The following is a 107,257-nucleotide window of genomic DNA, read 5'->3' as shown; positions in this document are numbered from 1 at the left end:
TTACTTTTAAATATGTGTGAAGTAATATTTACTGCCAGGTAAACATAGGAAAAGATTTAATTTTAATAATCACAACAATGTGTGAAAATTATTTCATGAACAAACAAAATGTATAAGAATTAAATGTCAAAGCAATGAAACAGACAATCGTCATATTCGTCAAAATCCTAAAAACGGCAATTAAACATCATAATCAGCACAATTTATTCAGAATCATGCCGCCCCTAAGCATCGCGCTAAAAAATAACGTGTTTCGATATTTTTCCTATTTAAAACTTGACTTTTCTGTAGTTACATCATGTACTAAGAACGACGGAAAATTGCACGAAAATAGTCCTCTGCTATTAAAAGTTACCAAAGGGACTATTTCCAGGCGCTGCGTAATATCACTACGCCTGCTGCAGCCATGTTACGACAGCAAAGTCCTTTATTTTTAGGCCAGAATGAGAGTATAGTTCCCTACCATATCTGCCTAGAAAATAACAACTTTTAATTTTCTGTCGGTCTTAGTACACGATGTAACTACTAGAGTCAAGTTTTAAATAGCAAAAATATAGAAATTCTTTGGTTATTTTTGAGCATGATGCTACATGGTCTAATCAGATTCAAAGGATTATGCTAAGCTATGCTAAAAGTGCTAGCGCCAGACCTGGAGATTGGCTGAATGGATTCCAAAACGATTAAAATCAAATCAAAAAAGTGGAGTGTCCCTTTAAATACAGCTTTGGTTCCTCCTCCATAATCTGAGTTTTTAGGCCAAAATACAAAAAATATAAATAAATGACTGGTTAGGCATTTTTCATAATCATATGCAATCAAAGTGATGTCAAATTGCTTAAATTAAACGAAACATTTGTAGTGAAAACCCAGCTAAAGTAATTTTTGTTTTTATTATTATTTTGTAGGGCTGGGAAAATATTAATCGCGAATAATTGCATACAAAATAAAAGTGATTTTTGGCATAATATGTGTGTGTGCTGTGTGTAATTATTATGTACATATAAATACACACACATTCATGTATGTATTTAAGAAACATTTACATGTGTGTATATATATACATATATATACATATATATATATATATATATATATATATATATATATATATATATATATATATATATATATATATATATATATATATATTTATATATATTCTATATTATATATAAATTAAAAAAATTGATATATAAATAAAATCTGACACGAATATATGTGTGTGTGGTTAAATATACACAATAATTACACACAGTAAAAAACTTTTATTTTGTATGCGATTAATCTTCTCCCAGCCCTATTAATGTGTTTTACATTAACTCATCCTACATAAAAAAACATTGTGTGAAAAATCACATTGACTTTAATATTGACTAGTAACATCATGTCGATGATCGAAATCAAACTTTGATGCTCCAAATCTCATACGATTAGATAATGAGACTTAAACCTGGATTTCACAGGGTCACATTTACTCCTTTAATACAAGGCATTTCTACTTTAAATTGTTTTCCACATTAAGATATGTTTAAGCTGATCTTAGACCAGAAGGGAATTACAGTGAGATGCCACAAAAATGATCGAACGCATGATGATGAAATATTAAAACAGTCTCGCTTTCAGCCTGGCTCTGAAAAACATTTGAATGTGCGTTTGTGGAGCTCAAGAGCCTATTGTCTATGCTTGGCCACTATTATTGGGGCTTTTGACCAGATCCTCAGATCAGGTTACTGCAAGCAGACATCTATAAAGGGTTAAACTGATAGAGAAGGAAATTTCAATAGGGGGAATATACTTTTAATTTCATTTTAGTGTGTGCATGTTCAGACCTTTTAAGTTTTTCATTGTGTAAGGTTATTATTGTTAATCAAAACTTAAACGGATAGTTGCTAACAAAGTAGCATCAGAAGTATTAAAAACAATAAAACTATTAATTTTGTATTTTCAATAATTGCTATTAAATCATCTATACTTTTGACTTTCATAACAAAACAATAATAACTGATTGGGGGTCGCCGTTTAATTCGGGTTGTATTCGGCCACGTCTCCTATTAGGAATTCTTCCCCTTTGCACCGGCCTCCTGTTTCTCTTCATGAATAAAACACAGGCGAGTTCGGTTTCTGGGCTCGGCTTACATGCACGGACCGGCCACCTTTATAAGGGGGTCCCTGCTTGCAATACCATCGAGTCAACGCTTGGAGTGTTTCCAGACTCCTGTACACACGGACAAACACTTTCCATTACAGACATCGCCTCGGTGAAACTCTCTCCTGACGTTTAACGAGGTATCAGATAAGTTTGTTACATAGTGGTTAGCAATTAAACTAAACTGGCCATTTAGTTGAGGAACTTATAATTAGAGTACAAATACAATAATGCGTAATCTACAAAAATGATGGATTTAAAGGCGGGGTGCATGATTTTTTGAAAAAACTTTGGAAAAGGGAATAAGGCCGAGTACCAAAACACACTTTTAGCCAATCAGCAGTAAGGGGCGTGTCTCCTAACCGACATCGTCGCCTGGGTTGTGTATGCGTGGGGCGGGTCTATCAAAAGAAGGTCCAGATATTATTGGGGTGGGGCGTGTTGTTTAGGTGATTTCAAATACCAACATTGGCTTTCAGAGATCATGCACCCCGCCTTTAAGTTTATACTAGATGTATATATTTATATAACAGATAAATCTCAATAATTCAAGAGAATTGATCCAGCTAAAATTACTTCTGAACTTGTGAGGTTATTTATTATTTTATTATCACCGTTTCCCAGAGTTTGTTTTTGCAGTACCACTAACAGCCTGCTGGTGGCAGCAAATAGAGATTTTCCAGCAAAAAAGCAGCACAGTGATCACGATTTCAATTGACATCTAAGATGACATGACAGTTTATTTTACAGCTTTCAAAATTACACACACGTTTCCTTTTTACGAGGAGAACACAAAAAAGAATCAGACAAAAAAAGTCTTTAAACTCCTCTTGATTTCGTCCAAAAAACGCGACGAACAACAAAACAAACTATGCGAGATGTGCGAGACCCTTCCTCCCTTTGTGGTCCCCCAAAGTCAATTTCTTTAGTATCTCTGAAAAAACAAACCGTGAATGCTGAGCACCGTTTCTTGGCAAAAAAATATTAAGTGCCCTTATATATGTAAAACAGTCTGCGTGTTTTACTGGATGGTGGGAAAGTTTGTGTCCTAGGCGTCCTGGAGGTGCTTGGATGAGTTTGATCGTATTGACCCGTCTGGGTTTATTGAGTGGGCAATGGGATGCCACGAGGGTCTGTGACTTGCCCCTCCTGTAGGTTTTTGACGAGCTGGGCGAGCCAGCGTTTGGTGGTGGAGTCGTCTTTTAGCACTTGTGCGAAAGTGGTGTCCTTTAGCTGGTCGGGCAGGCACTGACGGAGAGCTTCTCTAGCCCTGAAAGAGAGAAACACTTTTAACTGTTTTAATGGTTAACAGCGCCTCCAACAGGCTGGTATCAATAAAAAAAATCCATATAATTCACTCACCACCATGTCATCCAAATTGATGTCCTTCTTTGTTCAGTTGAGAAGAATTATGTTTTTTGGGGAAGACTTTTCAGGATTTTTCTCATTTTGGTGGACTTTGATGGACCCCAACGCTTAGCGGTTTTAATGCAGTTCAAAGTTGCAGTTTCAAAGGACTCTAAACGATCCCAAACGAGGCACAAGGGTCCCATCCAGCAAAACGGTCGTCACCTTCGGCAAGAAAAACAAAAAATATGCACTTCCGAACCACAACTTCTCGTCTTTCTCCGTTCGTGTGACGCTTCAGTGCGACCTCACGTAATTGCGTAATGACATAGAAAGGTCACGTGTTACATATATGAAACGCGCATTTGCAGACCATTTTAAACAATAAACTGACACAAAGACATTAATTAGTATCATTCCACATACAACAACGTCGGAACGGTCCTCTTTCTCCACACTTGTAAACACGTAGAGGCGTAGTTGCACATACGTCATCCGTGACCTCTTGACGTGATGACGTATTACGTGAGGTCGCGCTGGGGCGTCACAAGACCGGAGGAAGACGAGAAGTTGTGGTTCAAAAGTGCATATTTTTTATTTTTCTTGCCAAAAATGACAATCGTTTCGCTAGATAAGACCCTTATGCCTCGTTTGAGGTCGTTTAGAGTCATTTGAAACTGCAATTTTAAACTGCATTAAAACTGTTAAGTGTTGGGGTCCATTAAAGTCCATTAAAATAAGAAAAATCCTTGAATGTTTTCCTCAAAAAACATAATTTCTTCTTGACTGAACAAAGAAAGACATCATCATTTTGGATAACATGGTGGTGAGTAAATTATTTTTTTTAAGAAAATTGACTAATCCTTTAACTGATCCCCAAACTAATAATAGCAATAAATTTGTACTGTGAAGACAAAAAGTAGATAATACGTCGCACTGATGTCCCATAAATACCTTGAGTTGTCAGACAGTCGTAAATAACAGCGTACAACATGCTTTAGCAAGCGAGCAGAAGGCTCCTTCGACAACTGGAGGACCATCTTACCCTGTGGTAGCCAAAAAAAATGCATTGTTAATCTTAAAAATCCAGTTATCCAAAAAGGTATTCATACATTCACCCTATTAAAAAGTAAGCTAGATGTCAACTACACCTCCTGTACTAAAAAAAGACAACCAATAAGACAAAAACGTTTATGGCCTTTCAACTTTTCGGTTTAAAGCATAATATACATTTATTCACCAGTATCATGGCGACGTGTGAAAAGCGTTCGTATGTCTGGCAGATATAAGCCAAGCCTGTGTCGTCCAAGAGGATCTTCTGCAGTATAAATGTGGCCACCTGAAAGAGGAAGCAGGAATACGTTGAGATGAAATTATATTCAAGCTATAGTATAAGCTTCTTGGGATTCGAATCCAAAAGCCGTACCGTCTTTGATAGCTCACTGCCCGACTCCATGATACGCAAGCAGAGCGGTATAATTTCTGTGGTCAACAGAAAGTTGATTACTTCCTGTTCGTCGGTTTTCACCAGCGCTCCTACAAAACCAAAGACTTTTAGTTCGATCTCTCTTACAAAACCAGATGTGTCATTTTTCTGCACTGATTGGTTTACTTACCGATCACGCCGAGACTCGTGAGGCGGAGGTATTCGAAGGGTCGGGTTTTACTGACCGTGTGCAGGAAAGGATATAGAAACAAAGGTATGTGAGCTGCCAGGAAAGCAGAGCTGAGGATGAAAAAGACAAAGGAAGTTATGAAGGAAAATCGGCAATCGACAAAGACGTTTTGTCTGGGTGTGGAGGAAGTGAGTTACCGTGTCTCTACATGGGATGCCACGCACTGCAGCAGCGCTAAAGCATTGCACACTCGATTAGACTGGTGAGCTGTCAGTGTTGGGGGGTTTATAGATGGGTAGATGTTCACAATCTCCTGTACAACAAAGACAAAAATAAATATATATATATATTAAAAACCTTTCACAGGCTGTCATATATTTGCTAAAATCCAAAAGGTACCAGATGACCATTACATCGCAGCAAATTCTTAATTCATCAGTAGTTTCTTTTGAATTATCACCGACACGCACCTGCAGGAGAGCCGCTATAGTACCACATGAGTGCCAGAGCATCGGCGCCAAATCGGCCACAGACTCTCTTTTCTTGCTGAGCTCCAGCAGGGCGTTTTCTCGAGTTTCGGGACTGGAGAGCTCATTGATCCACTGATAGATCTTCTCACGGTCCACCTGTGGCAGCCCCGCTGTGGGTACAGTCTAAAGAAAAAGAGATTATTCAAAACAATATCAATGACATTCTGTGCATTTTAATGCCACGTTTTCGCGTCAATCGTGATCCCCAATTCACGTAGTATGCATCGCCCATGCGAGTTTGCGTCTATGCAAAGACTTTGTATGTAATCTATTCACGCAAATTGTTGAATTTGCGTTTGATGTGTACGCCTTATAAGAGGTGGGACATTTTGCTATTATGTGCTATTGTATAACAGAATGAAAAATTGTACAGCAATATTTAATAATAAAAGCAACAAAAAAGACTATAATATAAATATTTTTAAATATAAAATAAGTAATGCTGCGTTCAGACTAGCCGCGGTAGAGGCGTCAAGCGCGAGTGATTTCAATGCTAGGTCAATGTAAAGACGCTTTGACGCGTGTCTGGAGGTCTCGCGGCGCAAATGAGGCGTTTTGCGCGGTAGACACGTTTATGCCTCGTTCGACCGAATAGCGCGAATTGAGCTTGCCGGGGGAAACGTGCAAGTTGAAAATTTTTAACTTTGGCGGAAAAACACGCCACGTTAACCAATCAGAAGCTTGCTCTAGTAGTGACGTGATTACAGGAAGCGGGCGGAGTCGCAGAAGCCCCTCCCATGACGCAAATTTCCGCGTGAATGTCTCGATGACTTTCATGTGCGGCTTTCACGCGTAAATGAAACGAGTAAACTGAAAATGTTCAACAGGGAAACTAGAGGCGGTAGATGCAAATTTGACGCCTCAAACGCGGCTAGTGTGAACCCACCGTAAATCTACAAGTATTTTATATAAATAAATACATACATAAATACTATTATTATTAATAAAAGCATCAAGAAAATTAATAATTTTTTTATATTATAAATAAATATACAAGTATTTTTATACAAATAAACACATACTATTATTAACAATAAAAGTATAAAGAAAAACAATAATAAATAGGTTTAAATATATGATAAATAAATAGTTAAGTATTTTTATACAAATACATAATTTTATTAGGAATGCACAAGATACTACTTTTTTTATCCGATACCGATTGTGCCGATTATTTGCCGATTCCAATAGATGTAATTTGCTCATTCATTTGACCTTTTGTCATAGAAAAAGCTGACTGTTTTACCATGTTTTAAGTTAGGAAAGTTCAAAAACACATGTTGCATCATCGTTTCCATTTAACATGGATTTGATCCATTTAACATTCAACTAATTTTGTACAACGAATTCAAAATAATATTTTGTACATTTTCATTTTATTTTGCCACGTACATACTTAATAATTTACTCAGATAAAAACCTTGGAGCGTGCAACAAACATTATACAATAAAGTAATATAGCCGATATATCGTTTTGTTTTATGGGCCTCTTTTTTACACATTTAAATTGAATGGCGGCCAATACATTGATGCTACGTGTTTATATTAACATATAAAGGACTTTAATGTACAGTTATGAATGACAAGAGATTTATTTTAAGTATTATTTCCTGCCATTAATATAAGAACGATAAAGGAAAATAATATTATATGTATGCATTGCATATCTCTGCAGAAATCCTTAACGGCTAATTTGATTCATAGCTAACTTTATACGGGACTACTTAACACAAAATCTCAGACTTCTGGTCATAATTAACATGCAATGTATGTAACTGTTCACATTTACTTAAAACCTTGCTATGTTTACAAACTGTACACGTGTGAAAGTCTCAACAAGCACAATAAGACATTTCATTTAAAACACAAAATGCACTAAGAACTATTTTGCACACACACTAAAAAACTGATTATATTTATAACACAAAAAACAAAGCCGTTCATAATTTTTAATACATCACCATAGTAACACTCTCCCTACATTAGCTTTAGCCGTTAGCACTAGCAGGCCTCGGTAAGCGTTACATTGAACAAAGGCTCACTCAAACTCACCGCTCCTGTAGCCAGCATCCTCCCTATCACTTTATTATGGTATCCAGAGTAAACGTGATCAGCAGTTATAAAATAAAAAATAAAAACTCCTGTTTACATGAGAGATAAACAAAAAAAGACCGCCTTACGGTCCTGTCTCGTCTACTACGAGTCGCTTCCGGAAATTTCGTTATTTCCGGTTTGAAACTCAGGCGAATAGTGACGCTCAATACCGCACCCTGTGGTTTGGATACTAGAAATTCATTTTGAGAAGAAACTGTAAAGTTATGAAAATTACCCCCAATTTTTCTCACTTTCAAGAAGATGTGAAGTTTTATATTAGATTAGATCCTTATCTGCACCTTGTAACAAAAAGGCTACTAAAACTTTAAATGTATGCTAATTTTTTGGAGTTTTTGTATAATTTATTTATTTTACTCCCTTTATTATGATTTATTATTATTATCATTTTATGTTTTTGTGGGGAGGTTTTATTTATATGGGGAGGTCTTTGAATTCCTTTGTGATTTAATATGTATCAGTCCCTGAACCTTGGCTTTTTTGTATGGCCTATGCCCTATGGCTTTTCTTCTATGTATATTTAACAAAAAAATATTAGGTTGTAAAGTAAAATAAAACTAAAAAAAACTCCTCTCTGCTTGGAGGGACTTTTAGCAAGACATGCACAAAAGTCAACCCTATTAATAAAAACAATACTAATGCTAATGGGTTTCATTATAAAACCATAATGAATCATCAGCTGTTACCATTAAAACCATTATAAAATGTCTTTATGTAGTGTGTTTTGGGTCTTATTCCAGTAGGATTTAATGGTGTTCTGTTTGTTCCCATTTGACAGAAATCTCACCAAAAATCCCAATACCAGTAGAGACCCATATATATAGTGTCCATTAAAACCAATCCAATTCCCATTATAACCATTAATCCCTTCAAATTGCTGTGCTGGATTTTATTGTTTATATATTTAATTGCATTCAATCATTTAATTAATAAAAATTCTGTTCATTTCTGACTAAAAAGGAACATTTAAATATACTTACTTGCTTTTACTGAACAGCCACATTATTCTGCTCTGGGATCAGTCTCTAGGCCACAAGAAAACCACTTTGTTTTCTGTAATAGTTAAAGTGTTGCATAATGCCAGAGTTACATTGACAAAAGCTTATTTGTTTCTAATTCTGGAGATGAGGAGGGGGTAAAGTTAGCCCCAATTTTCCAGCTCTTTGGCCCCTGTTTGGATCATTTATTAACCAGATTTATCTTCGCATTCTCCTTTTGAGCGTAATGCAATTGTTTGGGATGTTTTCAGGAGTTGTTTATTAAACCATCAGTCTTATCGAGTGTCATTTGCGTTGATGTTGTTACATGACTTATCGTAAGACTAAACACTTTTATCTTTTTAACCGTGATAATGGGTCATACACGGATTTATGATCTATAACGCTTGTAGGCTTTGGCAAAACGCTTTACTAAAACATGCCAATATGAGTATGAGTGACACTTTTTGGTAGGTTTCCCAAAAATCTCCTAAAAATGGGTGTCTAGGTTATCTATGACAGTAAGAGAATGATTACCAGCTGACCCAGATTCAGTCCACAGGGGCGGGTTAATTATTCCAGAGCAATGCTCACCAATGGGACATTTAAAAGGTTGCAGTTTGGAGAAACAGGGGAGACTGGACGAGTTTGTGTGAGGAAAGTTTATTACCATGGCTAAGCTAGTGGAATGTGTCCCCAATTTCTCAGAGGGGCGTAACAAAGAGGTAAGAAAAAATAAAGGGACTTTAAGAATGCTTGAAAGGAAAAAAAATTCAAGACAAAAATTTTATGATATGTTGAATGTCACTTTATTTTTATATGCATGTCAACATTTCTTGTACTTGTTTACATACCGAATAAAGTTGTATTGTAATATTTTTTCCCATTGCTTTTAATACACGATAACATTTTAATTGATATCAAATTTCCAGGTAATTGACGCCATAGCTGATGCCATCTCTGGCACGGAGGGGTGCAGTCTGTTGGATGTAGATCCAGGTTCTTCCACTAACAGGACGGTCTACACGTTTGTGGGCTCACCCGAGGCCGTAATCGAGGGTGCACTGAACGCTGCTCGGGTTGCGTTTAAACTCATAGACATGAGCAAACACTCAGGTATAATTTTGGCATGTTAGTACAGAGATTTTGTGTACCTAGAAGTTACTTAACTATGATTATGTTTCAGGTGAGCACCCTCGGACTGGTGCCATGGACGTCTGTCCCTTCATACCGGTGCAAAATGTCACCATGGAGGAGTGCGTACAGTGTGCAAATGCGTTTGGACAGAGGTTGTCTGATATGTTGCATGTGCCAGGTGAGATTTGCTGGTGGTTTAATCAATGTGTATTTCTGTAGCTTAATTGGTAGAGCATTAAGTTGTGCAGTTCAAAGGTTGCAGGTTAGATTCCAAGGGAACACGGATACTGATTAAAAAAATTAAAAAATGCACTGTTAGTCGCTTTGGATAAGAGCGCCTGCCAAAAGCATACATGTAAATGTTATTGACTTTTTCTCTCTTATAGTATATCTCTATGGAGAAGCGGCTAGAAAAGAAAGCAGGAGGTCTCTACCTTCGGTCCGTGCAGGCGAATATGAAGCATTACCAGATAAGGTAAGACCTGACCTTTGACATTTTGAATATAAATTGTGCCTATTTATTTAATTTTACATTAAAAGTAGGTTCAACATAAAAAAGTAAGTTACCTGGTTGCCTTAAAATTTTTGTTAATTTAACCCAAACAATTTTTACACTTTTTGGAGCCAACTAATATTTTTAAGTTGAATGAACTCAAGACAACCAAGTAACTTACTTTTTAAGTTGAACCAACAAATCTTTTTTTACAGTGAATACAGGGATGCTTTAGACCAGAGGTGCCCAAACTAGGGCCAAAGTTGGCCCGCAATGACCTTTAATATGGCCCATCATGCCACGTGAGATAAGAAGAAAGGATAAACATCTTTGAAGCAGATGTTCATATTTCTAATTAAAGATTTTCTAAAATGTAACATTTTTTAAATTTGTACATTACAAAAATGTAAATTGAAATTAAATGCAAGGAATTAAAATTAATAAATATTTTTTAATGTACATGCTTACTTGAAGGTGTATAGCATGCATCACAAAAACTCAACGAACTTGGGTACTATAGGCTAATAATGGAGAGGTCGAGGCAGTGGCACACAGACAAAAGGTCATTTAAAAATGGGCAAAATTATTTTTTTTTACAACAGTTACTATTGAAAATAAAACTGATTTAATAATCAGTAATGTATTTATTAGTTATTTATTTTTTAAATATTATTAAATTATAAATGAGGAGAATCAGGGCAACTTTAATTTTGATATAACACAGGTTTGATTTTTGTACCTTATTAGGAAAATTTGGGCACCCCTGATTTAGACCTTCAGTATTAGCGATTGAAGAAACATTTTAGATATCAAATTTACCTTCTAAATATATATTATGAAATAGGAATGCATAACGATTAATCGCGATTCATCTAAAGCAGAACAAAAGCTTTTGTTAACATCATATATGTGTGTGTTAACTGTGTATATAATTATGTATATATAAATATGCACACATGCATGTATAATTTTAAGAAAAATATACATTTATATATTAAGTATTTAAATATAATATAAATTATACATAAATATATAAATGTAAACATTTCTTAAATATATACATGCATGTGGGTGCATTTATCTATACAAAGTTATTATACACAGTTCACACACATATATGATGTAAACAAAAACTTTTATTCTGCTATAGATTAATCGCGATTAATCATTATGCATCCCGACTCTGAAATGTATAAAACTACATTTTTTGCATTAAAAAGCAACCTCTTCTATTTGTTGTTTTATCTTATGTTCACCAGCTGAAAAAGAGCGAATGGGCCCCTGAATATGGACCTGCCACTTTCGTCCCCTCTTGGGGAGCCACCGTTACCGGCGCTCGAAAGTTTCTCGTTGCCTACAATGTAAACCTGTTGAGTACAAAGGAACAAGCACACAGAATCGCCCTGGATATAAGAGAACAGGGTCGTGGTAAAGATCAAGTATGTTACACAATTTGAACCTCATGTGAACTCGGTTGCTAAATACCCATTATGTACAACGTTTGATGTTAGCATCAAGGACTTTGTTTGTACTACAATGTCAATGCTTTGATAACCTGACAATCTTGCTCTTAAATACACACAGCATTGAAATCATTACAAACATCTTGTTGCTTGTGTGAATGTTTATTTTATAGCCTGGGCTCCTGAAAAAGGTTCAGGGTATGGGATGGTATCTGGAGGAATCTAACCTGGCTCAGGTGTCCACCAACATCCTCGACTTTGAGCTGACGCCCGTACACACCGTGTATGAAGAAATTTGTAGAGATGCCAAAGTGAGCTCAACATGCTTTTATACGCAACTGATCCTTACATTCGCTTTAATTAAATTCGGTCATTTGACCATTTGCATTTATGCATTTAAATGGACACTCCATTTCGGAATCCATTCAGCTGATCTCTGGGTCTGGCGCTAGCACTTTTAGCATAGCTTAGCATAATCCATTAAATCTGATTAGACCATTAGCATTGCGCTCAAAGAGTTTCAATATTTGTATTATTTAAAACGTGACTTTCCTATAATTACATCAGGTACTAAGACCAACGGAAAATTAAAAGTTGCAGTGCCCGAAAATAGTCCCCTGCTACTGAAAGTAACCAAGGGGACTGTTTTCGGCTGCTGCATAATATCATTGCGCCTCCTGCAGCCATGTTATGGCAGCAAAGTCTTGATTGTTACGCCGGAATGAGAGTATAGTTCCTAACCATATTGGCCTTGAAAATTGCAAGTTTTAATTTTCTGTCGGTCTTAGTACATGATATAACTACAGAAGAGTCAAGTTTTAAATACAGAAAAATATCGAAAACTCTTTGGTTATTTTTTAGCGCGATGCTAATGGTCTAATCAGATTCAATGGATTATGCTAAGCTATGCTAAAAGTGGTACTGCCAGACCCGGAGATCAGCTGAATGATTCCCAAAACTGTAAAAATCAAATGTTTAACTCTAGGGGAGCTAAAAAATTAGCATATTTAAAAAAATATTGTCCCTTTAAGAAATGGTTTTATCCATTAAAAGATATAAATTTTATCAGTATGTGTGTTCCCTGGGAATTAAACCCATGATTTGTGTGTAAAATTTACAATTCTTGCTCAACTCCAAATCAGTTGCAAATACAGATCGGAGATTAACCCTAAACTTAACTTTCGCAATCTAGGATCTGAACCTGCCAGTAGTTGGCTCCCAGATTGTGGGTCTTATCCCATTGAAAGCAATGTTGGACTGCGCTGACTTCTATATACGACGAGAAAATCTCTTCGTTGTGGAGGACGAGCATAAAATCCGACTGGTGGGTTTTGTTCGACACGATCAAAACGATAAAAAATCTAATGTTCTCACGATTCGGTGCTATCTTTCTTCCAGGTTATCAGCAAACTAGGACTTGACTCCTTGGGGCCGTTCATTCCAAAAGAGAGAATCATAGAGTGAGTTATATAATTCAAAACCTTTTCTGATTGGCTGCTGAGTGACAGCAGATTCGCTGTTATCTGATTGGATGATGCTGGGTTTAGGTATATGGTGCGGGACAGTCAGGACGGCGGGCAGCTGGCATCTTTGTCTTTGCAGAAGTTTGTCCGCAGTGTCGGGGCCAGAACAGCGGCACCTGGCGGAGGCTCTGTCTCTGCAGCGATCGCCGCCATGGTAATGAAGTCTAACCTCTCATCAAAATTTCAATGATGTGCCCATCTTTAAAGTTGCATTGTGTACATTTTACAAGGATCTCTTTACAGAAATGCAATATAATGTATAAAATGGTGTACAAAGTTCTTACATAATGAACCATTTTATATTTTTATTACCTATATTTTTAAGTCCCTTACATGCCAGTTGCCATTTTGCGGTGACATGTTTCTACAGTAGCCCTAAACAGACAAACTTCTCTACAGAGCGTGTTTCGTCACTATGTTGTCTTGGGCCCTGTCCCAAATGGCACACTCCAGACTTGTGGACTTCCTCAGAGTCCACGCTTTGATGACATCATGTAGTGCAGACTTTAGGGACCCTTGACGCGAGTCCACGAGGGTGCACCGGAGTCATATTTTGGGACAGATTTGAGTGTCATGACGGAAATAGGAAGAGAAGTTGCCCATCATTGTGAACTCCTCCCATCTTTTGTCTGATTGGTCTTGCTCTTTTGCAAGGACTTCTGGGTTGGTAAAGTGCGCAAAGCCTGCTACAGTGCGGGCTTCGCCGGAGACTGCATCAAGGGGGCGCTGATGAGCACACTTTAAAGCGTAAAAATGACAGATGAGACACCCTACGGACTCGTAGACTAGAAAGAGACCGAAAGTCCACATGAAGTGCACCATTTAGGCCCTGTCCCAAATGGCACACTCCGGACTTGTGGTCCTCCTCAGAGTCCACACTTTGATGACATCAAAGAGTGCAGACTTTAGGGATCCTTGATGCAAGTCCACGAGGGTGCACCGGAGTCGTATTTTGGGACAGATTTGAGTGTCATGACGGAAATAGGAAGAGAAGTTGCCCATCATTGTGAACTCCTCCCATCTTTTGTCTGATTGGTCCGATTGCTCTTTCGCAAAGACTTCTGGGTTGGTAAAGTGCATGAAGCCTGCAGCAGTGCGGGGTTCGCCGAAGACCACATCAAGGGTGCAAAGGGGGTGCTGATGAGCACACTTAAAAGCATAAAAATGACAGATGAGATACCCTACGGACTCGTAGACTAGAAAGAGACCAAAAGTCCACATGAAGTGCACCATTTAGGCCCTGTCCCAAATGGCACACTCCGGACTTGTGGTCCTCCTCAGAGTCCACACTTTGATGACATCATAGAGTGCAGACTTTAGGGACCCTTGACGCGAGTCCACGAGGGTGCACCGGAGTCATATTTTGGGACAGATTTGAGTGTCATGACGGAAATAGGAAGAGAAGTTGCCCATCATTGTGAACTCCTCCCATCTTTTGTCTGATTGGTCTGATTGCTCTTTCGCAAGGACTTCTGGGTTGGTAAAGTGCATGAATCCTGCAGCAGTGCGGGGTTCGCCGAAGACCACATCAAGGGTGCAAAGGGGGTGCTGATGAGCACACTTAAAAGCATAAAAATGACAGATGAGATACCCTACGGACTCGTAGACTAGAAAGAGACCAAAAGTCCACATGAAGTGCACCATTTAGGCCCTGTCCCAAATGGCACACTCCGGACTTGTGGTCCTCCTCAGAGTCCACACTTTGATGACATCATAGAGTGCAGACTTTAGGGACCCTTGATGCGAGTCCACGAGGGTGCACCGGAGTCATATTTTGGGACAGATTTGAGTGTCATGACGGAAATAGGAAGAGAAGTTGCCCATCATTGTGAACTCCTCCCATCTTTTGTCTGATTGGTCTTGCTCTTTTGCAAGGACTTCTGGGTTGGTAAAGTACGCAAAGCCTGCTACAGTGCGGGCTTCGCCGGAGACTGCATCAAGGGGGCGCTGATGAGCACACTTTAAAGCGTAAAAATGACAGATGAGACACCCTACGGACTCGTAGACTAGAAAGAGACCGAAAGTCCACATGAAGTGCACCATTTAGGCCCTGTCCCAAATGGCACACTCCGGACTTGTGGTCCTCCTCAGAGTCCACACTTTGATGACATCAAAGAGTGCAGACTTTAGGGATCCTTGATGCAAGTCCACGAGGGTGCACCGGAGTCGTATTTTGGGACAGATTTGAGTGTAATGACGGAAATAGGAAGAGAAGTTGCCCATCATTGTGAACTCCTCCCATCTTTTGTCTGATTGGTCCGATTGCTCTTTCGCAAATACTTCTGGGTTGGTAAAGTGCATGAAGCCTGCAGCAGTGCGGGGTTCGCCGAAGACCACATCAAGGGTGCAAAGGGGGTGCTGATGAGCACACTTAAAAGCATAAAAATGACAGATGAGATACCCTACGGACTCGTAGACTAGAAAGAGACCAAAAGTCCACATGAAGTGCACCATTTAGGCCCTGTCCCAAATGGCACACTCCGGACTTGTGGTCCTCCTCAGAGTCTACACTTTGATGACATCATAGAGTGCAGACTTTAGGGACCCTTGACGCGAGTCCACGAGGGTGCACCGGAGTCATATTTTGGGACAGATTTGAGTGTCATGACGGAAATAGGAAGAGAAGTTGCCCATCATTGTGAACTCCTCCCATCTTTTGTCTGATTGGTCTGATTGCTCTTTCGCAAGGACTTCTGGGTTGGTAAAGTGCATGAATCCTGCAGCAGTGCGGGGTTCGCCGAAGACCACATCAAGGGTGCAAAGGGGGCGTTGATGAGCACACTTCGTAGCATAAAAATGACAGATGGGACACCCTACGGACTCGTAGACTAGAAAGAGACCGAAAGTCCACATGAAGTGCACCATTTAGGCCCTGTCCCAAATGGCACACTCCGGACTTGTGGTCCTCCTCAGAGTCCACACTTTGATGACATCATAAAGTACAGACTTTAGGGATCCTTGATGCAAGTCCACGTGGGTGCACCAGAGTCGTGTTTTGGGACAGACTGGGGCGTCACGCCAGAAATAGGAAGGGAAGTTGCACGTCAGTGTGAACTCCTCCCTTCCGTCATCAGATTAGTCTGATTGCTCTTTCGCAAGGACTTCTGGGTTGGTAAAGTGCCCGAAGCCTGCTGCAGTGCGGGCTTCGCCAGAGACCGCATCAAGGGGGCAAAGGGGGCGCTGATGAGCACACTTTAAAGCGTAAAAATGACAGATGGGACACCCTACGGACTCGTAGACTAAGTGAGCACATGCAATTTAAGTCCACAAGACCGAAAGTCCACATGAAGTGCACTATTTGGGACAGGGCCTTAGACGACGGCATGTTTGTCCTGTGGCGGCTACCGTAGCTTCTCTATGCATTTCGAAAGGGAGGGGTTGGTTGCAATACACAACATCACCACTAGATGTCGCTAAAATCTACACACTGCACCTTTAGCACAACACTTTAGTGAATTCGTTCCTATTTTGTGGTTGTCAGGGTGCAGCGCTGGGCTGCATGGTCGGACAGATGACTTATGGAAAGAGGCAGTTTGATTCCCTGGATGCGGAAATGAGAAGATTAATACCTCCTTTCCACGAAGCCATGAATGATTTGCTGCTCAAAGTGGATGCTGATTCAACCGCCTTCAATAGCTACATGGTATACAACCTATCCATAAATAGTACATTTACCCAGTGTAATTAAACACAGTGCATGTCTTTTTTTTACCTGGGGTTACTGGGTTGTTTCTATCTAACTGTTCAAAGGCTTTATATGACTCATTTTTCTGTGAAAGACAAAACAAGATGAGAAATGTCAGAGAAACGTCAGTTGGCACCAGTGTTGGCACCAAGGTCTCAAATAATGTGTATGCGATACCTGTTATCTAGAAGAAGTATGTAATAAATCCATCTTTTCTTTTACAGACTGCACTGAAACTGCCTAAAGGCACTGCAGATGAGATCAAAAGGTACAGCTTGCTAGCTCTGTAATGTTTGCGCAAACATAATGGACCGAGTTTGTGTTGCCATGCTACTGTATCAATCCATCAAACAGCAGACAACACACATCTCAAAAGACAGGAAAGAAATCATGCTAAACCTGTTGTACAGATGAAAACATAGTTTGCCTTACAAAGACAAACAATAAGATCTTGGTAAATATTTACTGAGAGGCATGTGGCTGACATGTGTTTTATTTAATCATTCAACTTAAAAATGTAGTTGTGTCATCAATGCAAACTTCTTCCACCGCGAAATGTAGTTATACAACGCAGCTATTAGTGGTATTTGCAAAAACATGCACGTAATTGTACATTTGTCTCTCATCCGTTTGGAACGATTTTGGGAATGTGTGCAGACGTGTTTTGGGGATTGTGTGACTTTTGATATTATTGTACAGACGAGAGGAGGCGATGCAGGAGGGTCTAAAGCAGGCGGTGGGTGTGCCACTCTCCCTGGCCGAAAAAATCGACACGCTGTGGGCGCCGCTCAAAGAAATGGTGAAGTATGGAAATGTGGCCTGCATATCAGATGTTCAGGTGAGATTGAGAATTCCCAATTGGGACCCACTGTAAAAAAAATCATAAATTTGTATCAACTTTATTTATTAATTTCAACTTTCTTGGTCAGTGAGGAGTTGCTATAAATTATTAAAAAAATAGTGATGGGCAAAGATTAATCGCAATTAATCGCATACAAAATAAAAGTACATTTTTGTGTAATATATGAGTGTGTGCAATTATTGTGTATATATAAACACACACACACACATTCATGTATGTATTTAAGAAACATTTACGTGTATTTATTTATTTATTTATATTTTCATATATTATATACAACTATTGCGTGCGCACGTGAAAGCGAAAGTTTCATGTGCTCACGCAAAAGTTTCACGTGCGCACACAAAACTAAACTTTTTTTAAAAATTCTACACATTTAAGGTTTCACGTGAGCACGCGAAAGTTTCACGTGAGCACGCGAAAGTTTCACGTGAGCATGCGAAACTAAACTTTTGATTTTTTTTACTCCAATGTCACCTTAGGGGCTCGGTACATATATTATGCAAAATGCACTTTTATTTTGTATGCGATTAATCGCGATTAATCTTTCCCCAGCACTAAAAATAAGTTGAATTATCTTAAGTTATTTCAAATTTATTTTTGTAATTTATAGCAACATAGCTTATATTTAACTTTACATAATGATTTATTACCATGCACAATCTCTCTGATGTAAAGGTTGCTGCGAAAGCTTTGGAAACGGCAGTATTTGGAGCATACTACAACGTCATCATCAATCTAAAAGACATAACAGATACTTCGTTCAAAGCCGCTGTGAGTGATCACAAAAACATAAACATAATCAAAGTTCCTGAAAGATTTCCCTGGTAAACGTAAAAAAGTGATGCGAAACTTGTTTGAGGAGCTTAGAAATGTCAAAACCTAAGCAATCTGGACTGTTTCATGTGATCGTGGTGTTTATGTGCAGTTTGTGTGGTTTGTTGGTTTACAGACTGAAGCGAGAATATCCGAGCTGTTGAAGAAAGCCCGAGAAAGTGCCAACATAGCGCTGGAAAACGCAGACCACAGAAAATGACGTGGGCATTGCCAAAAATCTGTATTTTCTTACAAAACATAATTTTTTCCTGAAACATACAGGAATATATGGGTTTTTATATAATTGCAAATATATTTGGTGTCCAATGTATTTTTTCTGCATTTTTTAAAGGGCTATATAAAATAATATTTTCTGTACAGAGCAATATATATATATATATACCTTGGTAACAAAGTTTAACGGTAACAGAATTGGCATTGAATAATTCGGAAACAGGAAATATACATTTTCAGCTAGACACATTTTAAAGAACATATTGTATTGTTATGGCCTATGACAAGTACCAAATTATTAAAGGGCACCTATTATGGCATTTGTACAAGATGTAATATAAGTCTCAGGTGTGCCCAGAATGTGTCTGTGAAGTTTCAGCTCAAAATACCCCAAAGATCATATAGCATGTCCAAAATGCTCCTATTTGGGTGGGGGCATAAACATGTTGTTTTTATGTCTGTACCTTTAAATGCAAATGAGCTACAGCTCCTCTCTTCCGTACAAACAGACAGTGAGCACTTTCAGTTCAAATAGATCTGATAAATACAGTCTAAGACAATAGTATCTAGTGGACAAAGTACTCGTTGAGGGTAATGCAGGACTGTAAGTGGGCGGGGCTTTATAAATGTGACATCACGGTGCTTTGGTTTAAATGGGGATTAAAAAACAAGGAGCGGGTGGATTTTTTTCATTGTAGGGTGGTTGTGTTCACACATTGCCAACACACATTATGTCCAAAAACCTTGTAAAAGTGAATTTTGCATAATAGGTGCCCTTTAAAATAATCTAATATGTAACCATGTAAATAAAGCAGAAAAAAATCTGACTTTTGGACACCAAATGCACCTACAGTTATATAATCAAAAATATCCATAATGTTTCCTGAATTAAACAAAAATGTCTGAATAATTGTGAATGTTTTGTTCTGATTTAGTTTTTTTAGTCTTCGTAAAATTTGTTTGTAATTAACTAAAATTGTGTGAATTGATTCATGTGTCAATCTAAGTTTTATTAAACATTTGAACAAAACTGCTATTTTACAGGTTTATCAATGTTTGTAATGTGCAATGAAGTATTTTGAAGTAACATATCATAAATTAAAGCAAAATGAAAAAAATTCAGCAAGAAGTTAAAACAACTTGGTTTTTTACAAGTTTTTACAAGTTTTGATTTGCAAAAAAGTTGACATAACTTACAAAAACAAGTTGAAATTGTTTCACTTAATTTAAGTTAAAGTAACAAAAATATGCTGATTTGATATCATAGAAATTGAAATGTGCCCTCAAAACTCTACAAAACCTTTTTTTATTAGACAAATGCAATGGATATGTTGCCAAACTACATGAAACCCCAAATAAAATATTGTCCAAAATTGGGTTGAGCTAGTTGTGACGATCAACATACAAAGCAAAGTTTTAAAAGCATCCCAGTGTTCACACTTTTCAAAAAAAAAAAAAAGAATGACTCAGAATTAAAGGGGACATGTTTAAGTGCTATAATTTCTTCCCTAGTGCTTCTATCAACCTAGAAAATATCAACCCAGTAACTTAGTTTTGGTAAACCATTCTCTGCAAACGTGAAAAATAGGTCATTAAAATGTGTCTCCCCTTGTGATAATACCGCCCCTTAATCTGCACTATCCAACCACGGCACTGCCATTTAGTGCAGAGATCATCTCATTTGCATTTAAAAGGACATCCAAAACGGCACATTTTTTAACGTGCTATAATAAATTATCTATATGGTATTTTGAGCTACAACTTCACATATGTACTCTGGGGGCACCAAACATTTATTTAACATCTTCAAAAAGTCTTCTGAAATGTCCCCTTTTAAGGATTACAATATTAAGTTTGTGCTTAAACAGTCCACCATCAGGAGGCGCTGCGACCGGCCGGCCCACCCATTTCCCACCCGTACTATCTCTGTCCTTACCCAGGTCATCTGTTGTTATTTATGCATCTATAAAAGCTACACTGCTGAGAAAGAGAGATAGAGAAACCAGAAGACATCTGTCTTTGCCGAACAGCTGTACCAATAATGTCCAAAGCACGTACAAGGACATCATATCAGAGTTGGAAAAATGTTAGATGTTTACATAAATCTCTAATCCTACATTTTACAAATAACAGTCTTTATATATAAGTATTATTATCCTGTTTTCTGCTAATAGACCAAGGGGCTAGCAATGCCAGGGTCATAGGTTTAAATACCAAAAAACACAACTTTAATCCACAGTAAGTCTATCTCGGAAATTATTGACTCATTTTCATATGCATATGGCATTCATATCAATTCACTGGTATATCCAACACAACCGACTAACCCTAAAAACCGTTACAGGCTTTCAAACACAACAAAGCTCCAAAAATCTCATCATATTTGGACTTATACAGCCGACCAATCATACGATATCTAACAGCGGGGAATCTGAAGTATAAAACGGCCTGGGACTCTGAACATCTGTCCAGTGCTGTTTGGTTGCTGAATGCGTAAAAGTGCCATCCGTTCCCAAATGCCCCAACGTCTCCAAAGACACAAAACCATGTTGTTTATTCTTTATCTGTGCATGTGGAGTGTGCCGGGGTCACACGGTCAGAGTCTGACCACCACCACGACATCTCAAACCTTTGTGACATCTGGAGAAGACAACGGGCAGTGCACGACCTGTCAGTTCAGACAGCAGAGTAAACTCATGCGTTTGCACTCCATAAAGTCGCAGATTTTAAGCATCCTGCGTCTGGAACAAGCTCCCAACATCAGCAGGGATACCGTCAAGCTTCTTCTGCCCAAAGCACCTCCGCTTCAGGAGCTCCTGGACCAGTATGTGCAAAATGGTGGAGTAAGTGAAGATGAAGAACAGGACAGCAGCGAGACCATCATTACCATGGCCACAGAACGTAAGTTGCATGCTTTACAGCAAATTACTGTAGTTGTGTGCATTTTTTAAAAAGATATTTCCAAGAATTGACTTTATTTCAAAGTCATTGTTTGTTTGGCGTATTTAGACAAAATCTTGTGGTCAGCAAATATACCGTAAAACCGCAAGTTGGATACCGGCCACATAAAAGCGGTATCATATCGCATTTCTTATTTTGTCCTTCAATAACGTGCAGCGCTAGTATTGCGATCTTTTCGGTATTGTATAGTTTAGTTACTGTTGCAAATGTTTGTAAAGTTGACTTGGGTGGCCCTAGCCTCAATAACCTTTATCCTTTCAGCTCAAGCTATTACCCAAGGGGAGGGGATGCCGAAATGTTGCATGTTCTCTCTGAGCCCCAAGATTTTACCCGACAGCATTCTGAAGGCCCAGCTTTGGATCTATCTGAGACAAGCTGAGGAACCAACGACAGTCTTTATCCAGATATCTCGCCTAAAGGTACCTTCGGAGGGGAACAGTCGCTCGAGAATACCTTCCCAAAAAATTGACGTAAACGCTCAGACGAACTCCTGGCAACATATTGACATGAAGCAGCTGTTACAGTCGTGGCTGAAACAACCCGAAATGAACTTTGGGATAGAAATCAAGGCCTTCGACGCGAACGGAAATGACCTGGCTGTAACTTCTGTGGAATCGGGCGAAGAAGGACTGGTGAGTATTTATCAATATTCAAATAATAATAATAATAATAAGAGTTGCACCGATTTTCAAATGTTCAACCGATACCGATTATTCAGCATGATATCTGCCAATACCGATAGTTTGATGGTTATATTAACTTGCATTAACTAAATTCTGAGATAAATTTGATTAATACATTTTCTATACATCAGCCAAGACTATTGCCTGTTTTTTTATCGGCCAATACCGATTTTTGGACGAAACATCTGCCAATATATCGGTGCATCTCTAATAATAATATAACTAATAAATAAATAAAAGATGATCTGGAATCTTGTAGCCTACTAGTTAAAATAATAATAGACACAAAATAGTAATAATTCAACCGATACCGATTATTCAGTGTGATATCTGCCAATACGGATAGTTTGATGGTTATATTAACTTGCATTAACTAAATTCTGAGATAAATTTGATTAATACATTTTCTATACATCAGCCATGACTATTGGGTGTTTTTTTATCGCCCAATACCGATTTTTGGACGAAACATCTGCCAATATATCGGTGCATCTCTAATAATAATATAAACTAATAAATAAATAAAAGATGTCTGGAATCTTGTAGCCTACTAGTTAAAATAATAATAGACACAAAATAGTAATAATTCAACCGATACCGATTATTCAGCGTGATATCTGCCAATACCGATAGTTTGATGGTTATATTAACTTGCACTAACTAAATTCTGAGATAAATTTGATTAATACATTTTCTATACATCAGCCATGACTATTGCCTGTTTTTTTTAATCGCCAAATACCGATTTTTGGACGAAGCATCTGCCAATATATCGGTGCATCTCTAATAATAATATAAACTAATAAATAAATAAAAGATGATGTGGAATCTTGAAGCCTACTAGTTAAAAAATAATAATAGACACAAAATAGTAATAATTCAACCGATACCGATTATTGAGCATAATATCTGCCAATACCGATAGTTTGATGGTTATATTAACTTGTATTAACTAAATTCTGAGATAAATTTGATTAATACATTTTCTATACATCAGCAATGACTATTGCCTGTTTTTTTGGACGAAACATCTGCCAATATATCGGTGCATCTCTAATAATAATATAAACTAATAAATAAATAAAAGATGATCTGGAATCTTGTAGCCTACTAGTTAAAATAATAATAGACACAAAATAGTAATAATTTACTCCCAATCCTTGCGTCTTTTCACACCTGTATGTTTTTCTTAATTCTCTGGAACACAAAAGAAGACAATAAAGAGTTTTTTGCACACCATAAAATCGAAGTGATTTCGAATTTGTAAAATTTGGCATGAGGAAAACTTAATAAACGATATTAACGCTACAGACCCATTATGGCTGACCATGACTTCTCGTTCACAGCAACCCTTCCTGGAGGTCAAAATATCGGACACCGCCAAGCGCTCCAGACGCGACACTGGCCTCGACTGTGACGAGCATTCCACCGAATCCCGCTGCTGCCGGTATCCGCTTACCGTCGACTTCGAGGATTTCGGGTGGGATTGGATAATTGCACCCAAGCGCTACAAAGCCAATTACTGCTCTGGCGAATGCGTGCAGAAGTATCCCCACAGTCACATCGTAAACAAAGCCAACCCTCGGGGCAGCGTTGGACCGTGCTGCACGCCCACCAAGATGTCCCCAATAAACATGCTGTATTTCAACGACCGCGAACAAATCATCTACGGAAAAATCCCCTCGATGGTCGTGGACCTTTGCGGTTGCTCTTGAACCCTGAACGAGGGGTTCCGGAGTCGCTATAGCTAACAACAGGCCCTAATGTCTCTGGAACAGAAGGAAGTGAAAATAACCTTTGCATAAAAATCCTTTACTTACATAGTTCCTGCTAAACCAATCTGACCACACCAAGGTCCCAACAAACCAACTTAGCCAGTGTTTTTAGTTCGTTCTCATCAACTGTTGCACACAAAGACAACGTTTGGTTTATGAAGGTTGAAATGCTTCCTCTGTCAATGTGTTTGAGCAGAGAGATGACCCGATGGGCTTTACCAGGGTGATACCATGATATAACAATGTACAAATTACTTGAAATGGGACTGTGCAGTTGATTATTTATATAAAGTTGCTTATCCCCCAGTGACCGAAAACAAGAACGCTGACCCAGAAATGGACTCAACATGATGTCTAAACAACACTGTCCCAGATGAATCGAAAAAATCTGCAGTTTCATCTTATCGGCATATGGATGGGAGACAAAAAACTTTTTAACTATTACCCATTTAATCAATTTAGGTTGAAATTGATATCTTTTGGAGTTTTTGGAACCACAAACGAAACTTTAGTTTCATGTTTAAATATTTTTAGACAATGCTGGGACAACTACATCAACTACCCAAGTGCGCGCATTTTATTTCGTAAAACACACTGTTTGTATTGCTATTGCTTATCGTAGATATCAAATGTTATGTACTAGTAATGGACGTAGTGATTTCTGAACGAATTAGTAGATGATTTTAATTTTAGTCTATAGTTTATAAACATATTATTTGAATGTAGTTTTGATTTTCCATGTTGTCGTACCAAGTAAAACAACTGTTACTGATGTTTCCGAGTTGTTTGTGATTGTCCTTAAAGGACCTCTTCAAAGTTGTCCCCTGTGACCCCTAACAGAATGACACCATTGGCATCGTTTCAAGCATGTGGCCCACATTACGGCGCGCAAAAGCAACAAGCCCATGTTGTAGGGAAGTTAAACTTCCTTCGCCTGTGTTATTTTGTTCTCTGAGGCCCACCCAGTGGGTTAGGGGCCCCTTGAGGCAAAAACAGTAGAAGTCCATTCCCAGCTTGAGGACAATGAGTACGCACAGAATTGTACTGATTTTGGCTTTATTAAAAATGTATCGCTTGCATACTTTATGGATTGATTCAACAGTTGCATAACATGATTCATAACATGTGTTCCCAAAAGTAAAGTCAAGTTCTGAGTCAAGATTGTGTAACCGCAGCACATTGGTATAGATAGGGCATCATAGGTCATAACGTCATAAAGGGTACTGAATGCTATTTTTATGTGGTCAATACTTTTAAACATGAATTCAAAGGGGACATTTCACAAGACTTTTTTAAGATGTCAAATAAATCTTTGGTGTCCCCAGAGTATGTATGCAAGGTTCTAGTTAAAAATACCATATAGATAATTATAACATATTAAAAATGCCAATTTGTAGGTGTGAGCAAAAATGTGCCGTTTTTGGGTGTGTCATTTAATATGGAAATGAGCTGATCTCTGCACTAAATGGAGGTGCTGTGGTTGGATAGTGCAGATTAAGGGGCGTTTCTTCCCCCTTCTGACATCACAAGGGGAGTCAAATTTCAATGACCTATTTTTCACATGCTGGGGGACCCAATTATAGCACTTAAATGTTTGAAAAACACTTTGGACGGGAGTCGTGCTGAGTACCAAAACACACTTATAGCCAATCAGCAGAAAGAGGTGTGTCTACTAACCAGCGTTGTTTTTGGCAGCCCTTTTAGTTTTAGTCTTAGTCTTTTGTACGAAAATGCTTTTTAGTTTTAGTCACATTTTAGTCACTTATAAGCTTGATAGTTTTAGTCAAGTTTTAGTCGATGAAAACGCAAAAAGGTTTTAGTCAAGTTTAAGTCAATTTTAGTAAAAAAAGTCTTTAACATATTAATTAGGTTAAAAAGTATTGGAAATGGGCTTAGGTTTGACAAGTAGATACATGTTAAACATTAAGCTTGCCATGAAATGTGTCACAAGCTGATTGTTGAGTAAAATTGAATGTATATGATATGTTAACAGCGTGACTTGTTTACCTTTAAAAAAATATTAGCGTGGTGAGGCTTCAGGTGCCGCTTGAGGTTGCTGGTATTCTTCCCAACTATACTAGTCAACGTTTGAAGTGGATCAAAAAAGTTAATCAAAGTTGTCCTAAAACAAGAATGTGTATTGGGGATTGGTTTTATGACAGTTTTTATAAAAGGTTTTGATCCACTTCAAATGTTGACCAGTGTAGTTTGTGGCCACATTTACCGTCGTCTCCCAATATGCATTCCGTTTTTCTTTCTGATGGATTATACTGAAAGTATGTCCATAAATCATCTCGTCGTTTCCGTTTATTGGCGTCACCACCACGGTCCTTCGAACTTGCCACAGCCTCAGGTGTGTTGCTGTTGTGTAAAATCTGGTGCATGTGCGCAGCATGGCGGCAGCCGGGTGGTGGGCGTTCCCAAAACAAGGATAGGAAGCGACAGCTAAAAACAGACAGATTTCACACAAAATAGGCAGAAATGACATGCATTGTGAACGTCAGACTGATAATCATTTTCGTTTCGGCTTTTCAACGAAAACTCAAAAGCTACTCGTCATGTTTTCATCACCTTAGAGCCATTCTTAGCTTGTCATCGTCGCGTTATCATCATAAAAAAAGGTGCGTCAACAAAATCATTTCGTTATCGTCATCGTTGACGAAAACAACACTGCTACTAACCGACATCGTTGCGCATTAAAACGTTATACCGGTATGGCGGTATACCTTGATATTAACTTTTACGATTATCATACCGTAAACATTTGCCTATACACGGTTTTGAGAAAAAAATAAAGCAGATCTCACCTGTGCTACTACCAACATGCAACTTTATTCGGCGTGACTGCTAGACTCCACTCGTTTATGTACAGCAGAGAAAATGTCAGAGACTACAAATTCTATCCTCTATCCCCCACCAGAAAAAAAGTTAAAATCTACAGTATGGGAATACTTTGGGTATATGAAAAAAGAACGCGGGGTTGTCCTTGAAGATGAATATCCAGTTTGCAAGAAATGTGGATGAAGAGTGGCTGCAAAAAGAGGCACTAAAGCCCATTTAAGTGATTTATATTACAGATCAATTTAAGTTGATTATACTTAGGCCATATAATAAAAACTATACATTTCACTCACTATATGACGATGTGAACAAAGGAATATATCCAGAGCAGCTCTGAGAGAATTTAATGAGTATTTTATCATTTTATTAAAAATAATAAAATTAAAAGAATCAAAAAGATTAAGAATCAAAGTTTAAATTTTTCGAAAGTGTATTTCCCCCAAAAAAGTTTAATATGGGTGATTCTCACGAAAACTTGGTTTTAAAAATGTCAAGCATGAAAATGTAAAAATTGCTTAAATTTACTTTTTTTCCCACCAGACACTGAAAAACAAAGTCTGGAGTAAATGGGAACATTCATTTAAAAACATTTACTTATCATTTAACACTTTTTGTAACATAATTTTAAAAAATTAGTTCTAAAAAATCTCATTACCGCAACAGTCAGAAAACATCAACACTGACATATTTTCAAAATGACATGACAAACCTGAAAGAACATAATTTGGAGATTCTGCACATGCATTTAAAATCAAAGTATTATGCTTCTATTAATTAAATTAACATTTAATAAGCATCTGTTGCGGTAATGATAATCAAAATGTCGTGTAAGCATTCTGACAAGACAATATTTCAAATTAACTGTAAAAAAATTATCTTACCTGGTAGCCATCTAAAATTCTGTATGTGTGCTTAAACTGTTCTCAAAAAGTGTTGCGGAGGATGAGAACATCAGGCATGGACACATCATTTTCCTAATTTTTCTTCATTATTATTATACATGAATATTCAGTAAATATTTTTTCTGTCCTCTAAAGTAGTCTAGCAAAACATCCATTTATTTTTTTTCTTAATATTTTTGTGTTAATTTGATTAAATTACAACATAACGCATGTTCAAACACAGCCGGACACATTGCGGTAATGAGAATTTCTGCAGAAAATGAGATAAAATTTACAATTATAAATTCTTATGTTGAAATCACACATTGTGCAAGGTAGAACACAGTATTGTGTTAATTCTGATGTGTGTTTAATACCGGCAAACCGTGATAGTTTCTGAGACGATTATCATACCGTGGAAAATCATACCGTTACAACCCTAGGTGGGTCTATCAAAAGAAGGTCCAGTTTCTATAGGGCTTGGGCGCCGCGTTGCATTCTGGGACGTGGCGGCCATGTTGGTGGCCTCGCGAATGTAATCATACAGCAAGTTGAACGAGGAGAAGCGGCAGAGTTGGGAGAATTAAAAGAAAGAAAAAAGATGTTAAAATCCGGAAAAGTATGTGTAATTTACTGGGATACGTTAAACAGGGAAGCAGGGACCGGTATGTGGACAAAGTCGGAACTATTAACGGTTGGGATCCATATGAAAAAAAAGAGTCATTTAAGATAACAGCGTGGTTGTTGTAAGAGCACGATTTCACGCCAATCTGTAAGCAAAGTCACGTATGACCTAGCTTCACAACTAGCTTAGTTAATGCAGCAGTTTTTGCTGTCAGCAGAGGGATAGCAACAGAAAGATGAATGTTGAAATGTTCCCGTATTTTGGGCGAGTAAACCGGGACATTTCCCTTATGTTCAATGTTGACTTAAGCTATATAAATTAATATTCAGATGTTATACTTCACTGTCGTATATATAAATGTCATTTATATGTCATGTATACACATTACTGAGGGGTTGAGGTTAATGTTTGGTTTCCGATATTGAATAAAACATAATGAAGTTTTGTTCTTATCTGTCATTTTTAATGTAAATTACTTTTAATGTGTTACTTTATTATTAATACAGCAACGGTTTACCATGGTTGAAAAAGATAACGACAAATTAATCAAATTAAGACACACGATTGAGAGAAAGTATGTCTATAAACAGAGCGCAGCATGGAGCGCAGCAGTAAAGGAGGCAACCAACATGGCCGCCACGACAAGTAATGACGTCACGACGCCCAAGCCCTATTGGGGTAGGGGTGTGTTTGTTTAGGTGATTTCAAATGTCAGCATTGGCTTTCAGAGATCATGCAGCCCACCTTTAAACATGGAAAAGTTTGATTTTAATGACATGTCCCCTTTAAATAGCAATTGTGACAACTTGCCCAGTCTCATTTAACCTAAAGATGCAATCTGACATTTAATGCAGACAAACCCTTATTTATATAATACAGCGTAAACAATACACCGAAAACCCTGCTACTACACTTTTACTACAGTAAAACCATGGTTAATTTTTCGCAAGGGTATAACTTGAAGACGCCAGCTGCAATGTAATGCAGACCACATCAACGACGTGTACTCGTCACTTGTGCAATTAATTCCCTCTTTGACATTTACGTTGCTTGTGTACAACACATTAAGATTCAGTACTTTTCTCAAAAACTCGTTTTACCCGAGTGATGATGAAATTCGCTTCCCGTGCAGGTTTCAGTTTCCTATAAATCACGTGGCTTTAAGACTCGATCTGTTGTCCAAAATTCCAACCACGTCACGGGAGATGTCAGGTCGCGCTGATTGGCTAGCGGTTCTGGGTGGTCGAAATTCCGCCTGCCGATTGGCTCGTTTTCCTGTCACTCAAACGCAGTCTCCTCAGACAGGAGCGCGTTCCAGTAAGAGCCCGACATACTGTAAAAAGACAACTGGAAAACTGTAAACGACTTTAAACAGGGAACTGACCTGTTTGTCCTCTTCTGTTGGCAGAGGAGACGTAACGTATATCAGCGGACTCTTGATTTTTAACATTGCATTTGGTGGTGAGTAATAAAATATAATAATATTTCCGCATTCAGCATATTTTTTTTCTAACGTTACTTGTAAACTTTCAGGAAGTCTGCTTTATTGCTCGATATTATAATGATGTACGAATAAACGATTTATATACATCGATGTCGTCAATAATCTCTCATGTACAGCGATGTTTATCGTGTAAATGTGAAATGCTGGCAAAACAAAACACGAGGCTGCGTAACTTACATGGCAGCTAGGTTCAGCCCCATAAACAAAACAACATGCGTCATGTAACTTATCAGTCTTACAGTAGTCTTAAAATAAAAATATTTGATCTGTCTGTAATCCAAAAGGACATTTAGACTAAACGATCATATTTATAACTTGTTAATAACTTCAATAGAAATAATAGATTTACACCAAGCACATGCTCCCACACGTACACACCCACTCCCTTCAAAATGGGGACGTGCCATAGGCAATTATTATTTTCATAGAAAGCTGAAGGATTTATAAATCTAACTCTGGCATATTTAGGAAAAATACTTATTTAATCATTTGTAATAACCTAATAATAATATTTAATAATGAATAAATATACTTTTATAAATAAAAGTAACATTATTTAATCATAATTTTATTTAATAAAACTTACGTTTTATATTAAATTAAATATTAATTATTCATACATATGTCAATAATATTTTAATTAATGGAAAAATACTTATTTAATAATTTGTAATAACCTAAGAATTTTTTTTAATAATTAATAAATATACTTTTATAAATAAAAGTAACATTATTTAATCATAATTTTATTTAATAAAACTTACGTTTTATATTAAATTAAATATTAATTATTCTTACATATTTCAATAATATATTAATTAATATTAATATATACTTTTTTAATCGATGATGTATTCAGATGTTCACAAAGGGTGTTTTCGTCATTTATTTAACTAACTTACTGGATAAAATTTTGTCGTTTGCAGTGTGCGTCTTTGTTGAATGTTGGTTCATCATTGTATCTAGCACAAGCATTGTGTACTAACCTTCCTTCCTCCGCATCCGTCAACAACAACAAATCCATCTATTTAGTTACCTTTCTATTTACTTATTTCCTCCACAGCCCACAGAGTCGCCAACATGAGTCAGTGGTTGGAGCTGCAGCAACTGGATTCGAAGTTTTTGGAGCAAGTGGATCAGCTGTACGATGACAACTTCCCAATGGCCATCCGCCAGTATCTTAGCAGCTGGATAGAGAGCCATGACTGGTCGGAATTATTTTATAAATATATCTATAAATAGAATTAACATATTAAATAATACAATGTGAGGTCACATTGATAAAGCCCGGCCCACTTACAGTTCTGCATTACCATAGTTTCCACCCTCAGCGAGTTGTACTCTGTCCACTAGATACTTTTATTTGAACTTACCATTTGACATTGACTAGCTGAGCTTTTATCCAAAGTTTAACATTTTTCAACTCTCGGCGCTCAGCTTGGACAAAACCCACCAGCTGCTGGTGTTTTTGAGGGGTGTCGCGCTTCCGTTGGAAACGGTTGAGGACGTCCGCCGGCGTGGACGCTTTGGTGTGCATGCTACCTGCGTATTCACGGCAACGTATCGATATCTAAATAAGCTCAAAACATTAAGGTAGCATGCACACCAAAGCGTTTACGCCGGCTGCTGTTTTTAATTGTTTTCGATGGAAGCGCGACACTTTTTAAAAACTCCAGCGGCTGGTGTGTTTTGTCCGAGCTGAGCGCCGGGAGTTGATAAATTTTGAACTTTGGCTGAAACGCTTAACTCGTCAATGTCACTTCCCATTTGGCTGTCCAATCACAGTGGAGGAGGGGTGGGACAAATATCATAACAACCAACGACTGATAAACAAAGCAGAAGTATGCAACCAAAGCGCTCAGCTGAAAAAAGCTAGCAAGCGCCTATGTCGGCGTCCGCTTGGCTTTTTTAGCTGCGTTTAAACACTTTGGTGTGCACGTCCCCTAATAGTTTAACAATTTATTCTTGTGACCTGTAGGGACCACGTTGCCAACGTAGAGAACGAGTCCTTAGCCACCGTGAGGTTTCATGACCTTTTAACACAGCTGGATCATCAACACAGCCGGTTTGCAATGGAGAAAGACTTCCTGAACCAGCACAACATCCGCAAGATCAAGAGGAACTTGCAGGTATCTTTTAACAATTGAACATTTCCTTTAACAGTCATGCTACAAAACAAATGCAATAATGATTTTACAGACACAGGTTTGAATTTATTTTAATGCAAAATAATGCATGCGGAGATTAGGAGAGTGAGGTTCAAATTGATGCATTTCCTGATTAGTCAACTCCGACCTTTTCCTAGAGTCTCTTCCAAGACAATCCTGTTTCCATGGCAATGATCATCAGTCGGAACCTGAACGAGGAGAGAAAGATTTTAGTATCTGCCCAAATGTCCGAGGTCAGTGGTTTATAAACATCAACAATTACCGCAACTGTAAAATTTACTGTAAATACATTGGTATTCCCAGTTTTTTTTATTATGGTATAAATTTGCGCAGTGTCCGCTTGTTGTATTAAAGTAGTTTTCTGTAGCAGAATCGTGTAGAGAGCTCCCAAAACGACATGATCGTGGAGAAACATCGAGAAATGGATGCGAAAGTAAAAGACATCAAGATGAAAGTGCAGGTGTATACACAGTCAAGTTTACATTTATTATTTAGCAATTAAGCGACTTGGGAAAGCATTCCTTTTCTTTTTCCGGTTGTGTGTAACTTTCTGTGTTAACTTTCAAGGGAACTGAACAAATCATTAAAAATCTTGAAGATCTGCAAGATGAATACGACTTCAAGGACAAAACTCACCGAAGCAGAGGTGACACAGCTAATCTATCTGTTTTCTCTATAGAGGGTTTTAGCAGCAACATAAACAATCGGCATTTGTGGTACAAACTAAAGGGACACTCCACTTTTTTTGAAAATATGCTCAGTTTCCAGCTTCCCGAGAGTTAAACATTTGATTCTTACCGTTTTGTAATCTATTCAGCCGATCTCCGGGTCTGGCGCTAGCACTTTTAGCATAGCTTAGCACAATTTATTGAATCTGATTAGACCATTAGCATCGCACTAAAAATAATAGGCATATTTTCAAAAAAAGAGTTTCTTTAACTTCCGGTAGACTTCAATAAAATCCTTTTACAGTAATTTATTTCTAATAACAAGTAAGTAAATTACCTTCGTTCAGATATCATATCTAACGTGTATCAACTACTACACTGATCTAATGTTACCCAAAAGCAGTGTAAGCTAACTATGGTCGTTGTTATCATTGAACTTTATTGGTAATAACGGAACTACAGTTGTTTTAAGAAAACGCACACCAGACCGAAAAACACATATAGACTAGAAGTTAACTTAAAGCTCACGTAACACACGCTGTTTCTGCATTTCTGATGTTAATCTGGAGTACCTATAGAGTAGTATGACATCCTTTATAACTCTAAAGAGTCTTTAGTTTAATCAGATTTATAAAAGAAAGATTAGCTTTACCGAATCTTTCCGATAACGTACGAAAAAATGAAGAAGGAGGAGTTACTACCGCAGGAGGAGCGAGTACGAGTCATGCAACACTATACAACACTGTTTTAACGTATGATTCACTACATGTTCGTGTCATTTATATAATATGCACGCAACTATTTCCAACATAAGACAGAAGTCTTACTTACCGCGTGTAACTCGTCATGACCCGGTTCTGAAAATCCACAGCATCAAACACACACGCAAAACTCCGCTGCTAATCCGGATAATAAACTATATCCATTGTTTCCATAAGGCTGGATGTCTTCTCCTTACATCCAAAAACACACTTCTTGTTGTGCCATTGTTGACTTTTGAAATTAAAAAAAGCTGAGTGGCGTGATAAGCTGTTAGCAAGCTCTAGCGTCTCCCGCTGACTGACGGCTGGGCGGGGTTTTCCGGGGGAAGTTTTCCGGCGGAAGCCCATATAAAGAAGTGATACGTATCGAAAACCCCTGAAACGTCAGTTAGAACTGTAATCGAAAAAAACTAGCCGAAACTTGTACAAACCCTGGCGAAGTGCATTCGGCACAGAAATACTCTGAAACACGCCCAACTGCATTTTTGACACTTTGCCTACGTTTAGCATGAGGAAACAACTCTATAACTGTGTTAATAAGTCAGAATGCTTGAAATACCATTAAACCCCCCCTTTAACTACGGCAATGCGTGCATGTCCAATAAACTGTCTATAGTAGGTTTGTAAATTGATAAAAAAAATATTTTCTGCAAGCATCAAACAAACATTGTTTGTCGATATATTGTTAAATTACAACGAATATTTATTATATATGATAAAAATGTAAGATTAACATAAAACGATCCGCGATTAATCGCATACAAAGTAAACGTTTGTTTTTGTATAATATATGTGTGCACTGTGTGTAACTATTTTATAAAAACACACACACACATGCATGTTTACATGTATGATAGAAATTCAGTATTGCCTCAATATATTGTTTATTTATTAACATATCATTTATTTAAATATATATTAAAGATCAATGGTAAACTACTTTTTGTCGAAGTTCTGTCAATATATATATTTTTAAGCATCAAACACATTACGAAAAATTGATTCAGAAGTCAATATATTGTTTATTTTATTTATTAATTTATCATTTGTATTGCATTTTATTGAAATAGCTTTTTTATTTTTATTTTTATGTTTTTTTGTTTGACAGAGGACCTGAACGGGACGATTTCGAAAGAAGACCTGAATCGGGAGAGGCTGGCCATTCACTCCATGTTAGTGAAACTCAACGACATGAGAAAGGTAGGAATTTTTCAGATGGGTTGTCGTTCCTCCCGTACTGCCGATTGGTTATTGAGGACCACTGTGCAGTTGGGTTTAACCTGGTTTGGGTTTCTGTGCAGAACGTGATCAGTCAGATATCAGAGGTCTTGAACCTCATGGATCAGGTGGTGTTCGAGCTCATCTCAACAGAACTTGCCGAATGGAAACGGCGTCAGCAGATGTCCTGCGTCGGGGGTATGACCAACGTCTGCTTGGACCAGCTGCAGAACTGGTGAGGTTTCACTTTAGGCGGAGCTACCCATTTTGCACATTGTAAGATTGTGTCGAGTTTTAAAAGGGACGTATCATGAAAATTTGGCTTTTTCCATATTTAAGTGCTTCTATCAAATGTGATAAAAAGATGAACCCAGTAACTTAGTTTTGGTAAACCATTCTCTGCAAGCATGTGAAAAAATAGGTAATTGAAATTTGGCTCCACTTGTGATGTCAGAAGGGGATAATACATGTTATAATAAATTATCTATATGGTATTTTGAGCTGAAACTTCACATATGTACTCTGGGGACACCAAATCTATTTTACATCTTAAAAATGTCTTGCGAAGTGTCCCCTTTAAGATTTTTGTTATTTCCTGTAGGTTTACTTCAGTTGGCGAATCTCTGCTTCAGCTTAGACAGCAACTAAAGAAACTTCTTGAACTGGAGCAGAAGTTCACATATGAAAACGACCCTATTACCAATAGCAAAAGCACTCTGGAGGAAAGGATTACGTTAAACCTCAAAACTCTTATTACAAAGTAAGAGTCCTTAAGAAGTACAACTATGTTGCATTTTGCAGATTCCGTTTAATACTTAGCTAACCTTTTTTGCATGTGTGTTCAGCTCCTTGGTTGTTGAGAGACAACCGTGCATGCCGACCCAACTTCAAAGACCATTGGTGCTCAAGACAGGAGTTCTGTTTACCCTTAAAATTCGGTAAGGGTAAATAAATTCATACTTTGAAACGAGAGGTCAGATGTTATCGTTCGGTTTTGATGAGTCACATTTTTTTTATTGCAGAATGCTTATAAAACTTCAGGAATTTAATCACACTGTTCGCGTGAAGGTGCATTTTGATAAGTAAGTATAATGCAAAACAAACCAAAGTCAGACACTAAACCAAGTCAAATAATGACAGAAATATAATTTTGGCGTCAATTGATACTTTTTTTAAAGCATCAAACGGACATTACGAAAAAAATTTTTAGAAGTCAATATATTATTTTATTTATTCATTTTTAATTCGTATAATGTATTGTATTTTGTCGAAATGGCTTTTTAGTTCAGTTTCATCAATTCTAATTTTTAGTGCTGGGCAAAGATTAATCGCGATTAATTGCATACAAAATAAAAGTGATTTTTTTGCATAATATATGTGTGTGTTGTGTGTAATTATTATGTATATATAACCACACACATACATATATTAATTTCAGAAATGTTTAATTTATATATATATATATATATATATATATATATATATATATATATATATATATATATATATATATATATATATATATATATATATATATGTGTATATATATATATATATATGTGTATATATATATATATATATATATATATATATATATATATATATATATATAACATCTATATACAATATACTTTATTTTTAATTTATTTTTAATTCATATATATATATATATATATATATATATATATATATATATATATATATATATATATATATATATATATATATATATATATATATATGAATTAAAAATAAATTAAAAATAAAAACATTTATATACACAATATATACACAAATATAAATATACACAAATATATATACATAATAATTACACACAGCACACACTCTATATATATGCCAAAATCACTTTTATTTTGTATGCAATTAATCGCGATTAATCTTTGCCCACCACTACAAATTTTTTATCATAAATAATAAATAAATATAAATTAAACTATATTTAGTCCATACAGAATTTTAATTAAATATAATAAAATAAACTATAAATAATGTTTTATTTCTCTTTTTGCCCTCAAGGGATGTTGTTGAAAAACGAAAAGGGTGTGTATGTCATTTTTTAATTGGAAATATTTCTTCATTTTTTCACAACATTTTCATTTTTAGTATAATAGCTAATAGCTTTAAGATTTTATTGAATTTCATTTGCCTGGTAGATAAGCATCACTTCCTGTTTCAGGTATCGTATGTTTAACATCTTGGGAACATCCATGAAGGTGATGAACATGGAGGAATCCAACGGAATGGCGGCAGAATTCCGACATCTGGTAAAGCGGATAAAGACCATATATATAAAAGGCCATAATTCAGTCAAATATGCTTGTGTTTTTTTTTAAATAAAATCTTTTCTTACGTCACAGCAACTCAAAGAGAGGAAAGTTACTGGGAACAGAACCAGTGAGGTGAGGATTTGTTCGGTACTTCGAAATATGAGACAACTAATATGTTTGTATGTAATTCATTCAGTGAGGCTTTCGTTTAAAAGTTTGTTGCCTCAAACTTGTGGCAGGGCCCGCTGATCGTCTCAGAAGAACTTCACTCCATCACTTTTGAGGCGGAGCTTTGCTGGTCTGGAATGGTCATGAATTTTGAGGTAGATACAACAAGTTATGTTGTATGTTTAACTATTAAAGAAGCAAAACTCTTATCCGAGTTATTTTGGCTACCATAACGAGCGTTCCTGTTTTTCAGACTACCTCCTTGCCCATAGTCGTGATCTCCAACGTCAGTCAGCTGCCCAGTGGATGGGCGTCCATAATGTGGTACAACATGCTGACCTCTGAGCCCAAGGTAAAGCGCTGTCTCTGCTGGCTTTGTATATAGATGTCTAGTTACTAATGTATTTGTGGACTCTGGATTTTACTGACTGTGCGCAAAGTAACACTTCCTGTCTTGATCGTATCCTGTTGGGTAATGATGCAAGTTTTACTCGCATTCAAATGTCTATCAGGGTCTGGCACCATTTAAAGCTGAAAAGCACCTTTTAAAAGTTTTATTCAATTCTTGACTTTGAAACACAGGATGCAGAATGAAAATTCACATTTGATTTAAAGGATAATGATTCTTTGCTGAGTACTAGAAATAGAGACAATTTTTTGTGATATTAAGGCTAAAGTAGCAAAAAAGATATTTTAAATGCTATTGGTCATTTACACATTTTAAAATGGAAAGATTTCAGTGTTTCGTGAAAGTAAATTGAATTTGTACTTGCATAAGTAAATATAGCTGCCTGTGGATGTTTGTCAAGTAACTTTCCTCAAACCTCAGTTTATTTCTGTCTCTTTTTTGTTTTCCCAGAATCTGTCATTTTTTGTAAGTCCTCCTTCTTGTACATGGGGACATCTATCGGAGGTGCTGAGCTGGCAGTTTTCCGCCATTACCAAAAGGGGTCTCAATCAAGAACAACTAAGCATGCTGGGAACTAAACTTTTGGGTAAGTGTGAAAAGTACCAGTCAGTCATTATCACAATATAAATAAGACAGGACCTGTATCATTAGTGACTAGGTTTATTTATCAGTAATGACTGGCTGTTTTTATTTATCAAATTTATACATATACTGCAAAAATAATATTTTTACTCAGCTTTTTCAACACAATTATCTAAATATCCTTAAAACAAAATATATGTACAGGATATATGTATAGACATTAATTAATAGAACAAAAATAAAGAACATACTTTATGTTAATCTTACATTTTAATCATATATAATAAATATTAATTGTAATTTCACAATATATTGACTTCTAAAGCTTTTAATGTTTTTTGATTTGCTCTAGAATAATGAAAAAAAATTATTTTGTCCCAGTTAAAAGAACTAGATTTGGATAGAAAATTCTAAAATATTTAATGCACAAAAACTCGCCGTTGCCATTTTATTGACAAGTATGCTATTTGGCGCTACTAATGAAATGTAAAGGGGGAGTAAAATAGTGTATTGGTGCCCTTTTTTGCATTTAAATTTACATTTTCAATAATGGTCAATAATCGCACTGTATTGCAATTTAATACCTTTAGCCCAGTTATCTCGAAAATATCTTATAGCCGATATATTGCACATCCCTATTTAATAGAGATCTACCAGAATTTATTTTAAGTCTGTAGCCCGCCGGAGTATAGTCCGTTTTTTACCTGTACGCGCACGGTCGAATGTACAGCCTTAGTTTGACTCGTACGTGTACACAGACGTCCGACAAGTGTGTTGCGACAAAATGCATTGCATCTCCTGTGCTACGTACTTTTTTCTCCTGTAGGCGCATGCGAGACCAACGCATACAATGTTTGTGGTTTAAAAATCCAGCGGTGCACGTACAGTACTCGTGCACTTTTCTGACGACGAAAATTGCATCACGCACAGTCGCACACTGTACACAGACTTAAAACATAGACTTAAAAATGGACTATACTTCGGCCTTAAGCCTAACGCATTAAAACAGATGTTGACAAATGGTGTAAGACAAATTAAAATTGTTATATAAAATCCTTTATATTGTATATATAATATTTTAAATATATTTAGATTTTTAAATTTTATTTTATATTTTATATTTTTTAAGTTTTACTTTTGAATCGGATTTTTGAACAATTTTTTTTTACGTTTTCTCTGAAAGCAAGACATATAAATAATCTCACTTTATGCATATATTTCATGTTTTAAAGATGTTTAGAGTTAAAAAAAAAAACAAGACATTATTGTATAAAACAGAATTTATTGTGAAAAGTTATTACATTCAGTGATATTCAGTGTAGGCGCATGCACGACCAACGCATACAATGTTCGCGGGTTTAAAAACCAGTACTCGCGCACTTTTATGATGACAAAAATTGCATCACGCGCACTGTACACGGACCCTCGCATAGACGTAAAAATGGACCGTACTTCGGCCTTAAGCCTAACGCGTTAAAACAGATGTTGGCAAATGGTGTAAGACAAATAAAAATTGTTATATAAAATCTTTTATATTGTATATATATATATATATATATATATATATATATATATATATATATATATATATATATATATATATATATATATATATATATATATATATATATATAAGTTTAAATATATTTTGTTTTTTATTTATTTATTTTTTAATTTGAACATTTTACCTTAAAATATCAAATTTAACTTCAATATTTTAATAAAGTATTTTAAATAAAATTTTTACTTTTGAATTGGATTTTTAACAAAATTTTATTACGTTTTCTCTGAAAGCAAGAAATATAAAAATTATCACTTCTTGCACATATATTTCATGTTTAGAGTAAAAAAGAAGAAGACATTATTGTATAAAACAGAATTTAATGCGAGAAATGATTACATTCAGTGATTTGCAGCTTCATACATTTATAATACATTATACTCATACATCATTAAAAGTACTACATTTAATGAACTTTGACACCCAGGTCCCAAAGCAGTGACAGATCCTGAAGCTCAGATCCCATGGAATAGATTTTGTAAGGTTGGTTACCACATCACACTTTTTCTGTCAATTGAGCAGTTTAGCCATAAGGTTGAACATCATTTTGCCGAGTTGAATGGCAAAATATTACACATTTCAGTTCTGTTAATCGTAGTTGTGGATGGTGTCTGTATAAAGAAGATTTGATAGGTTGTTTGTCTTGCATGTGGGGTAGTCTGGTGGTGAGAAGAACGCTACATTTTGGCTTTGGATTGAAGGAATTTTGGACCTTATAAAGAGACACTTGTTGAGCCTCTGGGATGATGGGTAAGATTTCATGGCCCATACTTATTACCACTGGTAATAATAATAACAACAACATCTAAACTTCCTTAAAACAAGGTGAATTAACATTAAAAGCAAAATTAGCATTTCAGAAAATACGTTTAGGTTTCTTGTGTAGGCACAAATCTCAATAATCAGTTAATCTTGGCTACATGTGTAACTATAACTTTAAAAAAAAATGTTTAGATATTTAATTGGAAAAGCAGCAGCTTTCTTTTAACACCGTTTGTCTCTCAGGTGTATCGTTGGGTTTGTGACCAAGGACCGCACTAAAACTTTGCTACACGACAAAGCTCCCGGGACGTTTCTGTTGCGCTTTAGTGAAAGCAACCGCGATGGAGCCATCACATTCAGCTGGGTGGAACATGACGCGAACGGTAAGATGTTTCTTTAATCTCATACAATGTATGAAACCCGGGTGCACAGCGAATCAAACACCAAACCAAAGAAAAAATGCAATAGATGAATCTCTCTGCCAAACATAAGGCCCACCCTAAACTCATGATATTGGTTAGCCAAACCACTGAGCTCAGTGTTTTGTATGAGTTTGATTGAGTGTTTTGTAAGCTTTTTGGGTGTGTGCCTCCACTTGTGTATGATGCATCCCTTCATGCCCCCCCCAAAGAAAATGTATGAAATAAAACATATTACAATATACAATGTAGTGCTGTTGGTTAGTAGCCTTATTTATTACACAGGTTTTATTCATACTCAGAATTTATCATAAATGAATGTATTTTATAAAATGGGGTGCCAGTTTTTGAGAACCACTGGTTTAGACTAGACTTGAAAATATAAAAGTTCAGCATATAAAAACTTCTTCCTTTATCTTCTTCTTTCATCACCAAGATTTTTTTATGCTTGTTTGTTTAGAAGAGCCACAGATTCGCTCTGTGGAGCCCTACACGAAAAAGGAGCTCTCGGCTGTTTCACTTCCCGACATCATTCGAAACTATCGCGTGATGGCGGCCGAAAACGTCCCGGAAAACCCTTTGCGCTTCCTCTACCCTAACGTACCTAAAGACGAAGCCTTCAGGAAATACTACTCTAAACCCACAGACAGTAAGTGATCTACATATTAAACATCTAAAAAGTTTGAATTTTAATAAAGTTTAATTCTTTTTCGTTTACATCTGATATCATATCGTCTTTGGTTAATCTGAATTGGTTGGCTACACTTTAAAGAACTCCTTGTTGCACTTAAAATTTTAAGATTAATCAACTTGAATTTACAATTCAGTTAAAGGGGAGGTTTATTAGCCTCTTTCACACAGTAATTCTGGTAAATTACCATGAATTTACCAGAATGAATTTACCAGTAAAAACAAAAATGTGCTGTTCACACATGCAGTGACGTTCCGTCTTTTTACCAGTAAGACATCATTCACACATCAGTATCAAAATACCGGTAAACTCGGAGAGAAAGCGGAAGTTACCTGTGGCGAGCTCCGTCCGTGTCGTATTTGTAAACGGCGGGTTATGACTTAATATCCACGGTCCGTATTTTGTTGTTTTCACATCTGTGGCAAACGGTCGCGAAGTTGCTTGTGACCAAACAACATTGCGTTAGGCGGCGTCAAACGGAACTTCAGGTGTGCTCGACTTTTAAGCAACATGTATGTGGAAACGTCTGTAAACAGTGTGGGGGAAACCGCGTCACCTGTATAAAAAACTTTCTGATTGGCCCGCCCGATCTGTCAGCGTGGTCTGACGTCATCAAAATGCCGGTAATGCTATATTTTTCGTTCACACACAGCGCTTACCGGCAAATTACCGTTAATCTTACAACCTGTCTTACTGGTAAATTGGGAGCACTGATTTACCGGAAAGGTTCTGTTCACACATGACATGTTAACTGCAATTTATCAGTAAATTACCAGTAAAGACTGTATGTGTGAAAGGGACTATTGAGATTTCATGCATTCTGACTTATTAACACACTTTAAGAGTTGTAGTCCTCATGCTAAACATAAGCATAAGTGTCAAAAAAGCAGTTGAGCTTGTAACAGAGTATATCTAAGCCAAACTCGCAGCTTCTTTTTGTACAAGTTTCGTAATTTTTTTTTTAAACGGGGGTATCCGTTACGACTGATTGACCCCATATTCCTTTTATGGGCCTTTACCCTCAGAAAAGCATGCCTGCCCTGCACGTCAAGTGAGAGCGAGAGCGTGCATTAGCATTGCTCCGTCGAGTAGAAGTCACCGGTATCATTGCACAGCACGCGACAATTTTGTTTTAGCAAGATAGTTCGACAAAAGAAGTGTGTTTTTGGATGTAAGGAGAAGAAAACCTTATTAAGCTTTCCCTGTCGTAAGACAACAGTGGATGCAGTTCGTTTTTCCTGGACAGCAACGTTATTGCAAATGGGTTTGTTTGTTCCCTGGCTGTATTTCGGAGAGGATTGCTTTACAAACAAGGTTCAGTTTGACGCCGGATTTTCCACTTTTTTACAACTATTGGAACGGTCAAAACTTTAAAAGACCCCATTTAGGAGTTCCAACCATAGGCGTAAGTAAATCAAAATCTCACGTGTTTTGTTTGCAATCGCGCATACGTGCATGTAATGTAAACAACACCAACAACAACACTTTCTACTGCATTTACAACATTTACACCTTTTAAAACGGGCAAATGCAGTTAAAAACTGGATTATGTTGCTTTTTTATTAAAATAGCGGATAAACAAGCAAGGATTAATTACCTGATAGAGACGTCCTGCTGTATGTAATCGTTGCTGCTATTGTTCCTGTTCGTCCATTACTGACTAAGTATCCGATTCTGGATCATATGTATAATATAAGGCTGGTTATTTAAAAAAAAGTTTTTTTTAAAGTTTGATTTCCATCTATGTCGGCTGTAAATCCAAAACTAGTATCCGAAGCTGCGCGTACTCGTAACTCTTCAGCTCCGCCTACCGCACGCCTTCAAGTGTTCGACCTTTTACGCCAAAAATCGGAAAGGCTGTTTTTTATTTTATAAATCTGATTTAAAAAAAGACTCTTTAGACATATGAATGATGAAATACTACTCTATATATAAGCAAGATTAACATTAGATTGGCAAAAACGTCTTGTGTTATGTCAGCTTTAATCTGCTGCAAGCACTTATTTTGACAACACATGTAATGCACACAAGATCACTCGAGGTGCCGCAGACATATTTTGAAATGACGAACCACACACACGATGGGCTACATACATGTTGTGACGAACTTTGCATTGAGCGCCCTCGAAAAAAGAAGTCTCCACTGCTATAAAATTAAGTTGAATTAGCTTAAGGTATTTCAACTTCATTTATAGCAAAAAAGTTTAAATTAATTGTAATTTCAAGTTGATTAAACTTAAAGGGACCTATTTTAACCATCTAAGCGCATTGTCTAAAGCGCACTGTGTAAACGGCCGTGTCCGATTCCAGTTTTGCTAATTTAACGACGCGACAAATGGTCAGCGCAACCGGCACACAGTCTAAAAGGGTTTTTCCTATTCTCGTAATGAGTAATGGGTGTGTTTTGGGCGTAATGTGCAATTAACCAATGAGAGTCTCAGGCGAATTCCCTATTTACATGGCAGGGTTTACAGGTGGAAAATCTGAACGCTTTTTTTAGCAAGGAAACTGATCGTGCGCAAGGTTAAAGCGTGTTTGCAAACCATCTACGGGACAAGCCGAATTCCACCTAAGCTCCCTGAGGTAAAGAATGCGCGGGAGGAGATAGCGGTTATTGTGTCCTCGTCTTCTGGCATCACAAGAACGGCTGTACAATGCCGAAAAAGGAACAATGATGTCAGGGGACGGGGAAAACAAAAGCTCACTGCTAATAAAAAGCAGCAAGTGGCCACAGGTGGAGGGCCACTCCGGACCTAACGGAGCAGAGGACATCGCTGCCTCTACCCAGGGACGGATTGGCAATCTGTGCGTTCTGGAAAAGTCCAGAACGGCCGTTCAACGGAGGGCCGTCACTCGGCCGTCGGCAAAAAAAGTCTAATAAAGCAATATGTACAGCCAACAGCAGGGGCACTAATACGATTACTAATATGCTGCTACGTGTAAAAAAAAAAACGAGGATTAAGAGTCGGCCTACTAGCCGTGATTGGTCCACGGATTCCCGGAATTTGCGAGCCTGAGCATCCACAGCCTGGTTATGATGAGGGACAGACAGCAAGTTAACTTCACATCAGCAAGAGGTCCTGTAAGTGCCAGTAGTAGCAGGGCACATGACATTATAATATATACACAATATAAAAACAAATAAACTAAAATTAACGTAATACGCAACTACTGTTAGAGAGAGAGAGACGTGATGTGTGTGCGTGCGTGTGTCTGTGTGAGAGACAGAGAGAGAGGCGCGGGCGAAAACAATACATAGCCTACTCCGTCATTTTGTTCATATGGGACATCATTCAAACTGCAAAGTGTTTGCTTATCTGTGTGCAGTCGCAATAAAACAAAACATTGTGCTTTTGTCAAACTGTAAACTCTTGTCAAACTGTAACCTAACTGTCATTTAACCAAAATCACACACACACACAAAAGCAAAAAAAATTTAACCAACCCCATTTAAAATCAGTCTGTACTCTGTGGGTGGTCATTCATCGTATTGCATTGATTTTCATTTCTTTTATTGACTTTGTTGTATATGAGAGGTTGTAGTGAGCTCACATTTTCTGCTACAATGAAGACTAACCCTACAGTCACATTAGCTACAAAAGTGAACGACACCGAGCGACACGCACTCGCTTGATGGGCGTTCCTTGGCTAGTTTCTAAAAGCGGAATCAAAAGTCACTTTAGAGGTATTCTTAAGTTACAAGAACGGTGATTTTGGATTTAAAAGTATTTATTTCTCGATAAAAGTAACAAAATATATGAGATAAAATGCCAACCTTATCAGATATATACATAAATACGCATTTTCCGCCATCTTGAATTATTTTCTCAGACTCGACCACAGACCTACGTCACGCTGCTCCTTCACTCCGATTGGCAGTCGCTTTGTCGCATCGCTCAGCGTTTGCATAAAATAGCCTGCTTGTCTATTTTGGCCCCGCCTTGCTCACACACCGGCGAGCTTGTCGCTTGTCACTTGCAAACGGCCACTTCCCTTGAAAATGAATGGTAGCCTGTCGCTCTGTCTCTGTCGCTTGTAGATAATGTGACTGGGGGGTAAGGTATTGAATTAAACTGGAAAATATCAGGCATGCATTGCGACCACTCTAAACATGCTAATATACAAGAAAGGGGGCTAAATAATTGACAAAATATTAGTTTTACCAAAAAAATCCTAGCTTGCACTTTCTGTCTGTTTTCCATCAGAGTCCAGTTTTTCCTTGTCTTTCATATTTGTGTTTAGGATTGTGGAATTGGCAAAGACCTGGTGGTTGTTTGTGAAAGCTTTACAGACAAAAAATAGGGCATTGCCATTTTCATTATTTCACAGCCTTAATATACATCAAAGTGTAATATGACATATTAAATAACCTTGTCTGATAGTCTGACAGTATTGTGGCATAGTATCAGGACATCATAGTGTCTGTTGCGCACGACTAGGAGCGAATGGCCGGATGATGGGCCTATTTGGGAGAAAGTCCAGGGCTGTTTTTTTAGCCCCAGTCCGTCCCTGCCTCTACCCTTAGTGCTGAAAGCATTGAGGGATTTGGGGACTTAAAGGTGGGCTCGTCCAAGGTAATGCAATGATCAATCAATGTGTACAAAACATTGGGTCTCCTTATGAAAATATTTTATTAAACAAGCAACAGTCATAAAATAAATTGTCATAAAAATGTCATGACGAATCAGTATAATTGCACACTGCAATTATAATATTGAAATTCAGTATTAATTAAAAACACAAACATACTGTATCCAAAATTTAAATAATTAATTTGCGAAATCCAAGTCTATTCTGATTCAGGAGAGGTGAGGCGACCCGGATCACGACGCGGGAACATCCACCAGGAGGACCACCCATTCCAGGCCGGCTTTAACATGCTGGAGAGGGAATTGAAGAGACACGATCAAAGTGTGCGGCGCTTGAACACCCGCTTGAGCCGTTTGGAGAGGTTGCTGCTGCCCCTCGGATGCATCGCAGACAATGTAAGAAGGCTCGCAGAAGCAGCTGAGCGCATGACATCTGCAACACCTCCTCCCTCCACCGGATCTTCTCCGTCCACCCGATCGATGGCCACACTGCGCTCTGCTGCTCCTGGACCCTCCCGTCGCCCATCCCACCGTGAAATGCGAACCCGAGGAGGGAGAAGACCACCAGTTTAATGTTGTTGTTGTTTTAAAAAAAAATTGTGTGAAGTTTATTAAAATGCATATGTTTTTGTAATTAAACTGTGGTTCTCTTTCAAAGGCGTTTTTTTTCAGTCATTGAGTAAATAATAACATCAGCAGAGGTAAATCTGTAATGTTTCATATTTAAAAATGTTAAGTGCACGCCCTGTGTGTGTAAGCAAAGTGCCTGCACGTTGTCATCCCGTTTATAGGCGCATATTACTAACGCGCTTTTTGGCCATTTTTGCCTTTATTTTAAACAGTGATAGAGGAGATGACAGGAAAGTACAGGGAGGAGAGAGGGTATGGGACCACAAGTCGGAAATCGAACTCGGGTCGCCAAAAGTGCGAAAGCACCACATATCGGAGGGCTTCCCACTACACCATCGGCTCCCACACTAAGGCGCTCTGTAAATAACAAAAACAATATTGCGGCATTGACTTTAGACTTTAGAGCAGGTTTTTGTTGGTCAATGGCGTAGTCTATTTTAGTTGCCTCAAAATAGCAACACGCCAACAATGCGCCTGAACACACCTCGATTTTAGACCAGAACGCCCATGGGCGCACAAATTGGCGCGTTTGCTATTTAAACAACGTGGTGCTAAATGTGAAAATGACAATTGCGGCGGGTTGAAACTAGCAACTTGCGTCACGCATTGCGCCGGGTGTACGATAGGGCCCAAAAATTTAAGTGCAACAAGGATTTTTTACAGTGTAAAGGTTTTTGTTGTATACGTATCTGATTAATGTGAGTAATCTGAGTATTTTTTTAAGCAGTATGCTTTCGACACCCTTCAAATGTATTGTAAATTATTCAATCTTAAACCACTTTGAAATTCCATTCACACCTGAATTTGGATATTTGGGATCGAATCACACGGATAATGATACATGCTGATTTATCTTTTGTTTATCCAGAACAAGAGCCAATGGATGTTGATAGGAAGTCAGATGAAGGCTATATCAGTACCACCCTCATCTCTATCTCTGAAATGTAAGTCAATGTTGCAAAAAAAGCAAAGCAAACTTCACAATTCCACAGTAAAGCTAATATTTAAAGGGAAAGTTCTGCCAAAAATGATATAAACCCATGATTTACTCACCCCCAATCTGTCTGAGTTGCATATGTCCATCGTTTTTCAGACAAACACATTTTCGGATATTTTAGAAAATGTTTTAGATCTTTCAGTTGATTAAATGGGAAGTTAAAGGGTCCACGACCTTCAAGTCCAAAAAAAGTGCGTCCATCCTTCACAAAACAAATCCAAACGGCTCCAGGACGACAAACAAAGGTCCCCCGAGGGCAATCCGCGCGGCGTTGCCGTAGAAATATCCACATTCAAAACTCCATCAACGTAAACAACTACCTTCCGGTAGCGCCGCCAATCTTATACTCCTCCGCATTCAGGAGAGAGTATTAGCGTAGTGTACGCACTTTTCTTAGTGACGTATGACAAATTCGGAGGGCGGGGGCATAGATATATACACTAGATGTCGCCTTGGGGCTCTGAGCATGCGTCAAAACCGCCGCCATCTTAGAACAGGGGTCTTGTCATAGGAAGTATCTAGGTTAAGCTGCCATCTCTGCCTGTACTTCGAATTCATGGACGATGCCGGACTTTTGTGCTGCGTATGAATGTGAGGGCAACTAGCACTATGCATTACAGTTAGAAAAAGTAAATTTTCATAAAATCAAAACTTTTATTTTTTCCTGGACTAAATGCTAAATACATGTCTGACTGTTGAAACGGACCAAAAGAAAACCAAGAAAATCGATTTATGGTAATTTTATTTCTGTTACACCATTGCCTACAATGACGCTGATGCGGGGTTCCCCTGTTTCAAGATGGCGGCTCTGTTTGACGCATTCGGTCCAATGAACTGCCGTCGCCAATGCGACATCTAGTGTACATATCTATGAGGGCGGGGGCACAGAGCAGCAGCAGAGTAGCCTCCGTAGGCTGCGTAACGGCGCATTCACACGGGGCGTCAGCGTTAACGCTTCCCATTCACTTTTAATGGGTGACGTCATGCGTTGCCGAACTGAATTGTGGATCCGTCGGCGCCGCGTCAGTGCCGTTGCTCGCGGTAGAAGTTGAACATTTCTCAACTTTTCAAGCGGCAACGCGTGCGTCAGCCAATCAGATCGCCTTATGCAAATTACCTAGGCAGAGCCAGCCAATTACGTTTATGGAAGAACGGAGCATATGTAGCGGTCACTGTGATTGGCTGTTGGCCACGCTTCCTAAATGCGGACACGACTAAGATGGCGGTGCTACCGGAAGGTAGTTATTTACGTTAATAAAGTTTTAAATGTGGATATCTCTACAACAACACCACGCGGATTACCCTCAGAAGACCTTTGTTTATCATCCTGAAGCCGTTTGGATTTATTTTGTGAAGGATGGACGCACTTTTTTTGGACTTGAAGGTCGTGGACCCCGTAACTTCACATTTAATCAACTGAAAGATCTAAAACATTTTCATTTTTTTGTTTTTCTGAAAAACGATGGACATATGCATCTCGGACAGCTTGAGGGTGAGTAAATCATGGGTTTAATATAATTTTTGGCCGAACTATCCCTTTAAGTTAGTACTTTTTGATATTATCAAAGTACTAACTTAAATCTAGGGCTGTCCAAAGAATAACTGCGATTAATCAAATAAAAAAGTTATATTTTTTTAATATAACATACTAAACTATTTAATATCTTTGAACAATATATTCACAATCCTATAACTATCCAATCAAGAATATCAACATAAGCACAACATCTTGTGTTGACAAATGTGTTTTGTGTGATTTTAGGAAACCACAGGATTATGATCGTAACCTCATGCCTATGTCACCTGAGGTCTTTGTCGAGCTAGAGCGGATGGTATGTATACATTATATATATAAATATATGAAGAGTTTGGTTCGAAAACTGAATAAATCCATTTTGACTAATTTCGGTAAAAACGTGTTTTCTATACCAAGAAAGTGACAAGATGAAGTTTTTTTTTTCAAAATGCTATAAATCTATTGAATGAATATATAAATGTGCATTCATCTTTACCATGTTATATTTATTTAGTTGACTAGTGGTATACACTGATTAAAAAAATTAATCAAAACACTTACTTTGTCGTATTAGGAACACTGTCATTGCTGCGGTTATACTTGACGTCGTCGCTTAGCATTTTTCACAGCGATCAGCTGTAAAATGTTTTGGTCCTGCTCGATTTTCGTTGACTTTGGTAAAATAATGGACAGTTTTTCGTAAGATCCCCTGGGGTCAATGTGTTAGCATGACAGAAGCTTGATGCTGCCGTGTGAAAACAAGCAATAGCCGGCATTGTTCCGTCTCCCGAGTGCCTCTCATGTGAATTATTAGATTTTGATGGCTTACGTTTCTTCCCCGCCACAGAAAACCACCACAGGTTTATCAATGCCATCAAAAGTATTATTTTGTTTTTGTTTGTTTGTTAATCACGAAGTACAAAGTAGATGAGGAAAACTAGTATTTCGTGTGTATTCAACACACCGCCATTATTGTTTACAATGCGTGGAATGGTGCGCTGTGATTGGTTAAGCGGATTTATTGCATTCTGCAGAAAAGGAGGACTGGCGTTTATCGCGTTTTGGGAAAAAGGAATGAAAAGATGACAAAATAACACGGCGGATATTGGATTTCGCGTAAAATTAAGAATTTACTTTTTAAAACTGACCAGATACATACTGATTTTGTCGGTAATTTATTTCTTTATTGGCGTTGATTCCGTTTTGGAACCAAACTCTTCATATACTCTCTCTTCCGCTACCATTTATTATATTATTTATATATTACCATATATATATATATATTATATTGCATACAGTTATTATTTTGTTTTGTCTGTAGAATCCATTCATACCAGATATGGAATCAACAATTTTGGGGGTAGGGTACAATTTTTGTGTATTTCAAAATATACGCATTTGTTGCTTACTTAAGGGGTGGTCACACACTACACTTTTGTTCCATTTACTTCCATTCATACAAATGCGAATGCTTTAGACTGGAAAGATATTTCACATTTCGCTGCATACCAAAGTTCAAGTCTGGTAAACTTTGACCTGTAAATTCGTGTCCAGTAGATCACGGCATGACCTTTCTCGAATGAAAAGCAAAGATGGATAATAAAAAATTCGTCTGAAAAATATTCAGCGCATGTTGTGTAGTGTGACCGCCCCATTAGTGAATATTTTCTAGTATAATGGAATTATTTCTATGATCAATTACAGTTTACATTTCTCAACAATATTCATTTACAGCCAGGCACTGATACACATTTTTACTTTGCAGATGCCACAAAACTTCTCTTAAGGACTGGGTTCATGGATTTTTGCTTAAAAAAACCTAAAAAGGATTGTTCACACACGACGTGTCTTTAACTATCATGCACTTACGTTACAAATGCAAGGTTTCGATAGACGTACTTATTGCAATACGGAAAGGTTCGCGTTATTGGCAAGTCACATAGTGATGTAAGACACCATGAAGTGTGAGGCGAGGTCAGATCCTTTTTGTTTTGTTGTAGCGAACGGATTTCTTTAAAAAAAAAAAAAATACTGTATATATGCTGCCATCTATAAAAAACTAAAGAGAAAACTAATTTTACATTCATGCTATAGTATACTTAGCACTTAATATGGCAAATTTAAGCAACCTTATAAGGACATAGACGTTATAGTTTGTAAATAGCACTATATTTTATACATTTTATTATTGCTGATATGCCAAGTGATGAGATAAAGAGGCAGAAAGTAAGAAATAATTAATAAAAAGTTAAAATAATGTGGCAAGGGGATACAATCCTAATGGTTCTGAGAAGGCTTCATTTTTAACTATAAATTAAAATGTGACCCTAGAGTATTTTAGATTACCCAGAATGATTTTAAAAAGCAAGGATTCAGGTCAGATTGACACATTTAAGCTGTTGGGTGTTTAGTTTTCTTAAACACATGTGAAAAAAATCCTGAATGCTTTCTGAAATGTCTGGTGCTTCATTTTTTTATTTGTTTGCACATGTTTGTACCTTTATGTATTTTCTTTTCCACACTGGATTGTGCTGCTGTTTTCAATTACAATTATTTGTCTACTTAGTCTGTCGTGGGCATTATAAAAAAATATTTTCGATAACTACCGTTTGCTTTAAACATATACCTAAAAGCTTTTGGTGTAGACTAACAAATGCTGTATATATTTCTTAAAAATCTCACAAAGTGCAAAGCAATATATCGTAATTATTGTATAGTTGTCTTAAAGGGATAGTTCACTCAAATGAAGATATTTTAACTAATGTTTGTAACCAAGCAGATCTGGGGCACCATTGACTTCTATAGGTGGTTTCATCGTAACCACGCATGTTTTCGCGATGAAGCGCCTGGAACCAAAAGGGTGATTCTCACGAAATCCAGACTTAAAAGGTGTCCAGCATCAGATTTTTTTTAAAAGCCATTGAAACCAATTTTTTTTTGCACATATAAGATTAAGGTCTGAACTTACTATAACCATTTTTTTAGAGGATTTAAAAAATATTTACTATAAAATTTTTTAGATTATCATTATCAAAAATTATCATTACCACAACATTAAATATGCATTTACAAACTCATGTTTCGGTAATGAGAACTAAAAAGTTGTCTAGGTACTATGACAAACTAAATTTAAACTTTTATCTGGATAGAAAAATAAGAACTGCTTACCTGGTAGCCATCTTGAGTGTCACAGTCAATTATGTCCCTTCCAACAATTTTTTTGGGGGGAAAATGTTAGTTCATTGAGGGCTTAAACAATGATTGAAAATTGTTGCGGAGGATGAGAATTTTTTTATATTCATTATTATTTTCAATTATTATTATTACAAATACCACATGTTTCTTTTCTGTAAATGTCTTTTTTTTTTAGATTTTTTAATTATAAATATTTTCATGTCAAAGAACCCAAATTCAGTCATGGACACGTTGCGGTAATGAAAATGTTCCTCTTAAATGTGGAAAAAACAACAAAATTGGTTTGTATGATGTCATTTGAAATCATGTGCAAAATAGTACATGAAGAGATGTTTGTAACTGTATGCTTCTTATTTTGATACTCTTACTTTGCATTTACTTTTTTAATCAAAATGTTTCATGACACCTCATAAGTCTAATTTTGCGAGAATCACCCAAAAATAAAATGAATAATTAATAAAATATAATAAAAATTTGGATTATTTTATACAGTAACGTTAGTATGTGTTAGATATGATATATGAATGCAGATTATGTACTTGTCATTCATTTAGCGTGTTGTTATCAGAAATAAAATGCTCTATTCTATGTGAAAGTACCTGAAGTTGCGTTTTTTATTTCACAAAAGCCGTTTGCTTATATTATTGCTGCTGAAACCATATATAGTACAAAAAAATAATACTATGGAGGTGAATGGTGCCCCAGATCTGTTTTCCAAAATATCTCAATTTGTGTTCAGCAGGACAAAGAAATTAATATAGGTTTGCGACTTAAGTCCCACACTGAATAAATGCCTTGGAAAAGTATGGTAAATGTGCTTTTAAGAAATAAAACATTTATAGAAAACAAACTATTTATAATTTACGGTTTAAACCTTTATTGTTTTTATCTAGTAATTCATGCGTGTAATTATTAAATAAAAATCTAAGAAATCACAACACGATGCAGTAGATAGCGCAATAATTTTAACAACCTTTACGAATATCTATTATAATAGTGGTGTAACCAAAACATAATTAAAATAAGTCAGAAAAACAATACAACTGATAGCTTGTATGTTTGCATTGTGACGTTTAGCATTTAATAAATAACACACATTTACAAAACACACTTACAATAGCCTACTTTAATAACGGCAACAATAGTGTCCCACTAGAAAATACTCTCAAAGTTGAGATCAACTCGGCTTTGGAGGTTTGTTCAAGTATTCACACGTCCTTAAAACAATCACTGTGCATGTGTGAATATAACGTGTGCTTACAGACATAAAAACCATCATATAGTGCTGTCAACACAATCCACGGGACATTTAGACCTATTTGCTGTCATTGTTAATACAAGTGCATGTATCTTATTTTGGGGGATTTTTATCCTGTAATAAAACAGATTTATAAAAATTGCTGTGTAGTTCTTCTGCGTACAGAATATGACTATCAATCAATATCACATAACTATAGGTTGGTTATATAGAGTTTTGTAACATGTTTACCAGCATAAGTCAATTCCAGAGTAATCGAATGTTTTCACCCCTACAATTTTTTTATTAAATACAGTAAGATTAACAGATAAGCAAGTTTGTGAAAATCTGGCAACAAACTACGAAAATGGGAATTCGAACAATGTTTAGAAGTAAATTCATAACAAACGACATCCAAATAAATAAATATAGTGCAAATAGTCATTTACAATCGAAAAACAAAGTAATTTGAAACAAATTTACAAGATGATACACAATCAATAAGAAGCATAAAGTAGTAGTACTAGTAGTAATAAAGTCGAGAATATTTGTGACCCTGGACCACGAAACCAGTCATAAATCTCAATTTACTCGATTCAGTAAATAAGCTTTCCATTGATGTATGGTTTGTTAGGATAGGACAATAAGTGCGTTTACATGCAAATCAATAAACCGGCTATGCAGAAAACTGCGTTTTCATGGGATTTGGAGATTTGTCAGATTTCTAGCAGGCAGTGACGTCACCGCCTAGTGCAATCTGTCTTAAGCTATAGACGGTTTCAGCAGTAACAACATAAACAAGCGGCTGTCGTGGTCCGCACGCAGAGGTGTAAAGTACTCGAGTAAATGTACTTCGTTACTGTACTTAAGTATTTTTTGGGCTACTTTGTACTTGTACTGAGTATCAAAAATATAGGCAACTTTTACTCTCTACTCAATTACATTTTTGATTGGGTATTTGTACTCTTTACTCCACTACATTTAAAATGACACTTAACGTTACTCGCTACATTGTTTATTCGTCAAATAAAAACGAGACGAAAGTGTCACAGAGTGATGATGGATAGACTCTGTGGTCGCGAGGTACTATGCACACACACAACTGAGGGACTTCATTTGGCGCTGCGCAGAGCAAACGTATGAAATCAAAGTACTGCGAGAGCGAATCAAATGCATATGGAGAAGTCTGGTCTCGCGGTACTTTGATGTCAAACGCTGAATGGCTTGCGTTGAGCCACAGTAGCGGGACATCTGCGTGCTGCGTATGTCATAAACTGTAGAGAAAATTTCGCGTCTGGTCTGAGAGAAGAGATAAAGAGCAAACATATGGATGCATATCACATTTGCTTCTGTCAAGGGACCCTTTGTTAAACATGTGAAGCTACAATCAAAACAAAAGTGATGCGCGATTGCAGGAGGGTCATCCCGCAACTCAAAGGCAAGCACAAATGTTTATATACTCTAGACGCTACTGTATCAGCTAACCTGAGCTGGTTACATAACTTGATATAACTTACTATATAAGCCAAAATAAACCAGCGAGGTCCTGTACTGATTGCCCGAGTAACTTAAGTACATTATAAGATTGATAATAAGTGTACAATTTCACTGTCCTCACATTTAATCAAGTATGCTGTAATGTATTTACTGTAAAGAAGGATGCATGACGGAAGAAATGTAGTGCACTTAATGTGAGATAGTGGTGTTACGTACTACATGTGTTTACAATTAATCTTTCAAATGAACAACTTCACGTTTTTAATATGCATTATCATATTTCTGTTAGTGTAATTTTATTTTACAGGAATTTTTTAAATATTAAAATTATATCTTTTTTAGGATAGGCCTATATAAGAATATTTGGTAATGTTAACAAGATTTTAATAAAGTATTAGTAATTGTTGAAATTAACATTAACAAAGATGAATAAATGCTGTATAAGTGCAGTTCATTATTAATTCATGTTGAGTAATGTAGCTAACTAATGTTAACTAATGAACCTTATTGTAAAGTGTTACCATATATTTATATCACAAAGTTAGGCTATATATTTTTCAGCATGGCACATTCAAGTACACAATGACACTAGACTAAAATTAAATGGGTTTAAATTAAATTGAATGTAGATTTCTAGACTAAAATCTCATGGCATTTACCGGTAGTTGAATAAAATTAGACTAAAACTAAATCAATTCAGATGACAAAAATATGACTAAAACTTAATTTAATTTTTGTCAAAAGACTATGACTATGTTTAATCTGTGTTTGTTCTGCCAGGTCAAAATTTTGAGGAGTTTGATTTCTTTTCTATATTAGGAAATAAAACCTCATAAATAAACTTTCTTAGTTTTCACTGCCCAGATCTACAATGTCTCTTTGTGTTGAGGACTAGTGCATCTTTGAGCCAACATTCAGTACGAGTAAAAATACTTGAGTACTTTTAAATTGGGTTACTTTAATACTTTTACTCAAGTCGTATTTAAATTGGCAACTTGTAACTTGTAGTGGAGTAATTTTTACAGTAAGGAATTTGTACTTTTACTCAAGTATGGCTTTCAGCTACTCTTTACACCTCTGTCCGCACGTAACTTCCGGTAAACTCGTAACTGTGGGTTTACACCAGACGCGAGTTCAACGATCTGCGCGAGTAGATTACATACAAATTCAATGCAAAGACGTGATCAGATGCGGCCTCGAGTGGGGCAATGCGAATGACGTGATATGAGCGGCGCGTTTGCTGCGAAAACACGCACTATTCGCCTCAAACGCGTCTTCCCCAAGTTGAAAAATTCAACAACAAAGTTCTTTAAACGTTTACAAAATATCTTTACGAAACTTTACTTAATATCCTAAGGATTTTTGGCATCAAATAAAAAACGATAATTTTGACCCATACAATGTATTGTTGGCTATTGCTGCAAATACATGTGCGACTCAAGACTGGTTTTGTGGTCAACATTTAGAGTAAAATAATAAATAAAAAAGTAAATAGATTTGTTACATATCTCACCTAATGCTGGTCAGTGCTCTAAAGCTGCTATTCTTAGATATCTTTGATTAACTATCTATTTGACATCTTTATGTTTGTACGAAACAAAAACCTTCTTAAACCGTACTATATATATAAGTCTTACTGTGCATTCACACCAGACGCAGTAGAGGCGGCAAAAATATATGGACGCTTGAACGTTTTGAGTTTACTCGCTTTATTTACGAATGCAAGCCGCACATGAAATTTTTACTGTGGGTTAACCCCAGACACGAGTTTAACGATTTGCGCAAAGACGCATCCTCGCGTGAGGCGATGCGAATGACGCGATATGGGTGGCGCGTTTGCAGCGAAAACATGCGCTTTCTGCTCAAACGCGTCTTTGTCCAAGTTCAAAATATTCAACTTGAGCGAAAAATTAGCATAACACGAAGTTAAATCCCGCGAGTAATCTAGAGAAAGTAACGCTGTGCCCCGCGTTTGGTGTTTACGTGGCATAAGTCATTCGAGACATTCAGGCGGAAATTCGCGTCATGGGTGGGGCGTCGGCGACTCCACTCGCTTCCTGTAATCACGTCACTACTAGAGCAAGCTCATGATTGGTTAACGTGGCGCGAATATCCGGCAAAGTTCCAATTTTTTTAATTTCCTGTGGCAACGCTCAATTCGTGCGAAACGCGCCATCGGCGGCGCACCATTCGCGCTTATCACTATTTGCAAATGCGTCTTTGCATTGATTTAACATGTAAATCACTTGCGCTTGCCGCCTCTTCCGCGTCTGGTGTGAACGCACAGTTACATCTTACATATTAAAGTGTATATTTGAGTATATTCGATTTGTATTGCCCGTTCAGGTGGAGTTACGGCTAAATAAGACTTTTATGAGACTCTACATACATTCCTCCGAGTACAGTCAAACAAAACTACAGCGGTTACACACACACACCACAAACACCACAAAACCGGATTAAAAGGGTCCAAACACTGTTTTTTTGTTTTGTTTGTTTGTTCTGTAACTGTTTGCTCCACTTTAAACATCTCTACAACATCCCATCCAGATTCTTTTCAGCCGTCTCTTTTTCTCCATCGGCTGTGATGTCCTTGGGGCTGTAGGTGGTGTGATAGTCCTGAAGGATGGTTACCACATCATGATGGCCGAAATGAACGGCCTCATCCATTGGCGTGTTACCCCACCTGTGTAGAAACAAAACTCAGATATTAGTTAATTCAAAATGCACATTTCGTTGCTTCAACCTCGATTTTCTCACACGATTTCAAGCACAGTACATGCGCTAATGGCTGCAGACATCAGACCTCCATAATGGGACGTGAAGTTCAATCCAAAGGGGATTGGTTAGGTCTGGGCAGGGGGTTTAAGGCCAAAGTATGGTCCATTTTGTACGTGTACGCGAGGGTCCGCGTACCGTGTGCATGACACAATTTTCGTCATCAGAAGAGTGTGCGCGTTTTTAAAACCCAGCGTACATTGTATGCGTAGGTCGTGCATTCACATACAGGAGAATGTAGTACTATGTAACCCAGGAGATGCGTTTTTTTTTTTGTAGCAATTCGCATTCATTGAACGTCTGTGTACACCTATGAGTCAAATAAACTATACTGTACGTTCGCGTACATGTAAAAAAAGACTATAATCTGGGATTTAGCCGTGTCATGTCTCTCTGCCAATGGGTGAAAGCCACACCTCCTTTTGCAGCTTCCCACCAACAGCAAGGCCAAACTTCAACCATTACTGTGGGTTCACACTAGATGCGAGTTCAACGATTTGCGCGAGTAGATTACATACAAAGTCAATGCAAAGACGCGATCAGACGTGATCAGACGCATCCTCGCGTGGGGAAATGCGAATGACGCTATATGGGCGGTGCGTATTCAACTCGAACGAAAAATTTGCATGACACGAAGTTAAATCCCGCGAGTAATCTAGAGCGAGTAACTCAATGCTCCGCGTTTGCTGTGTACGTAGCATTAGTAATTTAACCAAACTGTATCACACAACATTCAAATCAAAACTATGCAACTATAAAAATGTAGTTTTATGATTATGCGGTAGTGCTGGGCGATAATTTAATGACAGTAATTTTACCAATATAAATTTTGCCGATAAACAATAACGACCGATAATGTTTACGCACTGTGCGTAACTGTGGGTTTACACCAGACGCGAGTTCAACGATCTGCGCAAGTAGATCTGCTCGAGATACAAAGTCAACGCAAAGACGCAATCAGACGCGTCCTCGCATGGCGAAATGCGGATGACGCTATATGGGCGGTGCGTTTGCAGCAAAAACACACGCTATTCGCCTCAAATGTGTCTTCGCCCAAGCTGAAAATATTTAACTCGAGCGAAAAATTTGCATGACACGAAGTTAAATCCCGCTAGTAATTTAGAGCGAGTAACTCAATGCTCCGCGTTTGCTGTGTACGTAGCATTAGTAATTTAACCAAACTGTATCACACAACATTCAAATCAAAACTATGCAACTATAAAAATTTAGTTTTATGATTATGCGGTAGTGCTGGGCGATAATTTAATGACGGTAATATTACCGATAAACGATAACGACCGATAATGTTTACGCACTGTGCATAACTGTGGGTTTACACCAGACGCGAGTTCAACAATCTGTGCGAGTAGATCTGCTTGAGATACAAAGTCAACGCAAAGACGCAATCAGACGCGTCCTCGCGTGGGGAAATGCGAATGTCGCTATATGGGCGGCGCGTTTGCCGCGAAAACCCGCACGATTCGCCTTAAACGTGTCTTCGCCCAAGCTGAAAATATTCAACTCGAGCAAAAAATTCGCATGACACGAAGTTAAATCCCGTGAGTAATCTAGAGCGAGTAATGCAATGCTCCGCGTTTGCTGTGTACGTAGCATTAGTAATTTAACCAAACTGTATCACACAACATTCAAATCAAAACTATGCAACTATAAAAATTTAGTTTTATGATTATGCGGTAGTGCTGGGCGCTAATTAAATGAGGGTAATTTTACCGATATAAATTTTCCAGATAAACGATAACGGAAAATGTTTACGCACTGTGCGTAACTGTGGGTTTACACCAGACGCGAGTTCAACGATCTGCGGGAGTAGATTACATACAAAGTCAACGCAAAGAGGCGATCAGACGCGTCCTCGCGTGGGGAAATGCGAATGACGCGATATGAGCGGCGCGTTTGCCGCGAAAACACGCACTATTCGCCTCAAACGCGTCTTCCCCAAGTTGAAAAATTGAACTCAAGCGAAAAATTCGCATGACACGAAGTTAAATCCCGCGAGTAACGTGATGCCCCATGTTTGGTGTGTACTTAGCATTAGTAATTTAACCAAACTGTATCACACAACATCCAAATCAAAACACAGCAACGATGAAAATGTGGTTTTATGATTATGCAGTAATGTAAAGAATAAGATAGGTACCTGTCTTTGGGCTCTGGATTTACTTTACAGGCCTCCAAGAGAAAACGCACGACTTCAGTGTGACCTAAAAAACAAAAATAGGTCAGCGACAGGAAACAAACTGTTGCCGAATTAGTCTGCTTCATTTGATGTCTTACCTTCAGCGGCTGCTACGTGGAGAGCAGTTCTGGAGTCGTAGTCTCGTTGCTCCATATCCATTGACGACAGTGCAAACCTGGAGAAAGTACACGTAAGCAAATAATCATGTTTAAATCATGTTAAAATACGTATAAGGTTTCAAAATTTATTTTCAATGTGTTACAATACCTCCTCAAAGCAGATACATCTCCTGTGTAGGCAGCAAACAGCAAGTTGATAACCGACTTGACCTGAAAAACAACAGAAAAGTAATTTGTGCTACATTATTGACATTCGAACCTTTGGGATCCCGTCACGGCAAAATGACTTCAGTCGACTCGTACCAAGAAATGTGACACGTTGTTTGTTAACAATAAAGAAAATCAAGAACCAAAGAGGCTAGATAAATACTTTTTCATTACAGATTGTTTATTAAAGTGTAAACCATGATGACAAAATAAATAAAAACAAAGGAGAAAAAAATTAAAATATAAAAACAGAAAAAATTTAGAGAAGGGATTCTTTTTGGCACAAACAAATAATATTTATTGGTCACATTTATAAACATTTTGCAAAGGTCAATATTAATACTTTATAGATTTTACGCAAGCTCCTTAAAGGTGGTCACTGTAAACAAATCATGTAAAAACAAAATTATTTTCCTTTCTGTAAGACACTTTGTAAAAATGCCAGGCACTCAGCCAAAACATACTTCACGTTTCGAAGGTTTTAAAAAGCAATTCTTGGTGTCAAAGCACATACAGGCATCATCTCTTTACAGTAAACTGGCTGAGCGACACCAAAAGATTGAAAATAGCAACACAGATAGACGCAAGATAAATTTCCATTGTAAAACCACAAGTCATAACACGTTTCCCCTTTCACATGTTATCTAATCAAAGTTGACCAGTTCTGCTCTAGTTACTGGAGTTAATCTATTGTTTGGTTTTAAGACAGACTGTTTATGTTTACCCTAAATTGTGCATGCTTTTGATTGAAAGGGTCAAACTCCTCCTGCATGTGGTTAACAAAAAGTAACGCTTACTTATTTGTTTACATTAGTAAATGCATAAGCTAACTTCACTGTTTGTTCATGTTAGCTAATGCACTGACTGATGTTAACACATACAACCTTATTGTAAAAGAGTTACCAAAATAAATAATAAAAACATGCAAAACAAAAATTTACATTCTGGCTGTTAAAGGCGGGGTGCATGATCTCTGAAAGCCACATAAACAAACCTTATTTTGATAGACCTGCCCCACATATACGCAACCCAAGCATTGATGTCGGTTAGTAGACACGCCCTTTACTGCTGATTGGCTACAAGTGTGTTTTGGTACTCGTCCCGACTCCCTTTTCCAAAGTGTTTTTCGAGAATCATGCACCCCGCCTTTAAATTGTACTTTGAAAATGTAACCTTTATAGATTTAATTGTGTTAAATAGTCACATATGGGAACCCCTGTTTAGAAACAAATACAATTTTCAAATAAACAATTTGTGCACTTGATCTGCAGTGCTGCTTCAAACTCAAGGTTAAATGGCCACAAAAACATACAGGGGTGGTTTCCCAGACACTGATGTATGTTAAAAATATGTCTGTACAAGATGCCTTAAAAAACCCATTAACTGGCACAGTCCCGTGAGCGGGATGTAAATGTTAATCTATCACAACAAACTATTTATTGTTGGAAAGGTCTAAGAATGTAGTTTTCATATTTCAAAACCTTTTAGCACTAATAATAATGTAATGACTGTAATTTATTAATGTGTGACGAGAGTATGCAGCAAACAAACAGAAACTTCATTTTTTATATAATTGTATGTATAATACTATATTGCTTCATTTTTATTTATTACAATAAATATAAACTGCTATAACATTTTTTTTGTATTTAATATTTTCACCTCCAGACACTTTAAAGTGTCTTCTTTAAAACAAGACCAAAATTAGTAGCCTGACGTTGTCATACTCAATTCTAGTCAGAATTTGAGTCTGATACCGCTCCATTGAGCTAAAATTATGAGGCGTGTCTCAACCGAAAAATGCCTCTGCACTCAATTGGATAGACATACGACCAATCAGAGCAACGGAGTGTGTGATGTTGAAATGGCGTCTTTAGCAGCCTGACCGAACTGCTAGTAATTTCGCTACAATGATACTAAAATCATTGTAATTATACTAAGTCTGAGTTAGCGAAGGTACATCAACACCTACTATGTTCACAACATTTCATTTATATCACAACATTAAGTATTTACTAAGTCATACAGTAAGACTATCTCTTACCATTTGAACTTCATCCACGACGATAGCTACCCATTACGGTGGCTTGAAAAATATCAGAGCCTAGCATGTCCCTCCACTTATTCAGCAGTCACGATTCCAGGCTTCCGAAAAGAAGCTGGCAACGACCGCTAATTATATCCATCTCGTCGTGCACGCCGAGTTGCATCGCTGTGATACCCATTTCAGTTGCTTCTTTAACTTTGTCCTCCATAGGAAGGACGGCGAAAACATAAACAAATGCCTTCGCGTTTCTCTGTTCCTCTTTTTAAATCAATGCTCTGTCAATATCTTTTAGAACAGACTCAATGTCAGAATCCACACATCTGAATTCACCAGCGGCAGCCATTTCATTGTAAACAGATTGAACACACGCGCTCTTTGGTGACGTGGTTGATACGTTACTGTTGATCATCTGTCCATCATCGTATAAAGCCCGCCCTCACAATTTGATTCGTCGGCCTGTTTTGGTATTCGCATAGTAGCTCCTCAACGGTGAATCCCCAGACCGATCTTCCTCGTATTTCAAATCGTGGTGGGCGGGGCTAAGATCGGCTGGCACCCAGGCTACAAAATTAGGCTACTAGACCAAAAAATAACAGTTTTATATTAACTCCAAAAAAGAGAAAACATTTGCATAAAAAAGGTGTTTCTGAAAATGTTTTATGTTAATCTGCAATACCGTGATTATGCAATAAATGGCGCACTTACCCAATTTATGAAAAAACTGAAGCCAAAACATTATTTACTAATTTTAAACTCTGTGTATGTCTTGATATTCGTTCTGAATCTGATCTCTAACAAAATTCCTTCACAAAAATGCAATTATTTCAGCTTTTTGCTAAAAAAATTATTTTTAAAGAAAAATACCCATATTTAAGAGTTTATATGCAGAAAAAAATAAAATATTAGGGATGCACCGAATCCAGGATTCGGATTCGGCCGAATACTGGGCTTTTTGACGGGGTTCGGGTTCGGCCGAATCCTAGATTTTTTTTCCACCGAACCGAACCCTAGGCTTACGCTACGCTGGTCGACGTCACGCAGCCGTTGATTACACACATCGGGTGCTGACGTGGAGATGAGCTATTTCTTTCGGTGAGCTTAGGGGCTGGACACACCAAAACTTTTAAACACGGCTGAAAACGCCTTGAGGACGCCAAATAACAGCTGTTTTTCAGCCGAGCGCTTGTTGGTAGCTGTGATGCTTCAGCTGTGAGCCGGTTGGTTGCTGTGGTAATGTCCCGCCCCTCCTCCATTGTAATTGGACGGCCGTGTGAAAACTGACATTGACGAGCGGAGCTTCTCACTCAAAGTTAAATATAGTTTTCAGCGCGGAGCTGCTTGCTTATTGGAAAAACGAGCGTGTCGCAACGCATCGCTTTCATTATGCATAGGCTTATGGTTATTGTCAAAATAGTTTTTCCAACTTGTCATCCTGGCATAATGTACAGTTAAAATTAAATAAAATGAAAAAAATACACTGCTGTGGACGTTGTATAATTCATTAATGTGTTTTACTGTGTTAATGGAATAAGGATGCAAGTAGGATTCGGTATTCGGTTTCGGCCGAATCTAAAACGGGGGATTCGGGATTCGGCCGAACCTAAAAAATCTGGATTCGGTGCATCCCTATAAAATATAAATAAGATTAAACATTTTTTTCCCGTTTTGTTTGTTTGTTTGAAATATTATATATTTTTAGAAGAACATTTTCCTGGAAGGCATTTTGTGAAACTTTTGTGAAAATCACAAAAATGCTGGCGGGCAACTTTTCAAAAAACGGCTGGCGGGGAATTAGTTAATTTGAAAGGGTACATCACATTTTCACCCCCTACTCAAAAAGGGCTGTGCCAGGTAAAGGGTTAAAATTTAGGCAGCTTGAACGTGCATTTTTAGGAACTAGGATAAACCCTGTCCAGGAAACACAATCATCAAACCAAACCTAACAAAGCACAGCACTTGTTAAATAAATAAATAAAAAGGCAGCCAATCACAAACAAGACTGATATGTACTCCGTGTACGATTAAAAAAAACAGTGGTAAAACGAAAAATTATACAGTAATATAGTAGCTACGTTTACATGCAACCAGATAAACCATTTGATAACTCAGTTGGACTGAAAACACTTCATGTAAACATCTTATTTGAGTCAAGTTCGCTGAATCTGAATAAAACGTAACGCCTGAATCCGAGTATTTTTCCAATCAGATTCAAAGATACCTTACACATATGCACAGTGTAATATAACGCATGTTTACGTCTTGCCACTAAAACCAAATTTGTACATGGGAATGGACACATGCATTAAAGGTGCAGTGTGTAAATTTTAGCGACATCGAGTGGTGAGGTTGCGAATTGCAACCCGAGGCTCAGTCCACTGCTCACCCCTCGCTTTTGAAACACATAGAGAAGCTACAGTAGCCACCACCGGAAAAACATGTGATCGACTGAGACAATTTAGTAAAAAAGTTTGTCTGTTAAGAACTTCTGTAGAAACATGGCGGCACAAAATGGCGTCTTCCATGTAAGGGGACCCTTGGTGTATGTAGATAAAAAGGTCTCATTCTAAGGTAATAAAAACATAACGGTTCATTATGAAAGGTCCCCACACACCCCCGACAATATAGTCCTGCACATCATTTTGCATTTTTGTCAAGAGAAAAATTACACACTGCACCTTTAAGGCATTGGGGCCACAGTAAACAAATATTTGGGTTAACTATATAAACCAGGGGTCTCCAACCTTTTTGTGAGCAAGGGCCACCACAATGGATAAAACAATCTGGAGGGCTACTTTTTGAAATAGTTTACTCAAAACGTTTTTGTTTTACTTGTTGATTTTATTTTATTTTACTTGTTGATATGTTTTAGTGTTGTTTAAAATGTTAACATGCACAAAAGAAGCCAAACTACTATAAAAATTGAGATGTTGGAGACGCCTGCAATAAACAGTACTTTCGTTATCTGCAATCAATCAAACCTGATTTAATTCGGATTACAAAAATAGATGCATACTTAATCTTGAGGCTTTTGAAGTTGCATGGTAAAGAAATATTCATCAAAGCAGTTTTAAGACAATTTTTAATGGTTTTATATTTTAAAGCCAACTTGTGTAGCAGCAGCTTTAAGCAGGATTGCAAAAATGCGATAATTTTCAAAACGGTTACGTCTGGGTAATGCTTTACAATAAGGTTGTATTTGTTAACATTAGTAAATGCATTAGCTAACATGAACTAACAATGAGCAATATAGTTTTTAGCATTATTTTTGCTAATGCCAATACAATTTTTCATGTTGTTCAATGTGCATTAAAGGTGCATTCCGTAACTTTAAGAAGGATCTATTGACAGAAATGCAACATAATACACACAACTACACCATCAGAGGTGCACAAAGACCTCACACAATGAACCGTATTGCTTTCACCACCTTACAATTAGCCGTCTTTATCTCAATAAATTGCGGGTCTCCTTACATGGAAGATGCCATCATGTTTCTACAGTAGTACAGACAAACTGCTCTACGTTGTCTCATGTTTGTCCTGTGGCGGTTACCGTAGCTTCTCATTGCTTTTCGAAATTGATGTTGGTTGCAATTTGCAATCTCACCGCTAGATGTCGCTAAAACTCACATTACACTGCAAAAAATTATTTTCAAGAAAAAAATATCCCCAGTATCTTTGTCTTGTTTTCAGTAAAAATATCTAAAGAAAATCTTAAATTAAGATGCTTTTTCCTGAGGAGCAAAAAAATAAGTATTTTTTAGACCAAAAATATCAAACCTAAGTGATTTTGTGCACAAAACAAGCAAAAAAAATCCACCAATGGGGCAAGCAAAAAAATCCTGAACATTTTTCATAATAACTAAATTCAAGAAAAATTAACTTACCCCACTGGCAGATCCTTCCGCCTGTTCCATACACAACATCACTCAAACCTGACATCCCTGGTCCAAAAACTAGACTTATTTTCTTGGGTCGTTTTGCTCATCAGGAAAAAGCATCCCAATTTAAGAATTTTTATATATTTTTACTGAAAACAAGACAAAAACACCAAGAATTTCCTTTCCTGAAAATCATTTTTTGCAGTGTATACCTTTAACTAAAATGAACAAACAATACCGCATTTATCAATCTTCGTTATTTTTAGCATTTATTAATACATTTTTAAAATCAAACGCTTTCACGGTTAATGTTAGCTACACTGCAAAAAATGATTTTCAAGAAAAAACATTCTTAGTATTTTTGTCTTGTTTTCAGTAAAAATATCAAAAAAAATTTAAAAGCAATTTTTCTTGAATTTAGTGTTTAAGAAAAATTTTCAAGATTTTTTGCTTACCCCATTGGCAGATTTTTTTGCTTCTTTTATGCACAAATCACTTAAATTTGATATTTTTGGTCTAAAAACTAGACTTATTTTCTTGGGTCGTTTTGCTCATCAAGAAAAAATCTTAATTTAAGAATTTGTATATATTTTTACTGAAAACAAGACAAAAACACCAAGAATCTTCCCTCCTGAAAATCATTTCTTGCAGTGTATACCTTTAACTAAAATGAACAAACAATACCGCATTTATCAATCTTCGTTATTTTTAGCATTTATTAATACATTTTTAAAATCAAACGCTTTCACGGTTAATGTTAGCTACACTGCAAAAAATGATTTTCAAGAAAAAACATTCTTAGCATTTTTGTCTTGTTTTCAGTAAAAATATCAAAAAAAAATTTGTAAAAGCAAATTTTCTTGAATTTAGTGTTTAAGAAAAATGTTGAAGATTTTTTTGCTTACCCCATTGGCAGATTTTTTTGCTTGTTTTATGCACAAATCACTTAAATTTGATATTTTTGGTCTAAAAACTAAACTAATTTTCTTGGGTCGTTTTGCTCATCAAGAAAAAGCATCTTAATTTAAATATTTAAACTACAAACAAGACAAAAATACGAAGAAATACTTTTCTTGAAAATCATTATTTGCAGTGAAACGCATTAACTAATGTTAACTAATAGAAACTTATTGTAAAGCGTTCTTCTGCGTCTGCTTTTGGCCCAAACAAATTGCTTTGAAAATGCGCAGTTTACATTCAGTGTTTACATTCTTTAAAACTCATCATTACACGCTTGATGTCTTCACATTAAACTCGGATATGAAAGAAAAACAAATATCACCTTTAAAAACAACATTGCATTCAGAAAACAAAAAACATCCGTAAAACTTTTTGACCAGTACAAATAACAGCATATCATGACTGTAGCAGCAATAGACAGTAACAACAGCGTCTTTCCTCTGTAAACCCAGAGATAGAGACTAATGCCCAATCCCCTCTTCCCCTTACCCCAATTGGGATAGCCTTTACTCTCGCGTGAACGTGCAAAACTAAGGGGAAGGGGTAAGACAGAAAAATGGGATTGGGCCTAATACTTGTTAAAGAATGCAATAACTGGCTGGATGACAAAACCAGAAAAGTGTGCCGTCGTCTCTTCTAGTTTCGTTCTGCTACGGTCTCCATCCTATAGACTAACGTGGTGGAACTGTCTTCGTCCGTTTCGGATGGGCAAATCTTTTTCCACACTTTGTCATCGAGCGCTAGCTCTTTCTGAAGGCTCGTATAATCCATTGGTCCGAGGTTCTGCTGCTGTTGCTGCTGGTTCAACCAATACGGATATGGACAGATGATCAGATTAGATTATTTAAGCACATGATTTCCTGCTTGGATTAGTATAGATGGCAGACAGGTACAGAAACGGTGCGATTCAAGCAAGCGTTAGTTTTAAAAGTTAAAATTTACTGCAAAAGTACAGTAAAATCTGTAGCGTTGTAAATCAAAGCAGTTGTGTTTAGACGCAGTACCCTGGTCCTCCAGCAGGGGGAGAGCAAGAAAAATGTAGGCTTGTTAAGAGCAGGAAAGAAAGGCCCTGTCCCAAATGGCACCTTCGGACTTATTAACTTCATAAGGGTTCACACTTTGATGACATCATGTAGTGCAGACCTTACGGACCCTTGACGCGAGTCCACGAGGGCGCATCAGAGTCATCTTTTGAGACAAACTCGAGCGTCACGCCGGAAATAGGAAGAGAAGTTGCCCATTAGTGTGAACTCCTTCCATCCGTCGTTTGATTGGTTGGTTAAGTGCGTGAAGCCTGCCACAGTGCAGACCACATCAAGGGTGCAAAGGGGGCGCTGATGAGCACACTTCGGAACGTAAAAATGACAAATGGGACACTCAACGGACTCGTAGACTAAGCGAGCACGTGCAATTTAAGGCCACAAAAATGAAATGCGCCATTTGGGACAGGGCCAAGATCGTAGGACAATCAGCATGATTTGGTTTGTAACCACATACACGTTCATAAACACACACACGCTTGCGATATTTCACTTTAGTTGCCTTAAAGGGTGGACGATATACTACAGCTACATGTGTATTTGTATCAAAAAAGATTGATGGCTCTTCTTTCCATGTTTGACAGCATCAGATACGTTAATAGAGATGGTACAATTAAACAAAAGGGGCGGGGCTTAGTAGAAGATGCACCTTAGTATGTCGTCCACCCCTAATGTAGTTGCATGTGTCACTCACCCGCTGTTCTCCTCCCTCTCTGCGCGGATCCAGTTTTTTGGCGAAGTGGCGTAAATTATCATAGTTGTGGAAATTAAAAAGCTGGACCAAATCCTGCAAAAAAGCGAAGCATTAGGTTAAAAGGAAAGAGAAAAAAGCTACGTCATGGCTATAAAAATTATTTCGATTTAGTACCGTGCAGAACTGGATGCCACGCACGCTGTTGCCCAGTTTATCAAGAGGAGGAGACCAACACATGACACCCATTACATTAGGCACCACCAGCAGGATGCCACCAGAAACACCCGATTTGGCCGGAAGACCGACCTGCAAAAAAGTTCATGTTATAAACAACGTAAGAGGACACAGCATTGTTGTCAAAGTTGGAATTTCGCATGTGAAAACTCACGTGGAAAGCAAACTGTCCGGAAAAGTCGTACATGCCGCAAGAGTGCATGAGACTCAGGGTGTCCCTCACGGCCTCCGGGTTCAACACACGCTCGCCCGTGATTGGACAGAAGCCACCGTTAGCCAGGGTCGCCGCCATGACGCTGGCGCTTTCACAAGTCACCTCGATAGAGCACAACTGCACACGCGAACCAATCACAAGGTCAGTCATGTTTTAACAGTTTAGTTTGTGTGAATTTACTTTATATTGAAATCGTCATGTACATAGTCCATCTTAGCGAGCCAATAACACAATCAAACCTTACTTTTTGTGCATTTACATGCATATTAAATATTGCATGTTGAAAGTAATAGAAATATTAAATTTATAATGACCTGGAAATATAGATCCAAGATGGCGGTCATATCTGTACCTTCTGGGAAACACTAGATATGGAAAAACTTGTTCAGTGAATGCTTTTTTGAATTTTTAATGCCATAAAATGTTTAATGCTGTGAAATGTTCGTACACGTACCTTCTTTTCCTTCAGGTAGTAACCAATGGCGAAATTTCTATCACCCGACAGTCTCTCGGACTGAAACCTGCCGATCACAAGAATTCATTTTGAGGGCACGTCTAAAAATTACTTACAAAAAGTAATTACAAAACAAAAAACTTTTCATTGATGTAAAAAATATTGATTTTACTGTATAAATAAATAAACAGTGGCGGCTCGTGACTGCTCATTCAAGGGGCGCAAATTCAAAATATGTGCTCGGAGTGTCATGTGAACCATGTGCATCACGTGTTTTGTCAAAATAAGTGCCTGCTGCACACGCGTCAAAACCGTTTATGATAAAAGAGACGCTTACGTTCACAAAATACACGCAAGACACTCACTTAACAGTAAACTTGAGTACGTATGAGATTATGCGAGTATCTGGCAATAGCGAGCGTCTCTTTTGTCATAAGCCTTTTGGGCGCGTCTGCGGCATGCACTTATTTAGACAATAGGATCACTCGACGCGCAGAACACATATTTTGAAATAAAAAACCACACACATGGCGGGCTACATACATGTTGTGACGAACTTTGCATCGTGGCCCTTGGAAAAAAGTCAAAGGCCGCCACTGTAAATAAAGAATACTTACGTAGCATTGCTAAAACCGACATATTCATTTCCTGCCAACTTCTTCATAAAGTTCATCACCTACAATAAAGGCATCATTATAAAACGATAAAAACTATTTAGGTACACAAAAAGAGGAATTATTAAAAATTTACTCACGTAGTCGAATTTCTCAGCGTTGCTTACGCCTTGCTGAAAGTCAAAAATAAAGGTATAAATGCAAATGCTTTACCAAAGACATTTACTGTTTATACCAGCCATAAAATTAAAAGAAAAAATATTACTAAACATTTCAGACAAAGAAATGCTATAAAATAAGTTGACAATTACGCTGGGAGCGCTATGAAGTTATACTATGTTACGCTACAAAAATGAGAGGCAGGCGATTTCAGATTAAACTTTTTCAAATTTAATATATATTCTAGTAATTAGATTTTTGTAACATCATAAATTAACAAGTAAATGCAAACAGGGATCACGTATGAAGAAATATTATTGCTATGAAAATGCTAAATGTTAAAGGGGAGGGAAATCTGATGAAAATCTAAAATTTCAACTGAAAGTTAAATCGTGTGTCTTCTAATAGTTTGTGGTAAGTCTAAATGTTTAAAATCATTTACCTGAGGGGCTCTAAAGTAAAAAACAAACAAACATATTTTCCACATTGAAGAAATGTTTATTGAAATGACAGTTTTTTCTTAAAGGTGCAGTGTGTAAATTTTTAGCGGCGTCTAGTGGTGAGGTTGCGAATTGCAACCAATGGCTTAGTCCACTCCTCACCCCTCGCTTTTGAAACACATACAGAAGCTACGGTAGCTGCTACCAGACAAACATGTAATCGTCGGAGACAACTTAGTAAAAAAAATGGTCCGTTAAGGGCTTCTGTAAAAAAATGGCAGCACAAAATGGCGACTTCCACGTAAGGGGACCCTCTGTGTATGTAGATAAAAAGGTCTCGTTCTACGGTAATAAACACATAACGGTTCATTATGAAAGGTCTTTATACACCCCTGATAATATAGTTTTGTATATTATTTTGCATTTCTTTTAAAATATCCTTCTGAAAATTACACACTGCACCTTTAAATCCAAAAATTTAAACTTTTACAAATTCAAAATTAAAATTAATTTAAAAAAAGAAAAAAGTAAACCTTGATTGTTGTTCCCACAGGCATTAAGCAGAATTACGATAAAGCAGTGAATTTGTCAGTCTTATGCTAATGTAGCCTAGCATTAGCTTTAGTTGGAAATTTGTTCAATGAGGAAAAATAAATGAAAGGGAAATTACCAACGTCATTGACCTGTTGGAGGGTCAAAATTTCCCACAGTTCCTAATGCTGTAAAATACGCAACAACAATAAAAACCACACAAATCCTTCACACATACATCACACATTACCACCCCGACAGGCCTGAGTGACATTTCATGCAAGCTTCAGTATTTGCCTTAAAATGTTGTCATATATGTAAATAAATATAAAAAATGTATCTCGTTACAAAGACCTGATTATGATTATGTTTATCATATCGTAGAAAGTGATTTTATTGTAAGTTTTAGCAAATATATGACATCATGATGCTTCTAAACAAAACCACAATATCTTATTTTGCTAGCTCTCAAAATACTACACTACTCATTATCCATAAAACATAGGCTGTGTGTAAATAGTTAATAAACCCACTAAACTGATAGTGATCATTTACGTAAAAAATCCTCGCTATAGATTACTCGCGGGATTTGTGTCATGAAAATTTTCCGCTTGAATTTAATATTTTCAACGCATCTGAGGCGAATAGCACGGATTCGTGTCATTTGCATCACCCTGGGCGAATTTACGTCTATTCATGTCTTTGCATGTAATCTACTTGCGCTAATAATTAAATTAGCTTTTGGTGTGTACGCAGCATAAGTCCCATAACATTTACATTACACTTCAAATGCTGTAATACAACATCAGACTCCAGTAGAAGTCATTTGCATACATCTATGTGTGTGTGTGTGTGTATATACATTTTAATATTTACTTCATAAATAACTTATTTAAAAAATAAATAATAAAAAAATCATTAAAGCGACTTGCAAATGAGGAATTTAGTTACATTTAATTTAGATGTTCAACACAATTAATTTAGTTAAATTATGTTTTTATTTAAATTTAATTCAGATGTTCAACACAATTCATTTAATTGAATTATGTCTTTTTATTTTATTTTATATTGGTTACTTATACAGACCTGCCTTTTTAGTAATTACGCATCAGTTGAAAACGATTTAATTTAATTCTGCCACTTAAAGTCTTGATCGGGACAAAATTATTTTGACTATAAACTGCAGAATAAGCCTGATAACTTAATTTCGGAGACATTTTGATAGCTTTCTCTCTTAATTGTGTTTCTTTGTCTTTTGCATTTCCCTATAATGGTCTCTCCATCTCTCTGTTATTTTTCCTCTCTTCATCACTTCCTCTTCCTGTTCTCTCTCTCTTCACTATAATCCTTAAAGCATGATTATTCATAATCTTAATCTCAGATGAGAGCGAATGTAATCAGATTAATTCCATTTGGTCTCTCTGATTCTCACAAGCATCATCTAAAAAAGTAAAAATATCAGCAAAGCTACACATTTTAGGCGATTAAATAAATAAAAACTTAAATTCTGTTGAACTTCACACATTTTGATGTTTTGGTTTTCATTTATCAAAACAGTAGAAGGTTGTGAAGATAAAAATGCAATTTACCTTGAGAAGAGAGGTACACACTATGGCGCCAGCGTTTACCATGGGATTGTGAGGTTTATCTGGAAAAAAAAATACATTAAATACAAGTCAACGAATAAGTTTCAAATGTACGTTGCCTCAACCAAAACAAACATTCTGTATACATTCATCATCAAAAAGTGATTTAATGATCGCCTTACCATCTTCATCAAGGAAAAGTTTGTTGAATCGAAGACCGCTGGGCTCTTTCCCTATAAATCGGTGTACATATTCGGTGCCGTGGTCGTGAACCGCGATGGCATATTTTAAGGGTTTCACGCATGACTGCAGACAAAACGGGACTTTCGTATCACCCGCGGTGTATCTGTAGATTAGCAGAAAATGAAAGAAACATTAAAAAAAACAAAATCGTTAATATTAACGAAAACTTAAAAATAGTGGTGGGCAAAGTTTAATCGTGATTAATCACATACAAAATACAAGTGAGTTTTTGCATAATTTATATATATGTGTGTGTGCGCGCATTTAATATATTTTTTATTTATATATAAAAAATTACATTTATAATAAAAAATATCTAAAAATATAAATATAAACATGGAGCAGAGATTAAATAAGGTTTGGTTTTGCGTGCCCACGTGAGAAACTTTCGCGTGCCCACGTGAGAAACTTTCGCGTGCCCACGTGAGAAACTTTCGCGTGCCCACGTGAGAAACTTTCGCGTGCCCACGTGAGAAACTTTCGCGTGCCCACGTGAGAAACTTTCGCGTGCCCACGTGAGAAACTTTCGCGTGCCCACGTGAGAAACTTTCGCGTGCCCACGTGAGAAACTTTCGCGTGCCCACGTGAGAAACTTTCGCGTGCCCACGTGAGAAACTTTCGCGTGCCCACGTGAGAAACTTTCGCGTGCCCACGTGAGAAACTTTCGCGTGCCCACGTGAGAAACTTTCGCGTGCCCACGTGAGAAACTTTCGCGTGCCCACGTGAGAAACTTTCGCGTGCCCACGTGAGAAACTTTCGCGTGCCCACGTGAGAAACTTTCGCGTGCCCACGTGAGAAACTTTCGCGTGCCCACGTGAGAAACTTTCGCGTGCCCACGTGAGAAACTTTCGCGTGCCCACGTGAGAAACTTTCGCGTGCCCACGTGAGAAACTTTCGCGTGCCCACGTGAGAAACTTTCGCGTGCCCACGTGAGAAACTTTCGCGTGCCCACGTGAGAAACTTTCGCGTGCCCACGTGAGAAACTTTCGCGTGCCCACGTGAGAAACTTTCGCGTGCCCACGTGAGAAACTTTCGCGTGCCCACGTGAGAAACTTTCGCGTGCCCACGTGAGAAACTTTCGCGTGCTCACGTGAGAAACTTTCGCGTGCTCACGTGAGAAACTTTCGCGTGCTCACGTGAGAAACTTTCGCGTGCTCACGTGAGAAACTTTCGCGTGCTCACGTGAGAAACTTTCGCGTGCTCACGTGAGAAACTTTCGCGTGCTCACGTGAGAAACTTTCGCGTGCTCACGTGAGAAACTTTCGCGTGCTCACGTGAGAAACTTTCGCGTGCTCACGTGAGAAACTTTCGCGTGCTCACGTGAGAAACTTTCGCGTGCTCACGTGAGAAACTGAACTTTTAAAAAAAATTCTGCACATGAAGGTTTCGCGTGAGAACATGAAAGTTTCACGTGAGCACATGAAACTAAACATTAGATTTTTTTACTCCAATGTCACCTTAGGGGCTCGTTAGAAATGTATTCATGGATTTGGTTTAAAAATACATATTAATTACACACAAAACATATATTATGCAAAAACTCATTAATGCGAACTTAAAAAACAAGCGTACGTATTTTATTATAGACTACTACTATTATAGTTTACCGTTGGCCGTCTACAGTGCAGAGGGAAACAGCCCAAAGATTTGGGCTAAATTTTGCTAGCTGAGGAATGTAGTCCGCCACCTATATAACACAAAAACAGTATCACAAAATAAAAACGTGATTCGTAAACGAAAAGCATTAACAATTCAAAATGCATGTTTTATTATCTTAAAAAAATGTCATTCAGACATTGGTAGGCAAGCACTCACCTGGCCACCTGACAAGGATTTAGCGCTCTCGTAAATTTGATCGATGTGGGAGGTGAACGACTGAAAGTCGGGAATGACGAACTTCTTGCGGAATGCCTGAGTCAGCAGAACGATGTTGCTTTGCACACACCTGTGAGGAAAAAGTAGGTCAGATAAAATTCGACACTTAAAGCTTAAGGAAAGCTCTAAATAATGAATATGCTGTAGGAATGTTTTTTTTATTTTGTCCTTGAAAATTCCAGAACAATACAAGCTTTGCACCACATGTCTGACTTACTAAAACTCAGTCAAGGACAAAACTGCTGATTATCATGCATAATAGGAAACTACATGTTTATGCCATTTGCTGATACTTGTGAAGGTATTGGCTAAATTCCTTTAACAGCAAATTTTGATAGGATAGTAAAAAAACACTTTAAATATACTGTAATAACTACGGCCAATATATTTGTATTCGTGAAATAACATACATATATGTATAATTCTAATAAAAAAATTAATCGTAAGCTTTGATCAGGTTTAATTAAACTTATATGTTTACTTTTTAAAAAGTTGTCTATCCAGAGCGCCGTCTGATGTGGTTTTTAGCGTGACCTTCAACATCTCCATGCACTCCTTAAGACGAGGGTCTCCGGTACGCAGACCAGTGGCTTTTAACGCCTGAAACACACGAGACAGTAAATGTACATTATTTATACAATCACAAGACAATTAGAAATTCAATATTTTTAGGTTTTTGTTATTATTTGACTCTTATTAAGAGGAATTCTCATTCTAAAGGATTTTATTTGATTTTATTAGATAGATTATCAATATTTTTGGTCTGTTGGTCTGTTTTTCAAGAAGATAATGGTTGTAATATTCATCAAATTTTAGGAGTACACAAAAGCTACAATACTACAAATTACATTTTATTGAAAGTGTATTGTGTGTGTGTTTTTACCGTGGTAAATTTGTGTGCTGGAATTTTCTCCTGTCCCTCTGCAATGGTGTAAAACAGGAGATCTTCCAGGCTGGGCAAAATGCCTGCCTTCCTTCTTCTGCGAAATGAAAAGATATACAAATCCGGTGAGATTGTAGCAAAGATTTCAAAAAACAAAATTACTCTGATTTTTATTAATAAAGGCGGGGTGCATGATTTTTGACAAACACACTTGTAGCCAATCAGCAGTAAGGGGCGTGTCTACTAACCGACATCGTTGCCTGGGTTGCGTATGTGTGGGGCGGGTCTATCAAAAATAGGTCCAGTTTCTATTGGGGTAGGTGATTTCAAATGTCAACATTGGCTTTCAGAGATCATGCACCCCGTCTTTAAAGGGATCATTCACCCAAAAAAAAGTATTTTTGTTGTCATTTATTTATACAAACCTGTATACATTTCTTTGTTCTGATAAACACAATATTGTAAAGAATGTTTGTAACCAAACTGATCAGAAGCCCCATTGACATCCATAGTAGTAAAAAGAATACTATGGAAGTCAGTGGGTCTTCTGATTGGTAACATCTTCCTTTGTGTTGACCAGAACAAAGAAATGTATACAGCATGAGTAAATGATGACAGTCTTTTAATTTTTGGGTTTCAGAATTAGTCTCAGAATGTCATGCAGTAGGGTTCACATTTTATGGTAAAGTCATTTAAAGGGGACATATCATGAAAATCTGAATTTTTCCATGTTTAAGTGCTATAATTGGGTCCCCAGTGCTTCTATCAATCTAGTAAATGTGAAAAAGATCAACCCAGTAGCCTAGTTTTGGTAAACCATTCTCTGCAAGCATGTGAAAAAATAGCTCATTGAAATTTGTTTCCTCTTGTGATGTCAGAAGGGGATAATATCGCCCCTTAATCTGCACTATCCAATCGCCATTTAGTGCAGAGATCAACTCATTTGCATTTTAAAGGACACACATTCTGACCTAAAGTGGTAATTTTAACACAATATAATAAATTATCTATATGGTATTTTGAGCTAAAACTTCACATACATACTCTGGGGACACCAAAGATTTATTTGACATCTTTAAAAAAGTCTTGTGAAATGTCCCCTTTAATAAATAAGTAAAAGCACTTTTTTTAAAGCAGTTACAAAACTTTTGAAAATTTCATTTACCACTGACTGACATTGAGTCTTTCTTTAGAAAAATGTTAGTGTGTTAGAAGAACTTAAACAAATAGTCCTGCAGGGGTTAATTTATAAAATGTTAAACGTTCAAAAACGAAAGCCACACAAGTCCAAACAATGCATTGCATTTTGGGATAGCTACAGCACTACATGTCAGGCAAAGAAAGGCTTTGGCTTATAATCTGACCACAAATCATCCAGAAATGAATGTGATACTTCAGGCAAATATCAAAATAACCCCATGATGTACTCGCCCTCAAACAATCCGAGATACATATGTCCATTGTCTTTCAGATGAACACATTTGGAGATATTTTAGTAAATGACCTTGCTCTTTCAAGCTTTATAATGGTAGAAAACAAGGATTAGAGAACAACTTCTGATTTTAAACCCCCCAAAAAGTGCATTCATCCTTCACAGAAGTAATCCACATGGCTCTAATGGGTTAAAGGACAAGTTGGGTATTTTACACTTAAAGCACTGTTTTCAGATTGTTTATGATGAAATAGAACGGTTTTGACTGAAATTTGGACATATGCGGCTGCTCCGAGAATTTTCAGGTGTTTGTGTTTCACCTCCCACCTTTACAATGGGTTTAATGGTGCACTAGAACAATCCTTTCTAAAATGCATTAAACATTCGTTTTACAAAGACGTGAAACTCACCGAGTGGTCGGGGGTGTTCGCTGATGTGCTCGCGCAAAAATCGCTGCAAAAGACGCATTCCAACAGGTTTTATCGTAGTTTTTGTCCAACTCCATTGACTTGTATTAGTTGTGCTGTGAGGTACGGGATTACTCCGTGCCGGGAACTTTGTTGGTATTCTTGCAATTGGCAATGGCGGATTAGCGCCACCATCTGGGATGGAGTGTATTATTCAAGCTCTAAGCGGAAGAATATACGAGTGTGAGGCGTTTGGAAAATAGGTCCACAAGTTAACAATGAATGCTAAAACAGCTGTTGGAGGGCGTCTTTTGCAGCGATTTTTGTGTGGGCATGTCGGTGAACGCCCCTGGCCACTCGGTGGGTTTCACGTCTTTGTGGACGGAGGTTTGGTGCATTTTGGAAGGGATTGTTCCGGTGCACCTATAAACCCATTGTGGAGGTGGGAGGTGAGGCAACAGGCACCCGGGGATTCTCGGGGCAGCCGCATGTGTCGAGTTTTCAGTCAAAACTGTATTTCACCATAAACAATCTGAAAACAGGGTTTTAAGTGTAAAATACCGAACTTGTCCTTTAATAAAGGTCCTTTGCAGGAAATCAATGCGATTTTTAAGAAAAATATCCATATTTTAAATTTTACTTACTGTAATAACTAGCTTCCGGTAACGGCGCCATCTTGGACTCACGAGATTCACAGTTTTAGCGAGCGCTTGTTGCCATGGATACAGTGCGCAGTGACTCTCGTGAATCCAAGATGGCGTCGTTACCGAAAGCTAGTTATTATAGTTTATTTTAAAATATAGATATCTTTCTAACAATATCGCGTCAATTACCTGCAACAGACCTTTATTAACCCCTTGGAGGTCTGTGGATTACTTCTGTGAAAGATGAATGCACCGTTTTGGGCTTCAAAGTCAGAGGTTGTTCCCTGATGCCTGTTTTCTCCCATTTTAAGCTTGGAAAAACAAGGACATTTACTAAAATAACTCCAAATGTGTTTGTCTGAAAGATGAAGGACATGTGTATCTCGGATTGCTTGAGGGTGAGTACATCATGTACTTTTGATATTTGGCTGGAGTATCGCTTTAAAGTCATGAAGTCGTTTTAAGGGCATATAGGTACATTTCCATTCAAATTACTTTCTGGTTAAATTCAATGGAAGTTAAATGTGGATCTAGGCCAAAGAATGAATGTTTGTTAGTGCAGTAAAGTTTTGCAGAAGTTAGAAACAATGTGAAGAGAAATAAAATGTGCACGTTGATAGAAACTTGAATGACCAAATAAATAAAATCAGATACTTACACAACAAATGCAAGGCAAGCAGATCAACCGAATGGGAGAGAGAAAATAAAAATGAAATGAATGATATATACATTTATAAAATGACACAAAAATGCACAAGCATGTATGACCAGAACAACCTGGGAGACCAATGACTTGGTTTACCATAAATAAATGTTGATAAGTTAACAACAAGCCCAGATAGATGTAGTCCACATTTCCAAAATGTAATTCAAAATATCACATAAAAGTAAGAGTAAGTTTAAATTACACTGCCAAAACCAACAAAATGCTGGGAAGTCTAAAACAGGCCTTTCGTTTATCCAGAAGAAATACCTGTGGTTTACCGTGAGAGTCCAACCTGGCACAACAAACTAGGACACGTACACTAGCGAGAGCCGTCGCATCTCCCATAATGAATTTAAGCCTTTACTTCATAGCAAGTTACTGAATCCTACTAATGGACAGATGCTACACCAAACACACCGATATCACTACATGTGCATACAAACACACGTATTATATAATAATAAAAGAAGTCTCATATTGATTAAACAAATCATGCTAACTATTAGCATCCTCGATTGTTTTTATATCACTATTTTACAAAATGTTAGCCTAAATGTTTACCTTTCATCACTGATTTTCATAGTAAATTGTATGCGGTGTACAATATGCTTTATCAAAAGTACCATTGTTAAAAAATCAGATACAAGGCTGTAAGCGTGTTAAAAACAGGAAGAAATATAGTAGAAAGATGGGGGTCGGCCGAAAAAAAAAATCGGCCGAAACTTCCATACTTTATAGTAGGCAAATATCTAAATACAAGGCGAGTATTAGGGCTGCATAACGATTAATCGCGACTAATCGTTTGCAGAATAAGTTTTGGTTTACATCATATATGTGTGTGAAATAATTATGTATGTATAAATACACACACATGCATACATAATTTTAAGAAAAAAATGTATGCATTTAATAAGAATTCATATTTATATATTATGATGTAACAAAAACTTTTATTCTGCAAACGATTAGTTGCGATTAATGGTTATGCAGCCCTAGCGAGTAGTATGTCCAAATTGATAATATTCGTAAAACTGTAGGCTGAAAGTACCCAGATGACCTACTACTTCCGGCTAGATTTAAGTCTGTACTTAATGGACACTTTAATATCCCTCGAGGCCACGTGAGCTGACAAATAAAACTAAAAATTTTTGCCTTAAAAATAGGGATGCACCGATATGGAAATTTTGGCCGATACCCGTAACCGATAACTCTTTTTATTTGGGGGGCGATAACCGATATATATATATATATATATATAGGCCGATAAATATTCATATTATTTACAATGAAAAACTCCCAGCCTAATTTTGCTATCAGACCGATAACCGATAATATTAAAAATAAGCAGTTATCGGCCGGTAACAATATGTTGGCCGATATATCGTGCATCCCTACTTAAAAACTACCCGAATGATATAATTTCTCTGTATTGTTTTCATTTTAGTCCCGATGTGCGGTTATTTTACGTAAATTAAGAAATTAAATTTCTTTAGGGCGCAAAATGATTAATCGCGACTAATCGTCTGCAGAATAAAAGTGTTTGTTTACATCATATATATGTGTGTGTACTGTGTATTATAATTATGTATATATAAATACACACAGATGCAAGTATATATTTAAGAAATATTTACAGTACATGTGCATAATATACATTTTTATATTTACAATTATAAATACTTAATATTTAAATAGATTTTTTCTTAAAATTATACATGCATGTGTGTGTGTACATAATTATTATACACAGTACACATACATGATGTAAACAAAACTTTTATTCTGCAAACGATTAGTCGCAATTAATCGTTTTGCAGCACTTAACTTTAAAGTTATGATCCTTGGTGTGAACAGGGCCTTAACCTCTTAAACCCTGAGGACCCAGTCCCGGGTACAAAATTTCGTATTTTGACTCAAATAAAATATTCTTTTAATCTTTAATGGTCCATCATGGACCCCAGTAACACATATGAGATACTGTTTGAAAGCTTAGACTCTCTACTTTCTCCAGATATGCATCACTTTGAGAAATCTTTTACTGTAAGAAAGTTATTTACACTTAATTTACACTATCACCCCCCCCCATAATTTTGTATATGATTTAATATTCACATATTTCATATTTTTCAAGTATGACAAACATGGGCAAGTCTTATATCAAATGAAAGCTCTCATTCTCAGGAATAAGGCTACAGCGTTATTTTTTTTCTATTATCAACACATATCCAACAATAGTTGAATGAATAATAAGGTAAAAAATCGTCTTTTGTAAACATATGGGAAAATTGAGTGTGGACTGCCTCAGATAGCACATATAGCCACAAATGCTACACCATCTTTTCTCTTAGGTCCTACTCTAAAAAATGAGTCCATTCACAGCATTTTCTTAGGTTGTGTGCATGAATAATCCCTTGTTATTTATTATATGTCCAAAACAAAAAATTAATATTTATATGAAAAATGTATTTTCGGACACTTCAGTAAAATGAAAATAACTTTTGAATGCGACATGCTAAAGAGATCATTCTTTTTTTGGGTGTTAACTGTCTGCTGCTGGTAACAACCAGAACTGTCTGCAGTCTGCTAGAGCACCCAGAACCAGAGTTATACACTATCAGAGGCAGTATTTACAACATATAAAAAGAAAATTTGGTGTTTCCTCATATGAAAAACAACATAAATAACACTATTTGTCACAAACAGCAGCTTTTTATGTAACTTCAAAGGGTTTTCTTTAAAATGATATAAAGCAATTGCATGTATTCCACTGTATGTGGTTATGGGAGCACTTCAAATGTTTTTAGGCAGAAATTGTATACAAAAAGGGTATTATTCCTCCCATCAGTTGGAGTAAAATAACTTTTGCATAGATTATGATAGAGAAAAAAATCTTTTTTCCTCTGTAAGCTGGCAATCAAACAAAACTGTCTGCAGGGAGCTGAGGCACTCAGGGCCAGAGTTATACACTTTTAAATAAAAACTTTAAAAAAAAAACATCAAAAAGCGCCTATTTATTTTTGTGTTTATTAGAGGACTGACATCACATACAACCATGTTTAGCACTTTCAACAGTGTTTTATGTAATTTCAAAGGGTTTCCTGTAAAATGATACCAAACATTTGTATGTAAACCTCTGCATGTGGGTATGGGAAGCTTTTGAAATTGGGTAGGCCAAATCCAGGCGAAAATCCCCAAAATAGCTTCAGGGTGGAAGAAGTTAAAAGTCAGTTTATTTACATAATTTTAGTACATTTATTAAAACTTTTCTAAAATAAATGAAGTAATGTTTATTTGCATAATTTTAGTACATTTAAAACTTTTCTCAAATAAATTTAGTAAGGACAAAACATACTGAAACAAATATCAAGTGACATGTTTCTAATCCAATCGTCCAATTCAGGCTGAACAGGAAAAAACAAAGTCACAAAGAAACGAAAACATGCTCCAATATCCCAGCTGACACAAAATGTGAAATTTTAATTTCCATTCAGTGTTTGATTTTTCACTGCAGATTCACAGCCGGCATAGCTTGGCAGGATTTCAGCTCACCAGTGCCAGCGTTGACTCACTCCCGCATCCATATGTCAGCTGGTAGCGTCATGACGGATAAACCTGGCCTGTCAGCTAGTCTGCAATGGGCTGATTCATTTTAATCCCATTCGAAAAATCGACTATGCAAACTCATATCTACAGCATTTCTATGTGCTTGCTAGGGCTTTATGGGTGGTAGATGTTTCATGTCCACTTTTAAAGTCAAACTAGCCTGACCAAGTATCAACATAATATCCTAGCCCCTCCTTCGATGCAAATCTATGGGACGTTTGCCTTGCTTGTTTGTTTTATCCACCAGACAGCAAATTTTCTTGCCGAGCTGCACGCTTTGAGGTTTCATTTGTGTTTGTAGCGGATGTGTTACGTTGCAGATTAACACTAAAGGCTTGTTCAGATTACTAAACAGAAGTATGAGTGACAGTAATAGTGATACTTGCTGCAGAGTATCAAAACTCTGCAGTCTGGCTTTTATAGGGGTTTTATTTTGGTGTGTGAATGAGGTGGACTGTGGGACACTGAACGCCCCAGGACTGTTCACATCTGCCTCTGAGACCTGACATCACGAATTAGACTGTGAAGAACAACAGTGCCAAAGAGCATTATATGATACTTGCTGACACAATGAAAGAGAGAGACTGATTTAGACACGGAGAGAGAAAGAGCTTTAAGGGTATCAAGTTCACATCAGTCAGTGTTACAATTTAACTGTTGATGTGATCAATGGACCAATCGCCTGTGTTAAAAAAGAAAGGGGGTGAAGGGTGCTTCATAGAAATAGCCCAGCATCTGTCTCCGGATGCAAGGTTGCCGTTGACAACCGACGTGTGCAGGCCTCTACAAATACATGCAAGTGTCTCCGTTTCAAAATCTAGCGAGCTGCCTACATAGGCAGCATTATTTTAAAGTGCACTACAGATTCAAAAGCTATATTAAATTGCTGTCTCTCAATGTATTTACTAAAAGGGTTTGGGAACAGAACATACGGATTAGGATGAGCAATCAGGGTGATGGATGGAAACAGGAGGACCACTAGACAAGAACCCTTATAGATGTTACAATCACATGACCTTCAAAAGTCATTGTGAGAATAAGACAGACAGAGAAGCAGATAGAGAGAGGGGCGCCAAATTTGTCTCTCCAAGGACAAAGACACATTCATCGCATAACAAATAAATTAATGTGTGATTTTTTTTAAATCCGGAAATTCAGAGGACTATGTTTTGAAATATTTCTCAAGCCCTCGTGTTTTCGAGAAAACCCCAGGCTTCCGTTTTAGAAACAGGAAGTAGGTAACCTGGTAGCACAAAAACTAACATGCCCATGACTAAAATGCACGTGACTTTAGTTTTTCATCAGTATGTGTGTTTAACCCAAGTCGAACCCACACCCGTTGCACTTGTAATGCAATGCTCTACGAACTGAGCTGTAGGAAAACCTACTATTTAATTTATTACCAACAATTAAGACTAGTTACTATTTCCGATCAACCAGTATAACTTATCTAATGGTAAATAACTAACAAGAGAACAACACTGAGAATTTACTATCCACATTTTTGTACACATACACATTGAGGGGGACCGGCCCAAACCCTCCAATGTCCATCCTTACTATATATAAACCCTGAAAAAAAGCTATTTTAAATAAAAACAGGAGAAAGATCACATTTGCAAAAGAAACCGCAGAGGACCAAGGCTCCTGGCACCTGGGAATTTGACCCACCCCCATCCTTGGAACAAGGTGCATCTCTTTTTGCATCTTTACAATCTTTTGCTTTATTTACATAGTAGGAATACATTTGCATTTTCATGTAATAGTGAAATGAGTTGCTGGTAATATTAGGCCCATCATGAATGAATGAATGAAGGCTTTTGATCCATCAATTTATTTAACAAATCAGGACTGGTTTCATTCATCAAAGACATTACTCACTTCTCCACGGCTTCAGGGCCGAGCGCATTTTTCTGGGCTTGGTCGGCCGCGTCCGTCCGGGTACACAGTGCGCGTCTAAACGAAGACGCGCAGCATCCTCTTCCAGCGGCGGCGACGCGCCTCCAGGACAGCGGTAGCGCACCGGCGGCGGCGCTGATGGAGCGAGACGCGACTTTTGTTTTATTATCTGTCTTACTATTATTCAATATGCGCCTCAGATTCGGTTTACAAAACTCCTTTAACGCTCCCGAGAACCTAAATTGTAACATTTCAAGCGCAACAGGCTTAAAAGAGAACGATATTTTCGGTTATAGTAACGGTAATGTGGTTTTTATAACGTCCGTAAATCCTCTATATGACAGAGTCGTGCCGGTTTCTTCCCTCGTTGCTTCAATTCGGTACGTAACAGAATAAAGCACGCCCACTGACGCGGCATTCGTGTTCTATTGGCCCCCGCGACGTTGTTCTCAACGCTGATTGGATGATCCGTAAGTCAATCATTGTTATGACGTACATCACTTCCCTTCACAGGGAGAGCGGCTGGCTGTAACGGAAGATTACTGGCGTACTGCATACTGCACACTAAGCAGCACTGCTTTGAAAGTATGTATGGAAAGGAACATTTTAAACAGTAGTATGATGGAGTAGTTCATGGCCTTTTCTCATTCTGAAGGCTGCAGCTAACCTTGACTATTATCCTTAATTTATCGTAAATTCTTGTAATATGCTTATGACTTGCGAATGTAATGCTCAGTTAACTGAAATAAACCAGGCTTGATGACGTATGCAGCCTGCATATGCGACCTCCGGAGGCTGCAGCCTTCGGATTGAGAAACGGCCCATGTCATGTCGCTTTTGTATGAATACGGAAAATTCGAGAGCTGTGTGCAGTATACATACTATACACTACATCAATAGTAAAAGTAGTACGGTAGTATGCCATTTTAAAATAGCCAATGTGCTTATAAAAAAATATCATAAATATATCATTAATATTTATAACAATAGTATAGTACATATTCTTATTATTATATAGTTATATAATACAGTAATAATATCATATATATAAATATATAATGGGTTGAGACCTTCTGAGTGTTACTGCATGCTTTCCTGGCCTGGTATTAACATTGCAATGCCCAATCAAAACACTGTGCATGGTTCAGTGAGATGTCATACTGTAGGTTTAGAGCAGTGATTCTCAAACTGGTCCCTGATATGGTGCCAGTGGGGCCCCAGTTTTATGACTTTATTTATAATAAAATACATTAATTTATTATGTATTCTGTGTAATTAACCCTCAAAAAATAAAAATACTAACCAACAGCACAACATTGTACATTTTTTAAGTTTTGTTTAATTCAAATGTTATGTTTTTGCATGTTTTATTTGATACATTTTCTTTGGGGGGCCATGAAGGGCTTTAGAGGCCAATCAAAGAGGAATTGGGCTTGATAGTGACAATTATACAAATATTCACAAAGCCACCTCCTAAAATATAATTTAAATTTATACTTTCAAATTAATCTCTAACAAATACTTGTATTACAAATTTCTTGTCTTGTTTATATTTTCATGCAAAATATGTATTTTACATTAAACAGTGCATATAAATCCCAGTAATCAGAAATTGATTGATGAATTCATTGATTTAATGTTTAGTATGAGTTTTTTTCCATTAATAACTAAGCCAAGTAGAATAACATCTCATAGTGCAACTTTGATAGATAATATATTTACAAATCAAATGGATAATAGTATAAAAAGTGGTTTATTAATAAATGATATAAGTGACCATTTACCAGTTTTTATGATGTGTACTTCTGATTATGAGAGTCGAAAAGATGTTAATGGAATTAGTTACAGAAGAGTAAGAACAGTGAAAACAATAAGCAAACTCAGAAATGAATTATTAGAATATAATTGGGAATCATTGTATAGTGAAACTGATACTGATAAAGCATATGAAATATTCCTGACAGTATTTAATTCATTATATGATGAGCATTGCCCTTTAAAAGAGTATAATAAAAATAAGACATTTAATGGGATTCCATGGATGACAAAGGGTTTACAAAATGCATGTAAAAAAAAGAATATCTTGTACAAAAAATTTATAAAAAATAAAACAGTGGACGCAGAATATAAGTATAAAAGGTATAAAAATAAATTGACGAGCATCATTAGGATAAGTAAAAAAGATTATTATAATAAAAAATTTAACGATAATAAAAATGACATTAAGGGTGTATGGAATGTATTAAATAAAATTATCAGGAAAGGAATAACGAAGGTAGAATATCCAAAAAATTTCATGGACAATGAGAGATCTCTAAATAATATGAATTAAGTGGTTAATGGAATTAATGATTTTTTTGTAAATGTGGGGCCAAGACTGGCAGAAGAAATTAAAATTCAAAAGAAACAAGTAGGTGAGGTGAAGGCGGTGGATTTTCTAAATAATAATCCAAACTCAATATACTTGAAACCAACCAATGAAAATGAGATTTTTGAAATTGTAAATCAATGGAAGAATAAAAAATCAACTGATTGGAATGATATTGACATGGCTTTAATTAAGGAAATCATTGTTGCAATTGTTACTCCTTTAGTTTATATTTTTAATCTGTCTTTCACATCAGGTGTATTTCCAAGTAAAATGAAAGTTGCAAAAGTAATTCCATTATATAAATCTGGTGAAAGAAATCAATTCACTAATTATAGGCCGGTGTCCTTACTTTCACAGTTTTCGAAAATTTTGGAAAAATTGTATGCTAAAAGATTAGAAAATTTTGTAGAGAGGTATAATCTGTTAGTTGAGAGTCAGTATGGATTTAGATCAAGTAGATCGACATCTATGGCTTTAATGGAGTTAATTGAAGACATTACAAGATCTATAGACAATAAAAAATATGTAGTGGGAGTTTTTATAGATTTAAAAAAAGCTTTTGATACGGTTGATCATAGTGTATTGGTTAATAAGTTGGAAATGTATGGTATTAGAGGGATTGCTTTGGATTGGTTGAAAAGCTATATAAGTAATAGATTACAGTTTGTACAAATGGGAGTCTACAGATCAGAATTTAGAGAAATCACTTGTGGAGTTCCTCAGGGGTCGATCTTGGGACCAGTATTATTTATATTATATATAAATGATATATGCAGGGTTACAAACCTCCTTAAATTTGTAATGTTTGCTGATGACACCAATATTTTTTGTTCTGGGGAAAATTTGCAACAGCTTTTGGACATGGTCACAGCTGAAGTTAATAAGGTAAAAGAGTGGTTTGATTTAAATAAATTATCATTGAATTTAGAGAAAACCAAATTTATGTTGTTTGGAAATCGTAAGATTGATAAACAAATAAAAATTATGATTAATAATACTGAAATAGAAAGAGTGTATGAAAATAAATTTTTGGGTGTGATTCTTGATCACAAAATCTGCTGGAAACCCCATATTAAATATGTGAGAGCAAAAGTGGCAAGAAGTGTTGGTGTAATGATGAAAGTACGGAATTTAGTGAATGAGAAAGCACTTTATATTTTGTATAGTTCATTTGTTATGCCATACTTAAATTATTGTGTGGAAGTATGGGGTAATACCTACATATCAACCTTGCAATCATTAATTACAATACAAAAAAGAGCTATAAGGATAGTAAATAATGTAGGATACCATGAACATACTAATTTATTATTCTTAAAATTACAAACTCTAAAGTTTAATGATTTAGTAGATTTAAAAACTGCTCAAATTATTTATAAAGCAAAAAATAAACAACTACCTGGGAACATACAAAAATTGTTTACAGATATAGAATGTGGTTATAACTTAAGAAGGACTTTAGATATGAGACAACAATATGCTCAGACAGAGCTTAAAAGAATGTGTAGTTTGATCCGTGGAGTGATATTGTGCAATAGTTTGAACAACCAGATAAAAGAAAGTGTTCATATATTTCAATTTAAAAAAAGGTTTAAAAAATCTATTTTTGCTAAGTATATAAGAGAGGGGTGAGTTGGAAAACTGCTACTGCCTGATTTGATTTTTTTTTTCTCTTTATTTTTTGATGTATTTTTTTTTGTGTGTGTTTATTTTAAAAGCTGTGTTTTTGATTTTAAATTGTTTGATGTGAGCTTTAGGTACTGTGATGTTTGGGGATAGGTTTTTGATAAGCCTAGGGCTTCTACCTATCCCTTTTCGAATAAGGTGAGCTAATGTAAATTACTTTTTTGTTGTAATTTGCTTTTCTCAATTCGAAATAAATAAATAAATAAATATATGAATAACAAGAATATGCAATTATATTAAAAAATGCATAATTAAAGGGATAGTTCACCAAAAATGAAAATGATGTCATCATTAACTTACTCTCATGTTGTTACAAACCTGTACAAATCTCTTCGTTTTAATGAACACAAAGGAAGATATTTTGAGAAATGTTCGTAACCAAACCGTTCGTGGACCCCATTTACTTCCATAATATTCTTAATTCCTACTATGGAAGTAAATGGGGTCCATCTGGTTACGAACATTTCTCAAAATATCTTCCTTCGTGTTCATCAAAACAAAGACATGTATATGGGTTTGTAACAACATGAGAGTAAGTTAATGATGACAGAATTTTTCATTTTGGGTGAACTATCCCTTTAAAACAGGAAGTCTCATTTGACGTCCCCTTCTATACAGAAGAGCTTTTTCATACCTTTGGTTGTTTTGCCACCTTGTGGACATCATAAAAAGATACATCTCTCTTCTTTTTAATGAATTGTACTGAAAGAAATTAATAATGTAGTCTGAAACTAAAATTGCACACAGTTCTGATACACATTTGTCTAACCCGTTGAGTCAATGGTGGCCGGTGCTATCGATATCTTGGCCAAGAGGCAGTGTACTGGATAGATGACTAGTCCATCACCGAGCACTTTTTATACATAAGTATCTCTCTCATAATTTGGATAACCCTTGCATTTGAATGCACCAGACAGCATAAGTGAATTTTAAACTGTGTTGAGTATATCTGAACTCAACTCACCTCACCCACACACCCACCGAACGTTCACATGCAGACTGCGTTTAACAGAGATCAGGAAACACACGCTTATGGTTAACCCCAAATGCGTAGGAGACGCCTCATGGGAAATCCCATGCTGTCAAGCCAAAATACAGTTTAAAAAGCCTTTATGTCTCCTTTTTAAGGAGAGCTGATATGTTTTATCATTACATCAAAATGTCTAAACCTCTGAACCTCAATGTATCTACTTATTTAATGCTAAACAAGTGTCCCTATTAGTCTATAATAGGCTATAGTCTTTGCTGCAAACCACAGTAATTCACTGGCTGGGTTTGTTTACGCCCCCATTCAAGCTCCGCCCACACATCTGGGTCACCACGGTGATCCGTCTCCCTCACACTAAGAGATGCTGTAGGTGTTATGACGTCTGTCTGAGGAAGGACCGTATAGGGCTTGTACACCTAAGTAATGATGAATGCACATTTGTGTGTGTGCGTGTGCGTATGTGGGTGTTTTTAGCATTAACGCATGTGTGCGACACAACCAGAAGATGAAGCTGCTTGGATCAGCTCGATTCATGAACCACTTCCAGATTATGAGCTGTTTCGGGGGCCGTCTCTATAAATAAACTTTAAAATTAACTTGTTAGTTGCTTATATGAAGTTAAAAGATGGATTTATGTATGATATAAATTTTCCCAACCGAAAAGCCACCTGAATTTCACATGGGAAAAAACGCATGTGCAACATATGGTACATATTCATGTAAATTCCCATGTAAAAACCCATGGGATCACACGTGGAGAATATGTCATCTCATGTGTGATCCAATGGGTTTCTACCTGGGAATTTACATGAGATTCACATGAAAATGTACCAAAACTACACAAAATGTGAAATTCATACTTTTACTTTTGTTTATCTTTTTATTTTACATTTATGCATTCGGCACACTGCAAAAAATTATTTTCAAGAAAAAAATCTTAGTATTTTTGTCTTGTTTTCAGTAAAAATAGGCTATCAAAAAAATTCTTAAATTAAGATGCTTTTTCTTGATGAGCAAAACAAGAAAATTAGTCAAAAATATAAAATTTAAGTGATTTTGTGAATAAAAAATCTGCCAATGGGGTAAGCAAAAAAATCTTGAACATTTTTCTTAAACACTAAATTAAAGAAAAAAATTCAAGAAAAATTTGCTTTCCGCGTTGGCAGATTTTTTGGCTTGTTTATATGCACAAAATCACTTAAATTTGATATTTTTGGTCTAAAAACTAGACTTATTTTCTTGGGTCGTTTTGCGCATCAAGGAAAAGTATCTTAATCTAAGAATTGTTAGATATTGCAGCGAATAAAGAAAACAAAACACAAGTTTTACGCTGTAAAAAGTGAAAGTTGGATTAACTTAAAAAAGTTACTTTTTTCAGCTTAATCAACTTAAATTTTCTCACTTTAAATGAAAAACTTTGGTTGATTAAGCTAAAGTCACAATGAAATTGAAATTAAAAAACTTTTATTTTTTTGGAATAATGTGGTATTTTTTTACAAATGACTTATCTTTGAACTTCATAATTTTTTTAAAGTTCATGTGTCTTCATAATCTTTAATAAAAAAACGCAAATCTCCTCCCCACACTGCAAAAACGTGATTTTCAAGAAAAAAATCTAGTTTTTAAACCAAAAATATCAAATTTAAGTGATTTTGTGAATAAAACAAGCAAACAAATCTGCCAATGGGGTAAGCAAATTATTCTCGATTTTTTTTCTTGAATTTAGTGTTTAAGAAAAATGTTCAAAAAAAATTCTCTTACCCCATTGGCAGATTTTTTTTTGCTTGTTTTATGCACAAAATCACTTAAATTTGATATTTTTGGCCTTAAAACTAGTCTTATTTTCTTGGGTCGTTTTGCTCATCAAGATAAAGGATCTTAATTTAAGAATTTTTAGATATTTTTACTGAAAACAAGACAAAAATACTACAAATTTTTTTCTTGAAAATCATTTTTTGCAGTGCACATAAACTGCACCGAATAAAGTTTATTTTTAGACATCATAAATTACTATTCGGTTTAATGTGTTGAAAAACAATTCTTGAAGCCCATTTCTTCAGTTTGGTTTTATTGTACGAGAATTTCACAAAGACAACATACAAAAACGGTGAAAGATGCATTTAGTAAACAGACCAGTACTACATCACACAACCGACTAGCGCATATAACAGACAAAACATGAATGTGTGATCAAAACATTTACAAACGTTTACTGCAGTCACATCAAAACATTTAACATCTCATGACAGCGAGATACACAATCTATGAATTTTGTCTGTTGATAAAAGCTAAAGTTGGTCACACAATTAGTACACTTTTTAGTGACGCAATCACAAAGTCGAGAAAAAGCTAAGTCTACATATTTATTATTCACATCTTCACTGACAAATCAATACGAACAGATGAATGTCATCAAGTACCATTGGTGAGGAACGATACCTCTTAAAATTCTCAACAACAAAAAAAACGTCAGGTTGTGCTTCAGTCGCAGAGTGCTTATATGTTAAATAAAAATAGTTTAAAAATAAAACATGCAGTAAAATAAGATTATTTACAAACTGATATAGTCACGATTACGCTCTTGTAAGTTTTTTGTGTGCACACAGACTGCAAGACTTTTGCGCGTTTTTTAATTTTAAATTTTAAATAATTTTTAAAAATAAAATGAAAATAAATCTATAGGCATTTACATTTTGTAAGGCCACACAGTTTTAATACTAGATATCCACTGAGAAAACAAAACACAAGTTTTACGCTGTAAAAAGTGAAAGTTGGATTAACTTAAAAAAATTACTTCAATTGGTAACTCCTAAAACAATTACATTTTTTTAACTTAAATTGTCTCACTTTAAGTAAAATATTTTAGTTGATAAAGCTTAAAGGTATTGCGGAGGATTTTCTTTTTCTGGGTGGATCATCAAGCCTATTGGTCCTCCTAGTTGTCAATCAGGAGTGTTGCGCAATTGCATTTTTTAAAAAAGTGATTCATTAAATTCGAAATTTAATGAAATTAAAACATTTTATTTTTTTGGAATAATGTCGTTTTTCTTACAAATAACTTATCTGTGAGCTTCATTATTTTAAAAAAAATTGTGTGCCCTTATAATCTTTAATAAAAACGCTAATCTCCTGGAAACGATCTCTCTTTACTTCCGGTCACAGGCTATGGCAGTTAGCGGGGCCCAGAAAAAGATTGCAGCGATTAGCAATTAGCAATTAGCAGCATGACCCAACTTCCAACGATCCAATCAGTTCTCGTTGGACAATTTCCCGCCCTGAAAAGTCCCGCCCTACATTTTTTCTAATTTCAGAAGCAGTTACACTCGGATATACCTCGCGACGAGGAAAATAAGATGATCGCTACTTCCGTTTCATTACGATTTTTTTAAATAGTAATTTTTTAAAAAGTATTTTTTTAAGTAGATCCAACTTTCACTTTTTACAGTGTGAGAGGTTGAAGATGTTATCTGGAGTCTTCAGGTTCTGATTTGATGGTCTTGTCCAAAAGGCTGGGCTCCTTTTGAGACGACCCATTTTCTGTGATTGAAAGGAAACAGATATTAAATACATGTCTGCATATTCTTTTTTTTTTGCAGTTCTGCATTATATCTCAAGATTTCAAGATATGTTTAGAATTTGAAATATGAAAGGTCTGGAAAGCACACATTTCCTTTTCCCAAAGTCTGAAATGCATGCAAAGAAAAGTGATAAAAGTTTGTGCCTGAATCCACTTTAATTTATTGGTAAGATGAGATCACAGGTTTTAATTTGTACATCTTAAATTGCGTTGGGTGCTTTTAACAAAGATTGAAAAAATCCAACTTCATTCTCAATCTGATCGTATTAATCAATATTTAAGACATTGCCAGTAAAAAAAAAAAATTTGGGCGGGTACTTTTTAGTGTCAAAAATTACCAAAGAGGGCATAGACAGGAATACAGAATGTTATAACGCATATTTCAGATATTCAAATCAGCCGCGTTCAAAAGACGATCAGTAAATTACTCTGACTGACATCAGGTCCTACCCACAGTGTGGTAAAAGAAAAAACCCAGTACGTCAAAGACTCGACTAAATCCTCACCTACTCGCAGAGCTCTAACACAGTGTGGATGGGCAGGTAGGAGTTTCAGAGAGAAAGTCCTACCTTCACAGATAACATTTGCATGAAAGATTACAAAAAGTTCAGTGAATCCTCGCTGAGAATTGCTTTGTTTTGACGCATTTAGGATGATATTCAGATAAACTTGTGCACGATATGCATGCAAATACATCTGCCTACATCTGTGTAAGGTTCGCAATGCAGTTATATGCTTTCCCTACCTAGACAGCATTTTGAAGGGATAGTTCACCCAAAAATAAAAATTCTGTCATCATTTATTCACTCTCCAGATAATTTACTCACCAACATGTCATCCAAAATGTTGATGTCTTTCTTTGTTCAGTCGAGAAGAAATTATGTTTTTTGAGGAAAACATTCCAGGATTTTAATGGACTTTAATGGACCCCAACACTTAACATGCAGTTTAAAATTGCAGTTTCAAAGGACTCTAAATGATCTCAAAAGAGTCATAAGGGTCTTGTCTAGCGAAACAATTGTCATTTTTGGCAAGAAAAATAAAAAATATGCAATTCCAAACCACAAATTCTCGTCTTCCTCCGTTTCTGTGACGCGCCAGCGCGACCTCACATAATTGCGTAATGCCGTGGAAAGGTCACGTGTTACATATATGAAACGCACATTTGCGGACCATTTTAAACAATGAACTAGCACAAAGAAATGAATTAGTATCATTCGACATACACTTGTAAACACTGGGGCGTAGTTTCGATACATCATCCGTGACCTCTTGACGTAATGATGTATTACGACCGGAGGAAGACAAGAAGTTGTGGTTAAAAGTGCATATTTTTTATTTTTCTTGCCATTGTTTCGCTAGATAAGACCCTTATGCCTCGTTTGAGATCGTTTAGAGTCCTTTGAAACTGCAATTTTAAACTGCATTAAAACTGTTTAGTGTTGGGGTCCATTAAAGTCCATTAAAATCCTGGAATGTTTTCCTCAAAAAACATAATTTCTTCTGCACTGAACAAAAAAAGACATCGACATTTTGGATGGCATGGTGGTGAGTAAATTATCAGGATTTTTTTTTAAAGAAAATTGACTAATCCTTTAAGTTGTTGCAAACATGTACAAATTTCTCGGTTTTGTTGAACACAAAGAAAGATATTTGTAACCGTTTTGGGGCACCATTGACTTCCATAGGATCTTTCTTTCCTACTACTGAAGAAAATGGTGCTCCAGCTTTCTGTGTGAGTACAAACATCTTTCTTTGTGTTCAGCACAACAAAGATGACGGTGAGTGAATTTTTATTTTTGGGTGAACTATCCCTTTAAGGCATCACGTGTGCACACAAAAGCTGATCCAGAAGGTAGGTGGCAACATTATGCTGCCTGCTAAGAAACCTAATTTTGGCTAATTTTGGGTTTTATATATAATTATGAATGGAGTGTTTTACCATATACAGTATTGTACGTCTTAGCCCACAAGCAGCTTCAGCATATTTATTTTTCGCTCTCTTTATTAAGAAAATACAGAAAGTATTTACCAATTATAAAGAAAACGACAATTTTCTTATTTAGGAAAAAGTCAATATTTATTGTTGACCTCTCTTGGCACTAAACACATTTTTTAACTCTTTTGAAAATACATTGATGTCATTAGATTATAATTAGAGATTTTATTTAATTTTATTTCATAAGAGATCCTGCAGGTTCCTGCTATTGCTCAAGTACTTGACAGCACTTTAGCTGCTTAATATTTTTTAATACTGCATACAAACTTCCTGTATATTCTCTTTGTATATAATAATTATATATGCTCATTGCATACTATGTTTTGCACTTTTTGCTTACCAACCGGCTTAAAAAGATATTGCTGTACGATGTAGGTTCTTCATATCAGTGTAGCTGTTTGTGGGCACTAACCTGTGGTCGCCGTTTTCCTCTCGTCTGAGGTTTGTTGGTTGTGTCTTTCCTCTGTGATCTGTTTGTGATGTCGCTTCAGCTCATTGGCCAGCTGTCTGCCCAGTGGAACGTCAGTCAAACGTAGATTTAAGGGTCTTTCACCTGCATTTAATCACACAAACATTTATGCATTTGGCAGAAGCTATTTTTTTTTTATTAATATGTGTGCTCCTTGGGAATCAAACCCATGACCTTTGCTTTGCTAATACCAAGTAAGCTACAGGAAAACATGCGTGAGGTGTTATACATTATATATTTACTTTTAAGCGACCGATTGTCGACTAGCAGGAGGCCATTGCAGATGGAGAGGTAGGAGTAACGTACCGGAGACATGCGAGAGTCCGCTGTTGCAGTGTTGAGGTGTGGGAGTGAGATATTTCAGAGCCGCCGTAGGAATCCGCCAATCCAAAGACTTCAGTCTCTCCTGGATCGCAGCGTCCCGCAGGAGCTCCACCTGCTTGGCCAATAGAGAATCGAGTTGAACCTGCGTACATACAAAAACGCTGAGCGTGAACTAAATGTCGTTTTCGAATGTTGATACAAAAGTTTCGATGTTAATACAAAATTGGAATATTGGAAAATTTCAAATGCACTTCCTAAACCTAAAATATATTTCAATACTTGCAAGCATAAGCAAGAAAAGTATAAGTAAAGTCGGCACACCAAAGCTCCAAAAATGCATTTAATACGAATGACGTGTGACATTTCGAGCAAATCGACAGCAAATAAATTTGTTATATTTTTGGTGTGCTGACTTTATTGAAATTTTTAGTCAAGCACCCATGTGTAGTTGATGTGCGTACTTTGGTTTTCGTTATTTGCAAACAAACATTTTCAAGCAAAAACCAAACAACTTTTAAAATTTGTCAAACATTGTTTATAAACATTGCTTCAAACTACTTTGAAACAAACTTTTAAACACTTTAAACTTAAAACAAAACTTTGGAACAAATGTTTAAAGTAACTATTTTTAGACAAACAAAGTTCAAACTACTTTAAAACAAACTTTTCAGACATTGTTTTCAAATAATAGTTAAAGAGAAACTCCACTTTTTGGAAAATATGCTCATTTTGCAGCTCTCCTAGAGTTAAACATTAAATTTTTACCGTTTTGGAATCCATTCAGCTGATCTCAGGGTCTGGCGCTAGCACTTTTAGCATAGCTTAGCATAATCAATTGAATCCGATTAGACCATTAGCATCGTGCTAAAAAATAGCCAAAGAGTTTTGATATTTTTCCTATTTTAAACTTGACTCTTCTGTAGTTACATTGTGTACTAAGACAGACAGAAAATTAAAAGTTGTGATTTTCTAGGCAGATATGGCTAGGAACTATACTTTCATTCTTGCGTAATAATCAAAAACTTTGCTGCCGTAACAAGGCTGCAGGAGGCGCAATGATATTACGCAGCAACCGAAAATAGTCCCCTTAGTATCTTTCAATAGCAAGGGACTATTTTCGGGGAGTGTGTAATATCACTACGTCTGCTGCAGCCATGTTACGGCAGCAAAGTCCTTGATTATTACGCCAGAATAAGAGTATAGTTCCTAGTAGCCATATCTGCCTAGAAAATCGCAACTTTTAATTTTCTGTCGGTCTTAGTACACAATGTAACTACAGAAGAGTCAAGTTTAAAAATAGAAAAAATATTGAATCTCTTTGGTTATTTTTAGCGCGATGCTAATGGTCTAATCAGATTCAATGGATTATGCTAAGCTACGCTAAAAGTGGTACCGCCAGTCCCGGAAATCAGCTGAATGGATTCCAAAATGGTAAAAATCAAACCTTTAACTCTAGGAGAGCTGGAAAATGAGCATATTTTCAAAAAAAGTGGAGTCTCCTTTAACAAGCAGCATTCAAAGATCAAACCATTTTGAAGCAGTCATCAAACAGAATAGTTTTCAGTCTTTATCACACAGATTACAACAAAAATGTGATTTACAGTTCATAGATGTCACTACCTGTAGACTTTGTCTGATCGACTCCTCTCCCTTAGATTTGGCGATTGCGAGCTGCTCTCTCACCGTCTCCTGTCGCGTGTGAAGAACGTGTAGGGCCTCCTGCAGATCGTAGACACCATCCTAACCGAGGAATGAGATCATGAGAATCTAACACAGGCTGAAGTGACAGAGTTTAATATCTCAATGATGCCTTCATCTATTTGTGTCTCTGGTGCGACTTGACATTTGCACAGTTTGGAAAATCTGTTGGTACAAAGTGAATCATCTGCAAGGCCGACAGTGACTGTGAAGGTAAATCAGAGCTCGAATGAATCTCCTCTCGCAGCTACACTTTGTTTTTTGTCCCCTTGAACCTCATTAATAATGTTATAAATGTTTGTTGGACTAAAAACAGAATAAATTTAGTTTTACGTAACTTTCCAACCTCTCAAACAGTATGCTACTGTACTATATGTAAAATTATGTCCATCATGACCGACCAACGATCTCTCTAATGTCTAAAGAAAGCTATTTATTAGCAATCTCATTCACCATATATATTTGAAGAGCTCAGATGCAAAAGCCACTAAATGGCACCTTTGGTAAAAATTAGATTATATTAACCGAATGATCTCGATACATATTACACATTCATCAAACCAAACGACCATGGATCACATACTTGTGTGCCTTGTGAGTACTTGGACTTGAATACAACACAAATGTGGCAGTGACATGGATCATTTTTACATTCTGACTTTTATCATTTGGGTCAATGACGTGACGCAAATTTTTTGTGTCCTTATGGTTTAATCAAATGTAAAAGGGTTAAAATTTCAAAATAAATTTGCAGATTACTTGCATACATTCTCTTTTTTGGGGTCCAAGTCTAAAATTTCTGGTTTCACTTTATTTTGAAAGAATATTTGGCGGATAATTGCAAAAATATCAATGTGGTGTAACCGGTTTGTGTCAGTTGGTGTAACTAGTATTTTTTTTTTATTAAAATGTAAATATATTCATAAAAATGTGGTATAAAATATAATCATCTAGTATAGTATATGATTTTTTTACATAAATTTTTACATCATTTGTCAAAGATTATTTAGAAAACAGAGCTGTTTTCAGCATATGTCCAGACAAATATAACAAAAATGCATAAAAATGTACTTAGAAATAACTGTGATATTGAAATATACCTGATACATGCTTTTTTATATTTTTGAATTTCTTATCTTGCCAAACCGTTTTTGTCACTGACCCATTTGCAACGTTTGCATCTTTATGGTAAATTTTGCAACTATTTATTAAGTCTTGTCCAAAAAAGTATTAGTAGAGGTTTTTGCCAAAAAAGCATGAATGGCACTTAGAGGGTTTTGCAGCGAAAGACAAAAAATTGTTAAATACCACTAACATTTTAGAAAACAGAGCTGTTTTTAGCATATGTCTGGACAAATATAACAAAAACGCATTAAAATGTACATTTAGAAATAACTCTAATAAAATGTGTTTTCGTGTAATATTTTTTATTTTTTATGATTACGGTTATATGCCATCTAGGTGAATAAAATATTTAATATTTCTCATTATTTGGCGCAATTGGCGGTTACACCATTTGACATTTTCAGGTCCATTCAATCTAACTTTCATAAATAATGGTGCAAATGTAATTTTTATTGCATAAAATCAACATAAAAACATATGTGTATTGAAATAAACATGATGCGTGCTTTTAAAACACGTTTTTTTTTTAATATTTAAAAAATTTTCATCTTACCAAACCGTTTTTATCACTGACCCATTAGCATTGTTTGCATCTTTAGTGATTTTGCAACTATTTATTAAGTCTTGTCCAAATCAGTAGAGGTTTTTGCCAAAAAAGCATGAATGGCACTTAGAGGGTTTTGCAGCGAAAGCCAGTAAGATTTGTTAAATACCACTGAAATGACATGACATTTTAAAAAATAAGGCATTTCAACTACCTTTTCTTTTCCATCAAAGTGAAATTACTGAATCGAAACATAAGAGCCCCATCAAAAAATTTCATTTCACTTTTCAAAATAACACTTTAGTTAAAGGGACATTCAGTTTTTTTTAAATATTCTCATTTTCCAGCTCCCCTAGAGTTAAACATTTGATTTTTACGGCTTTGGAATCCAAAACATAAAAAAATATTAAAAACTATGCTAATGGTCTAATCAGATTCAAGGGATTATGCTAAACTATGCTAAAAGTGGTACCACCAGACCCTGAGATTGGCTGAATGGATTCCAAAACTGTAAAAATTAAATGTTTCACTCTAGGGAAGCTGGAAAATTAGCCTATTTTTTTTAAAAAAAAGTGGAGTTTTCCCTTAAGTAAAAGTCAAAGTGATTTTTTTCAAATGAATTTTTAGTAGTATTTTAAAGGATTTTTGTATAAAGGCCCTTGTATCCCAGTGACCCCAATGTTTAAAAACATTAATAATGCAAACAATTATTTGCTATGGTAGTTTCCAGCCTTTTTTCACTGTTGTCACTGTATCAGATCAGACTTCGTCACCTCTGAACAAATTTTCACCTCGTGTCGCCCATTAACCACCTCCAGATTTTCCTCTGAGGTCACTACTTGTGTGTGTGTGTGTGTGTGTGTGTGGTGTTTGTGTGTGTCCACGTATGACGTTCGACTCAGGCAGAGACAGGCACAGCGCCGGCGTGGGTAATTCTGCACACACCCACAGGATGATTAAAAGAAATTATATTCGAGTCCACCGTGTACTTCTCTGCCTGTGTGTGTGTTTTATCCAACAAGCTGAAATCTGATCACGCAGAACAACAGAGTCTTGTTGACTCATAGCTCCATAGAGATGGAGAAACAGCAGCATCATTTACTTTTAGATGTTCACCTTGAGGCAAACTCACGGGAGAAACAACGTGAAGGCATCATTTCGGAGTGAATCATGACGTTAATTATACTCCGGAGATTATTAACAGAGCGACACAAAATCACGCCTCCGATTTAGACGCAAAGGCAAAGAGGTGGCATATCACAACAAGACCGGAAAAACTAATAAAGAGCTCTTGAGAAACCACCTGGAGCTTGAAAATGATTGCAAAGCTGAAGCGTGCCGTCTCCGGAAAATAAAGCAATCTGTTGCAGCGGTAAGGATTATGAATGTGAACTGAATTTAGGAAACTCACTTCGGATTTGATTCTCTTGGGAGACGGTTCCTCCTCTTCGCCGCAGTGAGACCTAAAAGAAAGACGAATTTGGGGACGCATTTACACTAAGAAAAAACAACATAAAAGTCGCAAGCAACATACATTTAAAGACCAAATATAGTGCAAAATTAAATAAAAATTTTTTTGCAGTTTACACGAAAAAGTTTGTACACAAACTTTATGGAAGTAAATATTAAGAGGTGACATCACCAAAAGTTTGTGTCTCACCTGTTGCTCCTGCGGGTGTATTTGTAGGTGACCTCGCGTGATATCTGCCTAGCTAGCGAGAAAAGTTCGTCTCTTCGGCTCAGCAGTGATAAATCTTTCATGCATAGCTGAGCAGACGCTTCATTTACTGTTAGCTACACATTAAAAAAAAAGAGAGTCAGATTGTACCCATAGTAATTATTAAAGACACCACTCGCACATTCACAATAAATACAAACCTCGTGCATCGTAAGCTGTCGGCCGTCCCTCCTCTTCGAATCGAACCGCCCGTAGATGGCGCTGTACTTCCGAACCTCCACCTCCTTCTGCGGGTCGTCTTCGCTCATCTCACAGATGTGGCCGATCATCTTGCTTAGCTTCTTGTTGGCACGGACGTGCTCTTTGACCTCAGCGGGGTCACTTTTGGGCAACGTTTGGGCTAGTCTCTCGACGCAGTCCGTCACGCACTGGACGGCGGCTGCGTCGAGAGCGTCGAGGGCGTCGTGAGGAGAACACGGGGAACATGCTCCGGATGGAGATAGACTGTGTTCGCTCTCGCTCCCCCAGAAACGGCCCTCGCTTGCACCTTGTAGCGGAGAACAGCCCGGTGTCCCGTCTCTGCTGATATCCAGCCTCGCCGGACTGGGGCTTGTGGGTAACAACGCCCTGGGTACTGTGAGTTGGTTCTGTTGGACCCCCGGTGAACTTTCGGGGAGCTTGTAAACCGGTATACTGCAAACAGGTAGAGATGTCAACGGTTGGTTGAAGAGGGAAGGGTTGGTCACCCAATCGCGTAGGGCTTTTTGGAGTCGTCGGACGTGGAGAGGTTTGGTCGCCATTCCGACGAGGGCCATGATCTCGAGGAACTCTTCCTCGCCGGCCTCACAGAGCTGCTGGACATCGTCGCCGCCCTGCTGGATAAACGCTTCGTAGTAGCACAGCAGGTTGGCCTTCTGCAGGATTCTGTACAGTTGGAGCTCCCCCAAAGAACGTGGCAACAGTACCGACATGGCTACACACATGCAAACACACAACAATACAGTAAGAACTTCATACTGTAAAATCAAATAAAATATTCGTGCCATCTACATATATTTTTTGTAATTTGCACCCCGTCTGTGAAAATTCAGCTTAAGTCATTTTTGGTGCATCTGGGAAAATATAACATTGAAATCTTCAATATTGACTAAGGTCATGTCAAAGATTAAACTGGATAAACCGAGATTTTACAGATAGGATAAAATTTTTTGCACTAAAAGGTAATTGCAAAAATAGTAATAACCAAACAGGTAATCCCACCATTGGTCAAGTCAATGACTACGTTTACATGTACACCAATAATAGGGCTGGGTATCGATTCAGATGTTCCAGATCGATTCGATATCGATTCGCAAGCTATCGGTTCGGTTTCAATTAGTGATGCACCGATGTATCGGCCACCGATATTTATCGGCCGATTTTTGATGAATTTGAAACCATCGGCATATCGGCAATAGCACGAGACAGGCCGATACCGATTGTTTATTAATTAACTGCATAAAGAAATCCATTATATGTAAAAAAAAAATGAGTTAATGTTGTTAATAAAATAAATGCTAAATAGCAAAAACCACCTTTGAAGGTTGTCATGCTGTCTTATTATATTTGTTTTAATTTGTGCCTCTCTTATTATGTTGGTCAGTTGGATGTTAATCAGATCCAATCCATGTTCAGTAAAAATAATTTGATGCAGAAATAAACTAGCTAATAGACCAACTGTATTGTATTGTATACAAGTGTTTAATATCGGTATCGGCATCGGTATCGGCCAGAAGTTGTCTCTTTAAATCGGAATCGGTATCGGCCCAAAAAAATCCTATCGGTGCATCCCTAGTTTCAATTCTCGGTCCGATTTTCAATTTCGATTCTCGACTCGGTTTTTATACTCGATTCTCGATTCAACTCAATGAATATAGATTATATGGAATATTATATTATATTATATTAGAATATAGTATAATATATTAGAATATAGACTGACTGAATGAATGAATGACAGGCTCGCCTCTCGCTGCTTAGTAACATGGCGCAAGGCAAAAAAAGGGTGACATCTAGTGGAGAACACTAGTAATTAGATTAACGTTAATCTTACGTTCAATGCTTGTGAAAATAAAATTGGAAAAAAATCGATTCGTGGCCTGTGAGAATCGATTTTGAATCGACTACGGGGGAAAAAACACGATTAATCGAAAAAAAGCCCAGCTCTAACCAATAATGTGATTATTTCCAATAATCACACTGAGGACTTATTCGCAGTAAGATGGGAAAACTTTCGAAAAATCGCGCTTAAGGTGCATGCCAAAAACACATGCGCACTTCATTTAAATTAGGAGTGTCAAAAGATTAATTGCGATTAATCGCACACAAAATAAAAGTTTGCATAATATATTTATGTATGTATTGTGTGTAATTACTAAGTAATATATATATATATATATATATATATATATATATATATATATATATATATATATATATATATATATATATAATGTTATATATAATGTATATATAATGTTATTTATGTATTTTTCATTTTATTTGTTTATAATGTAAAATAATTTATATATTATATTATTTATATATATCATATACAATATATTATAATCTAAATAAATATATATATATATACACATGCACATGTAAATGTTTCTTAAATACATACATACATCCATGTGTGTGTATTTATATATACAAAAACAAAAAACTAAAACAAACTTTTATTTTGTATGCGATTAATCTTTTGACAGCGCTAGTATTAATGCGATTAAAGTGTTTAACTTACATGGGATTATTTTGATTGAAGAGTTGTGTTTACATGAGACGAAGTGTAATATTTACAAAATCTCAACATAATCGCATTATGTGGGTGCATGCAAACGTAGTCAATGTTTTGAAAGTGTTACCATTTAATTCAGTTTGTTTGTATAGCACTTGCGAGACACAAATTTTTTCCAAAGCAGCGTTTAAAAAAGCCCTTACAAACCCCTCAATGAGGCAAAGGTGGCATGGCAAGGAAAAACTCCCCAAGACACCCACAGTTTTACCAGAGTAAAGTCAATATACCTAAATTAGTTTAGTTAAAGGCATCAATTAAATGCCAAAAGGCAAAATATGAATGTAGTCTGAGAAAATTTTTTAAATGCTCTCACATTTGTAAGTCACTGTGGATAAAACCATCTGCTAAATGAATAAATGTAAATTTAATCTAATGCATTGTACCAGGACAGTACCCCTGGTGCCATGCACATTGATAACAGCTCTTGCATCATATTTTGCAAAGTTTAAACTCAAAACATTATCATCACCACCAGACCAGATCCTTAAACAAGACACCATTAATATATATATATATATATATTCACAATCGTTTGGGGTTTTCCAATGACTTTTGTCCAAATCTTGCATATTTGGTTATTACATCGCCATTGCTTACATCTACTTATAATGTAACTTCCAAAAAAGGATCATAATTTATAGCACACGTCTATACTCTTGCAAACACAACCGTTTATTAAAATAGGAAATTACTCTCCATACAGGCATAAACACGTAGCAACCTGCACACGTAGGCTACATGAAATCTAGTGCTTCACATGCATCTGACAACATCAATGAATGCAAGCAACGCAGATATTGCGACTTTAAAGTCAACTAAAATTTTTAAAACTTTAAAAGTGCACAATTCTCTTCTGAATGCTGTAATATAACTCTAATGGTTTCCATTACAAATACCATTATGAACTATCTGCTGTTTAACATTAAAACCAATACAAAATTTCTTTATGTACTGTGTTTTGGGTCTTATTCCACTAACGGTGTTTCATTGGTTCCCATCCACCAGATAACAACTCAACACATTAGCAACACACAGACCATTATAGCATCCATTAAAACCAACAATAAACATGAAACTTCTGTTATTGTTTTAACATGCAATGTTTATATTATCGCTCACCTCTCTTCCGCAGCTGGTGCGCGCGACTGTTCCCGTTGCTCGCCGTCGTCTCGGGGCTGCGCTCCGCCTCTCGCGCTGGAGAGAAAGTCCGTTGAACGCTCATCGGTGCAGTCTCTCTCTCACACACTCTTTCTCTCTCTATCTCTCTCTCTTCTGCTGGGATATTCCGATGTAAGCTGCATTGCTCTCTCACTCCCACGCGCCGGCTTGACGCAAATCCTCGTGTGGGCGGCGCTGAGCGCGTGGGACGGAATACCGAGAGCGCGAGAGCGCGCGCGGGCGGTGATGCTGCTGCTCGGGGAGACCTGACTGATACGCACATTCATGACATATTGAAAAATTTAATTGGTTATTCTGTGCTTTTCTTTTTCAGACGAATGAACCACACAACCTGTGAGAAAGGAGAGTTTTTAAAGGAGTTCCTGTACAGTTCATTGAAAATGTAAAGCCGCTCATCGTTGCTATTTACTCACTTTCGTGACGTTACAATTTTACTTTATTTCTTAAGTGGGAGACGAAAGATATTTTGAAGAAAATGTGCTCATGTATGATTTTTTTTGCACACAATGAAAGAAATAGAAATGACATAAAAGCACTATATATAAAAAATACACAATACAAACCATTACAGAAATTCTAATGGATTTAAAGGGAATTGTATTGGTTTAATTGGAAACTATAGTGGTTTCTGCTGGTAATGTGTTGGGTTCTGGGATCTTATCTGAAGAATGGGAATCAACAGCACACCATTAAAGGGACAGTTCACCCAAAAATGAAAATTTGGTCATCATTTTCTCACTCTCATGTTGTTACAAACCTGGATAAGCGTATTTTTTCTGATGAACGCAAGAGAAAATATTTTGAGGAATGTTTGTAACCAAACCGATCATGAGCCCCATTCACTTCCATAGTAGGAAAAAAGAATACTATGGAAGTAAATGGGGTCCACGAACATTTGGTTACAAACATTCCTCAAAATATCTGTCTTCGTGTTCATCAAAACAAAGACGTTTATACAGGTTTATAACAACATGTAATTTCATTTTTAGGTGAACTATCCCTTTAAATCATACCGGAATAAGACTCAAAACAATCTTCATAAAGGAAATTTGTATTGTTTTTAATGATAATAAGAATCTGTATTTGTATTATTGTATTTGTATTTAGCAGGGTTCATACGTCTCGTGCACCAACAAGTCTGAAGCCACAACGTGTGAGGAAAAGCCCAAAGTGTACGATATAATTCGTTTTATGGTTTATGCCCAATTATTTATGATGTTTCATTTTATGGTAACAATTTACGTACCCATTGTTATACACATTATGAATGTATTAAATTACAGTATCAACAAAATAACACCAACACAATCTTATGGAATTGCGCAAGACCATTCGATTTGTACGTTTTTGCAAATTTAGCGAAAAAG

General features: G+C 36.7%; 6 protein-coding genes across 16 annotated transcripts; 3 read left to right on the top strand and 3 right to left on the bottom strand.

Annotated features, from left to right (window-relative positions):
- Positions 1-2,868: 2,868 nt before the first annotated feature.
- Positions 2,869-7,888, bottom strand: cnot9 (CCR4-NOT transcription complex subunit 9). Its single transcript, XM_055216663.2, has 8 exons — positions 7,692-7,888; positions 5,580-5,762; positions 5,307-5,422; positions 5,110-5,219; positions 4,920-5,029; positions 4,734-4,832; positions 4,448-4,539; positions 2,869-3,416 (listed from the first exon to the last, which is right to left on the bottom strand). Exons 1-8 carry the CDS (start codon positions 7,707-7,709, stop codon positions 3,248-3,250), a joined length of 897 nt encoding a protein of 298 aa, XP_055072638.1. The 5' UTR covers positions 7,710-7,888; the 3' UTR covers positions 2,869-3,247.
- A 1,408-nt stretch (positions 7,889-9,296) lies between these two features.
- ftcd (formimidoyltransferase cyclodeaminase) lies at positions 9,297-19,086 on the top strand. Its single transcript, XM_055218734.2, has 14 exons — positions 9,297-9,453; positions 9,661-9,844; positions 9,915-10,043; positions 10,252-10,340; positions 11,618-11,797; positions 11,995-12,132; positions 13,014-13,145; positions 13,220-13,281; positions 13,369-13,498; positions 16,826-16,987; positions 17,254-17,297; positions 17,729-17,867; positions 18,570-18,665; positions 18,844-19,086. Exons 1-14 carry the CDS (start codon positions 9,400-9,402, stop codon positions 18,925-18,927), a joined length of 1,623 nt encoding a protein of 540 aa, XP_055074709.2. The 5' UTR covers positions 9,297-9,399; the 3' UTR covers positions 18,928-19,086.
- Positions 19,087-20,579: 1,493 nt separating this feature from the next.
- Positions 20,580-25,439, top strand: mstna (myostatin a). The gene is made up of 3 exons (XM_055216661.2): positions 20,580-21,842; positions 22,164-22,534; positions 23,932-25,439. Exons 1-3 carry the CDS (start codon positions 21,431-21,433, stop codon positions 24,298-24,300), a joined length of 1,152 nt encoding a protein of 383 aa, XP_055072636.2. The 5' UTR covers positions 20,580-21,430; the 3' UTR covers positions 24,301-25,439.
- Positions 25,440-29,990: 4,551 nt separating this feature from the next.
- On the top strand, positions 29,991-51,642 carry stat1a (signal transducer and activator of transcription 1a). 4 transcript variants are annotated; one of them, XM_073862306.1, is made up of 25 exons: positions 29,994-30,168; positions 31,275-31,419; positions 32,190-32,340; positions 32,517-32,612; positions 32,750-32,839; positions 32,947-33,025; positions 34,917-35,008; positions 35,110-35,261; positions 35,628-35,786; positions 35,872-35,964; positions 36,049-36,108; positions 37,064-37,087; positions 37,224-37,311; positions 37,405-37,446; positions 37,554-37,637; positions 37,736-37,834; positions 38,342-38,477; positions 40,462-40,517; positions 40,693-40,784; positions 41,040-41,179; positions 41,676-41,864; positions 47,994-48,069; positions 49,885-49,954; positions 50,960-50,998; positions 51,404-51,642. In XM_073862306.1, the coding sequence occupies exons 2-25, from the start codon at positions 31,292-31,294 to the stop codon at positions 51,422-51,424; spliced, it is 2,256 nt and encodes a 751-aa protein (XP_073718407.1). In that variant the 5' UTR covers positions 29,994-30,168; positions 31,275-31,291; the 3' UTR covers positions 51,425-51,642. The 4 variants fall into 4 exon arrangements, with proteins under 4 accessions (XP_073718404.1, XP_073718405.1, XP_073718407.1 ...); XM_073862305.1 differs by having other exon boundaries at positions 32,747-32,839; XM_073862303.1 differs by lacking the exons at positions 47,994-48,069; positions 49,885-49,954; positions 50,960-50,998; positions 51,404-51,642 and adding an exon at positions 46,710-47,083 and having other exon boundaries at positions 29,991-30,168; positions 32,747-32,839.
- Positions 51,643-56,302: 4,660 nt separating this feature from the next.
- Positions 56,303-85,812, bottom strand: glsa (glutaminase a). Of its 7 annotated transcripts, none has more exons than XM_055218727.2 (18): positions 85,396-85,812; positions 76,723-76,819; positions 76,321-76,439; positions 75,780-75,909; positions 75,572-75,651; positions 73,904-74,067; positions 73,725-73,783; positions 71,146-71,178; positions 71,009-71,067; positions 70,392-70,458; positions 70,252-70,302; positions 69,878-70,054; positions 69,664-69,795; positions 69,490-69,582; positions 60,810-60,871; positions 60,641-60,717; positions 60,504-60,567; positions 56,303-58,253 (listed from the first exon to the last, which is right to left on the bottom strand). In XM_055218727.2, the coding sequence occupies exons 1-18, from the start codon at positions 85,662-85,664 to the stop codon at positions 58,100-58,102; spliced, it is 1,887 nt and encodes a 628-aa protein (XP_055074702.1). In that variant the 5' UTR covers positions 85,665-85,812; the 3' UTR covers positions 56,303-58,099. The 7 variants fall into 7 exon arrangements, with proteins under 7 accessions (XP_055074702.1, XP_055074703.1, XP_055074704.1 ...); XM_055218728.2 differs by having other exon boundaries at positions 76,723-76,816; XM_055218729.2 differs by having other exon boundaries at positions 76,723-76,813.
- Positions 85,813-92,509: 6,697 nt separating this feature from the next.
- nab1a (NGFI-A binding protein 1a (EGR1 binding protein 1)) lies at positions 92,510-106,577 on the bottom strand. 2 transcript variants are annotated; one of them, XM_073862302.1, is made up of 8 exons: positions 105,831-106,577; positions 102,073-102,845; positions 101,855-101,988; positions 101,606-101,657; positions 98,448-98,567; positions 96,810-96,939; positions 96,447-96,587; positions 92,510-93,995 (listed from the first exon to the last, which is right to left on the bottom strand). In XM_073862302.1, exons 1-8 carry the CDS (start codon positions 106,150-106,152, stop codon positions 93,922-93,924), a joined length of 1,746 nt encoding a protein of 581 aa, XP_073718403.1. In that variant the 5' UTR covers positions 106,153-106,577; the 3' UTR covers positions 92,510-93,921. The 2 variants fall into 2 exon arrangements, with proteins under 2 accessions (XP_073718403.1, XP_055072632.2); XM_055216657.2 differs by having other exon boundaries at positions 96,810-96,969; positions 105,831-106,568.
- Positions 106,578-107,257: the final 680 nt, after the last annotated feature.

The sequence above is a fragment of the Misgurnus anguillicaudatus genome, chromosome 23, assembly GCF_027580225.2.
Source record: "Misgurnus anguillicaudatus chromosome 23, ASM2758022v2, whole genome shotgun sequence".
Classification (NCBI taxonomy): domain Eukaryota; kingdom Metazoa; phylum Chordata; class Actinopteri; order Cypriniformes; family Cobitidae; genus Misgurnus; species Misgurnus anguillicaudatus.
The sequence above is the reverse complement of the archived record's forward strand: the minus strand, read 5'-3'. Positions and strand labels throughout refer to the sequence as shown.

Excerpts from the sequence above, each read along its gene's own strand:
- mstna (XM_055216661.2), top strand. The coding sequence starts at position 21,431 with ATGCGTAAAAGTGCCATCCGTTCCCAAATGCCCCAACGTCTCCAAAGA. Across the intron at positions 21,843-22,163 it reads CATTACCATGGCCACAGAAC|CTCAAGCTATTACCCAAGGG; the intron begins GTAAGTTGCATG and ends TTATCCTTTCAG. Across the intron at positions 22,535-23,931 it reads AATCGGGCGAAGAAGGACTG|CAACCCTTCCTGGAGGTCAA; the intron begins GTGAGTATTTAT and ends TCTCGTTCACAG.
- stat1a (XM_073862303.1), top strand. The coding sequence starts at position 31,292 with ATGAGTCAGTGGTTGGAGCTGCAGCAACTGGATTCGAAGTTTTTGGAG. Across the intron at positions 33,026-34,916 it reads CAAAACTCACCGAAGCAGAG|AGGACCTGAACGGGACGATT; the intron begins GTGACACAGCTA and ends TTTGTTTGACAG. Across the intron at positions 37,088-37,223 it reads GTTGTTGAAAAACGAAAAGG|GTATCGTATGTTTAACATCT; the intron begins GTGTGTATGTCA and ends TTCCTGTTTCAG.
- nab1a (XM_055216657.2), bottom strand. The coding sequence starts at position 106,152 with ATGTGCGTATCAGTCAGGTCTCCCCGAGCAGCAGCATCACCGCCCGCG. Across the intron at positions 102,846-105,830 it reads GCACCAGCTGCGGAAGAGAG|CCATGTCGGTACTGTTGCCA; the intron begins GTGAGCGATAAT and ends GCATGTGTGTAG. Across the intron at positions 101,658-101,854 it reads TACACCCGCAGGAGCAACAG|GTCTCACTGCGGCGAAGAGG; the intron begins GTGAGACACAAA and ends TCTTTCTTTTAG.
- cnot9 (XM_055216663.2), bottom strand. Across the intron at positions 5,030-5,109 it reads CACGAGTCTCGGCGTGATCG|GAGCGCTGGTGAAAACCGAC; the intron begins GTAAGTAAACCA and ends TTGGTTTTGTAG. Across the intron at positions 4,833-4,919 it reads GCAGTGAGCTATCAAAGACG|GTGGCCACATTTATACTGCA; the intron begins GTACGGCTTTTG and ends TTCCTCTTTCAG.
- glsa (XM_055218727.2), bottom strand. The coding sequence starts at position 85,664 with ATGTTACAATTTAGGTTCTCGGGAGCGTTAAAGGAGTTTTGTAAACCG. Across the intron at positions 69,796-69,877 it reads CCGGACAGTTTGCTTTCCAC|GTCGGTCTTCCGGCCAAATC; the intron begins GTGAGTTTTCAC and ends ACTTTTTTGCAG. Across the intron at positions 58,254-60,503 it reads AATCCAGAGCCCAAAGACAG|GTGGGGTAACACGCCAATGG; the intron begins GTACCTATCTTA and ends GTTTCTACACAG.
- ftcd (XM_055218734.2), top strand. The coding sequence starts at position 9,400 with ATGGCTAAGCTAGTGGAATGTGTCCCCAATTTCTCAGAGGGGCGTAAC. Across the intron at positions 10,341-11,617 it reads ATGAAGCATTACCAGATAAG|CTGAAAAAGAGCGAATGGGC; the intron begins GTAAGACCTGAC and ends TATGTTCACCAG. Across the intron at positions 17,868-18,569 it reads CCTGCATATCAGATGTTCAG|GTTGCTGCGAAAGCTTTGGA; the intron begins GTGAGATTGAGA and ends TCTGATGTAAAG.